A 134,470-nucleotide genomic window follows, 5' to 3' on the forward strand; every position below is an offset into this window, starting at 1 on the left:
AAATGTCCCACAAAAGTCCCACAAATTGTACAACATGTCGGATGAGGTCGGTGAGTCCTGCTCTGATTTATCTAAAATACAGACGTTAATGGGGGTTTTCCTGCGACTTGGGAAATAAAACATGGTCACCTAACATGATGGAAACTTGATTTGTTGTCCAAGCTTGGTGAAAATCTTGTATAGAAGAATAGAAATAGATAACTATACAAGTTTGGTTGTTGAATGGAAAAGGCACAAATCCAGCTCGAAATACAAAAACTTGGAAATGATAAGATAAAGCGGTGCTCTCTTCGGTAGGTACTATGTGTTTTCAAGCTATTTTTGTCAACTTGCAGTGATTCAAGTGAGGGGAAAAGTAAATCTTAATGGAGAATGCCGAATCCGCTTTAATCGGCAAACATAAAGATTTACAGCAACAATACAAACGGCAGTCTCATTCTTATATATTATTAAAGTTAACCTAGGATAATATCAAACACAAATTTAATGATAGGGCGACTTTACGCTGTTCTTGTATGTGGTTTGTTTGCTTTTTGTTTTTCGTTTCTTCGCATAATTTTTACGTGTTTTTCTGCAATTTGAGTCCCAACTCTACACTAAAAGTGGCTGGTCAAAGAAAACAGGACTAGCACCATCTACGCTGACCGGAAGATGCTTATTTGCTTGTCCAGATTCGCAAAAAATATCTTAAACCAATCTTTTTCGGCGTCGATTGCCGACTTTTTGTGGGACCACATGACTGTTATTGCATCATCTCTTTCCTTATTGGCTATTCGTGCGCGCGTGATTGACATGTCGGGTCTATGAATTAGAACCAATGAGAATACGAGGAACGTGCTATCTTAATTGCTTGAATCTAAAAGCCTGCAAGCCAAGAAAAGCTTGAATACTCATATAAATGGAATCCTTCTAGTTAGGACGCTAAAGCCCGGCGCACACGGCACGGTTCGTACAATATTCCACCAATCAAATTCAAGGACTTTTAAGGACTTTTTCAAGGACTTTTTGTAGAAATTCAAGGAAAATTCAATATAGGGCAAAGTACTTTTCCAAGTTTTACCAGAGCTTTTATCAATTGTACATGGTCTATTTTCAATACGAAAATAGACGACGATTGGACTCTTTGAAACATACACAAGCATCATTACTCACTGGTGAGTAACTGTTATTAAACAGTGATTTCAAGCAAACGTTCGCCTACAGATTTTCAACTTTTTGTGAGATTCTCAAACGTTCAAAACTTTCTTCTTTCAAAGCCTTTTGCTTCTCCTTAGCAACTGTAGTGTAAGCATATGACCTTAAGGCCTCACTTATCTCCCCTACACTCCGCGTGAAGGATCGGACGAGAGTATTGGCTGGTCCACCAACGCACAAGTACACCTCAGGCAGGGCTGAGGGTGCAGCCTCCTCACCGCCTTGAGTGGCTTGCCTGAGGCGATCTATTTGTTGCTGCCGCATTCCACTGGAGGGGCGGTTGAGGGCTTGTAGTCGAAGACCAAGCACATCGGTAGAGAGAACTCGTCTCCTCCAGACAAACGCAAACGTTTAGGCATATTTAACCGATTTTCAAATGTTTCTTTACAGTACTCCTAGCTTATTAAGCGAAAGAGCGAATGACTTTACTTTAGGTGTGGCACTTATATAGGTAGATAGCAACCAATAAGAATTAAGAGCGTTTATAGTGAGGTATCTAACGTGAAACATATTGAGTCATACCTGTGCTATTGTAGCATGATACGCGTACCCGTACGATATGATTTATGAGTGACCTTTGAGCCTGGCTCCGGCTCCATTAACTGAAATTACCGTCCCTAGTGGTGACGTTAATTTTGGAATACAGTTTCACCTCCACTTTTTCTCTAGCTCTTCTTGCCATTTTCGCTTACGGCTTCAAACAATCTCCTCCTTGGCCCTCCCCTAGTCTTCATGACATTGGGTGTAATGTTTCCTCCCTTGACTTGCCGCACCTAGCAGTTAGCAAGCTCACGTTTTCAACCGAAATTTACAGAGAAGTCTCTTTCGACTCTTGCCTGACCATGAAAAAGTGTCAACAGCATCTTACGCTTCCAGAGCACAACTCTTCCAGGATAGATGCTGTAAGAAGGTCGCACCCAGCCTGTTTAGCTTGTGGCGAATGGTCAATCTTAGAAATAGTTCCGGGATGACAAGTAGGTTTTTTTTTAAATCAGAGAAAACGAGATCTTGCATTTCTCGAGAACCAGAACCAGAAGTCAAATCTCTAAAATCCGAGAAATCGAGATGCCTTGAAATTTGGAGAGAAAATCAATATAACTAAGGACCATTATTAGCCACCTCTCTTGTAGTTAAAATCCAAGATCGTCTTCTGGGCTTGCTCAGCTTTCTCCACAAATTCTGTGTACGGGAGCACCAGGAGATCACAATCTCTTATCTTTCTTGTAAGCCAACCATTACCATCAGCAAAGAGCTTGAACTTGGCGAAGCATACTTCCTTTAACTGTACAATCTGCTAATGATCTATGCTGATCTTGTTTTTGGGCATGGATTACACATACTTTATCTTCTATGCCGAAATGCCCATGCTCTGGATATTGAATGTCTTTATGCAAAGTCTACATTTCACCTCAGTATATTTGCTCTCACCAAGACTTGACATCATTAACAAGGCCAAAAACCTGCTACCAGTGGTTCTCCCGTTAAAAATAAAGGCAGCATAAATTACAGAACTGCGGCCAAAATTATATAAAGCAATTGTGCGCCGGGCTTAATGTCAATCCTAGCTGACTTTCGCATGCTGATTGGCCAACTCATGGTAGGAATATACAAGACAAGGATATGGATTCGATTCTTTGCAAGTTTCAAGAAGGAGATAGGAAGAGCTAGCTTCAAGTTTTAATATTTACAATAAAATATCTTTACAACCACACTTTTTCTATGTGTAGGATATGTGGTAAACTGACAGCTTCCAAATCTATATTTATATATAGCTGCAAGCGAATGGAAGGACTGACTACAACTAAAAAACCTTACTTTGGGATCGATACCGCTTATTCTGTTGGGCGAGGTCACATCGAATAATTTCGGTTAAGCTGGTATTTGGGAAAAACACCCTAAAATACACTGTTTTAAAAAATATACTAGTATCTCTTCTTAAAGATTTATCTGTTGTTTGATGTCGGGAATGTTAAAACCGGCTCTCGCCTGCTTGCAACCCAGAAAAGGTAAGGAAGAATCATACCCGATAGTCATAAATGCAAGAACCTTCTCATATAGAAAATAATCTGTTGTGCACAATTCAGACTTTTCTAGGAATGCGGTTGACGATTATGCTCTCAATGCACTCGAAGACTGTGTGAATGTCCTGATCGGCATTGATGTGCTGGCCAATCTCCTCATAGCACTCGGCGATTTCCTCGATGTACGCCTGGTACTGTGCGGTGCGGTCATTCACCTCGTCCTCCTGATCCTTCTTGTTCTGAAAGAAATCATAAAAGAAAATCTAACATTGACTTTCTACTATTAGCACAAAGTATGGCACAGAACCACACAGAACATACATAAATCAGAAAAGGTCTTAACAAAAGCTACCCAAACTTACCCTTTGTAGTCGGTCCTTAACTTCAGATGATCGTGGTGGATTATAAATTAAGTGATATCTGCAAAAGTTTAACAAAAATCATTAAGCAAGCATACGAAAGACTTTAATTTCCAAAAGAACACAAAACAAGAACACAATTGCTTCCAGAGTTTTAAATCTGGGACGGGAATCCAGAATTCCAGTTCAAAGTGTTTCCACCAAGTGTTGTAAATTTTGTATCTGCATTTTATAATAAGATACGATGGGCACTGCTAATAACATCGGAACCGCGTACCTTCGTTTTGGTCAAGGTAATAAGACAATGCTTACCTTTCACCAGTGACGGGGTCAATGCTTCTAAGGGTGAGTCTCTCAAGTATAGTGTCATTGGGGATATCCATGAACACAACCCTGTGAAAGCAATGAGAGGAATGAGACTAGCCAAGGCTGGTTTTGTGGTGTGTACCTATACCAAATAAACTCGCGTTGGAACCGAGAATCGAATTCAGACAACACTGTGCAGGCCTGTGTACCCAGGAGGCACCCCCCCCCCCCCCCCCCACAACAACCGAAAGTCCACTTTCGGTTGTCAATAGACGTGCTATTTGTAGACAAAACTCGGGTATGTAGCTAAATCCGACAATAAACGTCCCATGGAGATACTGCAAAGGCACTAAAAAATCCCTTTTTGTTCTTTCGGAGAGATTTAGAATTTTATCAGAGAACTCCCTCCCTCCCCCCCGGAAAAATTAGGTCCATTTTCGCACCCCAAAAGAAAAATCCTGGGTACGGGCCTGCTGTGTTATCTACTAGGCTTCATAGTCAATTAATAATTCTGGTTTGAAACCACGACTTCTTTGGTATTTTGTATTGTCTAACACACCAGCAGTATACCATTTGGCTAGACTACTTTGTTATTTTCTACCTGTTTTGGCTCGAATACTTTGTTATTTTGCATCGTCTGCCTGTTTGGCTTTGGCTCGACTAATTTGGTATTAATTGATGTCTACCGCACCGGCAGTATACCTGTTTGGCTCTTTGGTATTAATTGATGTCTACCACACCAGCAGTATACCTGTTTGGCTCTTTGGTATTAATTGATGTCTACCACACCGGCAGTATACCTGTTTCGCTCTTTGGTATTAATTGATGTCTACCACACCGGCAGTATACCTGTTTGGCTCTTTGGTATTAATTGATGTCTACCACACCAGCAGTATACCTGTTTGGCTCTTTGGTATTAATTGATGTCTACCACACCGGCAGTATACCTGTTTGGCTCTTTGGTATTAATTGATGTCTACCACACCAGCAGTATACCTGTTTGGCTCTTTGGTATTAATTGATGTCTACCACACCGGCAGTATACCTGTTTGGCTCTTTGGTATTAATTGATGTCTACCACACCAGCAGTATACCTGTTTGGCTCTTTGGTATTAATTGATGTCTACCACACCAGCAGTATACCTGTTTGGCTCTTTGGTATTAATTGATGTCTACCACACCGGCAGTATACCTGTTTGGCTCTTTGGTATTAATTGATGTCTACCACACCGGCAGTATACCTGTTTGGCTCTTTGGTATTAATTGATGTCTACCACACCGGCAGTATACCTGTTTGACTCTTTGGTATTAATTGATGTCTACCACACCGGCAGTATACCTGTTTGGCTCTTTGGTATTAATTGATGTCTACCACACCGGCAGTATACCTGTTTGGCTCTTTGGTATTAATTGATGTCTACCACACCGGCAGTATACCTGTTTGGCTCTTTGGTATTAATTGATGTCTTCCACACCAGCAGTATACCTGTTTGGCTCTTTGGTATTAATTGATGTCTACCACACCAGCAGTATACCTGTTTGGCTCTTTGGTATTAATTGATGTCTACCACTCCAGCAGTATACCTGTTTGGCTCTTTGGTATTAATTGATGTCTACCACACCAGCAGTATACCTGTTTGGCTCTTTGGTATTAATTGATGTCTACCACACCGGCAGTATACCTGTTTGGCTCTTTGGTATTAATTGATGTCTACCACACCGGCAGTATACCTGTTTGGCTCTTTGGTATTAATTGATGTCTACCACACCGGCAGTATACCTGTTTGGCTCTTTGGTATTAATTGATGTCTACCACACCGGCAGTATACCTGTTTGGCTCTTTGGTATTAATTGATGTCTACCACACCGGCAGTATACCTGTTTGGCTCTTTGGTATTAATTGATGTCTACCACACCAGCAGTATACCTGTTTGACTCTTTGGTATTAATTGATGTCTACCACACCGGCAGTATACCTGTTTGGCTCTTTGGTATTAATTGATGTCTACCACACCGGCAGTATACCTGTTTGGCTCTTTGGTATTAATTGATTTCTACCACACCGGCAGTATACCTGTTTGGCTCTTTGGTATTAATTGATGTCTACCACACCAGCAGTATACCTGTTTGGCTCTTTGGTATTAATTTATGTCTACCACACCAGCAGTATACCTGTTTGGCTCTTTGGTATTAATTGATGTCTACCACACCGGCAGTATACCTGTTTGGCTCTTTGGTATTAATTGATGTCTACCACACCAGCACTATACCTGTTTGGCTCTTTGGTATTAATTGATGTCTACCACACCAGCAGTATACCTGTTTGGCTCTTTACTATTAATTGATGTCTACCACACCGGCAGTATACCTGTTTGGCTCTTTGGTATTAATTGATGTCTACCACACCAGCACTATACCTGTTTGGCTCTTTGGTATTAATTGATGTCTACCACACCAGCAGTATACCTGTTTGGCTCTTTGGTATTGATTGATGTCTACCACACCAGCAGTATACCTGTTTGGCTCTTTGATATTAATTGATGTCTACCACACCAGCAGTATACCTGTTTGGCACTTTGGTATTAATTGATGTCTACCACACCAGCAGTATACCTGTTTGACTCTTTGGTATTAATTGATGTCTACCACACCGGCAGTATACCTGTTTGGCTCTCTGGTATTAATTGATGTCTACCACACCGGCAGTATACCTGTTTGGCTCTTTGGTATTTATTGATGTCTACCACACCAGCAGTATACCTGTTTGGCTCTTTGGTATTGATTGATGTCTACCACACCGGCAGTATACCTGTTTGGCTCTTTGGTATTAATTGATGTCTACCACACCAGCACTATACCTGTTTGGCTCTTTGGTATTAATTGATGTCTACCACACCAGCAGTATACCTGTTTGGCTCTTTACTATTAATTGATGTCTACCACACCGGCAGTATACCTGTTTGGCTCTTTGGTATTAATTGATGTCTACCACACCAGCACTATACCTGTTTGGCTCTTTGGTATTAATTGATGTCTACCACACCAGCAGTATACCTGTTTGGCTCTTTGGTATTAATTGATGTCTACCACACCAGCACTATACCTGTTTGGCTCTTTGGTATTAATTGATGTCTACCACACCAGCACTATACCTGTTTCGCTCTTTGGTATTAATTGATGTCTACCACACCAGCAGTATACCTGTTTGGCTCATAGCCAGCTTTGCCCAGTGCCTCAGCCTGCTCCCTTGTCTTGGGGAAGCCATGCAAGACCCAACCCTTGGTGACAGCATCAAGCCGACTCATACGCTGATGCAGTAACTGCAACACAAGGTCATCTGGCACTGTGGGGACAATGCAAACCATATACCTTAGCAACAACAACGACAACAACAACCGTTTTGCACGAATTAAAAATTGCACGAATAAAAAATGTCAGGTTTGTTTCTTTCTATGATCGATGGAACGTTGTAAAGCTCACCCATCATCTTCCTGTCTATGTATGGCTGTATTGACTCTCCAATCTTAGAGCCGTCTGCAAGGGATTGCTTTATAAGCTCTGTACAAGACACTGTAACCAGAACATGGGTTAGACGAGATTCTTAATGTGCCCAGACATTATTTAGTTTCCACCATTAACAGAAAATTACTTGAGCCCCAGCCTTAAGGACACATTATTTAGTTTCCACCATTAACAGAAAATTACTTGAGCCCCAGCCTTAAAGGCACATTATTTAGTTTCCACCATTAACAGAAAATTACTTGAGCCCCAGCCTTAAGGGCACAATGTTTAATAGAACACTTCTAGGATGTACCTATTTCTACTTATGTTCATAACCAATTAAGTGTCTTCTATTTGTGCTTTGGGTAGTTTGACAAGGAATATGAGGTAAAGAATTTCTTCTAGCGTTTATTTGTCCTGGCTATTATTAGGAATTGACCATTTCAGGACGGTTGACAGGAAAGTATTTTCTTAGCCAGAACTCTTAGATATGATATATTTAAAGCCCCATACAAATAGTGCCAACATCGGACAGCATTTCTGTCAAAGTCTGGCTTCACTGACCACACCACCAGGGAAATACCAGCATGTCCTGTGATCATTCAATGAGACTTTGCCAGAAATGTTGTCTCTTGTTCGCACTATTTGCATGGCTTGACGGCTCATTAATCTTTTTTTGACCTAAATACACTTATGGCACATGTTGGTAATTTGACTCACCATTGATAAGACCATATTTGCTGGCCAGGAGTTCTGCCTGGACACTCTTGCCACACCCTGTCGGTCCAAGCAGCACCACCCGTGGGGTGTGTGGAGCTTGAGAGCGTGGATTTGTCTTGATATCTGCGAGCACTGGAAGATCAGAGAGATTGAGGTTAGAACTTTAAGAGGTATGGAAGGGAGTAGGGATGGTTGTAAGGTCTAGCTGCGTTGTTGTGATTCAAGTTATTATGGTGTTCCACAAATGCATACCTCTGCGTATCTCAAAACAAAAATGTCCATCCCAATTAGCCAGTCCTGTGATATCATGGATAATTTTTATTGGCTGCAAAATCTTCCTTTGGAAGGATGGTTTAAAAAAAAGATTATTCCATGGTAACCAAAGCAGTGTTGAGCAAAACAACCCTGATTCATACACCTGTTTCACAAAAGGTTGTCAGTGCAAATGGTGAATGGCAAATGGTAAATGGCTTATGGGTACTAATTATTTGTAAAATTAAAAGTGTTATATAAAGTACAGCAATGTCAGAGCCGAGCATTGGAAACAAAGGATAGTTGTTTTCATTTATCCATATTCTTCGAGACGCATGGTTACTTTCAGTCATAGAACTGCCATTTGCCAATCGCCATTTGCCATTTGCACTGACAACCTTTATTGAAATAGGTGTATATATAAAACTGTTTTACAACTAGATCCAAGTCATACTCCAAGTCATGTTTCCTCACAAATGCTCAGCCTTCTCTCACTTGCAATTTCAGTTGCAATCTCTGAAGCAAGCAGCATATGTAAACAAAGGCCATGTGACCGCCTCATTGAAACAGACAAAATGGGCAAAGGAAACAGGCTCACCTTGGGAGAAGACATCAGCTTTTGGCTGGTCAGCATTGACAGTCTTATAGATATTTTCATAACATGCCAAGATTCCATCAATATGCCTGAATGAGAATAGGGTCAAACAAACACAGAGTAAGTGTTATAGCTTTACCCAACAATCTTATGAATTCTACATAATCTCCATTTGAGTTAAGCCTTTACAATCAATCAACCACAATAAGCCAGTGCCTCCATTCCCCATGTACAGACAAGGATGCCTGGCCATTTCATTTCTAACCTTTTCTACTTTTAAGTAGAATCTACCCTGGAGAAGTCTTATACCAGTCGAATACCAGTTTTTGGTGTATTCTACTTTTTAGTAGGATACACTTGAGGCCCTGAATTGTATGGGTTGCCTGTAGATGTGCATTTCCAAAAAGTGCAGAGCATTAAATTATTTATACTAGCAATTTCTGGAAATGCTGATTTTAAGCTAAATTATACTTTAGAGTCCATGAAATAAGTACTTTATATTGTACTCAGTTATTCAGCCTTAAAAGTAGAAGATGATCAGCAATTTTGACTATCCTCCACATCTTCATGAATGCTTGACTCCTGGATTATGTGGGTTACCTGTGGTACTCCATCAGCCTCCCCACCATGGCTGCCTCTGTGCATTTGGGGTCTGGCACTAGTCTCCTTACAACTTCAGGATCGCTGGGAGGATCAAATGTGGTGTGGTACACATCTACAGCCAATAGCAATTGTTATCGACTATGTCAAGGTAAACACATATTGTATTTATTTCAAAAAACCCAAGGATAAAACATCAAACTGCCATATTTTTTGGAAAATAAATTCATAAATACAGCAAACTAGAAGAGATATGAGACTGACAATACAGGGGAGCATCAAGGAATCCTCAAAAGGGGGGAGCCGAAACATAAACATATGGCCAGAGGTGGACTTTGGCTCCAATTCATTTTTTTAAATTTAAGCCAGAACAGAGAGGCCCCTCCAGGTCTGCCCCCCCCCCCCCCTTGATGGATCTAGCCCTGCAATGACAGTGCCTTCATTTTATTCACATTTATTTACATCATCTTACCTCCAGTTTCAGGATCAACACGTTTACCCATTACCCTCTCAATCAATACGGTGTCAGGGCAGTCAAGGAGAACTGACAAAAAAAATAGAGAAACAAAAATCACACTTAAGGGCCTATGGTACTATCTTGTTGTTACGAAACTCTGTTGCCTACGAAAGGGAAAAGCGCTTCATTCGGTTAAATAGACTAAAAACGCCACATGCTTTCCATCTTGATTCTGTGGCCCAGTGGTTAGCACCTTTGACTCGTAAGCAAGCGTTCTGGGTTCAATCCCCGGTCGGGTTGTTTTTTATTTTTATTTTCTTCGAAACTCCAGTTCTAATTTTCTTTTTTCTTTTTTTTTCCCAAGAGATTAAAATAAACTTTCGACATTTTGTGGAAGAAAATGCAATAATATATGTTTTTCGAGAATAAAAACAGATGGCGAAAAAATCATTTCACAACAATTGTGATTTTTTTTCATTCAAACCATTGATATTACCATTCCTAACAACTTAGCGCATGGGATTTTTGATTTTTGAAGAAATGAAAAAGTTATTACCAAATATGTGGTTTTTGAAGAACATAAAATTTCGCCATTTCTCGTGGTATCAAAATTTTGCAAATCAGATGATTAAAATATGTGATGTGATGTTAAAATATTTCTGCAACAAAAACTATATTAGATTTCAACAGTAGCTTCTCCGACACGTTTTTCTGTTCTGGGTCACATGACCATGGGAGGGGTCAGATGACGTCATCACTTATGTCATTTATGTCTAAAACACTTATGTTGAAAGTTCCAAGAGATTTGACAAAAAACAGAAGTTTATAAAACAAACACATTTCCCTAGCAACAGACTCAAAAGGCCCTTAATGCCTTGATAGAAAGCACAACCAAATCACTTTGATCACTTTTTATTTATGACTACATATTGGAAAATTATTCCCAAAAGTACCATAAACTTCCCTTAACTATTAATTTTGTGATTAGAAATACTAAGATACTGGGTTTATCATAATCTACTTCCCTGGACCAAGCATACCACACCCAGACCCTGGGGATTACCCATCCCCCATGAATCTCATTCCCAGATCTCTGGAGTAACCACTCTCCTGGACCAGCATCCCACATGCAGAACCTGGGATTACTAACTCCCCCTGGCCAAGTATCCAAGACCATGGCAGTACTCACTTTCCTGGACCAAGGATCCTACAACAAGACTTTGGGATTAACCCATACCCAGACCTGGACCAAGCATCCAAAAGAACCTGGGATTACTAACTCCCCCAGGCCTCCCAGACTACCTGACTTTCAGACCATGGAACTAGCCACTTCCCTGGAAAAAGCATCCCATCTGATGTGAACTTACTGAAGTGGCTTGGAATGATCCCTTCTACTTGTAGAGCCAGTGCCTGCAAAAGTCAGCACAAATTATGAGTATTTTGCCTTATATTATACAATGTCAGGCAGGTAAGCAAGGGACTGGCTACCCGTCATTCATCATCATTATATTCAGGTCCCACTATGTAATACAGGGTAGGCATAATAAGACAAACATTATTTTACCTGTTCCCTTGTCTGTGGGAAGCCTTCAAGTAACCAGCCCTGAAAAAGTATTGAATAATTAGCATAATTACACTACATAATTACACATTGATTAGTATAAAAGATGTTTGCCATGAACAATATTAAATGACATAACACATATAAGCTGGTCCTTATTTATGGCCATAAGGTACCTTTGTTAAACAGTCTGTCTTCTTTATCCTTTCAGCAATAAGGTTGACCCAGATGTGAGTGGGAACTTCCTGTAGCAGAAAAAAAGTGCCACATAGTCAATTGGTTTCACCAAGTTTTCATGACAAACTCAACTAATGTCAAGCCATTTCTCTTCAGTGCCACCAAAAGTGCCACCAGTGATGCAAAGATAATACAGTAAACATTCCTATAAATATGTACCCTACAAATATGTAAAAGCATGGGAATTATCTTTGTACACCTTTTTGGCTGCTGGCTGCTGGAAAGAGTAATACATTCTCTTATGGAACACTGATGATATTCCAGTCTTTTTCTTTTAGGTGAATTGGTAAAAAAAAAATACTGGGATTCAGAGGAAATATGCATACCTGTTTGGCTGAAATATATTCATTGGCCTGCAAACAAATGAAAATATAAGAGATTTGCCACACTTTGATGAAAAAGTTAATATTATTCATGTTTTTATCCAGTGAACCTAAAAAAAAGGCAACAAAAATTGTTTATCAAGACTTCTTGCAAGTAGAACTACCGTAAATGACCTAATCAACGCCCTTATGCAATGATTTAACGGTGCAAGTATGCGGTAAACAGAAACGAGAAGTAGGCCTTATTCCTGGATGCTACACTGCGAGGACAAAATGAAATAAAATTCCTGAAATCGAAGACGCTTCTCGCTTACCAGTGTTGATTTACCCAAGAAGGCAATCAAATTACTATTTATATTTCCAGAATTCCTACGTCGTTTGTTTTTAAGCTGGCAGGTAAGGGAGAGGGGGAGGGGAGGGGCGTTTATTATAGAGGGGCGTTCATTACAAACTTGTAAGCTTAGGGGGGTTTTCATTAGATCAGAGGCGTTCTTTGGATAAGGGGCGTTTATTAGGTTATTTATGGTACTGTATATCTATTGGTTCTCACCTTGGATGCCAACTTTGACTCAGACTCGGAGATGATGTTGTTGACATTGAGACAAACACAATCCAAATGCTTGCTGATCATGACAGCCTGCAAAACACAACACAGGTCGTCAATCAAGACTGATAGATAAACAAATTTATTGCTCTCTTTTTCTCATTCAAATTAAACAACAAATAATATTTATCTGTTGTTGAGATGGCAGCAAACAAGGAATAGCTAATCATTAGTTAAGACAATTAGAACTCAATGGATTTCAGTGGACAAGTCCTAGTGTAATGATGCATTATGTCAGCCTGCCAGTAGAGCTGTTGTTGAACAAGATGTTGAACTTTATCTAACAAGATTGATAGGAAGTGAGGTCCGTTAGTTAGAAAAATTGCATAAGGTTATAATTTAACCCTCTATAAACAGAGTATTGTATTGTTTGTTGTGTTGTAATCAAACTTACCATGCTTCTCTTCCCTGACCCTGGGGGCCCATGGATTACGATCTGTGGAACTGAATAAAATCCATAGAGGGTGCGGTGAGGGAAAAATTGACTTTATCAAAAGGGTGCACATGTTTGATTAAAAGGTGGACACAATTAGCATGTATAGAATTAGAGTGTGTCACATGCTGTTAATAAGCAACTCACACTAAAAAAATCATGTGACTTTTTAGTGGCAAACTCATGCTAAAACAAACACAGAGAAATGGTTGCATTCAGCCAGAGAGAAAAACTTTCAATGAAAATTAGCCTTTTCTGACGTACAATATTTTTGTCTGATTAGGGAGTGTTCATTAATTACACCGAGGGGGGGGCAGGGAAGATATTTACTCCCCCCTTTCATTGTAAACATTTTTTACTGTGCCCCCCCCCCTTATAGAACCCGAAAATTTTCCTTTCTTTTTCCCTTAAAGGACCTTTTTTTTCGGAGACCCCTCTTTTGGTGGTTAAAAATTTTCAGAGCCCCCCCTCAATATCTTCCCTCCCCCCTCAGTGTATTTAATGAACACTCTCTTACAAAGCCCAGAAGCGCAAGTAAGTCTGCCACCCAAAAAGTTACATGATTTCTTAGTGCAAGTTGCCTACTCTTACGGCATTACTAAAAAGCGGAACCCCCGGAACTGGCGGAACCAGTATATTTCGCTTAGTTATAGGGGTAGGGATGTCATACTAGGGACATCATTTATTTCCTTTCTAATCTGAACAAAAAAAAACAAACATTCCGTTGTGAAATGCTAAGACAACATCACTAAGCGCAGATGTGCTACGTTATTTCTCGCATATTTGACATTCTGTCATATGCAATTTGTATCCATTTGATCGGATAATCCATCGGATTAGTAACAAAAAACCCTTGTTTCAGAAGCGCGACTCATTAGAGGTAACACATGCAAGCGTTCATAGTTTTAGCCTTCGTAGGTTTAGCATTCTGATTTCCGTTAAAAGTTTCGAATAAGAAACAAACAAAAAATCCTTGTTTAGAAGCGCGTCTTGTTAGTAGCGTTGTTCATAGCTTCCTGTTAGAGATAACGCCAAATATCATACTGTAATACTGCAAGCGTGCAAAGGGCACAATTGTAGCTGGAATTTATTACTAATAAATTACCCACTTCTTGATATGTACATGTGCTGAATGAATACAATCAAAATCCAATCTGAAACAATGTAAGTAATTTTAAAGTACTTTGAAATACTTTGAAGATTTCAAAGCAATTCAAAGTTTAAGATTTGGCCCCACACATTTGGGATATCCGGAAATATTATGCAATTATAGCCTAGCCAAGGTTGCCGTTGTCAATCAAAACTTTACATAAAATCGCTTTACTAGTTTCAGTTACTCAAGTTAAGGAGTGAGCATAAGGTATAGAGGTAGGGAAGTACAAGGATTACGATTTATTTTCGTTCTAATCTCTACAGAAATCCGAATCCGGGTTTTTCTCTCTCTCTGTCCAAACGTGACTGGTGGTTTGTCTTAATACTTTCCTTTATATTGCCACTACCCACGTTGATCAGTAACAGGTTCTGGGTAAAGGTGATAATAGCGGCGATTGATAATTCAATTGGCTTAATAGCTTTAGGACCACTTGGCGTACTGTAACGTACCATGCACAAAACGGAATGTTTTTTTTGTTCAGATTAGAAAGGAAATAAATGGTGATCCTAGTATGACATCCCTACCCCTATAACTAAGCGAAATGTACTGGTTCTGCTGGTTCCGCTGGTTCTGCTGGTTCCGGTGGTTCTGCTTTTTAGTAATGCCGCTACTCTTAACAACTCATTTTTCTAGTAGAGAGGAAAGAGGTCTCAGTTGTGCTTTTGAATGTCTGCCTTTTACTAAGTATCTCACTTGACTAAATTTGAATGCAACATCAGATAAGGGTTATAGAGCTTGAAGTTTAATTAGAATAATACTGTAGGAGCACTTACCACTTTCTTCTTGCTGCAAGATGTCAATCATACATGTGAGAGGATCAGTTGGCTGTTCTACAATCAGACGGGACAGCAGCCTCTGCAACATCGTAAATAACATCAATCTCCCTGTACTGCCATGCATAAATACAATACAACAAACACCCTGTACTGCCATGCATAAATACAATACAACGAACACCCTGTACTGCCATGCATAAATACAGTACAACAAACACTCTGTCCTGCATGCATAAATACAGTACAACAAACACCCTGTACTGCCATGCATAAATACAATACAACGAACACTCTGTCCTGCATGCATAAATACAGTACAACAAACACTCTGTACTGTCATGCATAAATACAATACATCAAACATTCTGTACTGTCATGCATAAATACAATACAACAAACACTCTGTACTGCCATGCATAAATACAATACAACGAACACTCTGTCCTGCATGCATAAATACAGTACAACAAACACTCTGTACTGTCATGCATAAATACAATACATCAAACATTCTGTACTGTCATGCATAAATACAGTACAACAAACACCCTGTACTGCCATGCATAAATACAATACAACGAACACTCTGTCCTGCATGCATAAATACAGTACAACAAACACTCTGTACTGTCATGCATAAATACAATACAACGAACATTCTGTACTGCCATGCATAAATACAATACATCAAACACCCTGTACTGTCATGCATAAATACAATACATCAAACACCCTGTACTGTCATGCATAAATACAATACAACAAACATTCTGTACTGCCATGCATAAATACAATACATCAAACACCCTGTACTGCCATACATAAATACAATACAACAAACACCCTGTACTGTCATGCATAAATACAATACAACAAACACTCTGTACTGCCATGCATAAATACAATACAACGAACACTATGTCCTGCATGCATAAATACAGTACAACAAACACTCTGTACTGTCATGCATAAATACAATACATCAAACATTCTGTACTGTCATGCATAAATACAGTACAACAAACACCCTGTACTGCCATGCATAAATACAATACAACGAACACTCTGTCCTGCATGCATAAATACAGTACAACAAACACTCTGTACTGTCATGCATAAATACAATACAACGAACACTCTGTCCTGCATGCATAAATACAGTACAACAAACACTCTGTACTGTCATGCATAAATACAATACAACGAACACTCTGTCCTGCATGCATAAATACAATACAACAAACACTCTGTACTGTCATGCATAAATACAATACATCAAACATTCTGTACTGCCATGCATAAATACAATACAACAAACACCCTGTACTGTCATGCATAAATACAATACATCAAACACCCTGTACTGTCATGCATAAATACAATACAACAAACATTCTGTACTGCCATGCATAAATACAATACATCAAACACCCTGTACTGTCATGCATAAATACAATACAACAAACACTCTGTACTGTCATGCATAAATACAATACAACAAACATTCTGTACTGCCATGCATAAATACAATACAACAAACACTCTGTACTGTCATGCATAAATACAATACATCAAATACCCTGTACTGCCATGCATAAATACAATACATCAAACACTCTGACTGTCATGCATAAATACAATACATCAAACACCCTGTACTGACATCATACCTGTCAACTCTCCAGCATAAGGCGGGAGTCTCAAGATTTTGGACCCCTTCTCTCGCTCTCCCGCATTGAGCACCAAACCTCCTGCTTTCCCGGCGTAATTAATCGATGAAACCGATAATCGATGAAAATCGATATCAATCGAAATCAATCGATGCTAATCAATCGATTAATATTGGAAATCGATGGTTAATCGATAATCTACAAATTTGTGACCTTTCATCGATTAGTAATTGATGATGGTACCATGATCGATTAATATCGATTTTCATTAAATATGATCTGGATGATCGCAAAGAACATAAAAGAGTACAAATGTATCATTTTTTAAGTATAGGTTCATTGTTAAAGGCCCTTAATGATACCTTTTTGGCAGCAACAGAGTTATAATCCTTGGAGGAGAGCCATCCCTAGTGCCTGCAGAGAGCGGAATGCACCGGGGCCCGGCCCGCAATTGATGTATATTTTAGGTTATATTTCAATAAACAAATACTTTGAACCTGGCTGAGAGTTTTTGTTTCTTCGTGATTGTTTTCACCAGTTATTTATCTGTAAATCACAAAACTCGGGATATCTTTTGGCGGCCCCAGCCTGATGACAGATGTCGGGCTACTATCACACGCTGTGCTGCTATCCAGGTAAACAACGTAGACAATGGGTTGTACATTGAAACGGATAGTCGATACATTTTATGGGGATTTATTTACGAGCCATCCTCTGCTGGTAAGATACGACAGTAACAAGGTCAACAAGGTGTCAAAAGCTTAGGCCATCCTGGGTTGATTACACAAGACAATGCACTTTGAGTCAAGAGACAAATACGAGAGCACGAGGCTTGGAACCACTGACATAGACAGTTTCGGGCTGGAACAAAAGGTCCTTGTGAAACTAAGCCGATTACATTTTATTGTTGGATTATAATAATGCCAGGTTATACACTTCATCGAGCACATAAGCAATAAGCCTCTCTAATTATACAGATTATAACAGCAGGGATTCAGCTGTAATAAAACATGTCGCTGGTCCTTTTCCAGGCTTTACTGGCCCAGCCCCTTTCCCTTTGACGGACCCTTGAATAAAAAAAACGAACGCCATTTATATTGTGTCTCCCTGCACACAAGCGTCGGAGTAAACGCGTAATTCGGGGCACAAGCTTACGTGGCAAGATGAGTGAAGCGAGCGACCTGCTATGATCTCTGTCAACAAAACATTAAAGAGCATTTCAACAAATCATAGCTCCACTAATGACTATCAACCCAGCAGTCGTTCAGTAAATGTATTTTTCGATACACGAACTCACATTATGAATATTTGTTGGCCCCGGATAATATTATGAAATAATATCGAAGCCAGGGTAGTCAATCGATGCCAGCCGATGATAATCAATGAAATCGATGAAATTAAGGAATATCTTCGTGTGACTATCAATTAACCATCGATTACCAATATCAATCGATATTAATCGGCTGATTTCAATCATTCGTATAGATTTATCGATTGGCAAACTGATGATCGATTTTCATCGATTAATTACGCCGGGTGCTTTTTAGCGATTTTTATCACTTCCAAAAAAATTCTTCTGTAGAAAATCATCATTTTGCCTATTTTCTATTAAAATATTTAAAACAATAATTCCCTTGCATAGTGCAATTTATCCAACACCCTTGTGAGATCTATAAGGGGATTTGTTTGCGAGAGCTTTCTATACGGCAAAAGTCTGCAAGGTTAAACCCACCCCTCCCCAAAAAAAACAAATATACCCCAACCCTCCCCCAAAAAAATCCTCAAGCCTTGAGATTTTAGGAGGTTGACAGGTATGTGACCTACATAAAAACAGTACAACAAACAACCTGTACTGCACTGACATGCATAAATACAGCCAAGCAAGATACAGCTACAAGATGAAAGGATTGACTAATAAACTCATTTTAAGTCTAAAAAGTAACTCATTGATTCAACATGTCTCATGTTTACTATTAAGTACGTACTTGTTATCATTTAGAAATAGCAAAACATCGTTTCGACATCACTAAATCTACAGCTTACCTCGTAAATTTGAAATATGCCATGCTTTTCGGCGTAGTTTGCAAATTCCGGGGGGATAAGCAACGGTTTTTTCGTAGCATCCATGTTTTTATCGGAAGAAAAACTTTTCAGTTGCTACGACAAACTGTATTTTGAGCCCGTTGCCTCTCAGTCAGCTGTATCATACTTCTTACACTATTTACGATTGGCTGTTGATTTTAGAGATGGGCCAATAGCAATACTGGTATCATAAATACAAATACACGCTGGTCAGCGGCTTTGTGGGATGCATCTTACTAAGTGTCGCTATAGCAACAGCAGAGTGGACACATTCATTCGTAAGAAAACAGAAATTTGCTCTTCCTTATACCCTTGGAAATTGGTAAAAAAAACTACGCGAGTTTTCGTCTGAACGACTACACATCCCCAGGATCTATATAGTAAGTACACAAAATAGTCAGACTCCCGAAAATAGCGCACATTTGAGTTTTGGTAAAGGTTGTATTTTCCCGGGAAGTCTAGCGTTGTTTACAGCGTCTTGTGTGATGTAGTGTTCTTTAAAACTTGTTTTAAGAAATAACCAATTTTATATTTCTTACGCTAGATTTTGTCCCAAATTGAAGGACTAAATGATCGCCTATGACTATTAGTTGGGAAAATCAGAAAATATTAAAATTACGTACAACACACCTCAGTGGAACAGAACACTTATAGGTCATGTTAGGTGTTGATCACATTGTTTAGGGTCAAACGGGTCACTCAGCGATTCATGGATGACAGTTTTCCACTATTTAGAGTCGATTTATAGCAAAATGAAGTTTGGAATGTTCCTCTATGATGTATTAAAAATGAAAAATTATCTTTGTATATTCTAAGATTTTTCCCTCGAGGATGATCTTCGGTTCTCAAGTTTTCAATGTTCTCGTGAAATCAAGCAAATCTTTTCTGTAAACTATTTATTCAATCTAAAATCGACCAGTTTGCTTGGTTTTTTATGCATTTGGATGAATATTTTTAGGGATCTAATTTTATTTCAGTGTCTTATACTTAGCTCCTTTTGTTTGTTTTTACACATATTGAAAGAACTTGGTAACACGATGTTTCCATTGCAAGGGAAATATCACTAATTGTTTTTATAACCTCAAGCTGCGGGATTTTTGTAGCAAAGAAACATATAAAAAAAAACACTCTGTTTAAGTTAAAAATGCCGTAAACTACACTTGTTTCACATAATTATTTTGGAGCATACTTTACTTTGCATTCACCTGTTTCTAACTCAAACAGAGCATATATTTTCCATGAAAATGATGGCTGATGAGCAGTTCTTTAAGGTTGTTGATAAAACCAAATATAATCCTCTTGAAAAACCTATTATTATTTCAGGAAATCTATGAGAAATAATATCTATGAAAAAAGAAAAAAATAGTGATGGTCTGGCATTTGAGTAAATTATACTTATGAAAATGTTATTGATTATAAGTCACTTAAATTAATTAAGTTTTTTAATCCATTTTTTTATATTTCCTATCAAAGGTTTTACATGAAGGAGGCATAAGCTGAAGATGAGTAAACTGGACGCCATCACACTCGGAGTCCATCGAGATTCGTTGTTGAACAACCCACTTCTACAAAAGGTTAGTTTTAAAGACTGATTTACAACTTGTTATTGATATTTAAAAAGGAGAGGGATGAGATATCAGTGTTGTCATGGCAATGTATTACTCACAAAGTTGTCTATTTTATAGACTGAGTTGGGTCGCCCATTAAGAAGGTGTTTTACACTTCCACCCGATGGTTTTACATACGGCAAACCAAACGGAAACAAAGATAGCGGTGCTGCTGATGGTAAGACATCCTCCATACTTTAAACTTTTTGCCAGGGGTCTGTAGCCAGGTACAAATCCTGGAGTTCCAAGGGGGGGGGACAGAGCAAGGATTTCAAGAAAGGGGGGAAACATTGTTCTTCTGTGGATTCCCTTATATTTCATGTTATTTTCAAGGTAAATATTTGAAAATAGGGGGACTGGGGTCCATTGAGCCTACCCTTAGATCTGCACAGGGTAGCTAAGTACATTGGGTGAATCCAGCCCAGAAATTAAATAGGAACATCGATAACAGAAAAAAAAGATTTTAATGATTAAATATAATTGTGATATGTAGTACTGTCAATTTTTGTTATTTCCTCTTCATCAAAGTCTATTATTGTGCAACATGTTTAGGTGCTAATTAGGGGGAGACGCTTATTCATATTTTCCTCCTATGTTAGTCGCTTATTCGAGGGTGGTAATTCAAGCAATAACTGTATAGCCCACCATGCTCAACCAAAACCTGGCCAAAATTACAAATCCTTGAGATACAGCTGACTTCAAACCTGTTTTCATTTCTAGAAGTCTTAATAATCCCTTGCTCCATATTCTACAGCTCTTGTTTGGAGATCAGCACCACCCCAGCAATTTAGTCACAAAGAGAAGAAAAAGCCAAGAGATTTCCAAAGTCTGAATAAGTCGGCAGTACAGGTTGGATTAACAACAGCCCAGGAACATTTCCAGTACAGAGCTACTCATGATGTCAGACGAAAAGACTCTGGCAATGAGAGGACAACACAGAAGATCAAAAGATTACCACCTACAATGGTCTTTGGGGTCCCTACAAAGTATGTTTGGTTTAACACATATTTTACTCTGAGAATCCATGTTGAAGTTGTTTAGGGGCAATATTACATAAATTTGGCTGAATTATGGTCTGTGAGAGCCATATGAACAGTTATAAGAAACATAAACAAACAATTATAATTTTCAAAGGTTTGGGTCTTTTTATTTACATATTGCCCAGCCTCTTAAAAAACCAAAAATGTTTTAAAAGTTATTTTGGATTTATGTAGCATAACAAATCTGTATGTGGCTCCGAGGTGGTTTGAGAAGAAACATCTTTTTCACGAATCATTTCTCACTGGGTCTGCCACTGTCTATTTACTGTGTTTGCAATGAACAGACTGTAATCTAGTTGACAGTTGAAATTTTGAACATTTTATTTTATGCTTTGCTATAATTGATAGACCAAAATTCCATTCTAGACCTTCAACACCTGTATATGATTTACTGGGGCATAAATACCAGGACAGATGGCTAGAAGAGCGACGTAAAGCTGAAGATGGTATGAGAGCTAGGCAAAAACAAAAGGTATAAGAAAAACATGTCTTTAAGAGACCAAATAAGCCATCCCATAATGCACTGCTTTGTTTTTATTTTTAGCTAACAACATTACCTAATAGCACCTAATTACCTAATTTTACAGTATGTCCAGCTTTAGAGGGGTCTAAGATGCCCATGTAGATGGTTCAACAACTCAAATGCATAAAGAAGAAAAACACTAAAAAATGAGTTGAAAACAGGATGGCCTATCAAATATACAGTAAAACCCTATTAATAAGGACACACTTGGGAGTAAAGGAAGTGCCCTTATCAATTTAATGTCTTTTAAAGCTGGTGTCCTTAGAGCGAGTTTGTCTTAAGATACCCTTGGCATACTTGATACCCTTAGCTTTAACTAAAAACTGCACAAAATCTTTCAACAGAGACATGTTGACAAGAACATTTATGAGACGCGTGCATCACTACTACGCAAGTACCAGCCGCCCGTTGACCCGCCCCCACTTTGGCACATGGCAAAATTCAACAAGGTTTGTCTTAGAATATCAAAGATTTTATCCTTTGTCTAGAATTTGTGAAAGTGAAGATTTCACTATTCCATGGGTACATAATTTTGTTAACTCTGATATAAAATAAATTTGAATAAAATCCTTATTTTACTCCATGTATTTTACTCTCATACACAATTCTTATCTTCTCAGATTCCTCCAGTGACAGTAACATTCAGATCTGAGAAAGCCAAATCTGCAGCCTTCGACCATCACGCAACAGACAGCACATCTCGCAAAGGTGTCTTTGGGCACGGAATTTATGAGCCTGCAAAGAGCTAATTCCCCCATCTTCTCAAACATTTTTAACCAGGGCGCTTATGTTTCTAACAAAAATGCTGTTATTTCAAGCAGAACTATTTTTAAAACTCAATAAAAAATATTAAAATCACTGCTAATATTTTAATGAACAATACAACCTCAGACATTGGTTTTGTCTTCTCAGTAATTTATTTTTCCAAAAATTACTTGTGATTAAAATTGTTCTTAACTTTTCAGGGATTTTGCCAATAAAGAAAATAATATATAGAGTGATGCATGTAAAGGGATGTAGTTTTTACAAATATAACAGGTGCTTCTGATAACGTTTTAGTGTTCACCTTTGCAATGAAAACAAATTTAGTGTAAATAAATGTTTTCAAACACAAAATTCTTAGGTGTGTCTCTTATGTTAATAAAAAAAGAAGAAAGCTAGAAAACTAGCCAAAAAAAGTTAGACCTTTTGCAGCCTCTTGAAATGCGTATGCTCCAAAAATAACAATGTCTAAATAAGAATGTCTGTTTCTCCATGAAAATAAAAAAAAACATTTGCCTAAGACTGGTCCCTTAAAAGAGGCACAACTTATGCCTGGAATAGAGCTTCTCCTCGTTTCAAGAACCATTCCCTGGCAGACAATCTGCCTGACAAATCTACTGTGCATGTCAATATGCCTTTATACAGTTCATTCTCAATGTGCCTTGTTAAGAGACAACATCCTTTGCCTTACTTTGCACTACATGTAGTAATGGTTTAAGATAGGTGTCAGACATAAGAACTTCTTACTGCACTTTTCTTTTCTTGGCCAGGGGACTGCTCAGCTCTTCTTTTACTTCCTTTTTGGGAGATTTGGTAAAGAATGATGATATCCCACCACTTTTTGGTGGTTCTTTTAACCTGCAAAAGTAGTTCATAGTTATGAGGAAAAAAATGTGCTTCATGACTACAAAATGATCATTCTATGACTGTTAAACCTTGATGTAATCTGTTAAATACCAATAAAACTTCTTTCCCCCTCCCATCCTACAAGTTTTTAATCAACCAAAACACATGTTTGGCTCCCAGGACTCTCCCTGTCCCAGTACCTACATAATGGCAAACAAGTAGTAATGACTTACTTCGGAGTATTTGAACAAGCAACAGATTGATTCAGTAAAGTGCCACTGGGACTTGAAGCCTCTTCCTTCTTTGGAGATTTGGTAAAAAAGGAGGTAATTGACCCCTTAGATGGAACTTTGCTGCTGACTGCAGATGGCTTGTCCCTACAAATAAAAATAGATGCTGAATTACTTATATGCACTTGCCACTAGTTGTCGGCCCCTGGGGACTCTCAAGAATTTGGTATTGGGGTACTCATTCCAAAAACTGCAGAGGGGCCTTATGCTCATGGATGGAAATCCAAGATGGGGCTGTACAGCTACTAGGTGGTGGATCTAAGGGGGGGGAGGGGAGTGGACTCTAATGTCCACAGGTTAACTTCCTTCCCACCCTTCTAAAAATACTGGTTCGTTCTCCAGTAGCTGACAGCAGAATGTGTATTTTTTGTGTTAAAATAACTACCATCTCAAATCGATCTGTCCTCCCAAAGTAAGTCTAAAAGACCGTTGTTGTACTCACAGGTCAATTGGAGCAATGCAGTCAGGTCCATTATGTCGGCTGTTGTTCATAGCAGTTGAAACCGGGTGCCAATCAAGACAGTTGACAGACTTCAAACATTTCAGTGCCTACCAGAGTCAAAACAAAAAAGGCAACTCAATACAAGGATCTCCTATCCTAGCTAAAAAAATTGTCTGTGGGAGGTGGATGGGGGGGGGGGGGGAGGAGGCTTTGCTGTCCTTTTTATTTACTAGATGGCAATTTATTCCATATCTCCTTTGTAAAATTCTCACTTCACCTTGTAGTGCAAGAGCCCTTGGCCTAATGCATTGCTCCTACCTGAGTATAGGGGACATTGTCATACTCCAACCACTGTTTTACTGCTTCATCTCCATCTAAGATTGCCTGTTATTATAAATAAAAAAAAATCCATTGCCTTTCTGGGCTGCCTTACACATGAAGTTATTAGTCAGTGTTGCAGCTAAAAAAGATTACATGTTACATACTGGCATCCTGTGATGTAGCCATTTTATTGATTCAGAGGAGTCCATTGTTATGATGGAATATGAATACAAGGTCTCACTATCCCCTGATGAATCCTATTAAAAATAAACATCATCACAATGAATGACAGCTGCTGATAATACTGACATGGCATTACTCTTTCTCTCCCTTAGACAGATGGGAGGATTAGCAGTACTGTGTTAACTGATTCCTTTTCTACTTACATGAGATGTAAGGGCTGATATATCGTACCTACACCCCATTTGACAATATCCTATTGGATCACACCTATTGGATCATACTTGATTGGTCCACACACCCAATTGAATCACACCCTATTTGGCCGCACCCCATTGGATGACACCCTATTGGACCACACCCCACAGGATCAACCCCATTGGATCACACCCCAGTGGCTGAGACAGGTAGCTAGCCTCCTCCAAACTAAAATAATATATTTTAGAGAAGTGTAAGGGAGGTAATACTATAGGACCAACTTCCCCTTCCCTCAAACTCCTTCTAGTAATTCAGGTTCCATCTGCTAACCGGGGATTTCCAGCAGTCAAATAGCCCAGCCATTGTCAGGAGCCGTCTAGGCTTACTGGTCTCTGTATCGCATGGTATTTCTGCATTCTCTTGTTTCATATCAAAGCTGGATTTGAAGTAAATGAAGTAGGGCTGCTTTTTACCATCTTTTCCAGTCTTCCATTCATAGAATCTATGTAATCAAGACACAATAATGACACAATAACTCTGGTAGCCTCGCATAATGGATAAGGCTCTATTGTATCTAAAATTATTATTTCTGGCTGTGACACAGGCTAGGATAGAACCTTTGTTTGAGCAAATAATTGCTGAACCAAAACAATTGCTGTCATACCATTTCACAAGATTTGTCTGTTTCTTTAACGGCACAGCCACGCCCATTTCCTTATAGTTTTTTAAAAGATATTGGGGGGGCATGTGCCCCCCGTGCCCCACCCCCTGCCACGCCCCTGGGAAAATCATCAGTCAATTTTGATTTTGTTCTTCTGTTATTGACTTACCCATCTGCCAGTATCACACAGCGCCGTCCCTGAATAAGGGGCATTTTATAAGATGCTTTGCTCATCAAAGAATCACTGCGAGCATTATTCATCTTGTACTCAAATTTTGCTGGGTCTCCCTTAAACCAGTTGGGCACCAAGCCCCATTTCATTGTGTGTAATGTCCTCTCTGGGGGGTTTGTCTCATCAGCAAGTTCAGACGATGACACATGCTTGGTAGATACCAAAACAGGTCTAATAAAAAATATAGAAACAATCATAGTTGTTTTAATAATTGGTAGACAACAAGCTAGTGTGTTTTCACTTCAAAAGAGTTCAATATAAAATAAAATAAATAAAAAAATTAATTAAGCATAAATAGATAAATCTATGTTAAAGACACTCAGGTAAAGCCAGGGGTGTCAGGGTGAACACTAGGGTTCAAGTTTGAAAATAGCACAGAATACCCCAGGAACAAGGTTGAGTTTGAAACCAGACGCCTCAACAAAATCAATGACAAAATGGGGTTTGCTGTCCATGTTTGAGACACATATAGAAGTGTATTTGTGGTGGTGAGGGGCCATACAAGCCCCTCCTGTCTCATGGATAGCCCTCCACCTCCTGACTGTTGTATACCGTAGCCCTCTTCCTCCTGAATCTTCTCTTGTGCATCCATTCCACTCTCCTTACTGTTGAATAGTCACTCCCTTCTGACTCTTGTTCAGCCCTTCACCCTCCACACTCTTGTATAGCTCTTCCCCTCTCCTGATTGTTGAATAGCCCCTTTCCCCTTCTGATGGATGTCATAGCCCCTCCCCCTCCAGACTCTTGGATAGCCATCCCCCTCTCCTGACTGTTGAATAGCCCCTCTTCCCCTTCTGACCAGGGGTATAGCCTGGCACAGGGCGTGGGGTGGCACCCCCCCCCCCCCCTTTCTGGTCCAATAAAGCTATTATGTATTTTGTTGCCTCTTAGATGTAAATGAATGATCTTGAGAATTTTTTTTTGCCCCTCCCCAAAAAGAAAAATCCTGGCTATGCCCTGGCTGACTGCTAATGTATAGCACATTCCCTTCAGGTCCCTACTAACTCTTGTATAGCTACTCACTGCAGCGACATAGCCAGGGTTTTTAACAGGACGGGGCCCAAAATGGACTTTCAAGGCATTTTATCCTGTATTTTATGTCTCATACATTTACTGTATTTTTGGGCCCCCTAGGCCACCCCCTGCCCTGTACTGGTTGTTGTAGAATACCTACCCTCTCTTGACTGTTGTGTATCAACCACCCCCCCCCCCCCCCCCCCCCCGACTATTGTAGCTGGGTTAATAAACATCATTATAACACCAGGAAATGCTTGGTGACATACGTGTAGGCCTGTGGTGCGATGTTGTATGAAGCCCGGTATTTCCCTTCGGACCCCTTGCGCCACCGAGGGACCTGAACATCGCCATTTCTACCCCTGAAGCGGCAGGCTTTTGGGATATCTTCAGGTCCTAAGGTACTGCAACGAAACACGACAATTTAGAGACGTCACAAAAGTCGGAGCCTAGCTTGGATATTTGATGAGTATGATGATGATATCGTGGACGGTTTTATGTGGCAGGAAATACGCACTACAAATCTTACCAAGCGGTTCTCCCACACATGAATAAAATCGCGAACGTGACCTTCTAAAAGAAAACCCAAAACTTGCTTCCCGCCTACTAACACGAACACCAAACTTCTAAGAAACCGTTTCCTTTGTTCTTCAGGTCTTTAATTGCTTCATAAGTCGACGGCACGCATTATAGGGCTTAATTTCTGTAGAAATCTGCGACGCGTTTCACAAGTTAGTGAAACTTCGCGCTATTTAGCGCTGCTGCTCGGTGGCCAAGGCGCGGGGGTGTGTGACAATGAGTCATACATTGCGTGATGCGTGACTTGCAAGAGCCTAAATATGTTCTAAAATGAACATGAAATAAAACTTTAGTCTAACGCTTCCAAGTACAAATATTCGATATTTAAAATCTCGATTAAGAAAGTTTTAATTATTTTACGGGAAAATAATTCCCGACGGCGGTGTTTGGATCACGTGGTTTCCCGGCTGTCAATGCGCGCCGTGAACTTCTTCGGTTGTTACCCTCAGTACCTCGAATGTGAAAAATTTCCTCCGGCTCTTTCCAGAATTCAGTCCCGATTTTACACGTTTATCACTCATCTTTAAAATCAGGGTTTGCACCAAGAGCTAATTTAGTCATTTAGTAGTAGCTCTGCGGTGATTTTAGGTACTAGAAAACAGATTCAGATACGTAGGAAAGTTGTTTACTTAGACATCTCTATCAACATGACAGCAAGAAACTTTCGGTGATGGTTGAAGTTGGACAAATTTACGAACGAGTTTTGAAATCTCCAGGCCTAAATACGCAAGCCTGTAGCAAAATGCAATAGCATAGAGTCGAAATGGTGAGTTGTGGTTGCTTTATTTTGGCGTTGTTTTGTGTTGAGCTTGGAGTTTTCGGCATGTAAGTTTGGTTTGTCTTGTTTTGTAGTACCATGATGTGTCTCGTTCACGAAGGGCTAGCAGACCCGAAAACGACGTTCGAGCCATGCAACGATCTGGATCAGAATCACTAATACGGACAGACCTTGAACACTCCAAGGAAATTATTAAAGCAGAAATACGAAAGCAGCTCAAAATCAAAGAGGGAGCCGAAAATTTAAAAAAAGTCGCGACAGATAAGCGCTCTCTAGCGCAATGCAATGCCATTTTGAAGGAATCTACTTCGAAATTGAACGATCTACACCAAGAACTTCAGGATTTGAACGCCAGAGTGAATGACGATCCAATATGTAAGTATTTTGATTTAAATATCATAGGGTATAGATTGTATTTGTGGGCCTTTGGGGTTCCACGTTGATAACTTCAGATTAGAACTCTTGCGGACGAAGGCGCGGCCATCTTTACAGAGTTTAAAACTTGTAGCCCATAAAACCGTAATATACTCAAACAATCAATAGTTATAGCTTTTATGAGGTGGCACTCAAGAATGGGCTATAAACAGTTAGGACAATTTAAGCAATAAAACGTCAATTGTGTGGTCTTGTTGTTAGCAATTTAGATGTCGATCGTCCTAACGTTCGTAGAAATCTATGTTTACCTGACACTTTAAGCCGTGCAAAATCCAGACTTTCAAATCAAGATTTTGGCATTTATAGACTGTGGTTGCTTAAGATCTTATCTTTTACCGCCTCCTTTTCACAGTAAAGCTGTAAGATCTCAAAGTACGCTACAGTAATTAACGCTTACAATTTGTTAGACTCGAATTTACATGCTTTGCGTGAAAAATAGCATCTGAGATTTTTCCACAATCAGTGATAGTAATTTTTTGTTTCACGGCTGCGTTTTCCTAGTTCTTGATAATTTAAGTCCATTGTACATGATTAATGTCGAGGAACGTTCATTTTTTTGGACCACTATCGTAGTATATAACATTTGTTAGAGTCTGTTTAGAATATCACAATAAACTCCTTAGAACCACATTCTGTAATTGCAAAAAAATACTCTGTAAGCTCTTATACAAACATACCGAGTCGTCATTAAATATCTAGTGCTGGCATTACATGTATTAGTCGATTTATAATCAGATCAGGGGCATGCTAGCTGATTTATTTCCCTGCTAACCTAAATAAACCTGGTAGTAAAGTTAGTCAGTTCTGTAGTTTAGTGGATAACTTGATAAACATCCTACCCCTTCTTTGTTTACATTCAGCTCAGGGTTGAATACTGTCTTTGACTTTCACCCTACAACACCTCATAAGCTGTATATATCGTGTAAAGTAATTCTAATTGTGTAAGGCTTGCCTAGTGTAATTGGTAACCCTTACTCTGCTGTATCTAATATAAAGAGCACATGTTCTTTATCACAGAGATTAGATTTGACCCTGGCCGGCTTAGCTTTCTAGTTGGAACAATCTCTGTTTTGGCTGTGATATGATGGCGATGAAGCAACACAGATGATTCTGCTGTTGTGTGGGAAGATGCCATGGTTGCTTTATGACCTTGGTAGATCACACACATTAAAAAATTAAGTTATTCCAGAGAGTTCTTTAAACCCTTGATAGTGTCCAATGAATCTTGCATACTACATAGAATTTTGATCACCTTTTTTGTTTTATCTACAACTTTAACTAGATATGCTCTAAATTACAATCATTCTCAGCACTGGACAGGTAATTGTGTTTTATGGTTTTGTTTATTTGATGGATGATTGGAATAGAATATATTTTCTATAGATGTCATGGAGCTATTCTTGTATTCCCAAGGGGGTATATAAGTTATGCTCTTCTAAGTTGAAAGATTTACTGTTTGCTTTATTATTAAAAATCAGTTTGTAAAGCTTATTCATTCAATTTGTTGTTTTCATCCTACCTTTTCATATTCTTCTATATTCTTTGAACAAGTTTGGATTTTTTTCTAAATTCTATAATGAGGTTATTTAACTATCAAACTTATTTTTAGAACATGTACACTAAGAAAGGTGTCTTGACAAAATATCGTGCATAGCATTATTTGTTTTGATTTAAAGTTGGGATTATCAAAAAAAGATAAATAATTTAAAATATTTGATTCATTGTAAGCATACAATCAACATTTTTACTTGACAAATAGAAATTTGAAGATGTCACTTTTTTTGTAGATAATGACAATGAGGATGGGAGTTCACCTGATAGAAATGGAAATGCCAACACGGACGAACCTGTCAACTTTAAATTGGATTCACTCCAGAAACAACTTGCGGTGGAGAACAAAGTCAAACAAGGTGCCGAGAACATGCTAGCAATGTACGCAAATGCTAAATCAAAAGACAAAGCAAAGCTCGTAGCAGAGGCCCAACAAATGTTGGAAGATGCCAAAACAAAAATGGAGATAATCCGTATGGCTATTTTACGGGAGCAACAAGTTGCTACAAATGAGGATGGGGTGGCTAATAAGGACACTGCGGCACCGGGCGAGGGTTTACTCCCTATTGAGCTTCGTATTGAAGACGTACGACACCACATTGATATTGAATCAAGAGTCATTCAGGGGGCGAAGAATATGATGAAGTTTTTACAGAAGTCAGGACAGGATAAGAATAGCTTACAAGAGGTATGGTTGTTTTGAAACTGTACTGATTTGGTTGTACACCCACAATTGAATAGGTTCTTCTCCTGTTCCTTGAATTTGAAGTACACACTTTTACACCTTAAAATTTACATCTTTACTTTATTTTGCTTGCATGGCATTCCCATATTACAAGGAAGGACTATCATTATCTTTTCAACTCCATTTACCATTCTTGCTTTGCACAGGGTGCTCAGATATTTTTAGAGGACGCAATTCAACATGTCATTTAACAATGCTGATGTTGATGTTGTGAATCTAATGAAGATATTCTGGAAACAGAATTGCCAAAATCTACCATTTTCTAGCCTTCATTTAGTATCACATCATCATGTTATGACGCCATGTTGAATTGCATCCCTTCAAGTTGTCACAGCATGCTGTTCGCTTATCAACTTGATCCAATCCCCCATGCAACATAAAAATGATGATGGACTGGCGGCATTGTTTTTTAAATAATTTGAGTTTTGTGAGCCTATGCTGTGTCCTTGTTAATGGCGTGGACCCCACTCACTGGTTTTCCAGGCAGTAAAAGTGTGTGAACCCCACTCAGAACCTGCCCAGAATACACAACAAATCCATGCTGGAAAATGTTAAAATACTTTCAGTCTGTACTGTACTGTTAAGCTGGAGGTCTCACCTGTCTGTCCTGGTTGAGGTACTGTGCTATGACCTTTTTGGCAGGTTCCAAATAGGCTACTTTGGAGTTGAGCAGGAGTTTTTGGATATATGCACAGAGTTGGTGCCCATTTGTGTAACACTCATGTGAGTGTTGCCCAAAGGCACTGAGCATTGACCTAACGTTGACCTGAGTGTTGACCTAACGTTGCCCTGAGCGTTGACCTAACGTTGCCCTGAGCGTTGACCTAACATTGCCCTGAGCGTTGACCTGAGCATTGACCTAAGCGTTGCTCTGAGTGTTGACCTGATGGAGCATTGCCCTGAGCATTGACCTAACGTTGACCTGAGTGTTGACCTAACGTTGCCCTGAGCGTTGACCTAACGTTGCCCTGAGCGTTGACCTAACATTGCCCTGAGCGTTGACCTGAGCATTGACCTAAGCGTTGCTCTGAGTGTTGACCTGATGGAGCATTGCCCTGAGCGTTGACCTAACGTTGCCCTGAGCGTTGACCTAACGTTGCCCTGAGCGTTGACCTGAGCATTGACCTAAGCATTGCTCTGAGTGTTGCCCTAAGCGTTGACCTGCTGGAGCGTTGACCTGCTGAACGTTACCCTGAGCGTTGCCCTGAGTTGCGTTGAATGTTGCTTCGAGCTTCCCGCAATAATATCGCTTATTTTGGAAGATAAATGATTTGATTGAGATTTTCGGCAACTCTAAATCAAGTATTGCAAAACTGTAGTAGTTTATTCCTTTGTCGAAGGCCTATCTACATGCCAAATTTTAGCCAAGAAGAATGTCTCGTTATTTTCTAAAAGACAAAATAGTTGTTGTTTTTGGGAGCACTCTGTGCACATAGCCCTAACATAATATCAGATATGTTAGTTAACCCCCCTCGTCCCTCCCCTGTGCCTATTAATGAGGTGCCCACTCTCACAGGCATTCCTTTATATCAGGCTGAGAAAAGGTTTCATGAGTCAAGTCAAAAACTGGATCTACTGCAGTGCTCTTTACAAAAGCTTATGGCAGAACTCTCGCCTGAGCAAGCTGCTGTCGGCATCTACAAGGATGAGCGGTTTGGCACACCTCCATCGTACGCAGACCGCAAGGCAGTTGGCCTGGGCCGACAGCAGTATACCTCTATTACCAAGCCAGCAGCCCTTACTGGGCAATTAAATGTGAGTTTGGACGACTTCATGATTTGATATGGGTTTTGAATGAAATACATATACTGTAGGGTTTCATACTTTTTGGTAACTACTCCAGATTTTGAATAGACCCTCCAAAATGTGAGATAGGCATTTATTTTACTCTCTATTTTCCTTTTTAAAGCGTCTTTAGAAAGTTTACAAGCATTTTGAAAAAGTAGAACATTTTGCAGACTTCCTCCGTTATAATTGGATAAGATAGGTCCCAACTCTGTGAACTGGTTATTTGAAGAAAAAAAATTAATGAGGTTCTGTTGTTTTTGTGAATTTAACAATGATACTCTGCATATTTCGGGAGTATGTAATTTGGATTCCCCTATTATTGGATGGGGTTATGCAATTTGAATGCCCTTATTATTGTCTGTCTATAGCTTCCTGGGTATCCCTTTTATTGTATTATTGTATGTGATGGAGTTCTCTTTGCTCCCCTTAGAACCATTGAATGTTAGTACTGTATGTGTTGGATTCTGTCCCCACCCCCCTTAGTACCCTCTTGGGTGATAGTACTGAATGTGATGGAGTTTTGTCCCAACCCCTTCCCTCCCCCCTTGAGTATGCCCTTGAATGTTAGTACTGTATGTGTTGGATTCTGTCCCCACCCCCCTCGGTACCCTCTTGGGTGATAGTACTGAATGTGATGGAGTTTTGTCCCAACCCCTTCTCTCTCCCCCCCCCCCCCCCCCCCCCCCCGCCCCCCTTGAGGGTTAGTATACGAAACTTGCCTACTTGCCTATACACTAAAATCCCGGGTTTTGATTAATGTTTATTCTTCTGTAATCAAGTGGTAAAATTATAAAAAGTTTTCAGTTATCTCTCTTTTTTTGCTTGTCTTGTCTGGTGTTTTTCACCCACGCACTGCCCTCTCCCTGCTCTCCCACAATACCTCTCATATTACAATCATTGAATCAAATGACTATTTACAATTTGTCACACAATTGCACCAAATCAGTTTGGGTCAATTAGTACCATATGTGACGGAGGTTTCTTTTCTTGCAGGTACTGCTAGTAGGAGCACATAACATACTAACTGTTGTACCAAATCGTGACCCAAGGAAGTCTGCCAGCTTTGCTATGAGTCCTGACGGCAAGTTTGAGCAGCAGAGAGGGTCCAGTAAGAGAAAGAGTGGATACAACAAGTGGGGCGACGAGACCTTATCAAGTACGGTATACTCCTTACTTGCTTGGTAATGCAGGGGTACAGAGACAAGGAGGTTTTCCGTGAGACATTGTTATTTGTGCATTTTATGTGGGAAGGGGATGGAGGGTTTTTTTTCTGAGACATTGTTATTTGTGCATTTTATGTGGGAAGGGGATGGGGGGCTTTTTCCCTGAGACATTGTTATTTGTACATTTTATGTGGGAAGGGGATGGGGGGTTTTCCCTGAGACATTATTTGTGCATTTTATGTGGGAAGGGGATGGGGGGTTTTCCCTGAGACATTGTTATTTGTACATTTTATGTGGGAAGGGGATGGGGGGCAAAACCGTGAAAAACAGCCACTGAAGATACTAGTTATGACACCATCCTCAATCATCACTTATGGACTAATTCATACACAGAAAGTCAAAGGTGCGAAGCAGGTACTAACAGGATGTCAGTTGCATGCATGTGAAGTGTGTTTGATCATGTCTCACAATGATGCTGATTTGCACTAAGGAAATACAAAATATTTACTTTCACTAACAGTTTAGTGTTGTTGTATGCAGAAAAAAAATCACTAGCTGTAAGCCACAACACGTGGTGATCCCTTCATTTACGAAAATCTGTGGCATTTATACTGTACATGGCTGTGTGTTTTGTTTGTTATTGTTTTGTTTGTTGTTGTTTTGTTTGTTGTTGTTTTGTTTGTTGTTGTTTTTGTTTGTTGTTGTTTTTGTTTGTTGTTGTTTTTGTTTGTTGTTGTTTTTGTTTGTTGTTGTTTTGTTTGTTGTTGTTTTTGTTGTTGTTGCTTGGACCTCATATTCCTTCTTGTCTTTTTTGTAGCTGAGTTATGTGCTGTATTGAAGTTGGACAACACATATGTTGGCCAGACGATGTGGAAAACTGCAGGCAGTCAATGCTGGCAACAACAGTTCACTATTGAGTTAGACAAGGTAAGAGAGTTTTTCTTTACCAATTTATATCTTCAATTGTTGACTGCAATTTTTTTATTGTGTTGTTTACTACCTTTTCATATTTCGTTATTTTTGTAAAACCCTTACAGCCGATTTCAATGTTTTGTGATGCCCCAATCCAAGATTTAGTTTTTGTTTGGGCATTTCTGGTCTGTCAGTCAAAAGTTGGGGGCTGGGCCTATGCAAATCACAAAATGCTCGCACGTAGATGGGACGAATCTGAAGACCTTTCTATTATGACTTGAACGTATCCCAACAAATTGCATTGGAAAGTTGTTTTTATGCTGAGGGAAGGATGGAAAGTCAAAGACAAAGACATACTACAGCCCTCCATATTGAATGGGTGTTTATGAAAATTAAGTTCTATTATGTATTTTTTTGTTTACAGTCTCGCGAACTTGAGGTTGGGGTGTACTGGCGTGATCACCGTTCCCTGTGTGGTGTGGCGTTTTTCAGACTTGAGGAGTTCTTAGACAATCAAGAACACAAGATCAAAGTCCCTCTAGAACCTCAGGGCTTACTCTTTGCTGAGGTAAGCTGTAAAGAGATTTAATAGAATGGAACCTCAATATAGTGATAGCTTGGTACTGTAAATGATTAATATTTTAGGCCCTGGCATTAAAGTGTATGTAAAAATTATCAGTTTCTTGATATTTTCATGTATTTTACCTTTTTCAAAATTGTAATATTGAGGTTCCATTGTACATTAGCCCATAAATTACACTTGTGTGCTTTCTGGACTTCACTTCACACTTAGGGAGTGTTCATTAAATACACCAAGTGGGGGAGGGAAGATATTGAGGGGGGGGGGGGGGCTCTGAAAATTTTAAACCACCAAAATGGGGGGCTCTGAAAAAAAAAGGTCCTCAAAGGGAAAGAAGAAGAAAATTTTGGGGTTCTATAGGGGGAGCACCAAAAAAATGTTTACAGTAAAAGGGGGTGCTCTTAAATTTAAATGTGTCTTGAGATAAAATCTTCCCTCTCCCTTCAGTGTAATTAATGAACACTGCCTTTTGAAAATAATACTTAATTTTTGTAGCGCCAAAATTTTTATGGATCAATGGCACTTTGTTTCACTGATAACTGAACACCACCATACAAAAACATAAATATCTACAATCTGCAACAAAACTAAGTGGGACATTTCTCATAGCAACACTTTCCCCCCTTCTCCCCCCGATTAATATTGGTTAGAGGCGATTTTTCAGCTCAAAACTCAAGCAGTCGATAGGTGATCATTCGCCCTCCAACATTGAGGAGGTGGGAGGGAAAGTGTCCCATTAGTTTTGTTGCAGATTGTAGGTCTCTACACCAAAGTGTCAATCATTCATTACTAAACATTCAGAGCAAGTAAGATGTTTCCTAGTCGTAATCCTTTTTTTAATTTTTTATTTGTACAAAAGCAATACCTATGTTTGCCAGACCATGTGGAAAATAGCAGGCATTTTTATGGCAAAGATTTTACATTTTATGACTTGGAATTTCTACTTGAAAATTTGTCATATTTTTATCTAATGAAGAGATTATGACAGCCAAACAAAAATTAAGCTTTTTTTATTCCTATAGATTTTTAAAACCAAACAGTAGCTTTTTAGATATTTATAAAATTCCTATTTTACTTCGCTAGTTGTATTTTGTTGATTGGTGAATATGTGAGCATAACTTAGTATAAGCATGTTTTGTTGAAAAATTGTGAGATCAATTACCTTGCTTTGAAATGCACTCTGTTTATTGTTTTACATTAAACTAGGTATTGTTCTAAAAGTGTGTGTGTATAAATAGATTAATTGTGGGATTTATAAACTTCACTCAAACATCTACTTAAAAAAAAAGGCAACAGCAATATTTTATGATCAGATGTTTGAAATATGTATTAAAAAATATAATGATAATTTTTTATAATTTTGTTTTTGGTGAAAGTAAGTGCATTGTAATTTATTGTTTTTGATGTGTTTGTCTATTAGCATTTTCTTTGAAGTAATACAAAATAGATTTTGTTAGGGACTAGAAAAGTCAGTATTTTGTTTATTATCTGTCTTTCCTAGCTATCAATAGTATTTAATTTACTAAGACCCCTGCTCTGTTTTCTGTGCTTGTTTGTTTACATACAGCATAAACCCAGCATAGTTTGATGAAACCTAATGAATGCTATGACTGAAAACCTAATTTGCATACATCTGAGACATGAACAGGTGTTACACATGAATGGATTCTATTCACACATTGTCTAGCCTTCCAATCAGAAGCCTCAAAACACAGGTGACTGACAGGTGGATAGGAACTGTTGTACTATGGAGTTTTAAACAGAGAATAAGTGAAATCCAAATGATTACAGGAGAGAAAACCCCATTCATGGTTCACAGATCACTGAGTTCTCTCCTATCTGTATGTGTGGATAACTATGTGCCTGAATTATTGCTCTAGATCATAAAAAAATATATGTTCCTATGATTTTAAGTTCTCTAAGACAGTTACTTGAATGGCTTTAGTTCATCAATTTTGATCTTTGGTCAAAGCATCACAGCTGAAGGAATGAAGGAATATTCCAGTAGGAGGGACATTTTCTGCATGATTGTTGCCTTGTGTGAGAAATATCCTACATCTCCTAGTGGATGAGCATTCACAAGTGCCTGCTCATGTTGAAAGAGTCAGGTCCTTGGGTGTTATGACCTGGAGGCGTTGAGGCTAGCCTTGTATTAGTATGTGCATGTTTAATCACTACCACAGCCCATCAATTCACCCAGCTGATTGAAATTCAAATCAGGCCTTCAATGGGTAGTCACCAAGACGTTCAAGATAACTCAGAATGGCTCCAAAATGGTCTTGTTGAGGCTAGCCAAGGCTCTAAACACCATCCCCACAAGGGGAATCGTGATTTTAAAAATGGGATATGCCATGACTCCTCTAAACTGTCAGAAAATGTGAACGAATTTGAATCTAAGTCAGTGGGAGGATTGTCAAAAAATGAAAACATCTGGCGCATAAATGACACAGATCAGGGGGCAATGAGTAATTCACACCGATGCTCTGGAGAGAAATCCAGCCCTGAAACATGTAAAAAGCCACCATTTCGAGCAGGAAAATATGTGCCTAAAGATTATGTATATTCTCCTTGGATAGAGGACAAGAATTCAAGCCAGACGCACAAGGGAAAATCCTCAACTGAAAAGCTTAGTACATCACCATTAGCATCCCCACAGCCATTTGTGACAGGGAAGTTCTCACATAAAGATTCTGATTTATACCTAAGCTCTGGGGAGAAATATTTAGGTTTCTATAAGCCTGCTACTAAAGGGAAATCCACTTCGTATGATATAATTGGTTACAGAGGGAGCTCTTTGTCGAGGAGTGGCCCAAATTCACCTGACTCATCTCGTTGCATTTCCCCACTAGAGAGACTAAGTCTGCATGAGAATGAGAGAACACTGTCTCTTGGTAGAATTACTAGGTCTTCCAAACTCAAGACTCTACAGGGAAGCAGTAAAATTAGCCAGAGTGATGAAACAGTTGGTAAGAGAACTCAAGCACCCAGGGTGAGACCGAAGAGTTCTGTTATTGAGAGCAATGAGAGAAGAACTAGAAAAACATCAGGAAATGCTTCTGCTAGACCCAAGAGCTCTGTCATTGCCCAGAGCCCAAGGCTCACTCAATCAGCAACAGGAGCTCTTAACCCTCTGCATAGTGTGATTCAGCAAAATAGGAGAAATCTAAGGGAAGGAAATGCTAGACCAGAATCAAGAGATACTCTTTCTCCAATGCAGTCACCAAAGACTTCTCCCAGGAGATCTGGGAACTCTAAATTACAGAACCGGCCTAAAAGTGCAGTGTTATTAACACTAAGAGATAACAAACAGGGGCACCAGGATAGCTGTCGGTTTATACGCAAAGGCTCTGACTCAAGTGATAAGAGAAATCGCCCTAAAAGTGCTGTGCTATGTACTAGTGCAAGCGAGAGAACATATAACCAGGTTAAACCTAGAAAGGCCAGGCGAGTACCACAAAGAAATGTGTACGTGAAAAAACGCAGAAAACCTGCTTCAAAGACCCCTTCATCCCAGCACAAGAAAACAGAGAAAAAACTCAAGAAAGTGAAGGAAAAAGTTGACCAGAAATTGACAAAAGGAAAGGACATCCCCGATGGTTTGCCTGAAGAAACATCAAAGAAATTATTCTCTGCATTTGCGGACAAATTCTGTACTCGGATAAGGATAGAAAACAAGGAAGTGATTATTCCTATTGCTCGAAGATGCCGGGTCATGGTCTGGAAAATACGCCGAATATCATATGATCTCTATGAAAAGGTTTGCTGAATAACCAGATTTTCATCCTGTATTATAAAGCTGCGTGTGACGGGCCTTTATTTCTTGTCAACACTAACCAGCATTAAAATTATTTCTTTTTGTAAGTGAATTTGAGCGCTTTAGATCGCAATCTTTCAAATTTTTCTCCTGAAATTGCTTCCTTTATGTTTCCCTGTAATGTTTCAGTCTTTGAATATTACCACACCGTTTGGTATCTAAATAAATGGGGTTTTCCCATGATTATGTGATTTTCAACACATTTACAAAATAATCAATCTTTATTCAGACAAGTTTTCAAAGTATGTTCCTTTTTATTTTAAAATTTTAAAACTCATTGTTTGTTATCCGAGACATATCTGTGCCAGCCCATGGTATGAGTTTATAAAGCTTATGCTAATGTAGCTTATTTGTCTAAGTCAAGTGGAAGCACTTGATATTAAATAACCCTATTTAAATTTTACCTCTTGAAAACCCTAATATATTTCTTATCAATGAATGCCTGATATAGTGCCATCATAACTGTTAATAACTGTTGTGGAATTTAGACTGAGATAATAAGATAGCACAGTGGATGTATTTGAACATAATGAATGTTTAATTTCTGTTTTCAAAAGTGAGATACTGTTTATTATTAATGTGCAAAGTACATTACACATTACAAATTGTAGTTTTCTGTTTATTTTTTGTCCTTAGAGTTCGGATTGGACCATTCTAGGGCTCTGATTGCTTTAAATTATCAGAAAAGCCTGCTGATACAGTTCACTAAATTGTGAGGAATGATAAATCTTGTTTGTGTTGTATTTTTTGTACATGAACAATGCCTTTTTTGTACAATGTGTAGACAAACCTTTCTCATTTAAAAGTTTGTGAAAAGGGGATGAAAAAAATTGGACATTTATGGACATTTGGACAAAAGTGGACATTTATGGCATAACTGTTATTTTTTCTAAAAACAAGTAATTAAGTCTTGCCTCTTTACTCCTTATAGCCCTTAATCAATGACACTTGAATTACTTCTCTTATTTTACTTCTCTTATTTAGTACATGATAACTATGATAATCGAGATTTATAGGTAAAACCAAAAAGTAATTAGAAAATTGTTTCTATATCCATTGTGTTCAATCCCACTGGTCAAAAGCAACCAAATACTAGATATCATGTATTGAACCCTTAGAGCATTCTTTACTCTTCACGCCACCTGTAGGCTGTTAAGTTTCTTTTACTAAGGCAACATGCATTAATAATGAAGTTCAGGGTAAACTCATTCTTTTGTTGATCCTTGCCATGGAGTAGAAATACTCTCAGATATGTTTTAGAATTATCCCCCTAAGAATGATCTTTACTGAGAGAATGTTTTTGTTTCCCTTCAAATGTGATAACCAGGTGACATTCCTTAACCCGATGGTAACTAGAAAACCCAAACTTCAACGACAGAAGAAGCTGTTCCACATCCATAAAGGTATGCCATGTGAATGCTAGAATTACTTTATAGTTTATAAAAGAACCTAACCTATAAGCCCCCTGGGCTTATGTGTAAGATTCTGTTTTAAGTTCTGAGTTAACTAAAGCCTAAGTTTCCCCTCACAAACAAATGCTAGCACAACAACAAGTGTTTTATTATAACATTTGTCATGTACCCCATTTTGTGAGGCAACATGTCTACCTATGTACATACAAAATGTCATGTGCCTAGCTTTTTCTCTTATGTATTTTAAGACTTTTAGCAATGATAAATTTCAATCTTTGGTTATTTAAATAGATTTATGTTAACAAAGTTCTCACAAGGCGTTATGACAGTGATGCATTAATTTATACCATGTGACACTATCAGCTTCTATCAAAAACTGCAGTGACTGATCATTGCATTTGATGTGAGTATATCTTTTATCTTCCCAGGCAAGAACTTCCTTCGTGCTGGGCAAATGAATACAAATGTAGCCACATGGGCAAGATTATTAAAAAGAGCTGCACCAGCAAACTGTACAACTAACTCCACTGCGCTGAGTCCCAACTCTGCCTCACAAGCACCTTATCAAGGGTAAGACAGATGTACAACTAACACCATGCTAAGTCCCACCTTACCATGGGTACGACAAATGCACAACTAACACCACCATGCTAAGTCCCACCTTACCATGGGTACGACAAATGTACAACTAACACCACCATGCTAAGTCCCACCTTACCATGGGTACGACAAATGTACAACTAACACCACCATGCTAAGTCCCACCTTACCATGGGTACGACAAATGTACAACTAACACCACCATGCTAAGTCCCACCTTACCAAGGGTAAGACAAATGTACAACTAACACCACTACACTGAGTCTCACCTTACCATGGGTACGACAAATGTACAGCTAACACCACTATGCTGAGTCCCACCTTACCATGGGTACGACAAATGTACAGCTAACACCACTATGCTAAGTCCCACCTTACCATGGGTACAACTAACACAACTACACTGAGTCCCACCTTACCATGGGTACGACAAATGTACAACTAACACAACTGTGCTTGATTTTGCAATGTGGCTCGAAATGTTGTGATGTCCAACCAATGTGGCTAAGCTGGTAGCTTTTTTATTCAAATGTTACAATTCCTTATGGTTTGTTTTGTAGAACACCCGGCCGTCCCAACACAGGGAGTTTAACAGCAACACCCCCTCGATCCCAACCGTACACGCCTGATAACAAGGCTAAGTCTCCCAACACTTACACACCTACAATAGATAACCAGACCCCTCCCAAGAGACCTGCCGAGCGAGAAGTACAGGTGAATAAGGCCTAGATATTGTTCTTACAAGAAGATATTCTTACTTAAGGTACTAGCATCTGCTCTTTTTTTTTAATTGCACGCCGTCATTTTTTCCCGGTGCAAGGCTCAACTAGTTGTGCCACTGATTTCTAGTTTTGTTTTACACACTTTATGTTTTAGTTGCAAAGCAGAGGGTTGTCTCTGTTACAGACTAATTGCAAAGATCAGCCATTATTGCCAAAACAAAGGAAATATTGGCACTCTTCACAGGGCCTCCCAAAACAGTGTTCAAACAGCACTACCATTCAAGGACACCCACCAGTTCATTGATTCAAATATTTTGCCCATTGTCTGAATTTTTTACAGTCCAAATGAGCTCCATTTAAAAATGTAATGTTGGCCATTAGTTTGCAACCAAACCACATAATTTTGTCGTATATTGAAAGATCTATTCACAAATCTGACCGTTGTCTCCCTCACAGCGGTTCTTAACTCATCACTCCAGGTGATGCTTGAGCTCGAGCACTGCCTAGTGTGACAGTCCAGAACGGCTGCAAGGGAGACTCAGTTGTTACTAGCAATCTCATGCCAGACTGTCTGTTATGAGCATATCCACAAGTTTACTGATTGAGATTTTATTTATTGTTTGGTTGTCTAGTCATCCAAGGGACGTCCTAGTAAAAATGTTAGTTTTTCTAAACTGTATTTTTTGCATTCCCTTTCATATATTGGAACATTTAACTGCAAACACAGTTATTTGGTTTCTTAATTGTAAGCCCTGCCACCATACTTTCATAGCAATTTGTACAGTAATTATGCTGTACAATGTAAAGACACCTTGCTAATAAGGGCATTTTTGTAAAGTCCCAATGAAAGCCAAAAACATATGTTCTTGTAAATTTTAACCTGCTAGATAAGGATACAACAAGCTTATGGGACCCACCAAGTCATAGCTCTAATCTGCTTTATTCTGTCACCATTTGCTTTCGAAATCATTTGCTTGCCCCACTTATGCTAGCTTGATTTTACAAATCATTTTTGGGCAAGGAACTTTTATCCTGTAATAGTTCTGACAGTTGTTTCTGTTCCAGGATGCATTATCAGCATTTGGTTTTCTGGACAGCCCAGGAAGTCCATCCATTCAGCAACCGCACCCCGTCAAGTCTAGACCCCCTCCACCCATCCCAGTTAGACACAGGTACATGCATCGGAAAAATGGGTTCTTGATGAGGTTTAATTCTTTTCATCCCTTTTCGGAATAATGGGTTCTTGATGAGGTTTAATTCTTTTCATCCCTTTTTTACCTGTTAAAACAAGCTAACACTCCCCTAACAGGCACTTACCCAAGATTTACTTAGGGGGGGTTTGCAGTCATAGAAATCCTATGGATAAAGGATATTATTTGATGATCCTTCAAGAGTGGTTGTGCACTTACTCTACCTACTCCCCCTCCTGGGTATGCAACTGCATGGTCCATGGATTGTAGTTGTCCCTAAACAGCTTGATAACTGTGTATGGTACTCCTAACTTATTTCCTCTTTTACTGTTTCAGGGCTCCATCACCACCTAGTAATACCAGTCACATGTCAATGTCCAACTTTAGATGTATTAGTGTATTAGGTAGAGGCCATTTTGGCAAGGTGAGTTCCACTCTGGCTTTGAAAGGGTAGACATGACAAATAATTAATTAGATTTTGTGAATATTTGAGAAAACATAGAGGTTGAGGAAGGTGGATTGTCCAAAATCCCACCCCTATTTTTGGAACGTACTGTAGCTGTGCTGGGTTCTTTGGTCATAAGAGTTTACTATTATACAATTATATTCCTTCAAGTCTTCAATCCTATCTCAGTATTTAGAAGCATACCTTACCATAGCTGAGTTAAATGCTTGGTATTGGGATGTTCCTTAGGGAGTAATGAAGTCCAATTAAAAGGAGAGTGTTACTTTGATCTTGGTAAATGTCTTTGACTTTAAAAGTGAATTGCCATAGAATTTAGAATATCTGTTCTCTGAACAGTCCAGATCTTCATAGTTTAACACATGTTAATGCTTTCTAGACTGGTCTTTTTTATGTTCTTTTATTTGTTTGTTCTCAGGTTATTTTAGCAGAATATAGGAATACAAATGAGCTCTTTGCTATTAAGGCTCTGAAAAAAGGAGACATCATAGCAAGGGAAGAAGTAGAAAGGTATGTTTTGACTACTCTTCTTCTTATGTCCTTTTACTGTTTTATAAACTATCTTATATCTCTGCTTCTAATGTCCTTTTACTATTTTATAAACTATCTTATATCTCTGCTTCTTATGTCCTTTTACTATTTTATAAACTATCTTATATCTCTGCTTCTTATGTCCTTTTACTATTTTATAAACTATCTTATATCTCTGCTTCTTATGTCCTTTTACTATTTTATAAACTATCTCACATCTCTGCTTCTAATGTCCTTGTACTATTTTGTAAACTATCTTATACCTTTGCTTTTAATGACCCTGTACTATTTTGTAAACTATCTTATACCTGTACTTCTAATGTCCTTATACTATTTTATAAACTATATTATCCTCTTCCATTCATCTCTGCCAATTCTTCGTGACCTGATCAATAGATAGCTAATAAGTTCTCCTTTCTCTTTTCAGTTTATTAGCAGAAAAGCGAATATTTCTCACTGCAAACAAGACAAGACACCCGTTCCTGGTTAATTTATTTGCCTGTTTTCAGACTCAGGTGTGTAAAAAGTCATTTATTTCACCCTCACATCCCTTACGTCTATTTTTGTGCTGTTGCTGATGGTTCATGGTTCTGTCTTTATGCAGGAGCATGTGTGTTTTGTGATGGAGTATGCACCGGGCGGAGACTTAATGATGCACATACATGCCGATGTCTTTGCTGAATCGCGGACAGTGTGAGTACTTGTATAGATCATGGTGTATGGTGTGGCTTATTATTATAAACCAAATTATTGTGTTGAAAATTTTGGTGATGGTGATTGTAATGTTGTTGTGGTAATTATGATGATATGAACGAATCATAGGAATGAATCATGGTATACGTTAGGTACATAGATCATGGTGAATGATATGAGTAATGAAGTTTGTTAAAAATAGTTATGATTAAAATTATGATAGTTGATGATTATGTTGATGATTGAAATGTTGAGGAGAAGGATGATGATGATGAAAAGAGTGATGATAATTGTTTTATTAATACAAATAATAATGATCCAGACGGTAGTAATGATGATGACAATGATGATGACAACTGCGGCTGGGAGTGACAGCATTTATGTTGTGAAAAGTAATAATGATTATGTTGGTGGTTATAGTTTATTACACATGGTTACAAGCAAGTTAATTGTGTCTTCGTTGATAATGTTGACTTGTTGATATGGTGTGGTAATTACAGTTTTTTAATTTTGATTATTGTATGCCCAGGTTCTACACAGCGTGTGTGGTGCTAGGTCTACAGTATCTTCATGATCACGAGATTGTGTACAGGTGAGACCGCATCTAACTGACCCTTGTCCCTGAGACCCTAAGCCCGCAGGGGGCCCTGAAAGACTAGAGAGGGGTTAACCTGAAATACATTGGCCCAAAAGTAGTGGATCATTTCTGTCATGCGGGTACACAGGGGGTTGCCCACCCATACCCTTCATCCACAAAACATGGGCCATTTGCTTATAAAGGGATCTTCAAATACTACTACTGTAAGGGGGGGGGGGGGGGGGGATTTTCCACAGGCAGATAAAGGATTACTATTCTAAATGATTTCTCACCCAGCACTTCTGCCCCCATATCGTCACTTGTTAGACGTTGTATGTGGCCAGGTCTCAGCTATCATCAATAAAAAGCATTGTTAAACTGCAACAATGTAATACTTCAATTCTCATCCTACCATCTCTTGTTCCAGGGACTTGAAGCTTGACAACCTGCTGCTTGATTCTGAAGGCTACGTGAAGATTGCTGATTTCGGCCTGTGCAAGGAGGATATGGGTTATGGTGCTCGCACTGGCACTTTCTGTGGCACGCCCGAGTTCCTTGCCCCTGAAGTCCTGACAGAAACGTCTTACACACGAGCAGTGGACTGGTGGGGTCTTGGAGTGCTTATCTTTGAGATGCTAGTGGGAGAGGTGAGAGTTCTCTTTGACATTTAATACGAGTGTAGTGGGCTAGAAATGCTTATCTTTGAGATGCTAGTGGGAGAGGTGAGAGTTCTCTTTGACATTTAATACGAGTGTAGTGGGCTAGAAGTGGTTATCTTTGAGATGCTAGTGGGAGAGGTGAGAGTTCTATTTGACATTTAATACGAGTGTAGGGGGCTAGAAGTGGTTATCTTTGAGATGCTAGTGGGAGAGGTGAGAGTTCTCTTTGACATTTAATACGAGTGTAGGGGGCTAGAAGTGGTTATCTTTGAGATGCTAGTGGGAGAGGTGAGAGTCCTCTTTGACATTTAATACGAGTGTAGTGGGCTAGAAATGCTTATCTTTGAGATGCTAGTGGGAGAGGTGAGAGTTCTCTTTGACATTTAATACGAGTGTAGTGGGCTAGAAGTGCTTATCTTTGAGATGCTAGTGGGAGAGGTGAGAGTTCTCTTTGACATTTAATACGAGTGTAGGGGGCTAGAAGTGCTTATCTTTGAGATGCTAGTGGGAGAGGTGAGAGTTCTCTTTGACATTTAATACGAGTGTAGTGGGCTAGAAGTGCTTACCTTTGAGATGCTAGTGGGAGAGGTGAGAGTCCTCTTTGACATTTAATACGAGTGTAGTGGGCTAGAAGTGCTTATCTTTGAGATGCTAGTGGGAGAGGTGAGAGTTCTCTTTGACATTTAATACGAGTGTAGTGGGCTAGAAGTGCTTATCTTTGAGATGCTAGTGGGAGAGGTGAGAGTTCTCTTTGACATTTAATACGAGTGTAGGGGGCTAGAAGTGCTTATCTTTGAGATGCTAGTGGGAGAGGTGAGAGTTCTCTTTGACATTTAATACGAGTGTAGGGGGCTAGAAGTGCTTATCTTTGAGATGCTAGTGGGAGAGGTGAGAGTTCTCTTTGACATTTAATACGAGTGTAGTGGGCTAGAAATGCTTATCTTTGAGATGCTAGTGGGAGAGGTGAGAGTTCTATTTGACATTTAATACGAGTGTAGGGGGCTAGAAGTGGTTATCTTTGAGATGCTAGTGGGAGAGGTGAGAGTTCTCTTTGACATTTAATACGAGTGTAGGGGGCTAGAAGTGGTTATCTTTGAGATGCTAGTGGGAGAGGTGAGAGTCCTCTTTGACATTTAATACGAGTGTAGTGGGCTAGAAATGCTTATCTTTGAGATGCTAGTGGGAGAGGTGAGAGTTCTCTTTGACATTTAATACGAGTGTAGTGGGCTAGAAGTGCTTATCTTTGAGATGCTAGTGGGAGAGGTGAGAGTTCTCTTTGACATTTAATACGAGTGTAGGGGGCTAGAAGTGCTTATCTTTGAGATGCTAGTGGGAGAGGTGAGAGTTCTCTTTTACATTTAATACGAGTGTAGGGGGCTAGAAGTGCTTATCTTTGAGATGCTAGTGGGAGAGGTGAGAGTTCTCTTTGACATTTAATACGAGTGTAGGGGGCTAGAAGTGCTTATCTTTGAGATGCTAGTGGGAGAGGTGAGAGTTCTCTTTGACATTTAATACGAGTGTAGTGGGCTAGAAATGCTTATCTTTGAGATGCTAGTGGGAGAGGTGAGAGTTCTCTTTGACATTTAATACGAGTGTAGTGGGCTAGAAGTGCTTATCTTTGAGATGCTAGTGGGAGAGGTGAGAGTTCTCTTTGACATTTAATACGAGTGTAGGGGGCTAGAAATGCTTATCTTTGAGATGCTAGTGGGAGAGGTGAGAGTTCTCTTTGACATTTAATACGAGTGTAGTGGGCTAGAAGTGCTTATCTTTGAGATGCTAGTGGGAGAGGTGAGAGTTCTCTTTGACATTTAATACGAGTGTAGTGGGCTAGAAATGCTTATCTTTGAGATGCTAGTGGGAGAGGTGAGAGTTCTCTTTGACATTTAATACGAGTGTAGGGGGCTAGAAGTGCTTATCTTTGAGATGCTAGTGGGAGAGGTGAGAGTTCTCTTTGACATTTAATACGAGTGTAGGGGGCTAGAAGTGCTTATCTTTGAGATGCTAGTGGGAGAGGTGAGAGTTCTCTTTGACATTTAATACGAGTGTAGGGGGCTAGAAGTGCTTATCTTTGAGATGCTAGTGGGAGAGGTGAGAGTTCTCTTTGACATTTAATACGAGTGTAGTGGGCTAGAAGTGCTTATCTTTGAGATGCTAGTGGGAGAGGTGAGAGTTCTCTTTGACATTTAATACGAGTGTAGGGGGCTAGAAGTGCTTATCTTTGAGATGCTAGTGGGAGAGGTGAGAGTTCTCTTTGACATTTAATACGAGTGTAGTGGGCTAGAAATGCTTATCTTTGAGATGCTAAGGGGAGAGGCGAGAGTTCTCTTTGACATTTAATACGAGTGTAGTGAGTGCTTATCTTTGAGATGCTAGTGGGAGAGGTGAGAGTTCTCTTTGACATTTAATACGAGTGTAGGGGGCTAGAAGTGCTTATCTTTGAGATGCTAGTGGGAGAGGTGAGAGTTCTCTTTGACATTTAATACGAGTGTAGTGGGCTAGAAATGCTTATCTTTGAGATGCTAGTGGGAGAGGTGAGAGTTCTATTTGACATTTAATACGAGTGTAGGGGGCTAGAAGTGGTTATCTTTGAGATGCTAGTGGGAGAGGTGAGAGTCCTCTTTGACATTTAATACGAGTGTAGTGGGCTAGAAATGCTTATCTTTGAGATGCTAGTGGGAGAGGTGAGAGTTCTCTTTGACATTTAATACGAGTGTAGTGGGCTAGAAGTGCTTATCTTTGAGATGCTAGTGGGAGAGGTGAGAGTTCTCTTTGACATTTAATACGAGTGTAGGGGGCTAGAAGTGCTTATCTTTGAGATGCTAGTGGGAGAGGTGAGAGTTCTCTTTGACATTTAATACGAGTGTAGGGGGCTAGAAGTGCTTATCTTTGAGATGCTAGTGGGAGAGGTGAGAGTTCTCTTTGACATTTAATACGAGTGTAGGGGGCTAGAAGTGCTTATCTTTGAGATGCTAGTGGGAGAGGTGAGAGTTCTCTTTGACATTTAATACGAGTGTAGTGGGCTAGAAATGCTTATCTTTGAGATGCTAGTGGGAGAGGTGAGAGTTCTCTTTGACATTTAATACGAGTGTAGTGGGCTAGAAGTGCTTATCTTTGAGATGCTAGTGGGAGAGGTGAGAGTTCTCTTTGACATTTAATACGAGTGTAGTGGGCTAGAAATGCTTATCTTTGAGATGCTAAGGGGAGAGGCGAGAGTTCTCTTTGACATTTAATACGAGTGTAGTGAGTGCTTATCTTTGAGATGCTAGTGGGAGAGGTGAGAGTTCCTTTTGACATTTAATACGAGTGTAGTGGGCTAGAAGTGCTTATCTTTGAGATGCTAGTTGGAAAGTTGAGAGTTCTCTTTTACATTCAATATGAGTGTAAGGGGCTAGAAGAGCTTATCTTTTAGATGCTAGTAGGAAACGTGAGAGTTCTCTATGACATTCAATAGAATGTTAGAGCTGCTTGATTCAACCTCTGTATTATTACTGACCATTTACCCAGTAGAGGGCATTTTCTCATCTTTTAAAGTCCGGTTAAATCTTAGGCTCGTCTAATTAGGGTTTACTGCTCTGATCTGTTTCAGTCTCCGTTCCCCGGGGATGATGAGGAGGAGGTGTTTGATTCTATTGTTAATGATGAAGTGCGCTACCCTCGCTTCCTTTCCACGGAGGCAATCGCTATCATGAGACGGGTAAGTATTCTATTGTGAATGATGAAGTGCGCTACCCTCTCTTCCTTTCCACGGACGCAATCGCTATCATGAGACGGGTAAGTAGCGCACATGTCCCCTAACCGAGTAGGGGGTAAAGCTCGTTGCTAATGGAGAAAAAACAACAACAAGGAAACAAAAAAAACGAGTTCCTTGCCCTAGCTAGTCATTAGATGCTTGAAAAATACGGTAAAATGCAATTTAACATAGACATTTTTAAAGCTTAAAAGCTGTAAGTTATAAGTAAGGTTGTCATGATTACAAGGCGCGGTTTTAATGTGTTCCGAATTTGTTACTATTTGCCTACAGCTGTTGAGGCGGAACCCGGAAAGAAGACTCGGGGCCGCCGAAAAGGATGCTGAGGAGGTGAAGAAGCAACCGTTCTTTAGGGTAAGCGACTTATGCTGCATTCACACCAAAACCATGTTTAGTTAAACAAGGATTTTTTTTGCATGATAACTTGCCAAGTTTCTCATTGTGTTGAATTCTTACTAGCTAAATGATCATTTAGTAACATGCACAGCACAGTCTATTCAATTTTGTTCTTGGTTCTGTCCAGATTGAGATTTAAACCAGTTTAATTGGACCACCTTTAACTGGTTTTAGTGCTGGTGTGAATGCGGTAATTCCAACCATTCCACACAGTGGAAGGCTAACCTGCTAGTTTGGCCGGTTGTGTGACCAACTAGCATGGTTTGTTACGGGTTTTCTGGGTATTCCTAGGTGTTACGGGGAGCCTTGTTTTTGGTGCTCAACGCCTTTGTACTCTATTTCATTGTCTCGTTCTAAGGTCTTTGTTTATTTGTTTTGTTCCATTGTGTTTTTGGTGCTGGTGCTCCGTAACACAAGAAACTACCGGTTTACTAGTGTGTGACAATTTGTGTTACCTGCTGTTACGTACTGACTTGCTGGGCGACAAATAGTCACGTGCTTTAAGACTGCTTGTCACGTACTGGCGTGTTGTGTGACCAGTTGTCAGCTTCTCGCATGTTTTGTTACCTGTTTTTACGTACCGATAGGCTGTGTCACAAGGAGTCACGAACTATCATGTTATGTTACAGCTTGTCACGTACTGATGCGTTGTGTGACCAGAAATCAAGTACTCTGTTTTGTTACCTGTTTTCACGTACCGATAGGCTGTGTCACAAGGAGTCACGAACTGTCATGTTGTGTTACCGCTTGTCACGTACTGATGCGTTGTGTGACCAGAAATCAAGTACTCTGTTTTGTTACCTGTTTTCACGTACCGATAGGCTGTGTCACAAGGAGTCACGAACTGTCATGTTGTGTTACCGCTTGTCACGTACTGATGCGTTGTGTGACCAGAAATCAAGTACTCTGTTTTGTTACCTGTTTTCACGTACCGATAGGCTGTGTCACAAGGAGTCACGAACTGTCATGTTGTGTTACCGCTTGTCACGTACTGATGCGTTGTGTGACCAGAAATCAAGTACTCTGTTTTGTTACCTGTTTTCACGTACCGATAGGCTGTGTCACAAGGAGTCACGAACTGTCATGTTGTGTTACCGCTTGTCACGTACTGATGCGTTGTGTGACCAGAAGTCAAGCACTCTGTTTTGTTACCGGTGTTCACGTACCGATAGGGTGTGTCACAAGGAGTCACATACTGACTCGCTGGACGACTAATAGTCATATGCTTTCTGACCGCTTGTCACGTATTGCGGCGTTGTGTGACTGTATTTTGTGACTGCTTGACTTACTGATGCGTTATTTGTATACCAGGATATGAGATGGGATGATCTGCTCGCTAGAAAGATCCGCCCGCCCTTCGTCCCCCAAGTGGTGAGTTATACAGATACAGCTTTCCCTCGAAGTCATTATCTTTCCAAATTGTTGTCAAATGATATCACCTGCATTCGCCATTGCTGTACGTCTCCTTATCACACTGGCCACTCCGCCTGTACTGTCTGTCTATGTAGTCCAGTATCAGTAACACCATATCGATCCATACTTTGAAAATCGGAAATCGGATGTCCCGGTCGGTCCTTTGAGGGTGGTAGTGTCATGCAGGCTTAAATTATTGTCACCCGTTTACTTCCGGTCGATTACTTAACAATATCCGATGGTTTTTAACGGAAAACGCGAAAATTATTTCATAATATTGAAAGTAGTGTGTCTATTGGAAGTTTCTTTAAGGATGTGATCGATAATTTAGAGCGGATGGCCTGTTTAATATCTCGGATTCTGATAGATTCTTTTGTCTTTTGACGGTTGAGGTTTCCGTCGGACCTCCGGAAGTAAACTGGTGACAATGCGGCTTTAAATTAGGGTCCCCGGGTTTAATGCGAGTGTATCCTGGATTTCCCGCGAGCCACTAGTTATCCGCGAGTTTTGCGAATGTAACCTCATTCTCTAACCCGTTCACTCGTACGTGAATGTTTGTAATTGCTGTTCGGGTCTTTTCATTCCTTGATGGCAGCCGCGACCTTTGTCTCGTTCACAGAAACACGCCGAGGACGTTAGCAACTTCGACGAGGAGTTCACATCGGAGGAGCCCATCCTGACCCCGCCCAAGGAGGCGCGGTCACTCAACCCGGACGAACAGGTAGGTCTCGGGCAAGAAGTGCAGTGTCACACTCATTAATAATTAAATTAATAATTAATTATAAAAAAATATAATAAAATCAATAACTAATTTCCTCATATAGTAGAACCCCATTAACAAAGTTATCGTTGTTATCATTATTGATTGGGTTAAGTTAGTAGTCGTATCATTATCAATTGGGTTAAGATTTACATAGCATGTATAAAGAACTCTTGTATCAGGAGTTAGTGCTTTACAAAGAATTTTCAGCAGATTTACAGCAAATGTTTGAAGCTTTCTTGTATTGAAACATTGAGGCTTTCCACACTAACGGTTTCCTTTCTCTTAAATGGTCCAAAGTCTTCACAGGCTTTTCAGGTTTTCAAACATTTTTTTCGTAGGGGGGGGGGGGGGGGTAAACATTTGTCGAAGATAAGGAATGAGTTGCTAATACGCCGCTGTTTCACCGCAGGGTCTTTTCGCGGACTTCAACTACACTGCCGACTGGTGCTAGAACTCTCCAGCAACAGATTCGCAAGTTGCCCTCTGCACATGTGCAACCAAGCCCCCACTGACTGCGCATGCGCAACCAGTTCTCCGACTGCGCATGCGCAGTTTCCGTTGTGTTATTGGAGGGGTGGGGAGGGTCGGTCTCGTCGTTTAGTTTTACTTTAATTGAATTTAGTCTACAATTTTTTGTGACAGAGAACAATTTTATAAAGTGCCTGCTTTTTATTTTTCATAGCAAGTTTGGCAATAGTACAAGTTGGGCTGAGGTGCGCACTTATTGCTGTACCGGCCCTGAGATATATACATATACATATTATATATACGCTGTCACGCGTGTTGTACTATAAAGAAATATGACAAGAGATCAAATGCGCAGAATGACTGCGTGTAAACAATAAACACGAATCGTAAGATCTTTGGCCTGTCTCCTTTGCATAGCATACTGTCACATGAACGGGGTCTAGTCCGAGAAAAAAAAACTGAAAATATTTTAACCCTCATAAATACTATAAATACACAAGTCTATACTCCCCGAAATACCCGATTACAAAGGGAATACAATTGCCTGCGCTGCAAGGGTAATAGTCTCCTGTGCGGTCGTTCTAACCTCGTTCAGATCTTGGGCTCAGTTACTAAGCGCTAGCGTGAGGTCAGAACGACGGCGTAGTTATGCTGTGTTTTTCTGTTTGTTTTTTCACTCTCTCCAACCGGAAGCTTCCGCTTGCTTCGCAAGCTAGAAAGGAATCGACACTAGGTAGAGTTTTTACGGTGTAAGACAAAAATAGTGCGTGGTGGATGGCTGGCGGTTTGGGTCCGTTCTTGAGATAACTTTCACTTTTTTCCGAACCCACCAAAACAATTAAACTAAACATATCCGCATTAAAAGAACTATAACTATATGACAAAGCCAACTAATTGGTAAGATCTAAGATGCCATGGTAACTAGATTACGACAATAAAGCAGCCAACGATTTAGTACTTATCAGCTAATGAGTAAACAAAAGATGGGGAGGACTCGAAACCACACGTTATTTTCGGCTTCCACTAGAGAGCCTAGCAACGTGTCAGTCGTACACCTCACAGGCCAGTGATCACTTCAAGGGCCTTATGGTTCTCTGAATACATAAATACTGATAAGACGGATTAGATATGAGGTCTTTGCTTTTATGTGCTTTCTTATTTGCTGTTGTCTGTGGAAACCCTGTGGAGGATCTGGACGGGGGTCCGGGTAAGTATAAGCCTCTACTTGGACATCGTAGTAGTTATAGGGTCACTTCAAAAAGTCATTTGCATCGTAAAATCTACTTTTTTTAACGATTTCACTTGAGAATCCAAAGGAGAAGTCAGCGTTTTACCCGTAGATAATTCAAATAAACAAAAATCAAAGATGGTTAAGTCCCGCAACCCTTTTAAACCTGATGATGCCTGGAATTGGAACGGGGTTGCGTTTTTTAGCAAGCATTTTTGTATTTTGTAGTTGTTGTTTGGTCCTCCAGAGTTGTTGATCGATGCACGTGCCTAAAGGCTTAGAGACCTGGCCAAAACTATTATCTCTGAAATTAGCATCTCTGAAATTATTATCTCTGAAATTATCATCTCTGAAATTATCATCTCTGAAATTATCATCTCTGAAATTATCGTCTCTGAAATTATCATCTCTGAAATAATTATCTCTGAAATTATCATCTCTGAAATTATCATCTCTGAAATTATCGTCTCTGAAATTATCATCTCTGAAATTAAATCTGAAGGGCCCTTCTCGGCGTTCGTATTCGGGTAGCTCTCGGGAGTTCCTTTATCTTATTATTAATCTTGAATAATGCGTAGTAAGCGTGTCTTGAATACGTACAAATAAAAATATCCGAAAAGGGATGAGGTAGGATTATAACCATGACTGAACAGCAAAAAACAGGGGAGAGCAAAGGGCAGCAAGGGTGAGAAAGGAATACGGGCTTTACTGAAAAAAAAATGAGAACGTAATGTAATAAAAACTATCTGGGACACTTCTTATAAACTAGAATTTCCTTTTTAAGCTTGAGTGTCATGTAAAGGTCTAGATTTTGGGTGTATTCTATTTCTAATGCTCCATAATTTGCGATTCTGAAAAGAAATTAGATTTAATTTCAGATCTGGTAACTTTTAACGTGATCTTCATTGTAAATAATAATAGCAACTAAGGGTGAAGAAGCTGTCTGTAAAAGTATTCATTGGCGAATCAGGCCCGTACCCAGGATTTTTCTTGGGGGAGGGGGGAAGAGGTGCGAAAGCCGAATGGACGCTAATTTTTCTAGGGGGGGGGGGGAGGTTTTCTGATAACAATCTAACCAAAAGAAAACAAAGTTTTTATGCCATTGCTGTATCTCCACGGAATTTTTTTTATCGGATTTGGCCTAAAAAAGTCTAACTTATCAGCGTGATCTAGATTCTTGGTATTGTCGAATTGCACCTAGAGTTTGCTTTTTCTCTTTCTCGATCTTACTTTTTTATCTCATCTCCTTATTACTCACTGGCGGCTCAACGGACGTTTCCAGCGGAACAAATCACGAGAAAATCACAAGGTATCGCAGTAGTAGGCCCGTGACCAGGGGAGTTGAAGGGCTTTTGAAGAGCCCCCCCACCCCACCCCTTCACCTCCCCCAACTCGACTGAAATGTCCGCTCTAATGAAGGAAACTTGAGTAACAATCCGACAAGATACCTAAGAGAAATTGGTCTGCAAAAGTGGTAAACGAACCCGCTGCTTAAAATCCTGGCTACGACTGAATAGTCGATTTCAACTCTAGTAGGAAGAGGGGGGGGGCATCTAAGGTCTCGGAAAGGATTACCGATTCTGTTATCTCTTACGTTATAAAATTCGACCAATTGCTATTCCTAGGGGATGTTAAACGTTTTTTTGTCCGATTCTGCCATCTCTTAGGGTTATGTCCGCGCCCAAAATGGCCTCCCTTAGGGTTAGAATCGATTTTGCCGACGATTACCCCCGTCTGTTTTTATCGGATCCCCCCCCTCAATGACTTTCTAGCACCATGCGGCAGCCGCAGTTTTTTTTGCCCTGTTGTTATTCACTAAAATCAATACTTCGATAGCAGGCACAGAAACATTTTTACTTTTTGTTGTTTTTATCTTAGCCTCCTTGGCACGCACCTCGAGTGTTTTTTTTTTGTACTTTTTTAGTATTTTTATGGTTGGGCTTCCTGTGGTACCATTCATGTAAGAGAGGGGACTGAGGGTGTCTGAGTTATCCCTTTCTCCCTCCAAGGCCCCCCGCTCTTTTTTTATCCACAGGAAGTCCGAAATCGATAAGAGCACTTTTTTCCCAATGAAAGGCCCAAAACACTCGAGACGCCTGCAGAGGAGGTTCTTTTTATCCGTTTCATTTATATCATTTCGCGCGCGCATTAATAGTCCACGAATGGTGCCACAGCGTGTCAGGGACAAAACTGTGCGCAACGAGAAAGAGTCGAGTGACTGTCGCTGATGACACGCTGTGACGTCATCGTCATGCATGATGCTTTTCATGCATTAACAAGTGAGTTTATTAACCCCTTCCTATGCTTATAAGTAAATGAGTAGAAGAACGGATATTGAGTACATTCTAAGGTAATTCCAAGCCAAATTTATCTTAGTGTTCCCTTGCTGCAATTAATTTGATAAGGTCTCCCCGCCACAACGGCCGAAGGTCCACTTTCGGTTCTCAAGAGACGTGATATTTGTAGACAGAACTATAAAGCATAAGCTAGATCACTGTAGCCAAATCCGACAATAAAGGTCCCGTGGAGATACTGCAAAGACATAACAATATCCCTTTTATCCGTTTTTTAGGGGGTGGTCAGATTTTTATCAGAGAACTCTCCCCTTCCCCCCCCCCCCCCCCCGGAAAAATTAGGTCCACTTTTTCTGATTTCGCAACCCCCCCCACCCCCCCCCCCTCCCAGGAAAATCCTGGGTACGGGCCTGAGTAGCTGCAATGACACGGAAAAAAGCTACACTGAGATATAAAAAAACAGAAACACTGAGCTGCGGTCGGTTTCTTGCATTCCTGATAACTTTACCCAACTGGGGAGTTATTTCCCGCTTCTAATGGTATCATGGCACATCCCATCTCAAAACGAAATTCCATACAGTCTCAAGGGAGACAACGTAAAAGTAGATGACGTAAATTATTATTACGAAGAAATCTGTCGGAACAATCAGGGATTATGTAATTTCATCAACAATCAAAAAGTCACTGCGGACCTATTTGGAAACATCGATGAGGACTCCTTCTACGATGACATCCACTTGAACAATCGAGTTGGTACCAAAAAGTTAGTGACGAACATCAAGGTACAAGTTGGTCTGAGAAGCGAAGACAAGGAATCCAATCGAGAAGGACAACAAGCTAGGAAATTTAACAGACAAAGAAGACAAAGACCCCCATGGAATTCAAGCTATAATGAAGCATTTCCGACACTTCCACCACCTTTCCGAGCACTTGACGCATTGGCGGAATATTTCAAAAGACAGGGGTTTGCGCACCGTCCAAGATAAGTGCATATGTTTAAATAATTTAATTCACATGTAATCAGAAAAAGATTCGTTTTGGTTGTTGGAACTTAAACGGTTTCAACAGTAGGGTTGTGGGAAATAAGTTAAAATTTAATGATACTTTAAGCACTATTAAAAGACACGACATTTTTGGGATAGTGGAAACGCATGCAAATCAAAATTCCGATCTCAAAATAAACAACTATAAACATTTTGTAAAACATAGAGATTCAACAAGATACAAAAAATCGGGGGGTATAGCCGTGTACATCAGAGAAAATATTTCCAGTGGAGTTAAATATATACCAACAGATAATGAAAATGTCCTATGGGTTAAAGTGTGTAAAAATATTTTCAACTTACAAAAAGACATTTATTTAGGAACTGTGTATCTAAGCCCAGCAAACGGGCGATGTAATAATTATGAAGAAGACATTCTAGAAGAACTTGAATTTGAAATATTAAGGCTCTCTCTAAAGGGGGATGTCATTATCCAAGGGGACTTTAATGCAAGAACGGGTATTTTGCAAGAATTTGCTCTGGATGATGAACAAAATGACGAATTTATGGGTCTACCAAAAGATTACCAAATTGATATTCCAAATAATAGAAATTCACAAGACTCTAAGGTGATTGACAGCCGAGGAAGAAATTTAATAGAAATGTGCACTGCACTCAATATGCGAATTTTGAACGGCAGAGTAGTAGGTGACCTTGAAGGTAAGAAAACCTGCTTTCGATACAACGGAAGCAGCGTTGTTGATTACATAATTGTAAATAATGAAAGTTTAGACATTGTTGATTATTTCATTGTGAATCCGCTTGAGCCACACCTGACTGATCACTGTTCGCTTTCATGCAGTCTAAACCTGAAATTTACATTTAAACAAAAGGATAATTCAGAAAACGTACAACTAAGTGAGCTCAAAAGATTGCGCTGGAATAACGAGATCAGTAGCGAGTCAAAGCTATTGTTCGAGTCCGAAGAAGTGCAAACAAATTTAAATGCGGCTTTAAATAATAATTGCGTAGACACATCAGTAGATCTTTTTACAGAAACGCTCTTATCCGCATGCGAAAACGCAGGACTGCGCTACCAAAACAATGACATTAAAGAGAGCAGCGTTAACAAAATGTGGTTCGACAAGGAATGTAAAAATGAAAAAGAAAATTTACGCTCACTAGGCAAATTACTTTCAAAGCAGCCTGACCAACGCGAGCTAGGAGCCGTCTTGAAGGAAAAAAAGAAGTCTTTTAAAAAACTCTGTAGGCGGAAAAAGTATACGCATTATAATAATATAGTAAACAGTATCGATTTCAGAAACTCTAAAAACACTTGGAAACAAATAAATAGGATTTTCAACAGCAATACACATAAACAATCACATCAAATTAGACCCGAAGAAGCTGCTGTTTTTCATCAGCACTTCGAACAATTAAACGCGACAATAGAATCACAAAATACAATGGAAGAAGTAGAAAAAACGCGAATAAACAATAGGCAAGGGCCATTGGATCACGAATTCACGGAACTCGAAATAACTAACGCCATAAAAAGTCTAAAAACGGGTAAAGCACCCGGCGCTGATAATATTTTAAACGAAGTATTAAAGTGCGGCGAAGAAACTCTGAAAAAGCCATTACAAATTTTGTTTAATAAAATTTTGAATAGTGGGGAATACCCATCTAGCTGGAGTTATGGTCTGATAGTACCGATCCTGAAAAAAGGAGATCCTAGTAAACCGGAAAATTTTAGAGGTATTACCTTACTCTCGTCACTAGGAAAAGTTTTCACATCCATAATGAACAACATATTGTACAATTACCTTGTCGAAAGAAAAATAATCAAACCTGAGCAGGGAGGATTCAGAAAAGAGCATGGAACAGTGGATAGTATTTTCATCCTAAAATCTTTGATTGACAAATACGTTAAAGCAAAGCCAAAAAAGAAACAAAACTTCCTATTTACGTGTTATGTTGATTTCAGTAAAGCTTTCGACAGAGTACCAAGACACAAACTTTTTGATAAGCTAGAGCGTTCAGGCGTAACAGGGCGATTTCTTGAAGTTTTGAAATCAATTTACACAAATGATAAGTCCTCAGTCAAAATTAGAAATCTGTTAACGCCAGCCTTTAGGGTTACAACGGAGTGAAACAGGGATGTATGATTTCCCCGACACTATTTAATTTTTATCTCAGCAGCTTGTCCGAGGAACTAAATACAGTAAGAAATTGCAACGATGTCGAACTCAATTCACGACCTATTAGTTGTTTACTTTATGCCGACGATTTGGTAATCGTCTCGAAGACTGCCACGGGGCTACAAAAATATTTAGACAAACTAAGCGAATTTTGTGATGAAGCAAAACTCACTGTTAATCTAGAAAAAACTAAGATAATGATATTTAATAACTCTGGGAAAACAATGAACAACTATCTCTTTAAATACAGAAACAGTAAAGTTGACATTGTCAAGTCATATAAATACCTTGGGGTGCATTTTAGCACCTTTGGGAACTTCAGCCTAGCAAAGCAAGAAATAAAGAAGGTCGGACTAAAAGCTTTGTATAAGCTTCGAAAAGAAATGGGAAACCACTTTAGAGACAAAATAACTCTAACACTTAGGCTCTTTGATACCCTTGTAACCCCAATTCTATTATATAGTAGCGAGGTGTGGGGAACAGACTGCAATGACAAACTAGAAAAAGACCCCATTGTAATAAAAGGTGTTTACTTCAAAATTCGGTTGTTTTTTGTACAATAAAGCTCTACAAAATCAAATCTACCGAGTGAAAAACTACAACATAAGACAACGAGGAGCCCTATCCTCGGGGGGCCCATAAGATAAATAAGGGGCCACAGGGGGCCCAAAACAAATAATATTATAACATCTCCCTTCTCAACAAAGTGTTAGGTTAAGTGTTCAATAAATGTTCTTAACAATGTTCAATAAGTCTTTGTGGTTTTTTGATAACCCTGCCAGATGCTGTGCTCATCGGTGTCGTCTCGTGTTGCCTCTCAGAAGACTTTGGTGGTGTAGGCGATGCTGTCACATTATTGCTTAACTGTGTGGGGTTGTTAGTACTTTCTGGTGGTAGTTGAGGAATGGCTGGTATAACAAAAGGACTTGTGCTCATCGATTGATCATTAGGTGTTGAAATGATTTGTCGTCGATTTCTCCTGAAGACACGCCCACGCTCATCTCCTAATAAGTACGATCGGGGCAATACTTCTGCTTTCCTCCACTCAGCCTCCCGGTTTGGACGGATACGCACCTTATCTCCAACTTGTAAAGGAGGGAGATCATGACTATGACTATCATAATACTTTTTTGAAACACTCTGACGATGTTTCAATGTCTTCACAACTTGATTTGGGTCAACAGGCTGAGGCAGTAGCAAACGTCGATGAGTCGGTAGTTGGGTACGTGTTCTCCTACTCATTAGCAGCTGAGCTGGAGACACACCTAAGTCATCAAAGGGTGTATTCCTGTATTTTAGTAATCCTTCAAAAGGATCTTTGTTGTCAGCAGCCGCTTTCTTTAAAATCCGTTTTGCGGTCTGAACTGCTTTCTCGGCAGCTCCATTTGATTGTGGATACTCTGGAGAGCTTGTGGTGTGACGGAAACCCCACTCATCTGCAAACTTTTTGAACTCATGTGAACTATTAAAAAGGTTTCTAGTGTTACTGTACTGGGAGCCATTGTCGCTCAGAACTTCCACCGGGATCCCAAACCTTGCAAAAATCTTCTTTAAGTTATTGATAACACAATTAGCAGTGGTTTGGCGTAACAACTCAATCTCAAAGTACTTTGAATACAAATCGGTAACAAGCAAATAGGAATGTCCGGCATATTCAAAGATGTCAGTACTGATCACTTGCCAAGGCAATCCAGGAACCTCACGTGGTAGTAGGGTCTCTCTTGGCTGTTGGTTTCGGAAGGCATTACATATGGAGCAGGAACTAATCTTGTCTTTGATCTGTGCAGTCATTGAGGGCCAGAAAACATATTCTCTTGCAAAACTGAGACTTTTGTTCTCACCCATGTGTGCGCCATGAATTTCTTCTAGCACCTCTGCCCTCAACGATCTCGGGACAATGATTCTGTCTGCTTTGAATAACAAACCATCTTCTACGCTAAGTTCCTCTCTAAAACTCCAGTATTCTCTCGCTAGCTCATCAAGTTGATGTTTTTCTGCTGGCCAACCTTTAACGACATATTCCATGACCACTTGAGAGGTAACATCGCAGTTTGATGCTTCCTTGAATTTTTGCAAAGTGCTTGAATCTACACCAAGACTGTCAATTAAGTTGATTCCAATCATCTCTTCTGGTTCACTAACTGGTTTAGTGTCACTAACTGGGGCTCTGCTTAAGCAATCTGAGATGAATTGTTTCTTTCCTGGCACATAACGAACATCAAGGTCATACTTTGTCAGCTTTAACAACATCCTCTGCAATCTCGGTGGTGCTTCATTCAAGGGCTTTTTGAAGATGGCTTCTAGTGGTTTGTGGTCGGTTTCAACTACAACACGACGTCCATAAACATAAGTATGGAACTTTTCAGTTCCCCAGACAATTGCCAGAAGCTCTCGCTCGATGTTGGCATACCTTGTCTCAGCAGGTGATAGTGTTTTTGAGCCAAATGCTACAGGTCTTTCGTCCTGCAGAATCACAGCACCTAATCCCGTGCCACTTGCATCAACATTAAGCACTGTCTCTTTGGTGTTGTCAAAATAGGCTAAAACTGGCGCTGAGGTAATGACTGCTTTGAGCTTGTCAAATGCATGCTGTTGAGGTGTCTCCCATACGAATGCGGTATCATTCCTTGTTAGCTGCGAGATAGGGCCCTGGAGATCAGCTTTATGTTCAATAAATTTATCCAGATAGTTTACAGTTCCTAGGAAACGTAGTATGCCATCTTTATCGGTCGGGGCAGGCATCTCGTTGATAGCTCTTACCTTTTCAGGATCAGGCTTTAAACCGTCTGCAGTAAATAGGTGTCCAACGTAGCTGACTTCAGGAACTCGAAGTTTGGCTTTACGTGGATTGAACTTTAGACCTATCTCACGGCTCCTCTTCAATACTGCAATCATCTTGTCATCTAGCTCACATTGATTTCCACCATGTATCAAAAAGTCGTCAACGATTATTTCTACTGGTACTCCTGCGAAGAGTCGGTCCATCTCTCGTTGGTAAATCTCGGGCGCGGAACTTATGCCGAATGGGAGCCGCAGGAATCTGTATCGACCCCAGGGGGTATTGAAAGTCAGGAGCTTCGAGCTTTCTTCGTCTACTGGTAGTTGCCAAAAACCGCTGCATGCATCCAACGTTGAGAATATTTCAGCACCGGTGAGTTTGTTGGCAACCTGTTCCACTGTGGCCATCGGATAATGGGGTCTCTTGAGGGCTCTATTGAGGTCACGTGGGTCTATACATATTCTGATGTTGTCTTTGGTTGGTGGGCTTTTCTTTTCTTTGCCTTTTCGTTTATCGATTACTAACATCGAAGAGACCCAAGGGGTATGTTCTTCTTCTTTAACAATGATCCCATCTTCTTCCATCTCTCTCAGCTTCTGTTGAGTTGGGTCTAACATGGATACTGGGATCTTTCTGGGTGCGTGTATAACTGGAGTTACTGCAGAGTCTACCTCTAGGTGTACTTTGTTGGGTAACATTCCTGGTTTGTTACTGAAGCAATCAAGGTAATCTTTCAGAACAGGGTCACTTGTGAGGGTTGTGGTACTTTTGCTTTGTTCTCTGGACAAGTCGATGTTTGATGTTTGTGCTGATGGTGAATCTAGCAATGTGAGATCCATGAACTGTAGGACTTCAAGATCAAGGCAAGCCTCACAACTTAGTAGTGGGGTGAACTCTCCATCAACTACAAGATATAACAGATCTATCTTTCGATCTTTGTACTGTGTTGGAAGGCGGACACATCCTTTAGGGTAGATGGGCTTAGTCGCAAGCCAGCCCTTCAAAGGCTGGTGTACACGTTTCAACGGCTTGTTGGTGATGCTCTTGTACAAGTTGTAGGGGATGACAGTAGCCTCCGCACCCGTGTCTGCTTTCAGTTTGACCTCTTTTCCTGCTATCATGACTTTTATCAGGCTCTTTTTGGGTTGCTGGTTCTGTAACACGCTTCCGACTTCAATGGATCCAAAGTATGTGTGGGTTTCATTGCTGTCACTTGAGTCATACTCCTGTTCCACCACATGCACTTCTGGATCTTTTTTCTGTTTGTTTTTACACATCTTTGCAAAATGGCCTGTTTTGCTACAAATCTTGCAATTCCTTTTAAAGGCTGGGCATCGTGTTGGGTGTGCAAATGAATGGCGATATCCACAGAACTTACAAGACGGCTGTTCTTTCTTAACTTGGACTGGTTGCACAGACACTGTTTTACTTGGGACTACTGTCTGTGGAACAAACTTATACTTCTGCAGCTCAGTCGCCTCATAAGTTCTGCAGTAATCATGCGCGGTTTGTAGGGTAAGGTCTGGCTTTTTCAACAACTCCCCTCGCAATTCATCGCTGGTTACTCCCCCCACAATACGGTCTCGTATCAATGAATCTCTAAGTGCTCCAAAGTCACAGTTTAATGAAAGCCGTTTTAGCTCACTAACAAAGTTGTCAATTCGTTCACCCTCCTTTTGGTTTCTAAGATTGAAGAGCAGTCGCTCATAAATGACATTCTTAGCTCCTCGACAAAGTTCATGGAACTTTCGGCACACATCACCATAAGATTCATTACTCTCGCCTGCAGTATACACAAAGTGGCTATACTCTTCAATTGCACTCGGTCCAGCACAGTTAAGTAACAAATTAACTTTTAACTTATCTCCCTTGTCGTCCTTTCCTTTTGCAACCAAGTAAATTTCGAACTGCATTAGGAACTTTCTCCAATTTTCTGATGCATTCGCATCCAACACCAAAGGTCCCGGAGCTCGATGATACATTTCCCCACTTTCGGCCATCGTTTCCTTGTTTTGTCGACTTTTCTTTAACAATTAATATTCTCCAGTGGTTAACCACTTCTGACACCATGTAATAAAAGGTGTTTACTTCAAAATTCGGTTGTTTTTTGTACAATAAAGCTCTACAAAATCAAATCTACCGAGTGAAAAACTACAACATAAGACAACGAGGAGCCCTATCCTCGGGGGGCCCATAAGATAAATAAGGGGCCACAGGGGGCCCAAAACAAATAATATTATAACACCCATAGAATCTGTACACACAAGGTTTATACGTTGGCTGCTAGGCGTCAACAGGTACTGCAGTTCTAATGCATGTAGATCCGAGGTCGGTAGATTTCCAATGCGTTTAAAAGCCAAATGTAGAGCAATAAAATATTGGCAAAAAATGATAAATTCTGACCACAGTAAACTTGCTGTGTTGGCTTTCCTAGATTCTTTAGAAAATAACAGCAAGGTAACTTGGGTGCACCAACTGAAAAACATTTTAGATCGAGCAGGCTTGGGCTATATATGGCTTGATGCCCCAAACACGTCTATAAATTTAATAAAGATGCGCTTTGAAGATATCGAGCGACAGGTGTGGCTAAGTGAGATTCACAATGATAGTAGAAGAGACCCACGCCAAAAGAATAAATTGCGAACTTTCAGGACCTTCAAGGTGGTCTACGAACTTGAAAAATATCTTACCCAAATTAATAATGTACAACACAGAATTGCCGTCACAAAATTAAGACTAAGCAATCATAATTTGGCCATCGAAACAGGTAGACATGCCAAACCATATGTGCCCCCAAATGAGAGGAGGTGCACGATTTGCAAAAATGGAATAGAAAACGAAGAACACTTTCTTGTAAAATGCCCTACATACAACGCGATTAGAAAGGCATACTATAGTGTTATCAAAGACAAAACTAATATCAACTTAAATGCAATGACATCTGAAAGAGCTTTCCTTTTTATTATTACCATGGATCAAAGAAACGAGATCATTAACAGGGAAACTGCAAAATATATTTTTGACTGCACAAGAAAAAGATTTGAATGCCTAAAAGAATAAATGCACACCACGGATAATGACAACCTCCTTTTTATCTTAACTATTTGGAAAAACACCTGATATATAATCATGTATAAGGGTACCAAATAAAATATTGATTGATTGATTGATTGATTGAAACGAATTTTTGCTCACCCCTCTCTACAAGTCCTCTCGCTAAGTTTTGTTATTTCTTCAGTATCTCTCAGAACGTCAAGCGGCCGCACCCTCGGCTTTCGGTTCCCTTACTTAAGTCTTGCTCCATGGAAGGAAATTTAGCAAAAAAATCTATACAAAAAACTGCGAACACAAAAATAAAAAAAGGAATTAGGAAAGGAACAGTAAAAAAAGTGCTCTTTGCCTGGGATCGAACCTTGTATTAATAGGCAAACCGAAAACGCCAAAAAATATAGACCATCCAGACATGCGCTGAATCACCGTATGGCAGCTAAAGCTTTACGGCTAGGCTGGAGATTCCGGCCCCAACACCGCTATCTAGCGAACTGTGCAACACACAGGCACCGAGGCATCCGCGCATTAATAGGGAGGCAATAACCAGGTTCCTAGCCCTGTATTAAACGGTTACGCCACGCACAGCTCGCTGCGACGTAGGGTGAAAAACGTCAAGGTCTATCGGGCACCAGAGTCTCGCTTTGTGCCCTTCCCTGGCCATCATCTGGACGAAAACCAGACAGTGTCGCGACAGGAAGCCAGGCAACTGCACTAGGCTAGAGATGGCAAGAATCTGATTGGCTTAGAATAAGCCACCACCACCACCACCACCACCACCACCACCACCACCACCACCACCACCACCACCACCGCCGCCGCCGCCGCCGCCGCCGCCGTCGTCGTTGTTTACTATGTTATTACTATTATTATTACTATTGTTGTTGTTATTATTATTATTTTAATTATTACGTTTTCAAACTCGGGTATATAATAACCCACTACACCCAAACAAAGTCACTAGTACCCAGATCATCGCAGATCTGTAGCTTGCTAGCTAGCTTGCAACTCCGGTCTCTTTGATATATATTCTTATTTGCATTATTACTTCACCAGCAGCCATGACAACTCTCGCGGAATCTTACCACGCCCGCGGCACTATATCCACAGCCCAAAGTCACAGTTTGTGGTTTTGAGGATTTGTACGAAATTCACAATAAAAGCACACGAGACTCATCCAGCTGTTAGAAGGGATCATTTTAAAAATCGGCAACTTCTGCCTCACTCTAAATGATAGATCTAGTGATAATATTAATAATAAGAATACGAGCAACAAGATCGTTCAACTTTTCTCGCTTTCAACCAAATGCAAGAGTCAGAGTCAGGCGCGTACACAGGATTGGCTGAGGGGGAGGGGGGGGGGGCGCAGTCATAGGTATCATATTAAAAAGCATAGTAATTAAGAGATGTATTAGTATTTAAGAAATGACACACTTTTTTGCCCCCAAGGGGAGATGTGGCTTTAGATGTGTTGACGCCATTTTGCTGGGAGACAAGTTGGTTCGTTGTAGTAATACGCGCAACATTCACAAGTTGACGACCGTCTTTTTTCTGCAACAAACCTGCTGCCAACATACTTGCAACAAAATTTTGTTCGAGAAAAGTTGGATAATTTTATTACTAGCATTACCGTACCTTTATCTTCAAGCCAGCCGCAAGAATATGTTATCACGAATTCCTTGCCATCCTTCAGGAGATAGACAGCGAGTAACAAAAGTAGACGTTTTAACGCCGTGTTTTTTTAGTTCATCTATACGATCCACACATTCATTGTACATTTTTAGAATGATTCAGCGAATCTGACGAGGCCATTTGTGTTGACGCTTTTTCTGCTCCATTGAAGAATCTAGACTTTTTCACATTTCCGTTTTCAATGCCTCGATGGTTCTGAGAGACCTAAAACAGAGTAATGGCGGGGATTAATTAACGAAGAGTATAGGTCCCTTACACGCGACGAAAATACACCCCAAACTACCAGGGAATACGACCACGAAAAAGGTAAAATTAAGAGAAAATAAAGTAATTTAATTTAATTTGGCTTTACTTGAAGTTTTCGGAAATGGACGCAAAGATAGCATTCACATGTTATTTTGCTTGACGTTCTAACAACGGCGACTTACAAAGTCCAACAAATTCAAATATGTGTTCATATACTGTAGTACTTTTAATTAAACTACGGAAAATTGCAAACCAAAGCACTTAAAATCATCTCTCGTATCATTAAAGCTCATATTCTATGCATTCTTTATAGGTTATATTTCCTTCAATTTTGATTTCTGGTTTGATTTTTGACCAATTACCCAATTATGTCCAATTGATAAGAACGAGTATAGAAGGTCAGCGTCGAACAGATGTCATGATTAAATATCGCTAGGCTGACATTACTTTAAAGTACAGTCGATCCATTTACCAAATTAAGGTTATCCATGAAAAAAGTTGTTTACAACTAAGGAAAGTAATTATAAATGTTCAGTATTTCTCGCACGAGACCGTCATCTTCAGATGAATGCATGAATATAAAAAAAAACGTTCCATGGCGAAAACAACAACATACAGGTTTATGCTATACGATCAATGACACTTTAATGTGACTAAATGGAAAGTTTTTGTTATTCAAGATGATACGTGTGAGTGTTAATTTTGGGTAATGTAGAACGTAAAATGGGATTTTGCTGTACCAAGTGTGTTGTTCATGCGTACAAAAAAATATTGCAAAAGTTATAAACTAAGAGAAAAACAAACTACTCAGAGCGTTATTCTAGTTATTTTTTCAACCATTTTTTTGCTAAATCTTCACCGTGACAAAAGACGCTTCGATATTGCTCAACGCTTTCCGCTTTGAGTCAATGAAACGAGAAAATTTAATTGATCACAAAAACCTACCACAAAATGGACCCCTTAATCAATAAAGCCGAACCATATGAGAAAGAAAAAGACACTGACCCCAATCGATATCCTTTTACCTTGACATAAAATCGTGTATGATCAGAAATAAAATCGTGTTTATCGTTTTGCTCCGTCCATTAAAGACGCGACACGGTTCAGGGTGACATTGAAATGAAAATGTGTTCGACTAACGCGAATAAAAAAGTTGAAAAAAAAAATAGATTTTAATTATGTACGATAGTAAACACTTTATTTCACGAGGGTAAAACACATATTACTAAGGAACAGTAGCCACTCTGTGACCCAGACTCATTTATATTTTCCTATGGTAGGATGACATAGGATAATATTGATAAGCCTTCAGTCCGATTCTTCCGCGGTCCTTTTCACTCGAGTCCCGCGGGACCGTACCACGTGACATGACCCTAACAACAGCTTGTTGAGTTCAAGACTTCGTGAAAAATGGACTCGACAAATTTCGAGAACACAAAATAGCCAGGCATAAATTGATTCAAACCCTCCACAATGAAGCCAAATACGAGACTTTCTTGATGCCTTATCGTCCATTTGTCGCTACTTCCAAGAAGGAAGGAAGAATGTCGTATTCTCTAGCTCCATCAAGAAGTCAAATTCCTCCGCTCCCCGTCAGCTTTCCAAAGATTTCTTTAGGAAGGGATGGAAATGTCAGCTTTTCTCGACCGATATTTCATTCGCGGATCCCCGTCAAGGTTTCAACGGTTTCTCTTGTGGGAAGGTAAGTACGTATTATTTTATTATTTTTTTAAGTGATCGGTTTTAAGTTTGTAGGACTTTGTCACATTAAGACGATAGATAACCTATATAAGTAAGTAACTTGATTACTTAAAGTTATACTGCATATAAGTTTAACTTAGTTTCATATAGAATTCGACTGATAAATAATTTCTCATATTACTTTATCAACTAATAAAAAAAAAATATTGTTTATACGGGGGGAGAGGGATATTTTGTTCCAAAATTACTTGATACTAATGTCTCTCCCCTCCCCCCCCCCCTTATTGATTACTGAATGTCATTATGTTTAGGAGAAAAAATAAAACAGTCTTAGCGCAAGTATACCCTTATGAGATATTTCAATATTACAAGTATAATTGGACATTTTAGGCTCTGGCTGAAGTTGTGCATATATTGAATGTATGCTGTTCAAATATTAACAGACAAGAAAAAACAAGAACTGCCCCAAGTGCAGTCACAGATATGACAGACGAAAACACGAACTACGCAAGTAAGCCTGTACCAATTGCTTTTCTGCGTTATGTTTAGGGGTTAAAGAGACTGGAGCGTTGCCCCCCCCCCCCCCCCCCCCTTGTAGTCGAGGGCTGGCTCAAAGTGCATGCGCAGATCTTCCAACTATCTTTATTGAAGAACCACAAATAATTGAGCTTTTGTATTAATATCTTAGCCTGCTCTGTGGACATTTTTTAGGGCAGTTCACACATCCCCCCCTCCCTCATGTGTGCAACCTGAATAAAAATGCCTGTGGGGAGGCTAATAAAATCTGTCTGCACAGATTTCCATCATGCCCTTGTTTTGATTCATTTATCTGTTTCTATAATTCCTGCACAGATCAACTAGATTGATACAGGGCATACAAAATGTAAAATAATGCTTAAGGCCGCATTGCCACCATTGTACTTCCGGAGGGCTGACAAAAACCTTAAATGTTTTAATGGTCATGGTTTCTTTTTTCTCTTAAAAGAGACAAAAGAGTCTATTAGAATCCACACTATTAACAGGCCATCCGCTCTAAACTATCACTTACATCTTCAAAGAGACTTCCAATTGACACACTGCTTTCACAATTTTAAAATGTTTTTTGTGTTTACATTAAAAATCATAGGAGAAGATTATGTGATAGGCTGGAAGTAAACTGGTGACAATGCAGCTTAAGTATTTTTTTTTCTGAATTCATCAGGTTTAGAGGAGTGCCTGGACTCAAGACCCCCTATGAGGTTAGACATGAGTGGGCCCAAGCCTACAACGTATGATCCTCCAACAAAACTGCCATGGGAAACACAGGCGCCGGCCTACACCATGAGACCCAAGACACAACCTGAGAAAGGTAATGGTCAATGCAATTCACACAGGGCTATGGCAGAAAATCAGTGTGTCAATTTTAGTGTTTTTTAGAGACAATACTTTATTTGTGACGTTACTACAACTCTTCACTAGATCCATCATGGGAAACAAAGAAAGGCCCTAGCTTGAAACTTACAATACCCCAAACATTACATGATACTGTAACTTTGGGGCCCAATGTGCCAAAGAGATTCTATAAAAAAATCTAGGTTTTTATAACGTGTGACCCTTTTGCCTGGTACAGTTTTTTTTTAATGTTTTTTTTTCAGATTCCGGGGGTGATCGTGTGGCATGGAAAAAGCAGTGGATGGCAAGCCCTGATATCTGGACATATCGTGTGGACTTTGACAACAGGGTGAGATTGATGAAGTTTCTTGGTGCTTTTTATTGCATTGGAACATGGATATAATGATTGGCAAGGTACAAGAAATTGCTTTTTGTATCAAGAAATTGTTAAATCAATTTTATTTCCCTTGGAAATTTTATGCTGTTAGGACCTTAGATGTTGATCATTAGAAGAATTTCTGTTGACCACACCCAAAGTGCTATCCCTTTTGCTGACAATCACCCCAGATGTTTATATCAGAGTCCCCCCCCTCTGGGACCCCTGATATCTCTGGATATACAAGGCCCCTAGCATATCTGTTGTAAACATACCTTTTTGACATCCTTTTGAACATACAGTAATGACCTTGGGTTTGTCATTTTGCTAGAACACTTAAAAAATATTATTCCCTTTTTGGGTCTTACTATTAGTTAATTGACTATTAGTTAACTGCCTACTAAGGATGTCCTTTCTAGCATAAATATTCCAGTCCTGAGTATTTTCCCTTGAATAGAAGTGTTCCCTTGATTAGAGTATTTGTCTTCTTAGGTGACATGGCCATCACCAGCAGACTATCAGGCCAGACCAACCCTTGGTAATACCCACATCACACTGCCCCAGTCGCCGGCACATTCCATGGGCAGGAGACAGGCTTTTGTGATTGGAAGGAAAGGTACATAACATGATGAAGACAGACTTTTAATGATAAGACAATAATAACAACAACAATAACAAAGCTTTTTTATTGAGGGTACAGTAGCACTCAGTGATAACATACACATGGCTCTCATAACAAAAATGTATATAAAAAGATTTCAGAAATCATTTTCAGAAAATTTTTGTACATAATTCGTTTCATTTACAGAGTTTCACCTCCTTGAGTTAACTGCTAAACAAACTATTAAATGTCCTGCAGTCTTTTAGTCCTGGCAGAAGACTATCCACTGTTTCGTGGCACATAATAGGAATTATCTTTGACCAAGAGTTTGCTCTGAAATTGTTTTTTAATGTATTCAAGCAGTAATCCATGGATTGCTTTAAAAAAACAGCTTAACTTTCATTCTGGCAACTCTTCCCGGAAATGGAACAATACCAAGTTTTTTAAACAGTGGTTGCAATGGCACATTCACATACACATAGAGCAGACAGCCAGACAGATGGCTAGGCAGAGAGACTGACTCAGACATACACACAGTGCAGAAACACAGATGAGACATTGAAACTACAGATTAGGAAAAACCAGGAAGAAATAAATTGATCTAAAAATAGATCTAAACATGAATAATAGGGATGTCTTGGGTAAGTATAATATCCAATAATGTCCTTTCAATGTGAATTTTGAAGCCTATATGACAATCAATATTCATGTACAAGCTTGGAATTAGAAAGACAAATCAATCCAATGGCAGACAACTGCATTTAGCCTCCTTAGAGACCTAATGACTTTTTTCTTTACAAAATGACTTTTAGGTGCAGATAAGGAACCTTCTCCCAATCAGTACAACCATGATATAGCGAAGGCTAAGGTGTTGAGGAGATTCCCATCATACACCATTCAGGAGGGAAGGCGAGGGGGGACCATGGTCTGGACTGCAAGAGGTGCTTAACATTTCTGAACAATGGTGTAGGACAGGAGAGAGTTTGTCATGCCACCATTTCACTGAAATCCTCTGTAAAACATTTGTTTACTTAGAAAACCTGGTTAAGCTGTCCTGTACCTGTGACAAAATCTTTTCCTGTGACCTTTTTGTTTGTTTCTGTCACTTCACTTATCTGTTCTTTGTGAATGTTTCTTTGTGCTTATAGGGTAATAACATCAAGTTCAGTATGTTTTTGTGATTCTTTGTAGTTGTCTAGCCCAACAGGTCCTTGTTCCTAGAGTACAGGTTAGTGCTAACCCAGGGATACCAGTAAGTATTGTTATTGCAACACTTGATTGGGTAAAAACGTTATTTGACCATGGGTTAGCATTAACCTGCTTTCTAGGAACCAGGCAAGTTGTTTAATTTCTGGTATATCAAAATGGTTTATTTGATATTTCCATTTTAAAGGGTTGACCAGGGCTATGGGCTACACTCGGGCTCAACTAGGTGTGAACGTCCGATTCCTAGGACTGAACGTCTTGACAACTTTGTTACTTACAAATATGTATAATTTCCTATATTTTTGCTGACCACCCATGTAATTCAGTCCTAGACTATATGATAATGGGCAATAAACTGATTAGTAATATTATATCATTATTTTAAGATGAACATCCACATTATTATCCTACTATTGCAGAGCCTGTCCCTGGGCCAGGAAGCTACAACCCTCGTTCCTATACCACAAGCAGCAAACGGTGTGCTCCTTGCTTCTCAATCAGTCGTAGCTCAAGAACTATCGGCCTCACTAGGAACTGTACCCTCTGAACAAGTGAAGAGGCGGGCGGATTGCATGACAATATGTCCACGATAGCGTGACTCCCTACACGCTTTAGTTGAATCCTGAAGTTGAACCTTTATTACAAGTGAAGAGGAGACAGGCCGATCAATACAATAGGCTTGTGGTAGCGTGACATTCCACACGATAGCGTGAGAGTTGAGACCTCAAACTTTCAAAAGAAATGAAAAGCAGTTCAAGGTAGTGTCGAGACAGGCGGATTGCGTGACAATACATTATGTTCACGTTGGTTTGACATGAACAGTGAAGACCTTAAACTTTCAAAAGAGACAACAATATATAACAAACCATAGGAAACGCAAGAAGATTCTATGATATTTAAAAAATCCATTGGTTGAATACACTCTTTTTTTTATAAGAACCTTTTTTGTAAGAAAGTCCAGCCAGAGATTTGAGCAAATTTTGAGAACATATACCATATATTTCCTTCTTTTTTTTTCCTGATGCGTTCAAAAATGCAGAATTAAATTGTGCTCATAATAACAACCTTATTATTGCTATTGATCATTAGTACAATTCTCTTCCTGATAATTCATTTGGTATTATATTCTTATATACACTAAAATTTAAGAACATCGTTAAGAACATATTCAGCCTTAAAATGTCCCATGAAGAACGGTCCAGCCTCAACTGAAAATTAGACGTTCTTATAAAAAAAAAAGAGTGTAATTTGTGTGTAGGGCGAGGAGCTCGTCGACACTTTGTCACGGCTACGGAGTGTACTTGGATCATACAAGGTATCCATAGTGTAATACCGCTGTACAGAATTTAAACATGCATTTCATTTTCTATTGAAGATTGCATTATTTCGGTCATCGTGTCGATTTGGGTTTCCTCTGGAACAAACCGTCGCCATCTTGGAAACGAAATCTCACGTCCCCTCCCCTCATCGTCAATTAGTAGTCTTTGCGTTGCCTTTCCAGCTTCGATTTGGGCGGACTCACTCTGTGGAAACCAAGATTTGGGCTACCTTTGGCAGTCCGCGATTCACCAGGATTTTTCGCACTTACCTTCTGTTTCCGATAATGTTGAAAGCTCGGGTGTCTACAAAACGAAGACCTAAAACCCAAAACCTGTGACCCCAAAAGCAACGACACCAAAATCTACGACCCCAAAAATTTTGCCGTTATTTAGCCTACCTTGTTTCCCAAATGGCTACACAGCGTGAAAGTTTCATGTGGAATCAGTGATCCTTATGAGATAATAAGCTTATTCAATTTATTTATTTATTTATTTTTTTTAATTGGGAAATAGGGAACTACTTGTGTTTCCAGGTGGTCGTTTCTTAAAACCCCGATATACTCAGAAACCCGGAATGTCACCCGGTAAACATTTTCGGGTGTTTCTTCAAAAATTTTAATTGCCTGCTAACTTTATACGGGAAATCGCTCCATGTTCTAGTTGGAGTTGTAGAAAGCTTACATCACAGAGAAAACTGTACAGGACCTGAAATGATCCCAGGACCCGAGACGATCCCAGGACACGAATTGATCCCCAAAAGTTCCCCAACTGATCCCGGGACCCGAAACGATCCCCAAGAGTCCCCGAAATGAACCCCAAGGAATTACAGTAATGGACAACTGAAGGATTGGCTTTCAGTTTTAAAAACATATGAAACATTTAGCTTTGTTTGTGTTATTAAAAGGAAATTTACATTAACTAAAATTATAGTATTAAGATTTTAATATACGACTGCGGGGGGAATACAGTGGTTGAGTCAGAAATTGGGATCAACTAACAATTCTTTGTGATAGTCATTTGAAGAACCCGGCGTGGATAAATCATTTTTACATAACAAGCCATAAAAGAAAGTCTTTACAGATAGGACATGCTGCTTTTCATAGGAAGCGAAATGGAAAGTTATTTTTTGGCATATTTGTTTTCTGTGAATGAAAGACCTATCATATCATGAGATCATGCCGGGGTGTACGCACGACTACATGAGGAAATTCAAAACTGACATAATATTGCTTTAAAGCCACATCCTCTTAATATTTTGCATCGGTAGTAGAAGGGTTGTTCGAGTGTATTACTCAGTGTGCTTTTGTCATTCCATCTTCTCGGCCAAACCGGCTGCCCAAAATGTGCCGGTAAATAATATTCGCTCCTGTGAACAAGGATTTCGTGGTGAAATACATGGTTGGTTGTCGAATGAATATTAATTTTTAGGGGTTATATTTACCGGAAATCAGATTTATAGTGTCAGAGTCATGTGTCGGATTCGCAAAATGTTTAGAGTGTGATGGAAGTTCAAAAGTTTGGTTGATCTGAGCAAAGCTGTGCTATGTTTATATATGCTGTATTTCTTTCAGTAGCAATTAAAAGTTGTATATTTGTTTTAGACTCTGTTTATGGGTTTAACGCAGGGCAATGTAATAAATAGAAGTATATTTTAAAGTCACGTTGTTTAGAAATAGAGTCGCTGTAAACCCTTATTTATGCTTAAAGAATTGTGAGTATTTCTTCTGCTTTCCCTTTGTCCATTACCGCAATTCCTTGGGGTTGATTTCGGGGACTCATCGGTATCGCTTCGAGTCCGAGGATCAGTTGGGGTACTTTTGGGGATCATTTCGGGTCCTGGGATCATTCCACTGCCCGGTAAAAAGTGGACCAATCAAGGCTTACATCATTTTATCGGTTTTCCTTCCAACCAATCAGGTTTCATCTCTGTCAAATGATTTGACATTTAGCTGTCACAGTGCGCCCAAAAATATAAACAGCTTTTCGAAATTATTAGAAGTTTTTCAACAGCATGAGACTTTATTTACTCATTCTTTGTCTTTTTTTCAAAAAAATGTCGATGCCACAGCAATTGTTGGGGTGCAAGTTGTCTACAGACATCGACAAAACTAGGATTCCAATAACTATTTAGCCAATCTATTTATAAACTTTGGAAATTATAATTTACTTGTCGGGAACCCGTATCGGCACGCTAAGCAAATGTTTTTTTTTTTTTATAAACACTCTTCCTCGCCAGGGAGTTCGAAAACTTTTCTGGGAGCGTTTCTCTAAATTACCGGTAATTGCCGGGCCTGTTAGGTTACCGGGAGAGTTATATTTTTTTCAGGCAAAGGAGCGTGTCTGAAAAATATGTGCGACTACGATTTTTAATGGGACAAATAAACGACGAATTAAAACAGTTCATTGGAGCGCACATGAGAATATTTCCTCCATGAAAAGCACAACAAAATTCGCTGAATTACCTCATTAGGATCACTGATTCCATTTTTCTATAAAACGCCCAGCCTGAGATATCACCAAATTTTAAGAACATGCCGAGGCTCTGACAGCAGAAAAAAATTCTTTTTTGTCCTGATGCGTTCTAAAATACAGAATCAAATTGTGCTTTTAGTATAACAACCTTATTATTGCTATTAATCATTAGTTTAATTCTCTTCTTAATAATTTATTGGGTATTATATTCTTATATACACTAAAACTTAAGAACATTGTTAGAACATCTTCAGACTTAAAATTCTCTAAAAAAATTAAGAACGGCTCAGCCTCAACTGAAAAATAGACGTTTTTATAAAAAAAAAAAAAAGCGTGTATCTAACCAGCCTTTTAAAGGTCCCAATTGTAGCTGCGACAGACGGGAGCGTCTTGTCGGCACTTGGGTCAAATTTGAGATGCACACTCGAGCCCATTGATAAGGAAAACCTGTCCTCATGGAGTGTTCTTGAAACATGGTCCACCAAAATAAAAATAAAAATAAACTCTACATAATAACTAGGGCTGCCTGCTTTCTGCAAACTAAAGCCTAACGTGAATTTCTACAGTTAAATGTTAATGAAAATAAATTTCAATTTCTTTGTGACCGTATAATGGTGGTATGTAGTCATTTAGTCTAGTCGCTGTTCAAAGCTGGAGACTAATGGTGGATAATTGGTTAAAGTTATTGGTGTATAGAATATCCAACGCAACCAGCGATAACATAGGTCAGTACTAACTGTTTTTTTTTTCATTGTAGTTATCGCTTACAGGCGAGTTCACAAAGAAAAAATCACAGCGAACAAAAAACGCAATTTGAGATAGCATCGGGCAATATATTAAAAGAAAAATTCGACGCTACTTAAAGATAATTAGAATGACCCGTCTCTTATCGCAAACGTTGGAGCTGTTATAAAGTGTTTGCTCTAAAATTATTGGAATTTCAACTTCGTTTGCTCGAGGGATTTTGCATGGTTTAGGAATTAAACGGGCATATTTTCCCGTAGGAGTATTCTGGTATGTAAAGGAGGAACCAGGAGTGTCATTTAAATTGAAATTCGAGCCGGGTTTGGCATATCTGAGATGGGGTAATTATTAGTGTCAATGTAAACAGAGTCACGGGTCACGCGTCATTGACCCGCATGACGGTTATTTTCATCACTACATCGCGTCGTTTTAACCGGGCGGTAGTAAAACCAACGTGTTTCATTCCTTCACAGATTTTCTCACAACAACACACCAAGAAACAGAGTCTAGATGAGAATATAATAAGCTTTGAAAATCGAGGCTGGGTAACTGGCAATGATTTAGTAAAAATTTGTTTAGCATTGTTTCCAAATGGTACAAGCATCATACTGATAAGGTAAGAACCGCAGTAAAAGAAATGAAAAATATTTTAAAAATAACTTTTTATAACCTATTTGTCCTATAAAGAAACAACAACCTATACAGTTCTTTAATTCACATATTCTTAAAAAAATATCTCGAATTATGCTGATATACATAATTTTATTTGTGTACATCACAATGAGGTCAATGTAATTAAATGAAATAATTGCTAAAAGAATAATCACGTCATTTGATACCAAAAAATTAATTTATCATAACGTCCTACAGTCCCTCCAAGTTGTCTGTTTCTTTGCAGAGACAAAACAGGCCACTTTTTTTCTATCAACATTTTATAAAGAAAAATCGAACTCACCCGATACTCGAGGGGCACTCTTTCAATAACGAAAGTGCCTGGATTACTGGATTATGTTTTCTGTCAAGCTACTTCTGGTTTCGAAAGCTACAAAGCGGTTTCCGTGATCGTGAAGTTGACATCATAGCTGAAACAAATTATTGATATTGTGGATAACACCTTTCGTTTTTTCCTATATACTCGTAACAGTCGCAAGGGTCGTAAACCCCCCCCCCCCCCCCCCCCCCTCCACGTGGTGTGTGAACACACGACTCGCGAAGGTAATAGCTTTAGTTTACTGGCCGTAGAATTCTGAAGGAGTAACCGATGGTGACATGATGGTGACTGCCGATGGTGACATGTAATGATTTTTTTAGCAGACGATGGCTACGACCCTTACGACTGTTACGAGTATGTATATGAAAACTAGGCTATATAGACGGATAATATGCAGATCTGTGTCATTAAAAGCGAACTGCGTAGATTCTCAGACTTAGTAGGAAATGATAGCAGCGAGACGAGGGAGCCCGAGTTACGTTGTTCGAAACCTCTAGACTAGAATTAAAACTTCTTGTTTAAAATTGCACACAAATAATCCCTAAATTATTTAAATTATGTCCCGGGCTCATGAGCGACTGCAAAGCAGGCTGGGTCTTCAAGTATAATTATCATAATTAGATAATAAATAAATTATAAGATAAGATAATATATTAACAGAATTATCTTGGGAAGGGTTGAACGCCCACTGCCTTCTCTAGCGCTGGCACTTTATTTCTACATTGCTTTTATTTCAGAAGATCAAACATCAGTATGGAACAGACGAGCCTTATAGCTACCATTATTTTGCTTTCGGTTCTACTCCTCCTGGCAATCTCCTTGATCGCCAGGCTAGGCTACAAAGCCTGGCGAACTCGTCGCATCAAGGGACGCAGGACCGTGACATTTGACTCCACTGCGTCGCGTGACGGAAGCTATATGCCAGTCACACAAGCCGACCTTTCTACCCCCGCGTCTCTACGATTGCCTAGTACAAGTGACTCCCCATTCTCAAGTAAGAGTTTGAATACCGAGTATTCTTCAGTCATAATAAAACGGTCTATTTTCAAGAAAACGTTATGTTAATTATCCACCATTGAAGGCAGACACGGTAACACAAGCTTCCTCGAACACGGTAACCCAAACCTCCCGTAACACAGTAACCCAAACCTCCCGTAACACAGTAACCCATACCTCCCGTGAACACAGTAACCCATACCTCCTGTATACACGGTAACCAAGCTCCCGCAAACACGATAACCCAAACACCAAACTCAACCCAGACCTCGAGCCAAAATCAGAATTCTTATTCACGGTAACCAAGAGCTTCCACATTTCAAATTCCCGCTCGAACTCAAATGGAAGTTCCAAGTAACTTCCAAAAGGTGTGTTATTTTTTATACTACAGTCTTCGCCGTTTGTTTTACTTGTTTTATTGCTTTGCACAATAATGTGTGTCATTAAATGCCCTATCAGTGTGCCGCTCGTTCTGTCGCGTTGACTTATTACCTGCCCATCCATTTCCCACAGGTGGCGAGGTAAGACACGTCAGAGTCCAACCTCTTCTTATCCGACGCTCGGTCCCAGACTCTCCTGACTCAGCACAGACCACACCTAAAACACCGCTTGCAAAGGATTTGGGAAGCCTGGATCCCAATTTGTACACATTTGAAACACAGGTAGGTTGGTTCTCATAATATCACTGCCGCATGTGTAGTGCCTGTTTATCGCGCAAGGGAAACGTGTATGCTATTATAGAAAATGTCGCGCAATAGCACAAGTCACCAAAATAGAGCATGTTTCACAATTGTAAAATGACAATAGCGTTTGTCACACAATAGCCTTTGTCACGTAAAATGTTTGTCATGCACGTAATAAGTACATGTCACACAATTGTGTCAAGTACTTGCGTATGTCAATGTCACGCGATAGTGCAGTGCCGTTGCAGGCCTCGAAATATTGCGGGCACAATACAGAAACATTAAGAAAACATTTATAGGCACAGCAACGCCCCTACTGGTCATTTCCATAGTCGTTTCGAAAATATTTTTTTGGGATTGTCTCCAGTATCCCACCCCTTGCTACGGCCCCGTAGTGTCCTGTAGAGGGAATTTCACGCTCTTCACTGTGACTGCGTGAGAGCAACGTTTCGTTCTTTCTGTGGAATTTATTTCCTCCTCTGTTCCCGGTAGGAAGAAGAAGACGGGGACGTGTTCTTTAGCGGCGGAAACCACAAGCTCGGTCAAGTCCACTTCACGGTACAGTACGACATTCGCCGCACTGTCCTCACCGTCCGTCTTATCAAAGCCATCAACCTTTCACCCCTGGATGGCGAGTGGAGCAAGCCGTGTAATCCATTCGCTATCGTTCAACTACAACCTGATTATCAACACCAGCTGCAGTCCTACGTTCAGCGTAAGACAACAAACCCGAACTTTGACGAGACGTTCGAATTTGAAGTTCTTGTGCAAGAGCTACAGCGTCTGTCTCTATGTATAACACTACACTCGTTCGACACTTTCGCGAGTCATGATATTATCGGTCAGGCGTTGCTACCTCTTGCAGACCTCGACCTCAATAAAGAAAACATTTATATTACAGACCTCAGACCTAGTCTCAAGGTAACGACCAGTAATGGTACTGTTTTATGAACCTCCCCCCTCTATATAGTGAACATAACACATCATGCTACGGCACACAGACACAAACGGGTCCATAGCAACCCCTCTATATATTGAACATTTTCAATCAGGAACAAAATCACGGGTTCATTTTATCACCCATAGCGAGGGTCTCGAATAGGCCATTCTAGTTTGTGCTCGCATTACCATAGAAACCAACCTCAACTACAATAATGCAGCGCGCACCTTTTAAAGCTTGCACCAAACGAAGCGCTCGCTGCATGACGGTAGTTGACGTAGGTTTCTATGGTAATGCGCGAGCATGCTGGAATGGCCTGTTAGTCAACAGCAACGGTATCCTGAGGACATCCCTACGTGACCTTATTAGCGGGGTTTCACAATATGTGGATAGTTCCGTGGATTCCAACTCTGTCCGTATTAACGGTGTCCGACTGTGTTACAGCATGTGGATCTGGGTGAGCTGATGGTGTCCTTGGGCTACCTTAAGTCTGCCGAACGCCTCACTGTAGTACTGATCAAAGCACGAAATCTTCCTGCCGTCAATATCAAAGGGACAGGTAAGGAACGACAGAATGAGCGTATGGAATGACGGGATACTACAAAGCGAGCGTATAGCATGACGGGATACGACATTGCTACAATACAGTACAAGAGATAGCAAGCGACTAGTATGACGGAATAGGGCATAGCAAGCGACTAGTGTGGCGGAAAAAGGGCATAGCAAACGACTAGTGTGGCGGAAAAAGGGCATAGCAAACGACTAGTGTTGCGGAAAAGGGCATAGCAAACGACTAGTGTGGCGGAAAAGGGCATAGCAAGCGACTAGTGTGGCGGAAAAGGGCATAGCAAACGACTAGTGTGGCGGAAAAGGGCATAGCAAACGACTAGTGTGGCGGAAAAGGGCATAGCAAACGACTAGTGTGGCGGAAAAGGGCATAGCAAGCGACTAGTGTGGCGGAAAAGGGCATAGCAAACGACTAGTGTGGCGGAAAAGGGCATAGCAAACGACTAGTGTGGCGGAAAAGGGCATAGCAAACGACTAGTGTGGCGGAAAAGGGCATAGCAAACGACTAGTGTGGCGGGAAAGGGCATAGCAAACGACTAGTGTGGCGGAAAAGGGCATAGCAAACGACTAGTGTGGCGGAAAAGGGCATAGCAAACGACTAGTGTGGCGGAAAAGGGCATAGCAAACGGCTAGTGTGGCGGAAAAGGGCACAGCAAACGACTAGTGTGGCGGAAAAGGGCATAGCAAGCGACTAGTGTGGCGGAAAAGGGCATAGCAAGCGACTAGTGTGGCGTAAAAGGGCATAGCAAACGACTAGTGTGGCGGAAAAGGGCACAGCAAACGACTAGTGTGGCGGAAAAGGGCATAGCAAACGACTAGTGTGGCGGAAAAGGGCATAGCAAACGACTAGTATGACGGAAAAGGGCATAGCAAACGACTAGTGTGGCGGGAAAGGGCATAGCAAACGACAAGTGTGGCGGAAAATGGCATAGCAAACGACTAGTGTGGCGGAAAAGGGCATAGCAAGCGACTAGTATGGCGGAATAGGGCATAGCAAACGACTAGAATGATGGGATGGGGCAAAGCGGGCGAATTACATGGCAGGATAGGCTTGATAAGCTCGAGTAAGCATTCTGCGTTGCCTTTGCAGATCCATACGTCAAAGTGTCTTTATTAATAAACGGTAAACGCGTCAAGAAGAAAAAGACCTCCACGAAAAAATCCGACTTGCATCCCGTATTCAACGAAGCTGTATCATTCGACATTTCAAAAGAACTGCTAAGCAACATTGATCTTCTTCTATCTGTCATGCACGACAATGACGTCATAGGATCTTTTTTGATTGGTGCGCATGCGCAGGGCAAGCAGCATGAGCACTGGCAAGATGTGCTGACCGCTGACCGTCCAATTGCTCACTGGCACATATTGCAAGACCCAAAGAAGTTTTAATGAGTAGAATATTCATATTTATAGTTAAAGTTTTATAAACCTAATTCAAAAGTCCACAATGTCTTAATAGAAAAAAATAATACCCGGCATTTGTATATCGCCAAGTAACATCGAAAGACATGATCAAATGTTTTTTACATGACACATACTTTAGTCTTTAATCGTCAGTGTACAATCGTGGTCACATTGCATTGCGACACAGGGTTCCGGTGCGATTAAAAAAGCGTGCGCGCATAATCTATTTTTGTTTTGAGTTGAATGCTTCTTTAGAACCGTCTCCTCTCGCCCTTCGTCCCCCCCCCCCCCCTCTTCAATGTTGGATGATGCCAACGCCAAAACACTTGACGCAACATTGAAGGGGGGGGTTCTAAAGGGGGTTGTAAATATTATCTTACGGGTTTTGTGCTCTTGCATGGATTATTGTTTTGAAAATTTGGACAAATTCCGACAATTTCCCGATGATTTTTACCATGATTGTAGATACTGCTAAACACATCTAATATTTTCGGTTGATATGAACGTACGAGCCAAGGTTAAAACTTTTCCCAATTGTAAATAGGAAAAATCTTCCAATACATATTAAATCGGCAATGTCACCAATTTACTTACGGCCGATTACAAGTTAATTATCAACGCCCCTGTAATCCCATGTTCTCTACCCCTGCAACCTTTATTATTAACGCTCCTGTAATCCCATGTTCTCCCTTAAAGGTCATGTAATAACTACTTACTAACCGAGAGTGAGGTCATGCCGGGAAATATCAAACTGAGGCTTTGGCGTATCGACCAAGGCTTTGCGAGGTCGATGGTCGAGGTTAGTAAGTTGCGAGGTCGACGGTCGAGGTTAGTAAGTTGTTTGTTATATGGCTTTTTAAAATAAAAATGACAAGAAAACAAATCAACTTTCGCTTTCGCGCGAATATCGATTTTATCGATCGATTTCAAAAAGGCGGGAAAACAAAAAACACTCGCGCGCTGAAAAATCAAAAATGTAAATGAGTGAAAAGATTCAACAACAAGTAATTGGTAGTAATTGGACGACTCTTGGAAGCTACAGGTTTTATCATTGGTGAAGTTGATCAAAAAAATAATAAAGAAAGCTGAGTTGTCAGTCTTCACGGCATGAATGGACTGTTTAGTTCGAAAAACCCACGGTATGTAGGGAACAAACTTCTGAAGTAAGTTAAAATGAAAAGGCCAATCGCTTTGTGCGGCGTTTTGATTTGATGGAAATATTGCATTCACAAATAACAGGTAGTACTTATCTTAAAGAGACTTTTCTGGGTCTTTACACCCCTTGTTATTTATCCATTTGTTTGTTTATCCGATATAAATAACTTAAGCTTTGTATTTTATGGCTATCGGTGGCGGCTCGTGATTTTATTGTTTTTCTTTGTGTCAAAAATTTCCTCTTCAATCTCTTCAGGATAATAAAACTCCGACTCAAAGTGCTCGTCCTCTCACATTATCAACTTTAAGACCTGTTTGTTTCTTGTTTTTTTTTTTTTGGTGGCTTTGGTTTTTTGATCGATTTTTTTTTAGCGAAATTCGTGCAACCGAACAAAGCAACACAAAAAAGCTCACAAAATGTCCCGCTCCGAATACGGAAAAAGACGGCCCGCTGATTAAATATTTCTGTTTCTTCTGGGTGTTAGAATTCGCTACTCGAATGTTCGCTATCGCTCGTTTTTGGAAAAAATATCAAAAACCAAAAGATTGTGAACAATTTTTCGTAGGGCAATACGGAATTCCGTAATGCCCTCAGAGACGGGTAATACGGGAATGTCACGACTACAAATTAGCCAATCACAGCGCGCGTACTATCGTAGCCATATAATAAACCCCTAGTATCAAACAAACTTTGTCGATATTTAGCAGAAATTCTGACGTAGATTACGAATATCGAGGTCTTTTTGTCCGTTTCTGCTTAAAAGTTTACATTTTGGCGAATATGCTGACGTCATCAAAACATAAAATATGTATATTTCACGAAGGAAACATCATATGGCAACCAAATTCGGTAGGTGTTATGTAGGTGTCAAGGGGATGCAACAATATGGTCAAGTGTGGTATGACGTCATCTATGACGTCATTAAAAGCAAAAAACGTGATAAAAGCTAAACCTTCACATCTCTTGAAAGAAACATTGTTTTACAACCACACTCAGTAGGTGTCATGTTGATGTCAAGGGGGGTGCTCCAATATAAACACGGGATTGTGACGTCATCAATGACGTCACTATAAGCAAAATATGCTGACGCCATCAAGATAAAAAACATTCATCTCTCGTGAAAGAAACATTGTATAACAACTAAACTTGGTAGGTGTCATGTATGTGTCAAGGGCGGTGCCAAGATATTGTCAAGTGATGCGTGACGTCATTGATGACGTCTCTTTAACAAAACTATCCCGATGTCATATCTATATTCATATATCCTAAACGAAACATCATATGACAACCAAACTTGGTATGTGTCATGTATGTAACAAGGGGGGTGCAAGGGGGGTGTCACGTGATTGTGACGTTATCGATGACGTCACGAGAAGCAAAAATATGCTTCTATATGCTTATATTTCACGAAGGAAACATCGTATGGCAACCAAACTCGGTAGGTGTCATGTAGGTGTCAAGAGAGATGCAACAATATGGTCACGTGTTGTGTGACGTCATCGATGACGTTACTTAAAGCAAAGAACGTGATAAAAAGCAAAACATTCATATCTCTTGAAAGAAACATTGTTTTACAACCAAACTTGGCAGATGTCATTTTGTGTCAAGGAAGCTGCAAAAATATGGTCACATGATTTGTGACGTCATCGAGGATGTCACTAAAAGCAAAAATTCCGATTTCATTAAGAACAAAAATATCCATATCTAATGAAAAAAAACATCATATAACAACTAATCTTGGTATGTGTCATGAAGGTGTTATGGGGGTTGCAACAATTTGGTCAATGACGTCACTAGAATAAAACATATTCTGACGTCATCAAAGTAAAAAAAACAAGCGAAACAGGCATAACAAGTTGGTCGCGTGATCTGTGAAATCGTTGACGTCGTCAAAAACAAAAATATAATAATATTTAACATTATAAATAATATTTATTAAGCGAAAACTAACAAAGATTTGGTCGTTTGGAGCTCCCTTTTAGGCAATGCCTAAATCTATATATTAGAATTAAGGTGTGTGAATAGAATTGACCGTTTTATTGAGCAAATTGAGCCTACCCACTTTCTTTTCACGGGTAAAATCTTACCATTTGACTTTGTTTTACTACAGCTCTGTCGATTTGATGAAGCATCGTTGTAAATCTCATGTATTGTCAGCTCATATTTCTTTAGGTTTGCAAGGGACAGGTTCTTATTCTTCATCGTTCTCAAACTTTTCGGATGATGACTGTTGTGCTGTGACAGTTTCTACTAGGCATGTTTGCTAAAAGACTTTTGGGTAAACTTTGGAAAAACACAGCTTTTTGTATCCCGCGAACGTGAAAAAATGACCTAAACTTATGATCAAAACAAACTAAGTTTGAGAATATTTGCATTCAAGCTTTTTTGCAGTGATATGTCAAAGAGATCAATTTAGTGTTAAAACCTATAGGGTTGGATTCACTTCCGCCGTATATTCAACCGGTAAAATTGCAATCGCTAAAGGTCAAATTTTAGGCCGAAACGGGCAAAAAGACTATATTCTTATTCTACGCCAGATTTTTTTATTATATCCAAAAAATGACCCACGGGGTGTTTACAGGACCTTTTAGTAAACGCAGCCTGAATATAGTCATTACACTAAAATATTGTATTTATTCGCTTCAAAACGTCTGCTGTTTTTGTTTGAGTTTATTTCTTCTATTGGGCGGCGTTTAAAGGGAATCTTCATCTCCCATACATCGTCTTTAAATGCCTGTCGTTTCCGTTTTCTTTGGTTGTTGGTGAGGTTGTGGCGATGGGAATGTCATATTTCCCTTACGCACACCCTTTAATCGTCTGCCGCCTGAGTTTGTTTCCTTTGGTAGTGGCGATGGGCATGCCATTTCTTTCTTACTTACATCCTTTAAATGCCTGTTGTGGTTAGAGTTTTCTTCGGTTTTTGGCAATAGGAATGCCTCACCTCCTTTCACAGCCTTGGTTTGCAGCAGTGCATCCTCCCTGAAAACAAATTATCCGTATTTCTTATAATTTGTTTTTATATACTGGGAATATTACACCTTTTGCTGTTCATTAACGGGAGAGGGACATTAATTTGTGCAAAAAGTTACATCGATAGCATGTATTGTACCTTCATCAACATCGCACGAATGTGGAATTGTCGGGAACTAGAACACCTTAGAAGGGAGTGCAATTATCTGAGAAGAGAAGGGGCGAAACACAAGGCAGAAGTGGGCAACAACAGTATCAGCCGCAACACCAGCTACCACAGCTACATCAGCCTACCTTGTTACCCCCTCCTACGAACAATTATTATTCGCAGCAATAACAACCGCCAAGATATATCAGTTTCAGGGAAACCAGTGCTAGTCGGGCTCAAGGGTCGTAGGTCGGCTACAGATTATTTAAAGTGGAAGTGGTGGTTAAGACCGGAAGTATGGTGAATCCTGAAGACAGATACGCAGTTAAGGGTGCGAGCGTTTTCACCACTACTTATAGGGGAGGAGGTATCTATTGAGAACTGACCATTCAGCTCTTCGGTGGATTGGTAATTTCAAACCCTGAAGGACAAATCGCGAGATGGATTCAGCCTGTTCAACAGTACGACTTCTCTATTGTTCATCGCAAAGGCTGTTTGCATGGCAATGCTGGTTGGATAGGGGCCTTGGTCGCTCGACATGGAAAGAGAATTCCTCATCCTCTGCGGAGGCCTACTGTGCGCTGTGGGACAGTTTGGTGTTAAAGGACGGTGTGCTCTTACGAAAGTGGGAAAGTAATGTCGGAAGTCAAATAACACTTCTTCTCGTTGTGCCTAACAGTAAGAGAAAAGAGGTGATGTTTTCCCTGCATGATTTGGTAACGGCAGGGTATTTCGGAAAAAAAATAGAGATGGAAAAGAATACGTCTTTTCTGGATAGGGTGTAACAGAGATATTGGGGAGTCATGTAGAAGATGAGACGTTTGTGCTGCGAGGAAGGGTCCTCAGAGGAGACCAAGGAGTCCATTACAAATTTACCGTGTTGGTGAACCAGGGAAACGTATTTCGATCGATATTACCGGGCCACTGCCAAGAACAGAAGAGGAGAACCGGTATTTGCTTGTCGTAATGGACTTCTTCTCTAAACGGCCGAAAGCATACTCAATTCCAAACCAGGAGGCTGGTACAGTAGCAGAGGATCTTGTGGCTCATTACATCTCTTGTTTTGGCGTACCATTGGAACTTCTCTCTGATCAAGGGAGGAATTTCGAGTTGCAAGTGTTCCTTGAAGTCTATAAACTATTAGGCATCAACAAGACTAGGACCACTCCTGCACATCTAGAGTCAGACGGCATGATCAAAAGGTATAACAGGACTATTAAAGATTATCTCGCCAAGTTTTCGGCTGCAAATCAGCAAACTTGGGATCGGAACGTTCCGCTCGCACTACTGGCATATCGTTCTGCAGTTCATGAGGCTACCGGGTACACACCAGCTTGTATGATGCTCGGTCGTGAGTTGCGGTTACCAATAATGATGTTTGAACGACCAATGAGGAATGAAAGTGGAAGTGGCCTGGGTATATCAGAGATCTTCGTGAGCGCATGGAAGCAGTGCGTGCTGACGCAAGGGGTAATCTCAGGAAAGAAACAGAAACCAGAAGGACCGGTATGATCTCCGCGCTAACACCGGAGGCCTTGAATCTGGAGATCCTGTGTGGTACCAGAATCCTCGCGGAACTAAGGCATGACCCTATATCGTCACCGCAAGGCTAAATGACATTACCTATAGAATACAAAAAGATGGCAGAAGCAAGCCAAAGGTAGTACATCGACAACATATTTACAACATATTTTTTTATTAGCACCCTCTATTATACAGATATTACTTATTAAATAAGAAAAGGAGAAAAATAAATATAATTTTTATAATTGGGCACCAGCCGCATTAAGAAATAGCATAGCTAATCGAGCTTAAGCGGCTAGGTCAAGCGGAAAATTGCATGGGTAAACAACATGATACATCAATATAATATCAATACAAACAGAAACGAAAAACAAACGACAATAAATGCACGCACAAGAACAAAACACGCACAAGCAAGGGGAGGTCGATTATAGGGATCATTTATATATAGGAGAGAATCTTAAGTTTGTAAATTACAACAATAATAGAGTTAGCTTTTGTAACGATCTAAAAGAGAGCTGATCATTAGTGTCTTGAAACTGGAGCGAGATTTAGATTTATAATCATCCTGAATATCGTTCCAGATTTTTACACCAAGAAAGCGAATGTTAAATTTGCCATAGTTTGTGCGTATCTTAGGCAGGTAATAAGTCTTCCTACTAGCAAGTCTTGTATTATATTGATGTATCCTGTTAATATTTGTGAAAAATGATTTGAAGACAGATGGCAAATGATCTGAATGGAAGTCATACATAAACAGTGCATTGTTAAGATAGATTATGTCATGAAGTTTGAGGAGACTAAGTTGGTAGAATAATGGATTTGAAGGGGTCCTAAAATCAGAAAAAGTTAATATTCTAATTGCCCTTTTCTGAAGTATAAAAAGGGGCTGAAGAGTAGTTGCATAGGTGTTGCCCCAGGTCACAACTGAGTAAGTTAGAAATGGAAATAGTAATGTATAGTAAAGCATTTTTAGGACTGAAATATTTACATAATGTCTTATTTTTGAGAGAACACCAATGCAACGTTTGATCTTTTTAGCTATATGAAGTATCTGATATTTCCAGCTAAGATTTGAGTCAATATAGATGCCTAGATATTTGATGTACTTCTCTTTCTTGATGCATTTGCCATTTATCTTAATACTTAGAATATAATTAGAGATTTTCTGTGGTGGATGAAAAATGATGAAGTTTGTTTTATCAATATTTAGAGAGAGCTTATTGGCAGCAAGCCAGCTAGAAACATGAAGAAGATTTTCGTTGATACAGGATTCCAGAGCAAGCAAACTACTGTTCGAGTAAAATAGGTTAGTGTCATCAGCAAAGATATGAAAATCAAATATACTACTGCATCTATGAAAGTCATTGATATAAATAAGAAATAAGAGGGGGCCAAGTACTGAACCCTGTGGGACTCCATGAGTGAGGACAACTTCATCAGATTCTGAATTATTAACTGACACAAATAGCCTTCTATTTGACAAGTATGATGAAAACCATTCATTTGCAATTCCACGAATTCCGTAGTGAGCAAGTTTGCTAATAAGAATTTTATGATCAACTGTGTCAAATGCTTTTGAGAAGTCGAGGAATATCCCACAGGAATACTGGCCCTCCTCTATAGCCCTTTGAATTTTGTCTACAATTAGAAGTGTTGCATGAAAAGTAGTGTGTTGCTCTCGGAATCCAAATTGCTTGTCATAGAGAATATTATATTTGTTAATAAAGGCAATAAGTCTTTTATACATTAGTTTCTCCAAGATTTTGTTAAAAATTGAAAGCAGCGAGATTGGTCTATAATTATCCATGCAGCTAGCTGAATCTTTTTTATGAATTGGAATTGTTTTTGCAATTTTAAACTGATCCGGGACACAGCCATTACTAAATGAGTGATTGTATAATATTTCCAAGGGTACTGATAAATAGGACTTCAAAAATTTTAGAAGGCAAACTGGGATGCTATAAGGACCTGATGCCTTGGAGGGATTTAACCCAGAAATAATATCCTCTATCTCAAATGCTGTGACCGGAGAAAGGACAAAACTGTTTACTAGCGGTGGACCAAGGAAGGATTCAGGACTTCTATCTACATGTGGAATTTTACTAGCAAGCTGACTACCAATTGTAGCAAAAAAGTTATTAAAGGCTATTGCAATAGCTTTGGGGTCTTTGACTGGCTTATTATTAATGATAAGTTTGGAGGGTTGGTTTGAGCAAGTAGGCTTTGTTGTTATCAATTCCTTAATACCTGACCAAATATTTTTTATATTCTTACTATTGGTAGCAAAGTAATTCTGATAGTAGTTCTGTTTGCTAGTTCTAATAAGCTGACTAATCTTATTGCGATAGCATTTGTATTTTGAGAGGTAGTACTCACTTCTAGATACAAGATATTTTTTATAGAATTTGTCCTTCAACTTGATTGATGTTATAATGCCCTTGGTAATCCAAGGCTTGGAAAGTGATTTAATCTCCTTTCTTGTCCGTTTCCTCAGGGGAACATGTTTGTCAATAATAGCAGAAATATTTGAGAAAAAGGATTGAAATATATCGTTAACATTTTTCGATCCATCATTAGATGGTAGGACATCAATCCAGTTGAAGGACTGAATATCTGATAATAATGCTTCTTTATCAAGCTTGGAGAAATCTCGTTTGTACATTTTGTAACTCTGGGGTAAAGGTGCTAATTTATTAATAATTAAGAAATTAGGAAGATGATCTGTAATTCCAGTAAGTATATTTCCACTTAGGGTCTGATGTTCCAGGGAATTGAAAAAAATGCTATCGATTAAAGTTGCCGAGTGTTCAGTGATTCTGGTGGGCTTTAATATATGAGGGTGAAAGTGGTAAGCACCCAGGCTATTTACAAAGTCATTTGTGTCAGAATTAGAGTCATAATTGAGCAAATTCAAATTAAAATCGCCCATTATTAAACAGAACTTGTTTTCTTTGCTTACTCGTTCCACAATATCATACAAAAAATTGAGGGTTGTATCTAGATTACTATTTGGATGTCGATAAATAGTCCCACAGACATCGCAATAAGCTGTGGCGGTATGAGGGAAGGGCAGCGCCTACATGGCTCGGTCTGGCTGGATATATCGACACCGCTGATGAAGACAAGGGAAATGCTTACGGGAATGATGGAGTAACTGATAGGAATGTTAGAGACACAAATATAGAAGACGATGGTGTTGAATCATGCGATTCTCGCCCATCAAGGACAAGAACTGTTCCTTTAAGATTTAAAGACTACGTTATGTTATTTGTAAAAGCTTTTATACGAGACAGATATCATCTTTGGAAGGGGGGTAGTGTCATGAGTATTGCAGGAGACATTGTCTGTTATACTAACACCAAGGGACATTCTCTAGATATTTGCACGTGCGCTTGCTTCACTTAGTTATGTAGTTTTTTTAAGTAGTTGTATCCAACCTGATATTGAGTTGAATTCGGTTAGTAGTACTAAGGTTATGAAATACAGTTATCTCGATTAAAAAAGGCCTCTCTTCTACGCATCCGAAAACAAGGCTGTAATTCATTTATCCAGTGTCCAGTAACATGTAAATGAACAATATCATCGTTTACATAAACACGCAGCTCGATATGTCCAACTACGTGTCGAGTGAAAAGCTACGAATAAAATATCTGTTTTTACCTTGTTGAAGTTGGCGAGTTCGCCGTGTCCACAGGGAGAACATCATCCATAATGGTAGATGCTTATACAAAGAAGAATTTAAAACCTAAAACAAAGACCTTAACTGATAATAGTGAAGAAAGAAAAATGAAGACCCAAAAAGAAAGACCCTTTTGATTAGTTTAACCTAGTTTTAACCAAGTTAGATCACAGCAGCCCATGGCAACCGGCAGAGATGTGTATTGCGCATGCTCAGGCAACCCAAGTCTACTGTCAGTAATTCTTTAAATGAATGTATGGAGGAAATCGATTCGTTTAAAAATATATATCGTAAAAATAAAACAACAGATCTTAAAATATCATATCTGAGTCTTCTTTTATCTCATTTTCCCCCATTGAATGCTTATATAAGAAGTTTAACGCCCGCCAAGAGTAGTGTTTTTCTATCTGTATACAGTATAATTCTTATTTACATAGAAACAAAACTCGTGGCGGGCATCGAACTCGCACATTAGGGACCTTAAGCAACGACAACCAGTCTACGGAACAGATGCTCATTTGCATAAGCCACTGTCTGGCGTCCTCGATTCCATGCGACGCCATTTTCTGCCATTTGTCATGACAACAGCCCACGCTTTGACGAAGGCGATGTTTTGCGAAGTTTTATTACATTTATAACATTAGATAGTATGCTCGCCTGTTATACTTTTTAAACAAAAATTATCATGATAATAAGGTATAGGGGTTAACTTATTTTATGAAAGCAAAATAACTTCCTAAGATTTTAGCGATATTTTGAAGAGAATGAATCACATGAGAAAAGTTCTAACTCACTAAATTCCACATTTCTGGTACATCCAGTCATAAGCAAAGTTAAAAGCCGAGACTCACAGCATAGCTAAAAATGTTATTTTACTTAATCTGAGTGAACTCCGAGCTCATATTTCCACCTGGTTTAAAAATTATTAAACGATTACGGACTTGCATGGTTTTACCGTCTCCAAGCCGCAAAGCACGCATGTAGTTGTATTCTAAATATCTCAAAAAGACGTGGAAATCGCTGGAAAGTTTGTATTGGACGTTTGATAAGAATTCCTTTAGGAATTTGTCTTGGAGGTCTGATTTCCGTAGCACCCTTTATTTAAGAGCAATAAGTCCTTCAATAACAAAGACATGCAACAACAGCCAATAATTATGTTTACTTCCAAAAAAAATTTTTGGTAGTCATAGACTCGTTTTATGAAAATCATGTACCATATATGAATCTCCAACTAAGAAACTCTCGGTGTGTGAAAGATAGGCTCCAGATTCTAACGCGTTTCAAAATAGGAGGATAAATTCAAAAGAGTGTCGTTCACTCGGTCTCGACTAAATCTTTGTTCTAGCCGTAGAAGCGTGCGTAAATGGCAAAAGAATGAAATGAACAAGTGACTGTGCGTTCCAGCATGACAACTGCGTTAAAAATAAACTTCCCTCTTTTTTTCCCAAAATTGTGTTTATTTGGACTAAATAAAATCTTGTTATTATGCGTGAACATTACTCTTTAGGATGAGGCACAATTTAGAAAATGAAAACGAATAAAACGCTCAAAATATATTTTTTTTCACGTCCTAGAGATTTTATGCTAATGGTCGAGCATGATTAGTTATTGTAAATATCCTCTTCGCATTAAATAATTGTGGTTAGACACCAAGGGAGAGGGTAGAAGAGAAGCGAGAGATACCTTTTAAGCTTCTTTGAAACTAGAAAGATCTATTTTGGTACTCCGCCTGAAGAAAAATGCCATTTATATGATAGTGTAGTCTGTTTCTTTTGTAAAATTTGTTTTTTTTACCAGCTTTTAAGCAAAGCGATTCAGTCAAATCAAAATGTAAACATATGACCAATGATTGATATTTAAAAAAAAATACTTTGTAAACAGGTCCTCTATGACAAGAGTCATAAAACTGTCATGTGACCTATTTTCCGGTTAAAAGCGGTTAAAAATCGAGAGGTTGAAAACTCATTTATACCACGCAGTGCATGTTGCAGTGCTCCAAAATGGTTAGTGAGAAAAAAGTTAAAAGACCCATTTTTAACTATGGTTGCAAATCAGACAGCCTTTGTTACATCAACTGTATGCTAGATCAAAGGTAAACCCACGTGAGCCAATTGAGAGGTAATCAATGACAATTAATTTTATAATTTTGAATAGAAGCTTTAAACGACCAGAAAGGCGTAATGCGCCACTAAAATTGGTGTGTGTTGTTGTTTAACAATATGCGTTTTATTTAAGTGAAGGAAAGAACCAAATACGACCGATCATCAAGATTTTTAAGAAATTTCTAACATCATGTGAATGATTTACGAAGTTTGGCGATCAGCTTAGAAACTTTGAGTAAAACAGCCTTCTAACTCAAACTCCCAAATTCACTTTTCCATACCTGTCAACCTCCGAAAATCTCAAGGCTTGAGAATTTTTTTGGGGGGAGGGGTGGGGTATATTCATTTTTTGGTGAGGGGTGGGTATAACCTCGCAGGCGTTAGCGTAAAGAAAGCTTTCGCGAACAAATCCACTTATAGATCTCACGAGGGTGTTAGATAAATTGCGCTGCGCAAGGGAATAATTGTTTTAAATATTTTAAAAGATAATAGGAAAAATGACGATTTTCTGTAGAATAATTTTTTGGAAGCGATAAAAATCGCTAAAAGCGGGAGATTTGGTGCTCAACGAGGGAAAAGGGAAAAGGGGTCCAAAATCTTGAGACTCCCGCCTAATGCGGGAGAGTTGACAGGTATGCATATGGTGCCGTTTTTGTGGGTGGTGGAACATGATGCATAATGAAAGTGCAGGGAAGGGGGTTCTACACAAGTTTATGCTGAAAAAAGTCATGCTGGCTCCGCTTTTAGGCAGTGCCTAAATCTATATGTTAAGTTCCTTTGAAACACGTCTGCACACTGATGTCGTAACCGGCAAGAAAAGTTTAGCCCTTCGGTCACAAATCAACATTTTAATTCGCAGCAGGTCACGTGCCAGCCCCATAGGTATAGAAATGGTCTATAACTAGGCGACTCAGTTTTTGTGGTCAATGACGTCATTGTCACAAGCTGCCAGCCATCCAGCCGCGATCTGCCTCGGCCCATGCCTCCAGAGCGCGCAAAACAATATGGCGGATGAGTATTTCTGCCCCTCTCAAAAATACACGAAAACTGACTGCAGAAAAGCCAAGAATTGTCGAAAAAGAAGTGCTTGAAAAAAATCATTGTGGGAATGCTAACCACGGATATGAACTTGTCTAATTATGTGCAAAAGACTGTGTAAAAGCCACTAAGGTGCAGGATTGCGGATTATCAAAATATCATGATTGTTTATCATTCATTTGATAATTGATAATTTGATATTTCAATGACTTTTTAGTGATAATACAGTCGAACCTCTATTAAGCGGTCACCCTCGGGACTAAGCTTAGTGACCGCTTAATAGAGGTTGACCGCTTAATAGAGGTTTCGCTATTTTCGCCTCTAAATTAGCGTAAATCGGGCTGTAATTATGCGCAAGAACTTTTTATTATAATAAACAACAGTAACAATCATGTTAGCCCTAAGACGGGGCCTGGTGCATTCCAATTTGATCCAGAAATGTTTGAAACTGCCTAGTCAGTATGTTTTTGCCTATACGGCTCTTGTTAAGGTGATGTTACACGCATCGTTTCCGTCGATATCGCGTTTGCGCGATTTTGGAAGTCGAATCATAAACTCGCAGTGCGTTGCCGTACCCAAAAACTCACAAATCTGACCCAGTTGCATTCATTCGGGGATACCATGAGTACATGACTGAGTGGGAACCAGCACTAGAAGATGTTTACAAACTTATGCGGGAACCAACTAACATGAAGGATCCGAATGCTGTTGCAATCGTAAGAGAAAAAGCCGACAAAACGGTGATGGATGGAGACGGTCACCCGGATACTTTAGTTGACGATTACGAAGTTATCAGGCATATTCCCAAACTGATGTCAACGTGGGTTACCAAATATCTCAAGAGACCTACGAACTGTGAGAAAGTCGTAGTCAAAGGGAAGTGGGTGAACAGAGGTGGTGGCTATGGACTCGAGATTCCTTGTGAATACAAATTGGAAGGTGACAGTTTTTCTTCTAGCTGGCTAAAGCGGAATTTGGTAATCGAGGAATTTGATGCGACTGATCCGCACAAGACCACACAAGTCTCACAAGACGATTAGCCATAGTAATTAGATTAGACAGTTAAAAATATGACGAAATATGACGTGCACTATCTGTTGTCATGCTGACAAATATTGATGATGACCGTTTAATAGAGGTGAAAAACAATGAAATCAACCAATTGGGACCCTCCTTTGGTGACCGCGTCCGCTTAATAGAGGTGACCGCTCAATAGAGGTCAAATTTACAGTAAACATAAGGGGGAAAATTTGGGACTATGGTAAATGACCGTTGAATAGAGGGTGACCGCTCAATAGAGGGCCGCTTAATAGAGGTTCGACTGTAGTATGATATTGTCTTGAATAAAGTGAAATATCAATGTGAAATATCAAAATGTCATTATCAATTGGATTATCATGGTAGTTGGCCCCCCAAAAAGGAATCTCAAATTATCACTATCATTCTCATTAATAAGTGAAGCAGGTAGATTGAAAAATCTAAATATCACTATCAATAAATAGAAATTAGCAGGATAGAGTGATATTCTAAAATAGCAAGTTATCAAGGTATCAATATCATATCATTTTATTATTATCAATGTTGAACAAAATAACATAAACAGTAAGCGAATGATATATCATGATAATATCATATTTTGTTTTACTTGACCAACGACACACTAAGATTGATAGCATGATATATCATGATAATATCATTTTTTGTTTACTTGACCAACGACACACTAAGATTGATAGCATGATATATCATGATAATATCATTTTTTATTTTACTTGACCAACGACACACTAAGATTGATAGTATGATGTATCATGATAATATCATTTTTTGTTTTACTTGATAAACGACACACTAAGATTGATAGTATGATATATCATGATAATATCATTTTTTGTTTTACTTGATCAACGACACACTAAGATTGATAGTATGATATATCATTTTTTATTTTACTTGACCAACGACACACTAAGATTGATAGTATGATATATCATGATAATATCATTTTTTGTATTACTTGATAAACGACACACTAAGATGGATAGTATGATATATCACAATAATATCATTTTTTGTTTACTTGACCAACTACACACTAAGATTGATAGTATGATATATCATGATAATATCATTTTTTGTTTTACTTGATCAACGACACACTAAGATTGATAGTATGATATATCATGATAATATCATTTTTTGTTTTACTTGATCAACGACACACTAATATTGATAGTATGATATATCATGATAATATCATCCGGGATTCCGGATGAAGTCATCAGTGATAATGGGCCCCAATATGCATGTAAGGAATTTGCAGGTTTTGCGAAGGACTATTAATTTTTACATACCACTTCCAGCCCAACATATGCCCAGTCGAACGGGCAAATAGAGAGGACCATACAAACAGTCAAGAACATTCTAGAGAAATCAGATCAAGAGGATCCATACAAGGGTCTATTGAATTACAGAAATATACCACTTGATGGAATCAACAAATCACCTGCACAGTTAATGATGGGGTGTAGACTGAGAACAAGTCTTCCAGCTACCGCTGACCTACTCAAACCACCTGGACAAGAAGAAATTACAGAGAAACTAAAAAAAAAATAAAGGAGAAGCAAAAGGATTATTATGATCAAAAGTGTTGCTCAGAACTCAAATTATTACAACCAGGAGACCAAGTCAGAGTTCAACTTGGAAATAAATGGAAATCAGCTGTTGTAGTGAAGAAACACACAACACCTCGATCTTATGTTATACAGACGGAGCTAGGTAGAAAATACAGGAGAAATAGGAGATACTTAATTCTCACAAAAGCACCAATGAGTGACCCCAATGCTTAAAATGCAAGAATTCACAATGAATTTTACAAGGCCAAAGTACTGGCACAGAGACCGGAGACACTTCAGAGACACTCCGAAGCAACCAAGGAATCAAGTCCAGTAAACAAAGAGCAACCTCATGTGTCAGATACACCGAATACAAAGACAAGACAAGACAGCCCTGTGGACCTGACTCCCCAGGAACCAGCTAACTCAGAATTATTTACAACCAGGTCTGGGAGAACTGTCAAGTTGCCTAAGTATCTAAAGGACTATGTTCATGGGTAATTCTCACCAGTGACTGATGCCACTGCGGCATATCCACCCATATTTCCGTTATTGTTTATGTTAACATTGTTCACTGCATGTCAAGCTATTTAGCACACAGACAGTTGTTTAGTTTCAGTTTTATTCCACTTCATACCAAATCAATGTAATAGTTTGTTATGAACGAAGGGAGATGTAATGTATGTTACAACCACCAATGTATCGCGATGCATCTTGGGAATAAAGCTTATGCAAATGAGCATCTGTTCCGTAGACTGAACAGCAACGCGAACGGCGAAGGCAGAAAACAATTGAGAGCCAGACGTGAAATATACTCTGAAATGGATTCTGTCTGATACATTTATGTAAGCCAATTTCCTTCAAACGACAACGTGAAAACTCCATGTTTCACGGTCTAGCGACGACGGGAACGTGTACGCTGCAAACAAGACTATCCTTGTTCACTATCTTAGAAATAAGATTCTAGGGTTTACTATAGTTTTTGGGAATACATGAACTAGTGAATGCATACATGCCTTTCCTACCTTAAAGTGTGTTTTTCTTAGATTCGGAATTCTCGCACGATTATCCTTTGAGGTATATCCGATGCCGTATCCCCGTTCTCTTACTTCCCCGAAATCTATTTATAACAACGTTGCATAATCATCAAAATTACGAGGTTGCAAACCAATCCCAGCACAGTATTCAAATCACATGTACACCATGTGAACCTAAATTATCTACGCGCATAGTTCATTAATTCATATTTAGGTCTATATATTGTCTATACAGATAACATACGTGTTACGAGGATTCGTATGTAAAACATACTGTCACGAGGATTCTATTTTCCAGATCGACAGGAGCTCGCGGTAAGGCTACGTTTCTTGGTATTTTATGCCTTTGAACTAGACAACGATTAAGAATTTATGTAGAACAGAGTTACTTTTTCAAGCTCAAGGGGCTAGGCGTGAAATGCACTCTGAAATCACAGGTGGACCAGGATTAGAATCAGACCCTCGTGATCCTTCAGGAAAATAAAATATTATTTGATATTAGTTTCTCTCGAGGGACTAGCCCCTTTCTGCGCTATAATTCCCCTTAAGAACAACACACGAGGCTAATATAGTAATGTAACTAGCTTTATTGAGAAAACAGTCAAGACACAACTTCAAATTATATTTTATTTTCCTGAAGGATCACAAGGGGCTGATTTTAATCCTGGTCCGCCTGTGCTGAAATGGATTCTGTCTGATACATTCAGGATCGGCGGAGTGGTCTCATTACTGTGTGTGTTGGGGGGGAGAAAGATAGATTTATTGGTAGACTGTGGTTTCGATGGGGAGAGAGGTGCCTAGGTTTGACATAAAGTTCAATACAAACAGTTAGGGTCATAACTAAATTGGGGCCATTTTGTAAATAAAGAAACTATACAATCACAGCAGAGTACCCACCCCCTCCCCCTTGTTTTTTTGTATGCCAAGCGATCACAAAATGGCGGCGCGAATGGGAGTACGGATATACAGCCTAACCGTTTGACACCCTGTAAATAATATGCCATTCAATATCCAAAAACACGCTCTTATAGTTCACTAAACGCTGAACACAGACCCGGAAAGCACTGTCGACTCGATGCTAATACGTTGTAATAAGCTAAGTAAGTACAGCAACTAAAACACAAGTGTAAAAGTTTTACTTGATACAAAATTAAATAGAGAACTTCTAGCTTTGCCCCTCTGTTTTTCTATCTAAATCTCGAGGTATTAAAGTTATTTTAAACTGTTCTTCAAGGCAGTTACTTCATAACAGGGGTCTACTATAAAGCCGGAGATTTCACATAGATTTTATTTAATTTTGTCAATAGTTTCACGTGTGATCAAAATGCAACGGCGTACAGAGGAGGGTGTTATTTTTTGGACACAACCCATGTATTTTAGCATAAAAAGGAACTTTTAAAAGAAATCCAAGGTGCTAAGTAATGAATAATAGTTTTTAGTACCTTACTTAATTGTTGGTCAACGCTCCTTAAGTATAACCAGTGTGTGAAAGTGTATAACCTTACACATCCCTGGTATAACTTACGTACCCTCCTGGTGAAATTTCATTTCAACTAACTGAAATTCATAAATATTGTAAAATTTTACAAGTCCTGTGCACACTAGAAACAATTCTGCATTATTTTGTCTAAAAGTGTGGCAAGGCAGCAGAAATGATCATGATTTTGAATGTAATATGCTGAGATTGCATTGTTTCTATTATTTTGTACCATTAATTTACTTTGCATATTCTAGCGGGGAATTGTGTGATCCTGTGCTTTGCAAGTGTACACCAGAAATTAAAACTAGCCACCATCATCTCCAGAAAACCAACCCCTTTCCAAATAAACATTTGGTGACAGTTAACTTATATGATGTCTTAAGAAAAAAAAATCACCATTCCCACCCGTGGATCTGTCTCTGTATGGGTGTGTTCATTAGAAATAAGGTATAGACATGGAAGCCCAACAGAAAAAATAGGACAACAGACAGAATCATTTTCAAACATTAAAAACTATAAGCGAGAGAGAGAAGGGGCTTAAACTTGAACAACCTATTCTGGGTGAAAGTTTACTTGTGTGACAACAGTCATGGTACTCCGCTGGACACTAGAATCTTTTTTTCGCTTCAAAAGCTTATTTTCTCAGTCCACCCAAAATGTAGTTTTCATAATTTAATTCTTTATCATCAGGGCGTTGACTATAGATTTTCAAGTGTGACAGTATTTAGAATTAGGAGGGTTCTATTTTTTGGACACAACCCATGTATTCTAGTATAAAAAGGAACTTTTAAAAGAAATCCAGGGTGCTAAACAATGAATAATAGTTTATAGTACTTTACAAAATTGTTGGTCAACCCTCCTTGTGTATAACCAGTGTGTGTAAGTGTATAACCTTACACGTCCCTGGTATAAATTACCCTCCTGGTGAAATTTTATTTGTCATGTCAAATAACTGATTTCATGAATATTGTTAAATTTTACAAGTCTTGTGCACACTAGAAACAGTTATGTATTATTTTGGCCTAAAAGTGTGGTAAAGCGGCAGAAATGATCATGAGTTTGAATGTAATATGCTGAGATTGCATTGTTTCTATTATTTTGTGCCACTAATTTATTTTGCGTATTCTAGCGGGGAATTATGCGATCCTGTGCTTTGCAAGTGTGAACCAGAAATTAATACTGTAGCCACCATCATCTCCAGAAAACCAACCCAACAACCCCTTTCCAAATACTCCAAAGCATTAAGCAGACAAATGAGAAAAAATTGGTGACAGTTAACTTATATGATGTCTTCAGAAGAAAATCACCCCCATTAACACCCCTGGATCTGTCTCTGTATGGGTGTGTTTATTAGAAATGAGGTATAGAGACATGAAAGCCCTACAGAAAATATAGGACAACAGAGAGAATCATTTTCGAACATTATAAATTATATGTTTGATATCAAATCACGCATCCCATTTTAGCCCGACAAAGTTTTGAAAATTACAAATATAACTGAATGATCAATTGTCAATCACACCCACATGAACTATCTTCTTTTGAACAGAAATTCTGTCCGCTTGACTAAAGGGTGCAACTTAGTTTAAATGAACATTTCATCTTTATAAAAGAAAAGATAACAGGGATTTGATGTATAAGCACTAAACTTCTGATTCCTTTCCATACAGAAGTTTTTAAATGTAGGCATGTATCTTTATACCAAGCCAGAGAGAATACGGCAGGAATTGCTTTGTTTATTTGGCAGTATCCACTCAAACTTTGCATCATGCCACTGGATTTACGTAAAATGAGTTGCCATCTAGCATGAAGATAGGTATACAATGATTTATTGTAGCATACTGCAGAAAATCCCCTTGTCATGTATCTCAAGAGCATACCCCTGGAAAAAATATCCCATATATAAATAAGCTCCTACTCATGTGCTCACTAGGCCAGTCCCTTTCAATTTCATCGATTATTTTTATTCGCAACGGCTACTGTAGCACCCAAACCGAAACGAAAAGACAAGACAAAAAAGGTTTACCACAACTCTGCTTCTTGCTTGTTTTAGTCGGCTACCTTTCTTCTGCGACTTTGATGTATGCGAGTTACCTCAAACACGATTTCAGGTACTGAACGTGAGATTCCATGATACGGCATGTCACTTGCGAAAATGTAAACAAAAACTAAATGGCGGGGTACCCAAATAAAGCTTTAGATCGACCACAACCAAAAGACATCAAAGAGGATCGCCTTCATAGCTAATATCATTGAGAAAAAAAACATAAAGCCAGCAATTGAATAAAGTTCGAATTGATTCTCAGCTTTGCGTTGTTGTTGATTTTAGTGCGTATGTTCGTATGTATCCCATGCCTGTTTTTTGACGCCTTGTGCTTTTTCGGCGCACACAATGTGCGCATGTGACTGAAAACGAGTGTAAAATGCTCCAAAAATAAGAACGGCCCAGCCTCAATTGAAAATTAGCCGTTTTTATATAAAAAAAAGTGTACTCAGTATTCTTATCTTTGTTCTTTTTTAGGATTTCCAAACATAATACCAAAACAATGCCATTATTCAAATTGATTGACTTCATACTTGACAAGAAACCAACGTATGCACCAACTGACCCCAAGGCACGCCTGTGGTTTGGAAGAGCACTGTGTACTCGCTTAGACCTGTTGCTGCCTCTGATCTCAATAGTGCTAAATGTAACAGACATTGTGTTGGACCTATTGGTGGCGTTGGAACACTGGCGCAGAAAAGACTATATTTGGTTCACCCTCACTGTTCTTATTGTTGTCATATCCTCTGTTGTGGTGCAGATCTACTCGGCTTACAAGCTCTGGGAAAGGGTAGTAATGTGAGTATGTAAAACTGATCAACTCGGGAGTGTGCGTACCCGTGCGAAATGAAACTGGGATATTCCAAGACTTTCTGTAATATCCTTGAAAATCTCACGATATTTATCTTAGAACATCCTGCAATTTCCTAAGATATTCTACGATCAAGGTGTGAATTTTCACGGTAAATTTGTACCGATATTCCAGGATATTCTAGGATATCTCAAAAGGCATAGACTTACTTTAAACAGGATTTTCTACGATATCCTGGAATATCCAATAGGATATAATGCGATTTTTTTGGAATATGCATTAATGTGACAGGGAATGCATAGATGGGTTGTTCCTTTTGCGATAAAGAACGATATTCTTTGACAATATTGGATTTTCTTTGATTTTAGTGAATGCATAATCGGATATTATTAGATTTTTCGGAATTGAAGGAAATTGAGGTTATTGTTATTGACATATTGTCATTTTGCAGAATATTATACGCTTTTCTTGGATATCCGGTAATTTATTACAAATATCTAGCAATATTTTCCAGCAAATAATTTTATTTTTAGAATACAGAACAATTTTACAATTATTTCAAAATTTGATAATCAACTTTATAATTTTCGGATACAACGTGAACAGTGACTTCTATAACGTTATAGAAATCAGCCAAAATCGTTAAAAGACAAAACCAAATTCGACAAAAAGTTGGTATACAACAAAAAGTGCAAGGCAAGCTAAAATATCTCTATGATTAAAAAACCCACTAAAGCGAACATTTTACACAAACAATGGACATTTCACTTAGCTTTACTGAAGACTTTTTTTGGTTTTGTTTTTTAAGGATTTTGCTGTTTTGTAATCAGCTGGTCCACTTTCTCATCAGTCATTCCGTAATTTCCCCTCATTGCACCTGCAAAAATAATGGTAGCTGCAGTTAAGTAAGTGATACCTTTCTGCATTTCTCGCACTGTTGTAACTTACCATAAATTATCTGTAGCTTGTTGCTGTCCAGGCATCCCTGGACATTCCCTTCCCCTTCAGTGTGCACCGCATGAGTTCTTCTTTGGTGAAGAGGTCTGACAAGCCTCTTCACCCCTTCCAGGGGCTTTGACAGATATTTAATTTTCTGCTTTTGTTGTGACTGTAAAGAATAAATTGAAAAATGAATTGAAATCAGCTAAAATCGGTTTATAAGCAATCAGGCATGTATATAGTCTATGCGAGTTTTCTGCTCCGGTTATATTGTTTGTATGATGTTTTATCGAAACGTACCAGTGGACTTTGCTGATCCTCTGCAGAAACATCTTTGTAAACCTATAAAAAAAATACAAAAAAAGAACACTTAATATTCTTAATGTGATAACAGCGGAAAGGACTATTACAATGTGACAAAAACCGCACAGTCACAGCCCTTGAAAAATCCAAAACTACTTGTTGATTCTGTTATATTCACTGCATTCGACTACTAATATATGATACATAATTCACAAAATCATAAAATCCAGGCCGGGCGGGAGAAAATTACCGAATGACATAATTTGAATTTGTACCCAAATATTTCCTGTGTTTAAGAGCCAAATTCCTTATATCCAGGGAGTGAATTTAGAATATCGAAGCCGCCGTTTAACCAACAACAACCATTTCGTTTTTGTCATAAGTATTGCAACTTCAGCATAGTCACACGGTGTAAACTCACCTTTTCTTTTCATTAACACTAATATACTATTTTAGCAAAGTATTATCAATTGTGTGAAGGTAAATTAACTTACACAAGCATTCACGTAAGGGATGCGAAGAATGCATTTAATATTTTGTAGATGTTCCTATTCTTATTTACCTCGGTCAACGCTGTCGTTGCCTCCTCAAGCAGCTCGTTTTCAAACTGCTTTGCCTTGCGCTGTGAGTCTGAAATCCAAATCCAAAAACTGCAAGTTGAGATATAATTCTGAAATTGCTCCGAGTTTTAGCACTAAAGTCATAATACAGAGGTGCTGCACCCTTATTACGGCGCATGTATGTTACAATATAGAATTAAACGCCGTCGAGGTTTACCGTCGCCCTGGGTTCAAATACTTCATGCTTTTATAAAAATGTACTCCGTAGTTTAGAACTGTGAAGCTGCTTGTGCTCCCAAACGTCCGCCACCAAAAGCAAGAGTATTTACAAATCACGGAGGAAAGTAATCCAAAATCAAGCCAGACAATGCCGCAGAAGATAATAGCATCGACGTTCCTTAAGAAACAGAAGCCAAAGCGAATGTGAGCATGGGGAGAAATACCGTAGGAACTCAGACTGAATACTCGAAATATTCTCTGCGCTACCGTTGCTTAGTTCTATTATTATATTAGAGACCTTACGCAAGAACGACGGCATCAAGAACGGCGCGCGCATTCACGAACTGCTCACACAACACGGCGTGTCGTCCGCGACGGCAAATCTAGAACGGCATTTTCCTATTTTCGCGTTCTCTACATGCGCCGTCAGGACGTCCTTGCTTAAGGTCTCTATTTTATAAAGTAAAACGATAAAAAAAGAAGCCTAACTTCTACTTACCGAAGTTTTGCAACACTTCTGCCTCGTAAAGTCTTGGTGTGTTATCTGCTGCAATGCAATGAATACCACCGATACCAAACCACTCTGGCGCAAAACTTCATTTCCCCTGAACTGTTAACTCGCGACGATCCTCTGCGTTGTTCAGCCACTCCACAACAACAAATTTCTTGGAAGTCATTTTGACTTGATCACTAAAATTCGATAAAATTCACTAAAATCACGGAGATTCGCTAAGAAAATGCAACCGGCACAATCCAACGAAAACCAGTACAAGTCGGCGACATCCCAGGCAGCCAGCAAGGGGTGAATGACGTATGCAAAAAAAGCGGATTCTGATTGGGTGATGTTGATAACAGAACGTAAGATCGTATCATAACAAGCCGCACGCTCTTAACAACGGAATTTTTGACCCCGGCCCCTGTGGAGATCGATGCTTTTTGAGCATCGATCTCCACGGGGAGCGTCATAGGCTCGGCATTCCAGGTAACGCTTCCATCAACTAATCCAAATACCTGTCAGAAGAATGACAACAATAAAAGCAAAATGCAAAAGTTTGTATCATTTAAGGGCTTGATTCACAATGTTGATACAAGTCTACAGCGGGCCGGAATTAATTTGGTTCTATATGATTATTTATGAGTTTCTTAATAACTGACCTTTACCCACGTGAACCTCGAGGAATATAGCGCAACATCAATCAGAGGGAGGAAAGTGAACAATTAGCGAAAAAAAGGCAAAATTATAACGGGACAGAAACACTCATCGGGTGATAAAAATAAGCAAAAATATAACTGGGCAAAAAACACTCGGGTGTTAATTAGCAAAAAAATATGACAGAGCAATTCTATGGCTATTCTATTCTATCAGGGGATCGCGTTTAAAACAAACAAAAAACATATTGTGATCATTTTTAGATTCAATGTCCAATTCCACGGACGAATCACACCAGTTTTTTTAAAAAAGCGCGCTGTTTTACTGTGTTTCAAACAAAAACTTGACTTTAACTAATTTGTGTGTTATTTATAAGTGATCATACGATTCGTAATTGCGCTCGTGTGCTTTAAATAGTCTCAAATTCGCCCTACGGGCTCGTGCAATTTTTTTTTTTGAAAAATTACACTTGAACTAAGAAGTCACGTGACTTTTTATTTCAAGTCGCCTTTTCCAGAAGACGAAGTCATTTAACTATGAAGTAAAACAAAACAAAGCCCGCTTAACACGGACACCCCGATAATACGGACACTTATGAAAGTCCCGAGGGTGTCCGGGGTTCCACAGTATATATATTTTTAGAAGGGTTTTATTCATTTAATTTGTCAAATGTTGTTTATTGCTTTTTCTGTTTTTGTTTTATTTCTTTTGTTTTATAAGCCGCTTTAAAACTATGCGTTTTAGAAATGTCACGCATAACTTAACAGTGCTTCAAATTCGGATAATTTTAATACAGTTAATTTTAAATGTTGAAAAAAAAATCGCAGAATATCCAAAGGTCGACCCATGCGTATCAAATTCTTTTGCACACAATTCTTTTCTCAAGCCGGAATGAACTCACCTAATAGGATATCATGGAAAATCGTAGAACATCGCAAACGAGCTATTCATATCTTTTGCGTCGTTGCGATATTCAAAGATATTTTTGAATTTCACAAAGTGTGATCTCGCACCTTTTTTTTCTTCATTTGGATTTATTGCGATTTTCTGAGATATTCCAGGATATCACAGAAACTCGACTCTTATCGCAAAACGGGCAATGGTGACTATGTACAGCGTGTCCCAAAAGTTTGTTCCTCTATTTTAAAGGCTTGTAATTAAAAGCAATTACACTCTAACAAATAATTTCGGCAGAATATTCTTCAAGTTACTAACTAATATCTTTAAAAACAGGAACAAATGGCTCGAAAAGATTGGGATAAAGACGAACGCCATCAGCTACATAATGCACGTGTTCCAACTTGGGCAGGCCTTAAGGTAAGCGTCTGAACCACTTACTAATACTTTTGAAAACCAGTTGAGCCCCGGGTTATGATTAATTACATCATAATTATTTAAATTAAATTGTCGTAGTGTGAAAATAAATGAATCAGTATATCTTTTCGACAAAACAAACTTCATTTACTTTTCTGAAATACGTTTTTTTTTTTAAATTCCTCTACTTTTTCCTGACTTGAATTGGTTTTCCAGGTTGGCTGAGAACTTAGGGTAGATGTATTCTTTTGGGACAGAAAAGAAATGAAGACCTGTTACAGCGCGTAGTAAATAAAACTCTTGATCAGTTTTAATTTCTTGGTTTCATTGACTACGGGCTTATCACAAATGACACAATTTGATTTTGGGAATAAGGTGAGATTTCACTTTCGTAGATTTTGGCGGATCTTCAGGACTGTAAGAAGGATCCGCGCCTTAGACGACACTCATGATGATGAACAAACGAAGATGCAAAAGCAAAGATTGCTAATAGACCAGCAGCTCAGTGTAAGATTACTGGGTGTTCTCACGGCCTTTATGGAAGACGCTCCCCAGACTGTGCTTCAGCTCTATATCCTGGTGATATCCATGCGCTGGGAATGGACACAGGGGAATATCCTAATGACGGTCAATATCCTCAAATCGCTTGCAATGTTCTCGTTGTCCCTTGTGGGATATGCGAAATACACACATTTGGCAGACGCTGATGTTCGTCCTCTACCCGTTTGTGCCGAAATCGGATTGTTTTCGTGGATTTTTTTTTGTTTAGTTTCCCGAGTAGTCAGCCTAGTAGTTTTTGCGTCTGTTTTCAAAGGGTTGCTATTCGCTATGACAATGGTTCATTTTGTGTTGTCCATCATTATTCTATACCCCCAGGAGTGTGATTATTTCCAAAACAGCAGAGTGAAATCCTTTTTGTTCAAATTAGCGATCGCTTACATACACCAGTTCTCGTTTTTTCCGCTTGCAGCATGCAGAACACGAAGGTACAGTATCCCATACCATTTTATCATATTAATAGAAAATGCAGCCATGGTAATATTCTGGGGTCTATACACATACTACAGTACAGATTCCATTATCGCCGTTGCAGTCGTAGTTGGTGTGGCGTTTATGATAGGCATTTCATCGATGGTGTGTTATTACAACTGCCCCGTCTACTGCCATCCATCACGACCTCAAGCCAACCAAATACCTGACTTTAAGCCATACACAATATACGAGACAGCGGTATAGAACAAAACCATGAAGAAACTGACTTCAAGGTGGATATAATATACGAGCCAGAGGTATAGACTGCAGAACAATGTGTAATAAAATATAGTTAGCGCTAGTGCAACCATAAACCCAGCTGGCCGTGTACTGACTAGTACTTGAAAAACATGAACAATATCTTGACACTTGTATAACACCTTCCACAATTTACCCTTTATCCATATATTCATAAGGTCTTATCAGACAGGGCCCCGATTGCTTGAAGGCTATTTTCATTGACAAAGGCACAAAAATCTGAAAAATAGCACTGTACAAAACATCCATTCATATGGCCTTATGATACCTCCCCCTCCTCCAAGTCCCGCTACTAAAATGACTCTTGATTTAGTACAGTATATTCTTAGCCTTTCTGCTTATATTTCAAGTTAAAGAATGTAACTTTTGTCAGTAACGTTTGGTAAAGAAAACTGAAGTAAAACTATATACTTATACTTTAGAGACTCATCCATGTACATGCTTGTGTACTCGATGCAAAATAAAAAGATGTCTATGTCTATATGAACATTGTGCAGGACAATTTTTAAACTCCAAAAAATTAAAATATGATACCCCGGGGTGGGCCCCTTTTCTAGCAGTGAAAGATACAGAACATGTATGGGACACTATCTGACATACACGAGAAAATGTAGTATATAGATTTAGGCACTGCCTAAAAGCGGAGCCCGCATTTAACATCTTTATGTGTTGACTGATAGGGGTAGTTTTAGGGGGATCTACTGTAGGTTTCTTTAGAATGGTTTTAAATTAAATTAAATTAAAAATATGTAAATTTTCTACTTCCATGTCATTATGAATTGTATTGGCCCCTTCAAATGGATCAAGCAAGCGCTAATTTAATAATATTCAATATGCAGTATGAAAGTTAACAAATACTAAACCTTGCAATGAATATATCAAGGATGTAACAGCATTCCAAAGATTTAGATACCATACTTTAGTTCTCATGTACCGCAACTGATTATTCAGAGGAATGTGTTGAAATTAGCTCCACAAAAATTCCTCCTGTCATGCACTACATATTGGAGCACCCAGCCTTTGGCCTGTTGTTTTTAGAAACCCTGGACCCACCAATACTGGCTTATCAAAAATGAATGTAATGGAGGCAAATCCTAAATTACTGATAGTGCTTAATTCCAATTTTTAATTTCCAACCAAACCATGTTCATTGACCTAAGTTAGGGGTAGAGAGCAATAAATAAACAAAATAAACAAAAATTATTTAAGAAAAAGGAATAAATAAACAAAAAAAAATTAATTAAGAAATGTGACTCTATTTGAAAAAATGTGACTGTACTTTAAAAAAATATATAACAATAATGTAATAATAACTTGACTGAGCATTAATATAAAACTGTTTTCTTTACAGATTTTTTATCTAAAAAGCACAAGTTTGTTGTTGTCTTTTATCTTTATCTAATAAAAAAAAACTTCCCTTTATAGTATCAAAGCTACATTCTGACCAGCTCTGCCCTTGCAAAGAAACAAATAATGGATGAAACAGCATTCCAAATATAGAATGATATAGTTAGATACACAGGTGCCATACACAAGTTTCATCTATCACTTACTGGTTATACTCCATCACCAAGAAAACTAAAATCCACAAAAATACCTCCAGTCATGCATTACATATTGGTGCACCCACCCTTTAGCATGGTAGCCTGCTGTTATTTTTTATATAGAAACTCTGGATCCACACATGCTAATACTACTTCAAAACTTCAAAATGACTACTTATAAATGAAATGACTACTTCAAAATAAAATGCAATGGAGCAGAACAAATTGACTTGGGAAGCAAATTCTAAAAAAATAATTGATATTACTGAAAGCGCTAAACGAAAATGTCTAATTCCAAACCTAGCCTATTTTAATTTATTTAGGGTGCAGTGGGGAAACAGCAAATAATATCAATTGCATACAAAAATAGTTAACAAATAGAGAACAAAGAAAGAAATGGGACTATATCTTTGTAAAAAAAAAATTAACAGTAAAATGCAACAACTTCATTGACCAATCTCTTAACATTTCCCCTTTCCTCATTATCTTTAGGTTGATAGAAATAAATGTTTTCTTCACAGATTTACCATTGAGAGCAAGTACCTTGCTCTAAAAAACCCTATTACACTTATGCTGTGGACAAAAGTAAGAAATCCCCGACCCGGCAAGGGAAAACGTACACTAGAGAAAAAGCGTTCGGGCTTATAAACGAAAAATATCGTTTAGCGGATTATGCAGAACGCTTATCAGACTTCTACGAAAAACGATCTCCGATTTTCAAGATCCTTTTTCCGAATTCAAGATCGTCTGTCCGAAGGCAATATCGTTCTTCCGAAGCCAAGATCGTTCTTCCGAAGGCAATATCGTTCTTCCGAAGCCAAGATCGTTCTTCCGAAGGCAATATCGTTCTTCCGAAGCCAAGATCGTTCTTCCGAAGGCAATATCGTTCTTACGAAGACAAGATCGTTCTCCCTGTTCATCACTAAGGTTAACACTCGAACGATTTTCAAGATCGTTCATCCGAAGAAATGGTCGGCTTTACGAAGACAAGAACTTTCAGGGATTTGAAAAACGTTTATCAGTGCGTTTATCGCGATGATCGTAAAGGCAGATTCAAGCTATGATATTAATGCGCGAGTTCAATAGCAAGCGCAAAGCCGTCATAGTAAAGTTGTGGTCGCCATTAAAAATCCGTTCGTTTTGAAAAGACAAAAAAAGATCAAGAGCCGACTCGCTTTCTTAATTTGCATACGGCTTAAACAAATCGATTGTCGAACTTTACGGATCGTGTCACTATCCTAATGGCAAAAAAAAGCTGAGATATAGAGGACTCTTTTTAGAGAGGTCTGTTTGATGCGCGAGTTTAGTAACAAGCGAGAACTGTCATATTGTTGTCGTCACCGTTAACATGTCGTTGTATTGCAAATACAAATAGAGTCGACTCTTTCTTAGCTTGCATACGGCAAATATCAAGGACATTCTCCAAACTTTAAAAGCGTTCTTCTGAATTTCTAATGACGATCTTCCGAATTATTAGAATGTTCTCCCGAGCTTCAAGAGAACGATCGTCCGAATTTTAAGAGTACGATCTTCCGAACTTTCCAAATTTCAGAGAACGATCTTCCGAACTTTAGAGTTTAAAAAACGTTCTTCCGATTGTGCCCCGGGAACAAGATCGTTTATGAACGATATAACGAAGCAAAATCTTTCCCTTATTTTTAACAAGATCGTACCCTCATTATAGAAAAAGCATTCGTTAATCTTCCACATTTGCCAAAAAACGTTTTTCGCTAGTGTATGTTTTCCCCCTTGCCGGGTCACCCCTACCATGTTATCTTTAAGACATTTGCCTGCTAAACACATTAGATAGTATGCAAGGTGCAGACAATATAATCTTAACCAAAAAATAGAGGTAATCAGCAGGGTTGGATCCAGGGTAGTTTACGTAAGTTCCGGAACACACTCAAAGTTTTTCAGACCAAGTTATTTTGAACTTAAATGGCTTTTTTAAAAATACTCCGATATCCCTAGAAACTATTGGCTTGTCTGTGGAAATCATTCAATCTCCTGTATTTTTGGTTTTTAATTAAATTAAACACGTAAAAAGATGCCTTATCGTCTTTATTATTCTTATGCGACTTCACGGAGCGCCCTGGATCACGAGCTTTGGATTTGAGCTTCGATCACTTTTCGGGAACCTTCGGAAATCCGTCGGATAAGATCGGAAAATATTGTCACCAATTCGCAAGCGAGGGGGTGGGTGAGGTGTTATTATAGTTAGCCCTGGAACACACTCAAAACCTCGCGCGATTGGCTGGAATTTTTTTCATTGTGTTGGAACTCACTCAAAACCATTTTTGATTGGCTAACTCACTTGGAAACCACCGCGGAAACTATCGACAAAAGTATAAAAGGGTCTGTACCTCCCCCAACGGTCTTCTTTCGTTTGCCTTCACTAGAGTCTCAGTACTTGCATCGGAGTTTACGAAGGAATTGTTAACAAATTGCACTAGTTTTTACTCTTTATGGCTCGTGCTCCTGTCTGTCGGAAGGAGGATTGTTCTCCCTACGACATTGGCTTAGTCTTCGACAATTCGCCAGCTATTCGCCTCAGGACAAGTTGTAATTCATCGAAAATTTATGAAACCAGGTGAGCTTTTCGATTTCCCAGTGTCAATAGAGAATGGAAAATCTCGCAAGTTTGTTTCAAACTGGCTAAAGAAATATCCATGGCTAGCCTACTCTAAATATTACAATGGAGTGTTTTGCTTAGCTTGTGTTTGTTTCGGAGTTCAGTGTGGGCGAAACGCTAGCAAGTTAGACAAATTATTGAAGTCTCCTCTTACAAATTGGACTTCGGCCGCTTCGCGCTTTACAAAACACGCGCAAGGAAATTGTGAAATTCACAAATTTTCTATGATTGCTATAGAAGAATTTAAGAAAATGATGCGAACAGACGCTGTCCCGATAAATCTGCAGTTAAATAACATCGTTCAACAGCAAATTGCTAGAAACCGTGAGATCCTTAGGTCCCTTTTTAATACAATTATTTTCTGTGGGAAAAACAATATCCCACTCAGGGGGTGAGGGATAGTGACCCCACTAATGCTGCCCTAGCTGGTAATTTCCAGGCACTGCTTGAATTCCGGGTAGATAGTGGTGACCAAATACTGGAGCAGCACCTAGAAAATGCACCAAGAAATGCCACATACATTTCAAAGACCATCCAGAATCAAATGATATCAACTGTTGGTGCTCATATTTTAAATAATTTATCTCAAGAAATGAGAGATAGTAAATATTTTTCTGTAATGGCAGATGAAGCGGCTGATATAGCAAACAAAGAAAATCTTTCTGTTGTGATTAGATTTCTCGACTCAACCAAAAACATCAGAGAAGAATTTATTGGATTTTATATTTGTAAGGAGGGAACAACAGGAGAGGCCATCAAAGACCTTATAACTGCAGCTGTAGTAGACTTAGGATTGATGATGGAAGACTGTCGTGGCAAATGTTATGATGGCGCTGGCAATATGGCTGGACGACTTAATGGAGCCTCCTCGTTAATCAGAGCAGAACATGAGAAGGCAATTTTTGTCCATTGCATGAATCACCAGCTGAATTTGTGTATTGCCAATACCTGCCAAATACCAAATGTCAGAAACATGATGGATGTTGTGCGAAAGCTTTTTTAATTTTTTGACAACTCTCCCAAGCGACAAGAACATTTACAATTCAAGATCATAGAACTTTTGCAAAAAAAAAAAAAAAAAAAAAAAAAAAAAAACACACACTGCTTTAATTAATGTATGCCGCACCCGATGGATTGAAAGGATAGATGCTATGGACCGAATAGTTGAGCTTCTCCATCCAGTCACAGCTACACTAGAAGATATCTCAATGAACAGACACAAGCATGAAAATACCAACTGGAATGCCCAATCATTACTTAATGCTATCAACTTTTCCTTTATTGTTGCTATTGTTATTGTCAGACATATTTTGGCACTAACTAAACCACTTACAGTGAAGCTGCAAAGTAAAGCTATGGATATCCTGAAAGCTAAAGAAGAACTTGCTCTTCTGATATCAGTTCTCACAGAAATGAGCAATGACATTGATGCCACACACCATGAACTGTACCAGGATGCAGTGACTATCGCAAGACAAGTAGATGTACAACCAGATAAGCCAAGGGTAGCTCAGAGACAGACACATAGACCCAGTGCTCCTGCTTCAAATCCTGAAGACTATTACAAGATAAATCTGACCAGAGTTTTCCTAGACCATGTACTCGAGCAGCTCGATTCTAGATTCAAGGATGATGTATTTATCTGCTACAAAGGTATTTCGATCATACCCTCTGTTTTGATTGCTACTGATGACTGGAAGCCTAATGTTTTAGAATTTTGTAACTATTACAGACAGGACATCTCAAATTATATAGGTTTACAGGCAGAGCTTTTATTATGGGAGAGATTATGGAAGGGGAGGGATAACAGAGGAGAAGTGATTCCAGACACTCTTAGGCTACACTGGAGGATATTGACAGATGCATATGTCAATATTTATTTCATGTTGAAAGATCCTGATCACACTTCCAATTTCATCTGCTTCTTGTGAGAGATCCATTTCATCCCTTCGAAATCTTAAAACCTATTTGAGAAGCACAATGACTGAGGACAGATTGAATGGGCTGGCACTAATGTATACCCACAAAGACATGGATTTAGACCTGGACAGAATAATAGATTTATTTGCTCAATTGCACCTTAGGAGAATGAGAATGGCAAACATATTAACTTAAATTTTTGCACCATCTGTTTCTAGAGGGCTTGTGAGTTATATTCCATCTGGGTCTTACCCTTCAACTGATGGATAACAGCTACAGAAACTCAAACTGGTGCCTGTATAACTTTCTTAAAAAGTCATTTCTAGATGTTTTTTTTATTTAGTGATTATTTCAATATTTCTATTGACACTGGGATTTCATGTTAAGCTCAAATGGTTTACAAACATTTCCCTGGGCTCCAGAAGCTGCAGTTTCAAATGATAAAAAAGGGGAGTATTTTTCAAATTATATATTTTATAATCATTTAGTACTTCTCATTTTCATAACTTGATATTAATGTTGTATTTTTCTCCAGAGCTCCAGTGGCTGCAGTTCCCAAGGATGAAAAAGGGGAGTTTTTATTCAAATTATATTGTCTATAATTTTTACATATCTTTTGTATATGACATATGATATTAATATTGGATTTTTTTTTCTTATTATCTTGAAAACTCCTGGACCAAGGACCAACCACAGGCTTGCCATCTATAAGTACCATTTTTCCTTCTCCTGCTCAAAGACAGTTAGTAGGTAGCTATATTGGACATAGACCAGTGGCACCCGTTTGGATACCAGAAATTTTTTGTAGAGCAAGGTGTTTCATGTACCACCTTCAACAAAATAAAACTTTTTTTGCCTTTATGATAGCATGTTTTTTTGTTCTTTTTGGGGTAATAAACTTTTCTGAAAATGCAGAAAATGGCATTTATAGAGCTTGAAATTTCAAATTTTCTTGGGGGAGCATGCCCCCAAACACCCCTATTGTTGGTGTTTCGGTGGAAACTACTCACTCAAAAACCTGGATCCACCCCTGATCAGTGGTTGCATTTTGGGTTTTTATTTTTGATGAGAAGATTCTCTTGTAACCACAGGTAACCCAAGCACTCGGTTTGTATTCTACATTCTAGTACGCAAGAGAATTTGTATGGAAAAAAAAAAAAAAAAACATAAAGAAAACAGATCTCGTAGTCGACTCACTTTTTCTTGTCTCTTGGGATCTCTCCTGAGTACTATGGGGCCATAGTATTTTTATGCTGGCTTTTTTCTGTGATCATACAAACTTTGAAGCACAAAGTGAGGCGGTGAAAAGCACATAACACAGTAAGACCGAGTGGGAGTTGCACGATTGACTGGATGGATGGTAACCGCGCGATGACCATAAAACAAAGTCGCATAGCTATACCATGTTTCTAAACCTATGGAGCTCCGCGCGCGGCCTGCGGCTCCGCTATTATACAGGGTGTCCCAAAGATTTGTTCCTCTTACTACAGGATTGTATTTTAAAGTAATTACACCTTTAAGGTACTAACTAACATCTGCACTAAAAAACTAATTTTTTTTCCTTTCCCCGCCAAACCTCCACGCGAGGGTTTTTCTATTGCCGCCAAAACATTATATTTTGAACTTTTTGGACTTGTTTAGGCTTTTTTAGCATGCGTAGCGAAAAATGAGTCCTGCCCAAGCATGTACACTTCGTGCTAATGGGTTTTTGATGAGGGAAATCGTTAAAAAAACTAGTAAAATTCGAGAGCTGGGTAGTAAAATGGTCAGCGAGAGGTGACACATTCGAGAATAAACAAAAAAGAGGAATACCAAAATTGCTTCAAAATAAGTTGTGAATAAAGCGAAATACAAGTGAAGTCATTTAACAAGGCAGTTTGCAAGTCGGCTTAAAAGGAAGGCCTCGATGGAGGAAAAAAGACTGTTGTCCAACACTGCTCACATTGGCCATTTCGAAATGGCCATTTGTCAAGCACTAGTGGAAAGTGCCCAAATGGTAATATAACAATGTAGCATACTTAGCAGATGCTTAACACTGCAAGTACCATGGCCAAGGCATAGGGCTATGTGGCAAATGGTGGATATGGTGAAAAGTAAGGGGGAGGGGTGGTTAACAATACCTATAGCAGATATTCAACACTGCCAAGTACCATGGCCATGGCATAGGGCTATGTAGCAAATGGTGGATATGGTGAAAAGTAAGGGGGAGGGGGAGTTCACCATACCTATAGCAGACAGTCAACACTGCAAGTACCATGGCCATGGCATAGGGCTATGTGGCAAATGGTGGATATGCTAAAGTGTAAGGGGAGGGGTGGTCCACCATACATAAAACAGACACATAGCACTGCAAGTACCATGGCCATGGCATAGGACTATGTGACAAATGGTGGATATGGTGGAAATGGTGAAAAGTAAGGGGGAGGGGTGGTTCACCGTACAAAGCAGATATTCAACACTGCAAGTATCATGGCCATGGCATAGGGCTATGTGGCAAATGATGGATATGGTGAAAAGTAAGGGGGAGGGGTGGTTCACCATTCCTATAGCAGAGAGTCAACACTGCAAGTACCATGGCCATGGCATAGGGCTATGTAGCAAATGTTGGATATGGTGAAAAGTAAGGGGGAGGGGTGGTTCACCATTCCTATAGCAGACAGTCAACACTGCAAGTACCATGGCCATGGCATAGGGCTATGTAGCAAATGGTGGATATGGTGGATATGGTGAAAAGTAAGGGGGAGGGGTGGTCCACCGTACCTAAAGCAGACACATAGCACTGCAAGTACCATGGCCATGGCATAGGGCTATGTGGCAAATGGTGGATATGGTGAAAAGTAAGGGGGAGGGGTGGTTCACCATTCCTATAGCAGACAGTCAACACTGCAAGTACCATGGCCATGGCATAGGGCTATGTGGCAAATGGTGGATATGGTGAAAATGGTGGATATGGTGAAAAGTAAGGGGGAGGGGTGGTTCACCGTACATAGCAGATATTTAACACTACAAGTACCATGGCCATGGCATAGGGCTATGTGGCAAATGGTGGATATGGTGGATATGGTGAAAAGTAAGGGGGAGGGGTGGTCCACTATACTCACCAGACACATAGCACTGCAAGTACCATGCCAAGGGATAGGGCTATGGGGCAAATGGTGGATATGGTAAAAAGTTCGTACCTTGGAATATCAATTGAAACGATATCCTGTTTATTTTATAAAATAACAATGACAAAAGTTTTTTTCTGTGAACATAATATTAATGTGTTCCCTTTCGTCAAGAAACAAAGTACCGTTAAAAACAAGCAACATTTTAAATGCTCAAGGACTCAGCGCCTTCTTCTTACCGCGCGGGAGATTCCTTTGGGAGCTAAACCACAAAGTCTGCAAGCATTATAAAGTTGTTGTGAGGTAAGCGATGGGTAAATCCGAGACTTGCCGAGCGCCGAGACCCGCGTTTCAGAATCCGGGCCCGAGAATTTTCACAAATTTTAGGTCCCTTACCACAACAGAAAACAAAAGTCCGAGGCTCCTATGAGAAAACTGAGACTTCGATACTTGCGTATAAACGCCGAGATTAAGAATATTTGCTAGATTTTAGCAAGAATTTCGAGGCATCCATCCCCTCCTCCTCAATTTAGCTATTTCTATTGGTGGCGCAGATTGTGAGTGGGAGGTTTGTGGACCTGTACGACCTCCTACCCGCTTAACCCCGTTGACTGAGCCTGAGCCACAACTCCTCCTCGAGGCAAGACTCATGCTGACCACAACGCCGTCTAAAAAGCCAAAACACCGCCCCGAGGATATTTTGTTTCTTGGATGGCCTTTTCAATTTATTCGGCAGTCCTCACGAATGCCTCTCCATCCACTATGAATTCAGAGTTGACATTTCCGTGATTTTTGCCCGTTTCTGCTGTCTTAGCAGTTGAAACTACTATTGACCACACCTATTTGACCTTTTTATAGGTGTTTCACAACAGTGCCTTGCGAATTGAAATAGATATTTAGAATCTTTTAGATGGTGGCAAAGCGGAAGATCTCGGTCTCAGTGTGCCGGCAAAATGTTGACAAACTGTTTTCAAAACAGAACAAAAGCGGGTTAATGATTTTGTGCAAGGAAATGAGCGGAACACGATTTGAGGTAGGCATGGATATTGATGCAAATTTGGGTTTCCCTTTGCCACATTCTCATTCAAGCCCACGAGTTTTCGGCTACAAGACATCAATACTGGGTTCTATCGCACGTCGTGATGAGGAAAGATTTTCGAGGTAGGTTTATTGGACATCTTTCCCTTTGTGTGGGAATCGGATACATTTTTTTTTTCAGGTAACCAGTCAGCTATCTATTGTTGGCTACGGCACTAATATGAGTTCTAAATTTTGAACAGGATACCCTTTCACACATTCATATCACTTTGCGTCAGAATATAGAAGCAAGAAATTTACTCCCCAATTTATAGGAATATCAAGAAAGACAGCACCAGAGGACTGGTCAAGATTCCCAATCATGTATGGTAAGTATAAGTCAGGTAATAATCGGGTTTAACTTTAAAATATTGATGTTAATGTAGTTAATATTATAAATAAATGTTTTTTTTGATCGGGCAAGTAATAATGTGGCTTCAAGAGCAACCATAGACTCAGAAGGTATTCTAATATTCCCAGCTCATTTTCATTCTTAAAAAAATATCGTATCATTCCACACTGCTTCATGGGTAGCGTAACCCATTAAACCGCCATAAACCCTGTTATTCACTTCCAACTCAATTATCCACTATGAATTTAACATGGTGCCTGAGCTTGAAATATTAGAAGATAATGGGATGGATGAAGGGATATTTTCAATCGAGCAAGATTAACAATGATTATAATATTTTAATGAAAAAATAAAATAAATGCTAACAAAAATATCAATCTCAAGGATCTACAAGAAACTTGTCAGTAAAGTAGTAAACTAGAGGACTAATCACTAATTCCAATGGCAGAAAAAGTGTTGGTCATTCCCACGTACAGCCTGTGCTGCCAGAAGTAGATCTCTGAAAGAAAAAGGTACCAAATGTTCTAAAACAGTGCCAAAACTGCCAGCACAAGAACAACCACAATATTATTCACCAAGTGAATGCACTCCGTGGGTTGATTCAAGGAGTTGTGCAGTGCTCCTGTACGAAAGTACAGAGCATAACTGATACTAAATGCATAGAGGAATGCCTCTACTAAAAGATTCTGAGGTTGTGAATTTTTTATTGCTTGTAAACACCTTGTTAGACATGTAAAGTAAGAGTCAAATTTATTTGTCTTTATGTATTATTCCCAGGCATCAAAACATTTATATCTTTTAAATACAAAACATTTAGTCTTCTTATGCCATGATAAACTCTATACTCTTAATAAAATAAATAGAGCATTGACAAACTACAACTACAAACTACAAATAAGTTTGCGTTACATTGCATCATCTTCCAATGAACGTAATTTAAAAAAATTTTCAAAAAAAAAAGTGAAAGACGCATACTGGTTCAAAAAAGATGGAAGCATTTGATATTAACATTAACAGTAGAGAAACACAAAGCGTTTCTCAACATCACAATCATGAGGGGTATCGTAAAAAAATGTGACAATGAGATCCGTATGAAACCTCCGTTCAATGAGACAATAGGGTCGATTCCGTTCTTCCGTAAAATGAACCCGGTGCCCAAACATCTTACATGATTTAATGTTATTTTTCTTCCATGGCCAATCATCAAAGGCCAAGCTAATAAAGCAGAGGTGGTGCTTAATTCCCCAGCAATAGTGGTGAATAGGTACTCCCTGTACCTGTGGAGAACTCTGTGCGTGCCTTAATAAAACGTGCCTCCAATTTACAAATGCATTATAAATCGCATTATAAACGCACTTTATGCTATCATTATAAATGTCTAGAATTTACTTGGATCTTGCACTAAACAAGACACTTCATTACATAATGGAGTAGAATCGTCTGACGAAATTGTTGAAATTTAAAAATTCTCTTATAAGAGAGTGCATTGATGGGAATGCTCCCCTCAGACGCGTTTAGAGCTGCCCTAAAGAACTAAAAATCACCAATCCATAATGCAAAGACGACATTAATTAAGAAAGCCTTCACTCCCAAAAGACCTAAGTAGTGTGTAAAGTAGTGTGGCAAACCGTTCACTTCTTTAAGAGTTTACCCAGGTCTCCTAAGGGGAAGTACTATGGGAGATCAACCAGCTCCGTTTAGACGGCTCTACAGGATTAGACTCAATACCAGTGAAACCCATAAAGCCTGTCTGAGGTACTATCAGTTCCTTCAAGACACATCATAAACTTGTATACAAGGCCATCCAATTTTCCAGTCGCCAAATAAATAAAATAACAACCATAACTACCGCCCGTTTCTATCGTTCTAGCCCAGTGTACAAAAGGCAAGTCGAAGAACAGGTAAATTCTTTCATGGGGAACTTTTCTCTATTTGAAAATGAAATTTTAGGGTTCAGAAGTGTTATTCAACAATCAAAACCTTGCTTGCAATAAGGGATGAAATTGTCTGTGCCATGCAACAAATGGTTTAGGTAGATAATAAACTATCCAGTCCTCTCAAGGCAAATTTTGGTGTCCCGCCGTCCATCCTTTTGACGCTCAATATGCTGTTAATCTAAAGGACAAATTCCATACCTAATGACATCAGTATGCTGATTTCACAAAAATCATGAAGTCCCTATGAAAGTAAATCAATGCATTGAGGATGCAAACAAAATGATGGAACGGTTAGGCAATGACTCAATCACATTCCTCACTTCAACGACAACAACACTAAATGTTGATGGTGACGCGAGGCAATTGTCTTCTGTGCACTCATTGAGCAATTTTAAAGCCAAAATATATTGTAACGGGGAGACACTCAAAAGGGTGACAGCCACAAAACTTCTTGGGGTCCACTCGATTATTGCAATACTAACTACTCTCTAACCGAGAGTGAGGTCATGCATGGAAATATCAAACCGAGGCTTTGCGGTTAGTAAGTTGTTTATTATATGGCTTTTTAAAATAAAAATGAAAAGAAAACAAATCAGTTTATCGATCGATTTAAAAAAGGCGGGAAAACAAGAAACACTCGCGCGCCGCCAAATCAAAAATGTAAATGAGTGAAAAGATTCAACAACAATTACTTAATTGGACGACTTTTGGAAGCTACAGGTTTTATCATGTGAAGTTCATCCAAACCAAAACAAAGAAAGCTGATATGTTAGTCTTCACGGTATGAATGGACTGTTTAGTTCGAAAACTCCACGATATGTAGAGAACAAACTTCTGAAGTAAAATGGAAATGCCAATCGCTTTGTGCTGCTTTTTGATTTGATGGAAATATTGCATTCACAAATAACAGGTAGTACTTATCTTAAGTATACTTTTCTGAGTCTTTACATCCCTTGTTATTGATTCATTTGTTTGTTTATACGATATAAATAACTTAAGCTTTGTATTTCTTGGCTATCGGTGGCGGCTCGTGATCTTATTATTTTTCTTTTTGTCAAAATTTTCCTCTTCAATCTCTTCAGGATAATAAAAGTGCTCGTCCTCTCCCATTGTCAACTTTAAGACCTGTTTGTTTCTTGCTTTTTTTGGGTGGCTTTGTTTTTTTGGTCGATTTTGTGTTAGCGAAATTCGTGCAACCGAACAAAGCAACACAAAAAAGCTCACGAAATGTCCCGCTCCGAATACGGAAAAAGACGGCCCGCTGATTAAACATTTCCGTTTCTTCTGGGTGTTAGAATTCGCTACTCGAATGTTCGCTGTCGATCGTTTTGCAGTTTGAAGGTGGAAAAAAAAAACTCAAAAAACCGAAGATTGTGAAAAAATTTTCGTGGGGCAATACGGAATCTGTAATATAATAATAATACTTAGATAATAATTAACTCTGTAACCCGATAAAATTCGAGCCAGGCAGTGCTAAGCCCCGCATAATCATACACGTATCGAACGAACAACAACGACGATTTCCCCTTATATAGCCGGATCAAGTTTTTACGGTGTAATACAGACATTAAAGTTATGGAAAAGCCAAATTGGCTTCAAGACGGTGTCGCGTCATGTATTATAATATCAGTAAAGACGACTGGAAGAGAAATCCACTATAGTAAAAACTTGAGGCTATCGAAATGTCCTCTCACAAGGCACCGAGCATTGCTGGGTCCCACCGGTCAAGGGCAAGCCGCACATCGAGCCGCGCATCTAGCATTGGGTCTCTAAATTACCGAGCGGATATCGCCGCTAAAGCAGCTAGATTAGACATTTAACTTCTTAATTTCTCGATGTCGAAAGCGAGAAAACGAAAGAACTCAAACAAATCGAAATGCTCAAAGAGTTAGCAGCGACAAGAGCCGAACTACAGGCTATCGAGAAAGTCGAAAGCGAAGCACAGAATTCCGAGCCAATTACTGGTAACGCCGCCGACCGCTTACATGATTACTTAGAGGAACAGCTTCGTTCTATTTCCGGCAGTACAAAAACGCTCGATTTATCCAACCCGAATTCCGATCATCCCGCAAATCAAGTTAAATTCGAGCCAAGGGTTCCCCATAATTCGAAAAGACCCCTTCTACCTCTATCACAAACCGATTCTCGTGTACCTCTATCGAGCAATACTGTCCCTCCCGCAGTGAACACTGATCCCATAACACGTTTAGCTGACCTCCTCGCAGAGCGAAACTCGCGCGACAGGCTCCCCCTTCCCGAGCCAGAGATCTTTTGGGGGAACCAATTAGAGTTTCCTAGGTGGCTAAGGGCTTTTGAGAACATTGTAGAGCGTAAGTCTAGTAACGCGGAGGAACGGAAGATATACGGCCGGCGAAACTAAGGAAGCGATGTACACCATTGTCTTACGACCGAGCTAAGGAAGTGCTCACTCGCCGCTATGGCAACCCGTACTTTCTGGCTGACGCATACCGACAGAGATTACACGAGTGGCCAAGAGTGCAGGCGAACGACGGCGTCAGCCTACGGAAGTTTTCAGACTTCCTAGAACAAGCGAGCCAGCCATGTCAGCCTCACAATTTCTGAACATGCTCAACGGCCCAGAAGAGAACAAGAGGCTGGTTCGGAAGCTCCCCGGGTACCTAATAAATCGTTGGAGTAGAATGGTAGACAGGTGGCTTACAACTGATGAGGAAAGAGGCCATGAAGACGAGACCTTGCTCGATGCTTCCTTCTCTAGCGGCACCTACCCGTCATTCTCAGAGTTCTGTCACTTCGTTCGAACGGAGGCGAGAACCGCGTGCAACCCGATTATGATGAATTTTCAGAAGCCAGACGACGAGAAGCGAAGTAGAGGTCACAGAAAAGTCAAAGAAGCGGGAGTTGGTACCTTCGCCACAGGTATCCAAGAACATAAGATCAACGAAGAAAAACCCGAGACGAAAGGGGTTAAGTGCGCCTACTGTAAAGGAAGTCACCATCTCGACAACTGCTGCGAATTCGTCAAGATAACGCTAGACGAGAGAAGAGCCTTCATCATCGCCAAAGGACTATGTTGGGGCTGCCTCACATGGGGCCACGATAATCGAAACTGCAAGATCAAGAAGACGTGCATATCGTGCAGGGAGCTCCACCCAACATGTTTGCATGCCGACGCAGCAAGAGAAGACGGAGACAGTACTACCAAAAATGCACCTGCCTCAGAGGCGACTTCCGCCTTTTGCACGAAGGCCAATCTTCACAGTAGCTGCATAACGAATTTGCTGATAGTGCCTGTCTACGTACACCACAAGGAAGACCCCAGCAACGAGATCGTGGTGTACGCCCTTCTAGACGAGCAATTTGATGCCTGCTTCATTAAGCATTCCGTCCTTGATAGGCTTCATGTCTCCGGGCTGGAAGTGAACCTCGAACTTTCGACCATGTTAGCGACGCAAACCATAAACAGCCAGAAGATCAGCGGTCTAGTGGTGCAGGGCGTCAACGAAAAGCAGGACATTCATCTGCCGAATGCCTACACGAGGGACTGTATCCCCGCTCAACGAGACCATATTCCCACCCCAGAATCAGCGCGAAGGTGGCCGCACCTCGAGTGCATAGCAGGTGATCTCCTCCCGTTAAGAAGTGACGCCGACGTCGCTATCCTCATAGAGAACAACTGCACACGCGCGATCAAACCTCGCGAGGTCATCCTTGGAAACGTACGGTAAGCGTACAGCGCTTGGATGGGGTATCGTAGGGAGCATGACAAGCAACACATGCGAAGAATTCAACTGCATGGATGTTAACCGCATCGTGACCCGCGAAGTACTTGTCGGAAAGGAGACGAAACGCTGCCACTTTGCGCTGAAGTCACAAACCAGGGAAGTGCTAAACGACGCTCAGCTCAACCAAATGCTAGAGCTTGACTTCAGCGAAAGGCACGACGATCAATCCCTTTCCTACGAAGACCGCAAGTCCCTCGATATCATCGAACAAAGGGACACATCGCCGAGAAGACGGTCACTATGAATTACCCCTTCCCCTACGCGATGCTAACTTAGTTCTCCCCGATAACAAGCAGCAAGCGTTAAGCAGTCTAAGGGGTTTGCAAAACAGACTTAGAAGGGATGAAAAGTTTCGAAACGACTACACAGAGTTTATGAAGTAATTTCTAGATAAGGGATACGCCGAACAAGTCCCCAAGGAAGACCCGCATGCAGCGATTGGCAAGGTCTGGTACCTCCCCCACCACGGCATCTACAATCCCAACAAGCCAAAGATATGGGTTGTCTTCGACTGCAGCGCCAGCTACAAGGGAGAGTCCTTGAATCGCCACCTCCTCTCCGGACCCGACCTGACGAATAACCTACTTGGAGTGCTATGCCAATTTCAAAAGGATATCGTCGCCTTGATGTGTGACATTGAGAAGACGTTTTTCCAGGTCTTCGTGAACTCCGAGCACCGCAACTTTCTGCGTTTCCTGTGGTGGAAGGACAACGACTTCTATAGCGATCCCGTCGAGTACAGAATGACAGTCCATTTGTTCGGCGCCACGTCGTCACCCTGTTGTGCCAACATGGCACTTAAGACCACCGCAATCGACTTTGGAAAAGATCACGGGAGCGAGGCGGCCAGCTTTGTGCTGAACGACTTCTATGTTGTAGACGGTCTGAAGTCTGTATCATTGCCAAGCGAAGCTGTGGACCTCATCAGCAACACGAAAGCCCTCTGCAAGAGAGGCGGATTCAAGGTGCACAAGATTATAGCGAACTGTAAAGAGGTTTTGCAAGCCGTTCCAGTAGAAGGAAGAGCAAAGACCGTCCAATACCTCGACATCAACCACATCCACCTGCCGATCAAGAGAGCGCTAGGCGTTCAATGGTGCGTTGAGTCCGACACCTTGGGGTTCAAGATCGAAGTATCTTCCCGACCAGAGACAAGACGAGGCATTCTTTCTACTGTGAACTCTGTTTTCGACGTTCTAGTTAAAAAAACCCTACTGCAAGAGCTGTGTCGGCCAGGTAAAGGTTGGGACGATGAGCTACCCGAGAGCTTGAGACCTAAGTGGGAGAAGTGGCGCAAATATCTTCACCTCCTTGCAAGTCTTAAGATACCCAGATGCTTCAAGCTCGAGAACTTTGGAGGTATAAAGACCGTAGAGCTGCACAACTTCTCAGACGCGAGCACTAACGGTTACGGTCAGTGCTCCTATCTTAGGCTGATAGATAATGAAGACTGAATCCATGTCTCCCTGGCGATGGCAAAGTCAAAAATAAAGCCACTGAAACAGATAATAATACCCCGCTTAGAGTTAACCACCGCCCTCGTCTCTGCCAAGGTCAGCGCGTTCCTGCAAAAGGAGCTGGGATACCTGGGGATGGAGGAAGTATTCTGGACAGACAGCAAAGACGTCTTGGGGTACATCTCTAACAACGCCCGACGCTTCCACGTCTTCGTAGCTCATCGCATCCAGCAGATCTGAGACCTCTCCACCCCTGAGCAGTGGAGGTATGTCGACACTAAGTCTAATCCGGCAGACTTCGCCTCACATGGACTACCCACTGACCACCTGCTAGAGAAAGAGTGGAATGGACCGGAATTTCTCAGAGCTCCGCTCCGCAGCGATCACGGAAAGCTAGAGTGCGACCTAACACCTCAAGCCGACGATCCCGAAATCAAGAGGGTCTCCGTGCACGCAACGACGAGCAGAGAAGAAGACTACATGCTCGTCCGTTTGGAGATCTTCTCATCCTGGCACAAGGCCAAACGAGCTATAGCCGTGTGTCTCTGGTACAAAGCCATCCTAAAGAAGCGGATCGAGTCCAAAGGCACGAGATCTGAAATGAGACCGGCGGCCTACCATCCTGTGGATGTGAACGAAATAAACGAAGCTCAGAAGGAGATCGTCAGACTCGTCCAGCGCAAGGCATTCGCCGATGAGCTAGCTGCGCTAAACCCCATCTCTACTGAAGCTTCTACGCACGAGGCAACCAAAGGCCGGTGCTTAGCCTTGAAGAAAGCAAGCTCCCTTCATAGGCTGGATCCATTCATTGACGCCGAAGGCTTGATGCGAGTTGGTGGGCGTATACGCAGAGCCAACCTGCCATCCGACATGAGACCCCCCTCATACTTCTGAAAAGGGGTCACATAACGACCCTAGTGATATGCCACTACCAAGAAGACAGCACATCAAGGCCGCGGTATAACGCTGTGCAGCATCCGAGCCGGTGGTTACTGGGCAATCGGCGGTTCCAGCACCGTCAGCCGTCATATAGCCGACTTCGCGCTCCTGCAGTGGGGCAAAAGAAGAGTGACCTGCCGGAGAACAGAGTCAACCCCAGTCCTCCATTCACCTACAGCGCAGTAGACTTCTTTGGACTATGGACCGTAAAGGAGGGGCGTCAAGAGGTAAAACGATATGGGGTGTTGTTCACCTGCATGGCTTCGCGGGCCGTGCACATTGAGACAGCGAGTTCCTTAGACACAAGCTCATTCCTGAACGCCAATCGCCGCTTCGTTGGACGCCGAGGACCCGTGCGACAACTAAGATCAGACCGGGAATGTCACGACTACAAATTAGCTAATCACAGCGCGCGTGCTATTGTAGCCATATAATAAAGTATTATTATAATTGCACCTATAAAATGTGACAATTGTGGCTGGTCAAAAGGGAAAGAACTAAAGGAATTAGTCAGTCAAAGCTATGTAAGCTTGTACATGTCATTTCTATACAATAATGTATTACATACCATATTTGAAATTGTTATGTTGTAGTTGTTGTTTTATGTTTGTACATACATTAACATATTTTTTATTTGTAAACAAAAATAAATTTCTATATAATTTTTTTTAAACCATGTATAAACAATCACATTTATCTAAAGTAATATTACTATGTATTCGACTGAATTGGGAACACCATGATCCTCTTCAGTCCAGAGTTCCAGTCCAGAGTTCCTGATGTTAAAATATGCTCATGTATGCTCTCCGTGTCAATGAGAGACAATTGCTGTTTATTTGCATTGGCAAATTTTCCTAACTGCTGTTTAAAAACTAATCAACATATTATTCAAACATCTAGGCTTATTCAACCTACATGGGCTTCCTATTAATTCACAGGAAAAAAGTTAAAATAATTGTTTCCAAATTATTGATTTGTCTATTTTAATTAGCGTTACGTACATTACAGCTAAAACAACAACCTTGTTCAATCAACAATTTCAATTCTGAATTGCTGTTAATCTGGAGTTATGCTTTAGGACTATTTGTATTTTGGTAATTGAACAGGAGTTGAAATTTTGTTATACATGTGCTTTATGCATATTTTACCTTTTTCTTATTTATTTTTGGTAAAAATATTGCATTACGAACATTAAATAAAAAAGGTTAAGAACATTACAGTCTCTGAATATGAAATGCTAAAAGGTTTTTTTGGCCTCATTAAACCACATAGAATTGTGAAAATAAATAAAAATGGTCAGTTAACACCCTTTTAGAGCATGCTCATTGTTTTCCATTGAAGTCAACTACTGACCAGTTTATAATTTATGCCATTCTTTTGTGTACTTGTGGTTACATTAACATTACATGTCCCTCGACTGTATTCAATATGAAACCCTACCTTAAAGGGTGACTAAAACAGAAAGAATAAGCACATGGAGTAAGGATATAGGCAAACAAAGAGAAATATTATTTTTACAAAGCACAAGACAAGGATAGAAAGAAGAATGAGAGGAAAAGAAAGATTCATAGTCCAAATAAGGTGGCTCATAGAATAAAGTTTAGAAGAGAGCGAGTTAAACGTTGTAGGCAGAAGAAGAAAGAAGAATCTTTGAAACATGATCCCATGGACGGAGTTTCGACAGCATACCAAACACCTCAGGCGCTAGGGAAAGCTATGCGTAAAGTAAAACGACACCTGCCAAAAAGTCATCGAAAGAGAAAAGCAGTTTTCAAGCTTGCATCTGGAATCCCCCCAAAAAAGAAGGGGTTAGCGAAGAGACGGTTAATTTTGTAAATGTCTTTTACAGGCTTGATGCAGTTTCTCGTCAAGATCCTGGAAGGAAAGAGTATATAACTATAAGACAAGCATCACGTGCAAAAAAGGCACCTGTATTGTTCGCTCAAAGAAACGTATGACATGCTTGTCAATGACAACCCCTCAGTGCAGATAAGCTTCAGTAAGTTTTGTTCACTGAGACCAGTTGATGTGATGTAGTCAAGTGATATGCCCAGGGATGTCTGTCTTTGTTCTTATCATGAAAACATCAAGTTGCTGTGCCATTGCTTAACTAATCAGATTCCAGACTTTCCAGTTTATACAGGGTCCTTTGTTGATAACTATGTATGCACCTCAGAGTCAGAGAGCTTCATGCTTGGAAAGCGTGATCAGTGTCCAAAATGGCTTGCTGCGATAGTGGCAGATGTCGATACATCACTTGAAGTAGAGTGGCAGCAGTGGGAAAGAGTAAAACAGGTGGCAACTTCAAAGAGAGGATAAGACAAGAAAAAAATCAAAGCAATGAAAAAAATCTGCAAAGTTGGTACTTTAGAGAATGCAATCCACTCACTTGAAGATCAGATGCCATTTCTTCTTCATCAAGTGTATGTTAACGGGCAGCAATCCAGTTTCTTTGAAGCAAAAAAATATATCTTGCAGAAGATGAAGCATTGGTATAGGTTGAATTTGCTGAGAACTACACTTGCAAGCATCAAGATGAATCCAAAGTGCCCATTGGCATCAGGAACAGGTTACTCTTTTTACCGTGGCAACCTGGGTCAACAATGGATCTGAAATTATATGTCTCACGTAATTGTGACTTATGAACTTTCTCATGATAAGAAGCCTGTGACAGTCCAATGTCCAATGTCATTGATCGAATTGTGAGAAGGCATACCAAGGTCAGAAAGGTGTGTGTGTTTTCTGATGGGCCCAGTTTGCAATTTAAGAACAGAAACATTACAAACTTTTTGCATGAGCTAAAAGCCACAGTACAAATTGAGTGGCACTACTTTGCCACCTCGCATGGCAAAGGAGTTGTAGACGAGATTGGAGGGACAGTTAAAAGGATGGTTTGTAATGCTGTATCCACAAGAAAGCACATACAGTGACAGATGCAAAAGTGTTTGCAGAAGTAGGAAAAGCAATATGTAAGATGATAGATGTCACATATCTGTCAAAGGAAGAGATCGAAAGAACCGCAAAGTCTCTATGCTTAGAGCAGTGCTTCCAGTTTTAAAAGGCATAGCCAATTTCCAGTTTGCACCCCCTTGAAAATGGTACGGCAGGCGACGAGGATGCCAACTCTGAGGACACGTGCTCGTCCAGTGATAGTGAAGTGAATCTCCTAGTGAGGAAGATGAAGGAAAAGAAGCAGATGACACAAAGAGGAAGGCTTACACCAGTGAAATGAACATCAATGTTGAACAGGGTCTCCCAGATGAAGATCTTTAATCGATCTACTAGTTTTGAGCTCCCATATCACTTGGAGTATTATGTTAAGGCTGTTTTGAATGGAACTGTGAAGTTTCAAGGAGTAAATCTTATCTCAAAAGAAGATCTGAAATCTCTCCATGGTAAGCCCTTGCCAAAAAATCCCCAAGAGAATTAGCTTTCGAATTTTGTTATCGATAGTACCGATCTATATTGAAGTCTAAGTGTGCTAAGGCTTGAACAATTATTGACACCTCATCGTGGGAGATATTTGAGAAGGGTGTTGGCAGTTGGCCAAAACATTACTGAAAGGAAAATATCTTCTGCTGGAAGATGCTATTTTAGTGCCTTGTATGACCCTAAGCAAAAGCACTGGTTCCTACTGGCGGTCGTCCCCCCCAAAAAAGCAGGTGTTATGCCTCAACAGCTTGGCTTCTAAAGTAGTAACCACCACCTCATAACAGGCTCTCTACAAGATGGCAATGCTCGTAGAGGAGCTACACAACATCACATATATAAGGAAGAGTAAATTTGCCATCAACACCAAGGAAGACATCCAGCAACAATCAAACTCTCATAACTGTGGAGTTCTTGTTTGTTTGTACGCCAGTTGCCTTGTGAACCAAGGGAAGATGATTGGTTGGCCTAGTATAACCTCTTTCAGAAAGCTGATGCTTCTTGATCTCCACATGAGAAGTCTTCATTCTACAACCCCTAAAGTAGTTCAGCTTTAAGATTACTATGCCATAGATTATGTCTGGCGTGAACAATGAATCGGGGCCTACGCAATGTCGTAAACTGTTAACGTAAACTATGTCGCTCCAGGTTCTATGCATCGAAGGCTGAAAATCTTAAGAACACTAAACCAAGTCAATGGTGGAACAAGGTTAAGAAGATTGCTGGGATGACTCCGGCGGAGGGAAGCGATGACATTTGGTCTCAAGACCAAAGACATCGCGAATTTGATCGACAACGCCTTGCTCGAGCCCATGCAAGAATACACTCCGCTGGAAGGTCTCCCACCTACCGATGATGGCGCTGAAGCCATTTGTCTCGATGAATCGGACGTCTGCTCTGCTTTGCTATCACTTAATCCTCGCAAAGCTTCAGGCCCTGATGGGCTGCCAAACTGGGTCCTAAAAAATGATGCTGACTTTCTCGCTGGTCCTGTTTGCGCCATTCTCAACAGTTCGTTTGCCGAGCAGAAGCTTCCACCTTCCTGGAAGGACGCGGACGTCACTCCCCTACCCAAGGTGAAACCTGTTACGATCGTCACCAAACACATTAGGCCCATCTCACTGACTCCTGCACTGTCAAAGTTAGCTGAGGACTTTGTTTTACGTAATCATGTTGGCCGCGCAGTCCTCGAAATAATTGACCCTCACCAATTTGGGGCCATCCCCAAATCGTCAACTGCGCAGGCGCTAATCTCCATGCTGTACACCTGGGCCGAGGCCACTGACGGGACTGGTTCTGCTGTGCGTGTGGTTCTCCTGGACTATAGGAAAGCGTTCGATCTGATTGATCACCAGCTTCTGGTCGAAAAGATACTCTCCCTCAACATCCCTAGCAGTGTTGCCTGCTGGGTGGGCGACTTTCTACTCAACAGACGCCAACGTTTGAAGTTGTCACATGACTGCTTCTCGGAGTGGGGCCATGTCCCATCTGGGGTACCCCAAGGAACCAAGCTAGGGCCCTGGCTCTTTCTTCTGATGATCAATGACCTACATCCACCTGGGGCTCAGTCGTGGAAATATGTCGACGACACCACTCTAGCCAAAGTTGTCCCGAGGGATAGCTGTAGTAGCATCCAAGCCGCTGTATCATCAGTAGAGCTATGGTCGACTCGCAACAAATAACAACTGAACTCGGATAAGTGTAAAGAAATGGTGATCGATTTCAAGAGAGTAGAGCATCAGTTTGCTCCTCTCTCTATTAATAACATGAACTTGAACGAATATATATTTGAATACATTATTATTAGTATTTTTCAATTATATTCACGCAATTCAGCCTTAGTAGGCTGCAATGTAAAGATTTTAATAAACTGTCTATCTATCTATCTGTTTCCAACTTTTACATTGGGAGGGTTCTTTAGGTCAATGACCAAGGCTTTGCAACTGTGAAGTTCATAGAGTTAGTGCCACTAGCTTCGATTGGCTAAAGAGTGATGATATTGACGTTGTTTATGTGTCCTGTTTGTTTTTTGGGCCAATACAACTTAAGAATGGTGGCCCCTTCGAAGTACAACAGAGGCAAGAGGTTGAGAAATTGTTCTTGATGATCAAGAAAGAACAAAAATTCAAGTGTTAGCAAGGATAATTTCTCTGCACTTTGTAATAGTGCACTTACAATATGCTGTAGAGGACCACTTCTTCTAATGATCTGAAAGTTTCTAATTGTTTACCTACTTTCTGCCTAGTTCCCTTAGAAGTTTCAGTGTTACAGGCATTGCCAAGTTGCGTTACAGACATTACATCAATTAGTTACACACAATTTACCGTCAATTTTTAATGATAGTCAATTGAGTTGATTTAAGATATTTATATCCAATCTAATGCTACAAACAATCTGAAAGAACAGTATAAAAGACATCGCTGGGTTGAATTTTAACCTTGATTTTAAATCACTCTTCTTTGTTACAGACATTACGTGTCACATATGTCATAACAAAATACTTAGAAAATTGTCGAGAAACATCAAATTCTCCATGATTCTTTAACTTCTAATGCCATTGGTTATTATAATTAATAACAATTGGACATGTAAAACAGTCCTATGGCCTTTTTGCATTTAAACATTACTGTTAACTTAACAGTTTGCATTGGCTGTTAATGCACTATGTGCCCCCCCCTGAAGTAGGCGGGGCCCAAAATAAAGTTGTCAATCTTTTTTGGACCCTCCAAGTATTTATATTATCTATATAGATTCACACTATAGTATGTTTGAAAAAATAGTATTTCTCATCTCATGTGCAATTGTCCAGTAGTTATTTGTCTCAGGAAATGTTTAACAACATTAAGCTTAAATGTTAGTCCTTGCTACTGTATATATAATGCCTATTACAGCAGCAATTAAGAAAATCAGGATAAAACTCAGTACTGATATTGGCCAAAAGAGAGTTTTACCCTGCAGAAGGGCACATTTGTAGTCCTCTCCTAAGGAACAAAGAAGGGAAAAGCAAGTGCTTCTTTGTGTGAGGAAGACTGAGAAGAATGGAGCAAGCAACTCGGGAATTTAAGTGAGCTCTAAGCGGTCAAATTTGAAAATGACGAAGACGATGTGGACATTTCCATGTTGGAACATAGATTATCTAATTCTTTAA

General features: G+C 39.6%; 10 protein-coding genes and 4 long non-coding RNA genes across 26 annotated transcripts; 8 read left to right on the forward strand and 6 right to left on the reverse strand.

Moving 5' to 3' along the window:
• Positions 1-2,842: 2,842 nt before the first annotated feature.
• Positions 2,843-18,960, reverse strand: LOC5515204 (adenylate kinase 8-like). The gene is made up of 17 exons (XM_048730862.1): positions 18,806-18,960; positions 15,090-15,171; positions 13,125-13,174; positions 12,677-12,763; positions 12,130-12,156; positions 11,743-11,811; positions 11,570-11,608; positions 11,373-11,415; positions 10,021-10,092; positions 9,549-9,663; positions 8,952-9,037; positions 8,102-8,233; positions 7,361-7,450; positions 7,082-7,223; positions 3,887-3,967; positions 3,578-3,635; positions 2,843-3,454 (listed from the first exon to the last, which is right to left on the reverse strand). The coding sequence occupies exons 1-17, from the start codon at positions 18,887-18,889 to the stop codon at positions 3,275-3,277; spliced, it is 1,437 nt and encodes a 478-aa protein (XP_048586819.1). The 5' UTR covers positions 18,890-18,960; the 3' UTR covers positions 2,843-3,274.
• Positions 8,133-13,099, forward strand: LOC116619753. Of its 2 annotated transcripts, none has more exons than XR_007312415.1 (2): positions 8,133-8,271; positions 8,861-13,099. It is a non-coding gene; the product is annotated as an uncharacterized LOC116619753 (long non-coding RNA). The 2 variants fall into 2 exon arrangements; XR_007312414.1 differs by having other exon boundaries at positions 8,144-8,255.
• A 119-nt stretch (positions 18,961-19,079) lies between the features above and the next one.
• Positions 19,080-23,130, forward strand: LOC5515233 (cilia- and flagella-associated protein 77). Its single transcript, XM_001635326.3, has 7 exons — positions 19,080-19,224; positions 20,318-20,418; positions 20,530-20,629; positions 21,206-21,437; positions 21,858-21,963; positions 22,359-22,463; positions 22,635-23,130. The coding sequence occupies exons 2-7, from the start codon at positions 20,347-20,349 to the stop codon at positions 22,761-22,763; spliced, it is 744 nt and encodes a 247-aa protein (XP_001635376.1). The 5' UTR covers positions 19,080-19,224; positions 20,318-20,346; the 3' UTR covers positions 22,764-23,130.
• LOC5515203 (abasic site processing protein HMCES) lies at positions 22,913-27,761 on the reverse strand. Of its 3 annotated transcripts, XM_048730864.1 has the most exons (9): positions 27,490-27,760; positions 27,230-27,364; positions 25,884-26,117; positions 25,384-25,555; positions 24,840-24,932; positions 24,673-24,738; positions 24,355-24,461; positions 23,856-23,999; positions 22,913-23,634 (listed from the first exon to the last, which is right to left on the reverse strand). In XM_048730864.1, the coding sequence occupies exons 1-9, from the start codon at positions 27,507-27,509 to the stop codon at positions 23,520-23,522; spliced, it is 1,086 nt and encodes a 361-aa protein (XP_048586821.1). In that variant the 5' UTR covers positions 27,510-27,760; the 3' UTR covers positions 22,913-23,519. The 3 variants fall into 3 exon arrangements, with proteins under 3 accessions (XP_048586821.1, XP_048586822.1, XP_048586823.1); XM_048730865.1 differs by lacking the exon at positions 24,840-24,932 and having other exon boundaries at positions 27,490-27,761; XM_048730866.1 differs by lacking the exons at positions 24,673-24,738; positions 24,840-24,932 and having other exon boundaries at positions 27,490-27,761.
• A 203-nt stretch (positions 27,762-27,964) lies between these two features.
• On the forward strand, positions 27,965-53,332 carry LOC5515202 (serine/threonine-protein kinase N2). 2 transcript variants are annotated; one of them, XM_032384868.2, is made up of 22 exons: positions 27,965-28,305; positions 28,392-28,692; positions 30,540-30,991; positions 32,582-32,803; positions 33,830-33,992; positions 34,817-34,926; positions 35,336-35,479; positions 40,633-40,708; positions 41,146-41,287; positions 41,878-42,031; positions 43,105-43,211; positions 43,566-43,653; positions 44,111-44,202; positions 44,651-44,738; positions 44,828-44,916; positions 45,446-45,508; positions 45,921-46,140; positions 49,739-49,846; positions 50,174-50,254; positions 51,608-51,667; positions 52,329-52,430; positions 52,882-53,332. In XM_032384868.2, exons 1-22 carry the CDS (start codon positions 28,303-28,305, stop codon positions 52,921-52,923), a joined length of 2,907 nt encoding a protein of 968 aa, XP_032240759.2. In that variant the 5' UTR covers positions 27,965-28,302; the 3' UTR covers positions 52,924-53,332. The 2 variants fall into 2 exon arrangements, with proteins under 2 accessions (XP_032240759.2, XP_032240758.2); XM_032384867.2 differs by lacking the exons at positions 27,965-28,305; positions 28,392-28,692; positions 30,540-30,991; ... (2 more) ...; positions 34,817-34,926; positions 35,336-35,479 and adding an exon at positions 37,103-39,248.
• A 3,624-nt stretch (positions 53,333-56,956) lies between these two features.
• LOC125570074 lies at positions 56,957-60,395 on the forward strand. Its single transcript, XM_048730867.1, has 2 exons — positions 56,957-58,934; positions 59,119-60,395. Exons 1-2 carry the CDS (start codon positions 58,012-58,014, stop codon positions 59,150-59,152), a joined length of 957 nt encoding a protein of 318 aa, XP_048586824.1. The 5' UTR covers positions 56,957-58,011; the 3' UTR covers positions 59,153-60,395.
• LOC116608949 (uncharacterized protein K02A2.6-like) lies at positions 60,382-64,425 on the reverse strand. Its single transcript, XM_048731840.1, has one exon. The coding sequence runs from the start codon at positions 64,423-64,425 to the stop codon at positions 60,382-60,384; it is 4,044 nt and encodes a 1,347-aa protein (XP_048587797.1).
• Positions 64,426-67,069: 2,644 nt separating this feature from the next.
• On the reverse strand, positions 67,070-78,336 carry LOC125570272. The gene is made up of 2 exons (XR_007312629.1): positions 78,157-78,336; positions 67,070-67,369 (listed from the first exon to the last, which is right to left on the reverse strand). It is a non-coding gene; the product is annotated as an uncharacterized LOC125570272 (long non-coding RNA).
• Positions 67,334-83,890, forward strand: LOC5515230 (synaptotagmin-6). 5 transcript variants are annotated; one of them, XM_048731749.1, is made up of 8 exons: positions 67,334-67,471; positions 77,675-77,817; positions 78,930-79,186; positions 79,702-79,850; positions 80,364-80,792; positions 81,256-81,370; positions 82,469-82,797; positions 82,917-83,890. In XM_048731749.1, exons 3-7 carry the CDS (start codon positions 78,946-78,948, stop codon positions 82,765-82,767), a joined length of 1,233 nt encoding a protein of 410 aa, XP_048587706.1. In that variant the 5' UTR covers positions 67,334-67,471; positions 77,675-77,817; positions 78,930-78,945; the 3' UTR covers positions 82,768-82,797; positions 82,917-83,890. The 5 variants fall into 5 exon arrangements, with proteins under 5 accessions (XP_048587706.1, XP_032240773.1, XP_032240775.2 ...); XM_032384882.2 differs by having other exon boundaries at positions 82,469-83,890; XM_032384884.2 differs by having other exon boundaries at positions 80,364-80,429; positions 82,469-83,890.
• Positions 68,691-74,040, forward strand: LOC5515231 (protein STPG3). The gene is made up of 7 exons (XM_001635324.3): positions 68,691-69,113; positions 69,556-69,623; positions 70,314-70,460; positions 70,747-70,832; positions 71,352-71,475; positions 72,273-72,401; positions 73,086-74,040. Exons 1-7 carry the CDS (start codon positions 68,911-68,913, stop codon positions 73,211-73,213), a joined length of 885 nt encoding a protein of 294 aa, XP_001635374.3. The 5' UTR covers positions 68,691-68,910; the 3' UTR covers positions 73,214-74,040.
• A 2,574-nt stretch (positions 83,891-86,464) lies between the features above and the next one.
• LOC116619757 lies at positions 86,465-99,164 on the reverse strand. The gene is made up of 3 exons (XR_007312627.1): positions 99,043-99,164; positions 92,244-92,328; positions 86,465-86,917 (listed from the first exon to the last, which is right to left on the reverse strand). It is a non-coding gene; the product is annotated as an uncharacterized LOC116619757 (long non-coding RNA).
• A 53-nt stretch (positions 99,165-99,217) lies between these two features.
• On the forward strand, positions 99,218-112,756 carry LOC5515201 (XK-related protein 4). 4 transcript variants are annotated; one of them, XM_048731747.1, is made up of 5 exons: positions 99,246-99,369; positions 102,588-102,645; positions 103,056-103,376; positions 107,794-107,877; positions 108,270-112,756. In XM_048731747.1, exons 2-5 carry the CDS (start codon positions 102,614-102,616, stop codon positions 109,108-109,110), a joined length of 1,278 nt encoding a protein of 425 aa, XP_048587704.1. In that variant the 5' UTR covers positions 99,246-99,369; positions 102,588-102,613; the 3' UTR covers positions 109,111-112,756. The 4 variants fall into 4 exon arrangements, with proteins under 4 accessions (XP_032240776.2, XP_048587704.1, XP_048587705.1 ...); XM_048731748.1 differs by lacking the exon at positions 108,270-112,756 and adding an exon at positions 108,091-108,188; XM_032384885.2 differs by lacking the exon at positions 102,588-102,645 and having other exon boundaries at positions 99,218-99,369.
• On the reverse strand, positions 103,737-108,096 carry LOC116619758. Of its 2 annotated transcripts, none has more exons than XR_004296845.2 (5): positions 105,910-108,096; positions 105,194-105,261; positions 104,629-104,670; positions 104,338-104,497; positions 103,737-104,266 (listed from the first exon to the last, which is right to left on the reverse strand). It is a non-coding gene; the product is annotated as an uncharacterized LOC116619758 (long non-coding RNA). The 2 variants fall into 2 exon arrangements; XR_007312628.1 differs by having other exon boundaries at positions 105,194-105,588.
• A 981-nt stretch (positions 112,757-113,737) lies between the features above and the next one.
• LOC125570271 (52 kDa repressor of the inhibitor of the protein kinase-like) lies at positions 113,738-117,056 on the forward strand. The gene is made up of 2 exons (XM_048731750.1): positions 113,738-114,993; positions 115,796-117,056. Exons 1-2 carry the CDS (start codon positions 114,492-114,494, stop codon positions 115,891-115,893), a joined length of 600 nt encoding a protein of 199 aa, XP_048587707.1. The 5' UTR covers positions 113,738-114,491; the 3' UTR covers positions 115,894-117,056.
• Positions 117,057-134,470: the final 17,414 nt, after the last annotated feature.

Source organism: Nematostella vectensis, chromosome 8 (genome assembly GCF_932526225.1).
Source record: "Nematostella vectensis chromosome 8, jaNemVect1.1, whole genome shotgun sequence".
In the NCBI taxonomy this organism is placed as follows: domain Eukaryota; kingdom Metazoa; phylum Cnidaria; class Anthozoa; order Actiniaria; family Edwardsiidae; genus Nematostella; species Nematostella vectensis.

What these genes read in the sequence shown, in the direction of transcription:
- LOC5515201 (XM_048731747.1), top strand. Translation starts at nt 102,614, where the DNA reads ATGTATGCGAGTTACCTCAAACACGATTTCAG. An exon ending in TACCTCAAACACGATTTCAG is followed by an intron (nt 102,646 to 103,055) that starts GTACTGAACGTG and finishes GTTCTTTTTTAG; the next exon opens with GATTTCCAAACATAATACCA. An exon ending in CTCTGGGAAAGGGTAGTAAT is followed by an intron (nt 103,377 to 107,793) that starts GTGAGTATGTAA and finishes CTTTAAAAACAG; the next exon opens with GAACAAATGGCTCGAAAAGA.
- LOC5515204 (XM_048730862.1), bottom strand. Translation starts at nt 18,889, where the DNA reads ATGGATGCTACGAAAAAACCGTTGCTTATCCCCCCGGAATTTGCAAAC. An exon ending in GATCATTCCAAGCCACTTCA is followed by an intron (nt 10,093 to 11,372) that starts GTAAGTTCACAT and finishes TTTTTTTGTCAG; the next exon opens with TTCTCCTTGACTGCCCTGAC. An exon ending in GCTGGCTATGAGCCAAACAG is followed by an intron (nt 3,968 to 7,081) that starts GTATACTGCTGG and finishes TTGCTTTCACAG; the next exon opens with GGTTGTGTTCATGGATATCC.
- LOC5515231 (XM_001635324.3), top strand. Translation starts at nt 68,911, where the DNA reads ATGCCTTATCGTCCATTTGTCGCTACTTCCAAGAAGGAAGGAAGAATG. An exon ending in ACGGTTTCTCTTGTGGGAAG is followed by an intron (nt 69,114 to 69,555) that starts GTAAGTACGTAT and finishes AAATATTAACAG; the next exon opens with ACAAGAAAAAACAAGAACTG. An exon ending in GTGTGGACTTTGACAACAGG is followed by an intron (nt 70,833 to 71,351) that starts GTGAGATTGATG and finishes TTGTCTTCTTAG; the next exon opens with GTGACATGGCCATCACCAGC.
- LOC5515230 (XM_032384882.2), top strand. Translation starts at nt 78,946, where the DNA reads ATGGAACAGACGAGCCTTATAGCTACCATTATTTTGCTTTCGGTTCTA. An exon ending in ACCTCAGACCTAGTCTCAAG is followed by an intron (nt 80,793 to 81,255) that starts GTAACGACCAGT and finishes ACTGTGTTACAG; the next exon opens with CATGTGGATCTGGGTGAGCT. An exon ending in CGTCAATATCAAAGGGACAG is followed by an intron (nt 81,371 to 82,468) that starts GTAAGGAACGAC and finishes TTGCCTTTGCAG; the next exon opens with ATCCATACGTCAAAGTGTCT.
- LOC5515233 (XM_001635326.3), top strand. Translation starts at nt 20,347, where the DNA reads ATGAGTAAACTGGACGCCATCACACTCGGAGTCCATCGAGATTCGTTG. An exon ending in ACAACCCACTTCTACAAAAG is followed by an intron (nt 20,419 to 20,529) that starts GTTAGTTTTAAA and finishes TCTATTTTATAG; the next exon opens with ACTGAGTTGGGTCGCCCATT. An exon ending in ACATGGCAAAATTCAACAAG is followed by an intron (nt 22,464 to 22,634) that starts GTTTGTCTTAGA and finishes TTATCTTCTCAG; the next exon opens with ATTCCTCCAGTGACAGTAAC.
- LOC125570271 (XM_048731750.1), top strand. Translation starts at nt 114,492, where the DNA reads ATGGACCGAATAGTTGAGCTTCTCCATCCAGTCACAGCTACACTAGAA. An exon ending in TGTATTTATCTGCTACAAAG is followed by an intron (nt 114,994 to 115,795) that starts GTATTTCGATCA and finishes ATTTTTCTCCAG; the next exon opens with AGCTCCAGTGGCTGCAGTTC.
- LOC5515202 (XM_032384867.2), top strand. Translation starts at nt 37,719, where the DNA reads ATGGGTAGTCACCAAGACGTTCAAGATAACTCAGAATGGCTCCAAAAT. An exon ending in GCAAGGGAAGAAGTAGAAAG is followed by an intron (nt 44,203 to 44,650) that starts GTATGTTTTGAC and finishes TTCTCTTTTCAG; the next exon opens with TTTATTAGCAGAAAAGCGAA. An exon ending in CACTCAACCCGGACGAACAG is followed by an intron (nt 52,431 to 52,881) that starts GTAGGTCTCGGG and finishes GTTTCACCGCAG; the next exon opens with GGTCTTTTCGCGGACTTCAA.
- LOC5515203 (XM_048730864.1), bottom strand. Translation starts at nt 27,509, where the DNA reads ATGTGTGGGAGAACCGCTTG. An exon ending in TTGACTGCTGGAAATCCCCG is followed by an intron (nt 24,933 to 25,383) that starts GTTAGCAGATGG and finishes TATTTTTAATAG; the next exon opens with GATTCATCAGGGGATAGTGA. An exon ending in GGCTACATCACAGGATGCCA is followed by an intron (nt 24,739 to 24,839) that starts GTATGTAACATG and finishes TTATAATAACAG; the next exon opens with GCAATCTTAGATGGAGATGA.
- LOC116608949 (XM_048731840.1), bottom strand. Translation starts at nt 64,425, where the DNA reads ATGGCCGAAAGTGGGGAAATGTATCATCGAGCTCCGGGACCTTTGGTG.
- LOC125570074 (XM_048730867.1), top strand. Translation starts at nt 58,012, where the DNA reads ATGGGTCTACCAAAAGATTACCAAATTGATATTCCAAATAATAGAAAT. An exon ending in GAAGAAGTAGAAAAAACGCG is followed by an intron (nt 58,935 to 59,118) that starts AATAAACAATAG and finishes ATTTTGAATAGT; the next exon opens with GGGGAATACCCATCTAGCTG.